The sequence below is a fragment of the Manis javanica genome, chromosome 12 (assembly GCF_040802235.1).
Source record: "Manis javanica isolate MJ-LG chromosome 12, MJ_LKY, whole genome shotgun sequence".
Taxonomy (NCBI): Eukaryota; Metazoa; Chordata; class Mammalia; order Pholidota; family Manidae; genus Manis; species Manis javanica.
Window position 1 is genome coordinate 30,674,478 of NC_133167.1, and position 103,214 is coordinate 30,777,691.

Consider the following 103,214-nt stretch of genomic DNA (forward strand, 5'->3'; position numbering starts at 1 on the left):
TTTTAGGAGGAAGCCTCTGTCTCTCCTCTCACGCCGCCATCTTTACTCCTATCTGTAGTGAAATTCTTTAAAATTTTATTTCTGAACTTGTGTTTTATAAATGAAGTCTAATGGAATCATGGAGCATGCACCAGGGGCTTGCAGCCTAACTCCTTGTTTCCCCACATGGTTCTTAGTGATCAGCTCCCTGTTCCTGGGCCCCTCCTTGCCTCCCTTTCCCCATCCATGCTGATTACATTGCAGCTTCTCTTTTCAGAACAGCAACAGAATTGTATTGGAGGGAAGTTAATGAGGGAGGCCCACTTTCTGCCATGGTCACCCTGCAGTGGGGAGCCTGAGGTCCCGCAAGTGGTTTGCTCTGTAGCATTTTGAGGCAGGGCAACAAGCAGTCATCCCTGCCTTGGGCTGGTCACACCACAGCATCTTCACTAGGTGACTGGGCAGGGCTCTCTTGCCACTCCTGATCCAGGTATCTAATGTGTCCTAGCTCTGAGATTTCAATCTCTTGGGGGATATTCACCCACTATAGGCTGAAAGAAAAGGCCCATGAAAGGGGAAATCAAGTCATTCACATTTTTGTATTGGGCCCCACAAATAATGTAGTTGGGCATGATTATATCTTACAATAAAGATAAACTCAGAAACCTTTACAAAATTACAGAATGGATTGTGGGATACCTGTTTTCAAATATTTTGTTTTTAGGAGAGTATTATCCTTAGTTATTAATAGCACATACACTAATTTAGCCAGTTCTTTTTTGCTGAGGGGGCCTTTTAAAAAAATTCTTCGTTTAGAGAGTAACAAGAAATCATATTCTGAACATGTAAAAAAAAAATTGTATTAGCCTGAGCAAATTTCCATACAAAATAACCTCTTTCAGCTTAAATTTCCCCATTATATAAAGAAACTGTATTAGGAAATATCCATGGATTTTCTTAAATGTAACAATATTACAAAGTCTATTTAAAGATGAATCTGAATCAACACAAATTAACTGACTTCAAGTTAGTTAATTAACTGTCTTCAGGCATTCTTAAATAACACAAATATTAATTTTTTAAAAATGTACCACAGAGAAACCAAAATATAAAACTCAAACCAGTATAGCTCTTTACCAAGTATCTCAAAATTTCAGACACCTACGTTAAAACAGTTAGGTAAAGGTCATAGTTACTATTACCAAAAGGTACCAGTAACTACTCCCTACTCCGTTGTTTAATTAATTCATATTTCCAGAATTGAGGATGAGAATGTCTTCCTCCTAAACTTTGGGACTCTACAGTCCTACTATTTTTCTCCTGCATCCTGACATGCAAAATAGAGCTTGATAGGGTATCTGAAGTGAAGAGGTAACAGGAAGTGCAGTCTGATAATGGTATTTCTAAACATGGCTGGATTAGAGTTCAGGCTAGAAGGAGCCTCTGGGGTGTCTCTGTGCGCATGCCTGGCCATCACAGAGGAGTCTCCTGTGGTTCTCAGTCATTCTTCGGTATCAACTGTGAATTAGATTTAGAGGATCCTAGGGAGGCTGTCTCAGTTTGGGGGCTAACCAAGAGATTTGGTCCCGAATTTCCCAAGCTTGCTAGAACACACTCATGGTTCAACTTCAATCCAAAATTTCATCTTGCGTTTGATACCAGATCAGTCTCTGATCATGGAAAGAACAAGATACCATTTATCTTTGGTGGGATCATTGTGCTACAGAACTGTCCTATTGCTTGACTGGCATTTCCCAAAAACTGTGTAATGCCACAAAACTGTGTACCGGTGTCACAGGGCACCATGCAGATAGTAAGATACCATAGTACCCAATTCTTGTCATTAAACCCTGTACTAGGAAAGATGAAAAACCTCAAAGAGACAGACATAAAATTTATACACACATAAGAAAGGTTGTCATGACAACTTTGCTTGAAGATATGTATTTTTAAATCTAAGTAAATTTAACATTCAAAACACATTTGCATCTCCCTCAAAGGTTCTGTATCAAGAATTTTTTTTTAATTTTCCAATTCTTTCTGAATCTACACTTACCTGAAAGCTTAACAAAATCCTTTAACTAAAATGGCAGCATAGTTCTAAGCACATATTTTCTGAAGGATATGAGAAAAATGCAGAGTGAAAGTCTGCTGCTCCCAGAAGCCCTAGGCTGCTTCTCCTTCTAAATTTTTAAACTGTGGGCAGGCTATGCCATATAATCTCTACAATCCTTTTAAGCTCTAAAAATCAATTCTCTATTAAATGATGACCTTGTAACACAAGCAACAAATCATGAAAGTTGAACACACCTAATGATGCTGTATAATTAAGCAATGATTCATTTAAATGACTATAGATTGTTCCTTAACCTAGTCTAACCAATTCTTAGCTTTGTTTCTTCTCACTGTGAAAGTTCTCCAGTATTCCCATTTAGCATCAATCCTAACAGTCCTTGAAAAGATACCTAGTTTCTCTTGCTCATACACTAAAAATAGCAAAAATAATGGGTTTGGCTCCTGTTATTTGTACTTCCTCTCCCACTACAACCTGTAACCGAAGCCTATGTTCTTTGTCATGTAGTCATCTCTGAGTTCCTTCCTGTGTTCCTTTCACCACTAACCTGAAGGGGCCTTGAGCAGCTTCTAAACCCAGGACCTAGAGAGCTCTGAGTCCTAGGTTACACTTTGGGACATGAGACTTTGCAGCACTCCCTCCTGGGGTGAAGCACAGAAGGGAGAGAACAGATATCATGTCTGTTTTGTCCACTGCTATATCCTTAGTGCCCAACATAAGATCTGGCATGCATTAGAGTTTAATAAAAAGCTGATGCCATACTAAATAGATTCCGTTTCTTTGGATAGGAATGAAAGCCAGGACAGGGCTATAGGAAAGACTTCAGCAGGGCTAGAGGATGCTGTGCTCTGACAGAGAAGAGGTAGAGGTAAGGGAATATGAATTTCTTTGGAGTATGGAATTCAGATGGTTTAAGACTATGATCATTCCTAGTCCAGTGAATCTTGGACCACGCATTATTCAAGGAACTAGCCAAGGCAGATGTTTCTTTGTCTCTAGATCATGTTGGACAAAATGGGTTCTACTCTATAGAACACTACTTCCATGAAATACTGGTTTTATGGGATAATATGTATAACTGAAAAAAAAGAAGGCTATCTTCATCAAATACCTTTGGAACATTAAGTATTATGCCAAGTTACAATAGGTTCCTTCATACTAGAACTTCTCAGCACTTATAATATATTCATATGTATTATAAATATGTGAGGGACAATATAGTATAGAGAATCTGAGAATGAAAATGATCATGGAAATTTTTTCTCTAAGTATCTCACAGGACAGTGTTCCATAAGATACACTTTGGAAAATAATGCTTTCAATAACCTGGTAAAAAAACTGATCTATAAACATTTCCTAGCTTAATGATGATCTAGTGATTAGATACACAGGGGAGAATGGACTACTGGCCTACCAACTATTTGCTTGGTATTTTGTGTAACTATAGCCTATTATAAATCTATGTTCACATCTAATAAAGGCACCACTGAAATCTGTCCACACAACATATTAAATACTTCCAGTAATGGGTTACATAGCATTATTACAAAGTACTGGTAGCTTTCAGGGTAGTTTGACTATCTGGAAATCTTTGTCAACTATTAAGTAATTTCAGTAATTTCCTTAATTTTATTCTACATGCACAGAAAAATTCAATGACTTAATTCATTCAAAAATACTTAGATTGCCTTTTTGGAAACAGGCACTTTACACTTTATCTATGATTAGGTACAATGGGGATGTAACTGTGTTAAAAATTGAAACAAGCATTAGCAAGTATTTTAGGTGTAAATAAATGTGTGTGTGTATGTGTGCATGTGCATGTGTGTGTTTAAGCTACCAAGCAGGATATTTATGACTTATTTGTTCACAGCACTTTATCACATGCTATTCAGAAGATCCATTTCCACTCTCTAGAAAGACAGCAACCAACCTACACCAATTATGGGAGGTAGAACTGTAAGAAGGAATGTCCTTTCCTGCCTTTCTGTTTATTGCCTGAATGTTTTGCAAAATGGTTCCCAACTCAAATTGTAGCTATCCATTCACTCACTGTCATAAAATTATATACATTAAACATTAAACTGATTTCTATTTTAAAAGTTTAACCAAAAAAACATCTATTCACCAAAGCCCTTACAATAATAAAGTAACAAAGGAATATGTTTAAAATTCATTAAGTGAAAAGTAGACATTATGATTGCAATACATAAAAAAAAGTATGTGGAAACAGCAAAAAATTTAAACAGTACAAACATGGTTGATTAGGCATTAGATTCAATACTTTTTAGATCATTTTCTTCAGCTATTATGAATAGTACATCATTTGAAACTACTGCTGATTCCCTCTTAAATAAAAACAAAGTATACCAATAAACACCATTGAAGATATTAGGATAATTTGAAATTTAGATCTTTTACTTACTTTTTCTTAGCTAGTACTTGTCTGCATTTGTTTAGAAGGAATAAAAAAGTATTTTAGTTTGTCACAGAATCTACTGTTATGCTATAAAAACTAACTGAGATAGGTATATAAAGTATTTGATTTATAACGAATGCTCATCTCAGTCCCAAATTCTATATTCAGTTTTTACCAGTTTCAGTTTCACTCCTTTTATCAGTGCAGGTCACTCACAAGTCCTCAAAGCAACACTGTATTATTAAGCCTTTTGGCTGTACTGATTTCCTCTAATTTCCTTAGTGACAGTAACTGCTTTGTTGCCATATTACCCCCCACCACCCAACTCCTCCCTTTGTACCTATAACTTAGGAAACAAGCCTAACACTGGCTAAGAAGAAACATAAGGTCACTAGTATCAATTTGATGACATTATAAAAACCAGCCCTTGAAAATAGTGTCCATTTCTCTCAGAGCTATCTTCTCACAGCTACCAAGCTACTCTCTGATGCTACTGGTCATGTCCTGTTTTAAGAATAGAATTGTGTTTTTTAAGCAGTTTTCAACCTGTCAACATAACCATGTGTGAAAAAAGAGCACCTTAAAGGTTAACAGTCCTCTTTATGGATCTGAAGAAAAAAATAAAGTTGGCTTCAGGGAAGAATCTTAATCTGTTTGCTCCAGAGCCCAAAACAATGAGAAAGTTCTTAAGATTTTCCCTTAAAAGTTGAAATGCCATTTCAGCTTGAACTTAATTATACTAAAGAGTTTTCTTAGACAGTGGAGGAGTTCCATTTCTTAAATGCTCATTGTAACACCTCAGTGTCCTGTGACTTTAGCAACTTAGATATACAAATAACTGTTTTTGATAGAATGGATGGAAATATAAGGCCAATTCTAAAGTTGAAATGAATAATATCTGAGAAGGGAAATAAGGAGAGAAAAAGTAAGGATAACAAAAACCTGTGTTTACATTCTGAGTAAGAAGAATACTAATGTTCTAATTGTAGAAAATGCTACTGGTTTGTAAATAGAAAATGAAGAGAATATTATGTGTAATGTCTGTAAAAATTATATGTGGATAAAAAAGAAAGGAACAAGATCTACCTCAGAAGCAAGCTTGACACTGGCTAACTTCAAGTAGTGGGACTGATTTCCTGTGGCTCCTAATGACTAAATGAAATAGGTATAAAAAGTATTTGGTTTGTAACATTTTTTGTGTGTGTGTGTGTTTCTGTATTTAGGTTTTTTCTATAGGAAATAAACTTATATAATTTTCTTAAAAAAAAGAACTTTTTGTTTTTAAAATAAAAACTATTTTGAGAAACAAGAATACAGAAAACAGATTTTGACAGTCTATAAATAAGATAGACTTCATATTAAAGAATAGAATGGAACACTTGTGGGCCAGGTAAACAGCATGCGAATTTTTCATTTTTCCCAAACAAAGGCACAGAGTTAATTCTGCCTTGAATTTTATTAGCACCAAGTATGGAAGAGCCCTTTCATTCCATAAAACATGTGTTTGTTATGCTGATGTTTTTAACAATAGATTTCTGAACTATCAAAAAGAATGCAGATCAAAAAAAATGAAGAGCTAGTTTAAAAGAACCAAAAATCAACAAAATTTAACAGCCCTGCTGGAGTCATGCTATGAGCCATCAGTGTCACTAAAACTTCATTTAATAAATACAAAGAGCCAAGTAGGAACAATAGTGAATGGATAACTTATTTTATACATAATTAGCAGTATTTTATTTTCTAAAAATCCTCAAGAAGATAATTTTTAAATGGCTTTAGTCATATAAGTATGGATGAAATGTGTTTAGCTGATTCTTCTATCCTCTATTTTCCTTGATTCCAATCATCACTAGTATTATACATTGCCTCATTTACTGGCCATATGCCAACTCCCTGATTCTTGGCTCAGCCTCCTTTTTGTGCCCTGATCATTGCTGATCAGATTTTGCTTACTTTAAAATTCCACTTAACCTCATTTAACTTTATTGACATTCAGTTTACATATCAATTGCCTACTCTAACTTTTCACAGCCTATTTCTAAACCAGTCAAGATACCTGGATAACAAATGAAGATGTTCTCCATATACAAAACTATAGAAAACGATAGGTAGGAGAGAATAAATTAACAACAGGACTTTTTAGAAACATGCTGCTAAGTACTAAGAATACATTTCACTTAAAGTTTTATAATTTAAATTATTCCATAAATATTTTTGTCAGAAATAAAGTCTGCATCTAACCACTTAAGCACTCTGTTAACCACTCCAACTAAAGTGTTACCTATTAGACCATAAACAGCATAAAATAGCTCAATAACTAGGGTACATTCTTGAAACTCAAGTACAAGTGAAATTCAGCAGTATCAAAAATAAGCCCACTTGCAAACATGTATCATTTTTCTTCCTCTCCTATTTGCATTTGGCGTATTTCCTTCAGTTGCTATCTGAACAAAATGTATTTATAAAAAAGAAATCTTCAAGAACAGTGTAACCAAAAAGGAGGACTAACATACAATGCTATCAAAAAAATTATTAAATATAAAACTTATGAGTAATAAAGTATGTTTTGAAAGATACTTAAAAATAACCCCAATATTTCTTTGATACTGTTTTTTAAATATTTATTAGCTATTTCCTTCTATAAAACCTGCTTATTCATACCCTTTGTCCATTTATCTACTGTATGTTTCCTTGCCAGTCTGTATAAGCTCTTCATACATAATATGTAAACTACCCCTTTCAGTCATATATTTTGCAAATATTTTCACTCATCTTTGTTTTCTCTTTTTTTAATTTGATTTTGGGTTTTGGTTAGAGCTCACATATGTTCATTAAGTTTAGTATATGACATAATAATAAATTACAAATTTAGGAACTCTGTTTTCTCCACAAATGAGAATTAGTGGAGTAATATAGTGCTAATATGATTTCCAGTAAAACAGGAGAGACAAGCCTCAATATCAGTTTGACTATGAGGAGCACTTCAAAGCACATAAAGAAATAAACTATATTATTTTCCAAATGATTCAGAACTGTTCAAAATGATGAGCCTTGTATATATAAGTCATGGAATGAACATGATTGTCTGGGGAAGCATAAAAATAGCAAATACACAATAGGTTATTCACCCCTAACAACGATGATTGAATACAAACTAATTTACACTCAGAAAATTAAAAATATTAGTAAAGAAATAAAATTCTAGTAAGTCCCTTTTGTTTTTGCTTTAGGGTGAATTGCTGGATATATGAAAAGGAGTTAGGATTATGTCTCTCTTTTATGAACAAGTAGAAAATGTGATCCCCAAGATTGTGCAAAATAATTTCTCTCTCCAAAAATACTAATATTGGACATCAACTAAAAAAAACATTAAAAATAATGACATAAAAGTGATTAAACAAATATTAAAAGTAGAAAGCTTCCCATTAAAATTATCACATTGATATAAGCATACATGTGTATCATGAATTAAGAAAATCCAAATTTATATAATGAAGGAGTAACAGTTACAGTTATTTATATTACACAATGATACTTGGTTTATAAAAAGATTCAATATAGATTTTCTAAACAATTATTTTCCTCAACAAAATTAAATGTATAAAATTTTAATATCTCTTTGAGACAGTGATCCAAGCTTCTTCCTTGGATGATGTTACCAGTTCATACTTAGTCTCAATAACTTGTCCCTCCACAGAGAATAGGTGCAGTCTCCTCACCAATACACTCAGAAGTACTGTAGTCACCATATATGCAAACCTGTCAGGAAGAAAGTTGACTGGTTACTAAAGATTAACAATTACATTTTAATTACATAGATGTTCACTGTTTCATTAACAGTGATCATCAGAATTGTAAGTATAGAGTCTGACACCTTTCCTTTTATTTTACCTTCTCTATAATCTCACCTTAACTCTGGGCATTCCTGTGTGCCTGAGAATCCAAGCAAGGAAAAAGTTTTCATTACTGATTCATCATGAAACCGGTCTGGATCAAACCTAAAGAAAAGATTTTGGATTAATCACAACAGAGCTCTCCACTGGCATTTTACATATTTATACTATAAGAAAAAGGAGTGTAATAAAGTTTAAAAACTAACAAAAGGAGAAACTGATGTTGCATTATATTTAAAATTCACCCATTATTATGTTCGCAAATATTACTGAATATATATTTAATATCTTTCTGCTTAGTTTATTATTTCTAAACAACAGATGCAAGAAAGATTTCTCTGGACCAGCAGGAATGAAATTATAACATGGGTTTATAACATTTCATGAGATATAAAGATAAATCATACAAAAATCACATAATGAATACTTAAATTTAAGAGTGTTCAAAACTTGTTATAAAAGACCATCTGATCAATATCTGAAGCATCTTATACTGACTCTTCAATTAAAATTTGTTAGAACTGGAGACACCAAGAAAAAGATGGCAGAGTGGGGAGGCAAAGTGGTAACCTCCTCCCATGTACAAACCAAGGAAGCAACTAGAGCAAATACAACTAGCACTGAAAATGACCTAAAGACTGCAGAACAGACCACCTACACCTGAGGAAGAAGAGAAGATCACACAGAAAAGGGTAAAGTGGCAGAGCCGCAATTGATCAAGACTCAATCCCTTCCCAAATTCCAGCCCACAAGGAGGAGGGAGAGGAACAGAGCAGGGCGAGTAAAAGTACTCAGGAACCCTGCACACCTGGCCCTGGAGACCTGCTCGGGGAACACGAGTCCAAATTGCTTTGGGTTTTGGTGACTAACAGGCGTAACACCAGGGAGAGTTGGAGCACTCTGAAAGGTGGCCACTCCTGTCACTTGTGGACGACAGGCAAGTTCCATCGGTTCCGCTGAGACCTAACACAGAGGCAGTAGTTTGAAAGATAAGAATGGGGACTGGACAGAGTTCTCTACAAGAAAGGACAGGTGGATAATGATTCCCCAGCCCTCCCTCAACCCAACAGGTCAGGTGCCCATGGGAGCCAGCACCACATACAAACACTCCATCTCCCTTACTGTGGCTCAGCCACTGGACGTGCTTTATTGCACAACTACCTACCTGGCTGTTCAGCCCAGCAGTAGTCATACTTTGCTGCATGGCAGCTGGAGAGAGGACACATTCCTGGCTTTCCGAGCCCTCCTTCAGTCCACCTGGTAAGGCAAGTATGGGAGCCAGCTCTGAAATCTCCATCTTCCTCTCTGGCAGCTCAACCCCACTGCGCACCTCCCTACACACCTACCACACCTAGGCTCCTGGGCCCGCTCAGCCCAGGAGGAGCCCAATTTTGCAGATTGGCAGGTAAAGGGAGGCTTTCCCAACTTTTCTGGCCATCCCTTACACAACTATTGGAGCACTTGCAGGAGCCAGCACAAGCTCTTCATCTCCCTCACTGGCAACTCAGCTTTCCAGCAGCCATCCTATACACATGTGCCCTGCCCAGCCTGCCCAGCTCAGCAGCAGCCACCATTGCTGAAGGGCAGGCAGACGGTAGCCCCACCCACAACAAATCCAAGCAGAAGGGCCTCCAGCACACAAAGGGCATGCAGAGGCCAGCTATGAGGACCAGATACTGCAAACCAACAGCAACTGTGGCTCTACTACAAAGGAGAACCAGGCACTGGTGGGCAAAATGCCTAGAGGTTCAGAGCACCACAGGATGCCTACTTCATAAAGCCACTGCTTTCTTAATCAAGAGGCATACCTGATCTATCTAAAACAAAGGAAGAAACACAGAAATCCAGAGATGATGAGGCAGAGAAATACGTTCCAAACAAAAGAACAACGTAAGACACCAGAAAGAGGGCTAAATAAAACAGAGATAACCAATCTTCTTGATAAAGATTCAAAGTAACACTCATAAAGATGCTCACTGGAGGAAAGAACTGATGATCTCAATGAGAACTTCAACAGAGATAGAAAACATGAAAAAGAGCCTCTGAGCTGAAGAATACAGTAACTAAAATGAAAAATAAAATGGAGGGAATGAATAGACTGCTGGAAATAGAGGAAAGAATCAATGAGATGGAAGATAGAGAAAAGAAAAACAACAAAGATGACCAATAGAGAGAGAAAAGAATTTTTAAAAATGAGAAGATGCTAAGAAGTAAAAAGCTAACCTTTTCAAACAATATGGCTTCTCTCTCACTTACCAACTTTACATCTCCCTGTATGGCCCCGGAAGATGACTGGTTAGCCAGAGATGGGTAAGATTACTCAAGGGAGGAACAACCTAAGACAGGCACAGTCGCAGGGGGGCCATCAGGTGAGAAATTGGGGATCAACAGAGGTGAGGCTTAGAACCTCACCCCCCGTTTTGAGAGAAATCTTCTGCATCCGTGGATGTTTTGTTGCCCTTGTCTAGCTTGGATTAATACTAAGTCTATAGGCACACACCTGATCATCTACATTTGCCCTCTTACAGCACTAAACTATGTTTTCTACCTTTACCTTGCATCTACCTAACACTTCAGCATTTTATTAAAAAAAATAATAATAATAATAATAATAAGGGAGAAATGTGGGATTCACATATAAATCAAGTATAAAAATCAAACAAATAATCATATTTGACCTGATTGTTTATAGTTCATGATGCATGATCAAAACTGAAAGTTTCTGTGATATGACTGCCCTTGCACTGTTCACCATGTAAGAACTTATTCACTATGTAGGAACTTGTTCACCATGTAAGAACGTGTTTGTTATGCTTCAGAAGATTGGAGACTGTTGAGAATTAGGCTTGGGGTTGATTAATGATTGTGCATTGAGTCCCCTATACAGAATTTTATTGTTGTTAACAACCATTTGATCAATAAATATGAGAGATGCCCCCTCAAAAAAAAAATGAGAAGATGCTAAGAGAGCTGTATGACAGCTCCAAACAAAACAATATTGACAGAATCGGGGTACCAGAAGGAGAAGACAGAGACAAAGGAGTAGAAAGTCTCTCTGAAGAAATAATAAATCTGGAGGAGGAAATAAACACCCAAGTCCTGAAAAAGCACAGAGACCCTAACAAAAGGAACCCCAACAAGACAATACCAAGATATATAGTAATTAAAATGGCAAAGATTAAACACAAAGACAGAATCTTAAAAGCAGCAAGAGAGCAGCAGGCAGTTATATATAAGGGTAACTCAATAAGGCTATCAGTAGATTTCTCAGCAGAAACTTTACAGGCCAGAATGCAATGGCATGAAATATTAATGTATTGAAAGGGAAGAACTACAACCAAGAATCCTTTACCCATCAAGATTATCATTCAGAATTGAAGGAAATTAAAAGTTTCCAGATAAACAGAAAGAATTCATCACCACTAAACCAGGCTTACAGAATATGTTAAAGGGACTTCTGTAGATGGAAATATTCTTAAGCCTAAATGTTTTTAATCAGATAAAATAAACCTACAGTAAAGGTAGGAGACCAATTACTTACTAAGCAAGTATGAAGTTAAAAAAAAGTAGTAAAATCAACAACAAAAAAAGTCAAGGGTACACAAAATATGTATATTATGACATCATATACATAAAGGGTGGAAGAGAAAGAAAAAGTAGTACAATTTACATGTGTTCAAAGAGTGACCATCAACTTAATACAGACTTTTATATATTTAGAAAACTATCTATGAAACTTATGGGTACCACAAAATTAAAGGGATAAAAGGATGGTACAATATTCATAAATCAGTCAGTGTGATATACCACATTAAGGCAGGATAAAAACCACATAATCATCCCAATGGATGATGAAAAAAACATTTGACACATTTCAACATCCATTTTCAACAAAGTGAGTATAGAGGAAACAAACCTCACCATAATATGGACCATATACAACAAACCCACAGCTAACATCATACTCAATGGTGAAAAGCTGAAAGCTTTTCCTCTACAATCAGGAACAATACAAGGAGGCCCACTCTTATCATTTTTATTCAACATAGTACTGGAAGTCCTAGCAATGGCAATCAGACAAGATAAAGATAAGAGGCATCCAAATTGGTAAGGAAGAACTAAAACTGTCACTATTTGCAGATGACATGATACTATATATAAAAAGTCTAAAGACTCCACCTAAAAACTATTAGAACTAATAACTATATTCAGTTTGCAGGATACAAGTCAATATATAGAAATCTGTTGCATTCCTATATACTAACAGCAAACTAGCAGAAAGAAGAATCAGGAAAACAATTCCATTTACAACTGCATCAAAAAAAAACTTAAGCATCAAAAATGCCTAGGAATAAACCTAACCAAGTAGGTGAAAAACCTGCAGTCTGATCACTAAGACAATGATGAAAGAAATTGAAGAAAACACAAATAAATGGAAATTTATACCATGCTCATGGATAGGAAGAATTAATATTGTCAAAATATTCATCTTCCCAAAAGCAATTTACAGATTCAATGAAATCACTATCAAAATATGAGTGGCATTTTCCAATGCACTAGATCAAATAATCCTAAAATTCATGTGGAACCATAAAACGCCCTGAACAGTCAAAGCAATCATGAGAACAAAGACTAAAGCTGGGGGTATCATGCTCCCTGACTTTAAGCTATACTACAAGGCTACACTGATGAAAAATAGTACGGTACTGGCACAAGAACAGACCCATAGATCAAAGTAACAGAATAGAAAGCCCAGATACAAACCCAGCATATATGGTCAATTAATAGGCAATAAAGGATCCATAAATATACAATGGGAAAAAGATAGTTTCTTGAATAACTGGTGTTGGAAAATTGGACAGCTACATGCAAAAGAATGAAACTTGATTACTGCCTAACTACATGCACAAAAGTAAATTTGAAATATACTGAAGACCTAAATGTAAGGCATGAAACCATAAAACTCTTAGAAGAAAACATAAGCAAAATATCTCTTGAATATAAGCATAAGCAATATTTTTCTGGACACATTTCCCTGGGCAAGGGAAACAAAATAAAAAATGAACAAATGAGACTACAGCAAACTAAGGGCTTCTGTTCAGCAAATGACATCAGAAAAAAAAGCAACCTACAGTATGGGAGAATATACTTGTAAATGATTTATTCAATAAGGGGTTAACATACAAAATACATAAAGAATTCATATACCTCAACGCCAAAAGACAAATAACCCAATTAAAAAATGGGCATAGAACCTGAACATTTTTCCAATGAAGAAATACCAATGGCCAACAGTCACATGAAAAGATGCTCCACATTGCTAATCATCAGAGAAATGCTAGCCAAAACCACAATGATATATCACCTGTCAAAATGGCCACTATCCAATGACAAGAAATAACAATTGTTGGCAAGGATGTGGAGAAAAGGGAACCCTCCAACACTGATGGTACAAATGTAAATGATTTCTTTTTAAAAAGTATAAATTACCTCTCACTTTGAAATATATTTTAATTATAGTTTTTATAATAATTATATCAAATTTAATTAGCTTTTCCTCTTATTAACAATCTCATAATTGAGACCCTGAATGTTTACCCAAAGACATCTATATATTTTCAGATTAAAAGAAAACCAAACTTAATTTTTTTATTCACGTATCATTGATATACAATCTAATGAAGGTTTCACATGAACAAAACTGTAGTTTCAACATTCACCCATGTTGTCAAATCCCCCTACACACCCCATTAGTCACTGTCTATCAGCATAGTAAGACACTATTGAGTCATTACTGTCTTCTACATGCTCTGCTACCTTCCCCGAGACCTACCTATATTGTGACTGTGAATTACAGTGTCCCTTAATCCCCTTCTCCCTCCCTCCCCACCCAATCTCCCCAACCCCTCCCCTTTGGTATCCACTAGTCCCTTCTAGGAGTCTGTGAGTCTGCTGCTGTTTTGCTCCTTCAGTTTTGCTTGTTGTTATACTCCACAAATGAGTGAAATTATTAAATCAAACTTAATTTTTCCAATTATTTATAAAACACCTCACAATATCAAGGATAAAAATAAAATAAGCAAAATGAAAAATAATTTAATCTCAAATACAGAGGGTTTTTCTCTTCTTTCAGCTTTATTGAGGGATAACTGAAAAACTAACATATTTAAAATGTACAATATGATTTGATATACATACACATGGTGAAAGGATGCCCACACCCAAGTTAATTAACACATTTATCACATTACATAGCTACCTTTTTTGTGTACATGGTTATTAGAACACTTAATTTCTACTCTTACCAAATTTAAATTATATATAGTTGATCCTTGAACAACATGGGCCCACTTATATGTAGATTATTTTCAGTAATACACTGTGAAAATTTTTTGGAGATTTGTGACAATTTGAAAAATTTTTCTCTACCTTACTTTATTATAAGAATAGAATCTATAACACATATAACATACAACAATGTGTGACTTGAATGTTCATGTTATTATTAAGGTTTCCAGCCAACAATAGGCTTTTAGTAGTTAAATTTGGGGGGAGTCAAAAAGTTTTACATGGATTTTTGACTGTGCAGGGGGGGTCAGTGCCCCTAAACCCTGTTAGTTAAGGGTCAACTGTACAAAACAGTATTATCAACCACAGTCACCATGTTATATACATTAGATCCTCAGGCCTTATTTATCTAATAACTGGAAGTTTGCACCCTTTCATCAGCAGCTCTCTATTCTCCCCACAGCTCCCAAAGTCCCTGGCAACAACCATTCTTCTCTCTTGTTTCTATCTGTTTGACTTTTAGGTTACATATGTAAGTGATACAATGCAGCACATGTCTTTCTCTGCCTGGCTTTCGTCACTTAGCATAACTCCCCCCAGGTTTAGTTATGTAGTGCAAATGGCAGGATTTACTTCTTTTTCATGACTTAATAATACACCTTTGTGTATATGTGTGTGTGTGTGTGTGTGTGTGTGAATATATGTCTTCTCTATCCATTCTTCTGTGGCCACTTAAGTTGCTTCCATACTTGTGAATAATGCTGCAATAAACATGGGAGTATGTAAATCTCTTTAAGATAATGATTTAATCTCCTTTAGATATATATATACTCCCCAGTGGCATTACTGGATGATATGGTAGTTCTTTTTAACTTCTTAGGGAACTTACATATTACTTTCCATAATGGCTATACCAGTTTACATTTGCACCAACAGTGTACAGGGTTCCTTTATATAGACATCCTCACCTTCATTTATCTCTTGTCTTTTTGATAACAGATGTCAGTTGATTACTCGTTGAAGTATTGATTTGCATTTCTCTGAATAGTGATGTTGATCACCTTTTCATATACCCTGGCTTTTTTATGTCTTCTTTGGAAAAATGTCTCTTCAGGTCTTCTACCTATTTTTAATTAGGTTATTCCTTTATTTTGCTATTGAGTTGTTTGAGTTTCTTAAACACTTTGGATATGAACCCTGTACTAGATACATGGTTTGCAAATATTTTCTCCCATTCCATAAGTGGTCTTTGCATTTTGTTTATAGTTTCCTTTGCTATGTAGAAGCTTTTTAGTGTGATGCAGTCCCTTGTTTATGATGACTTTTGTTGCCTTCACTTTTGGTGTCAAATCCAAAAAATCACTGCAAAGACCTATGTGAAGGACATTACACCCTATATTTTCTTCTAGGAGCTTTAGGGTTTCAGATCTTAAATTCAAGAATTAATATATTCTAAATTGACTTTTGTGCATGATATAAGTTAGGGGTCCAGTTTCATTCTTTTGCATGTGAATATTCAGGTTTCGCAGCACCATTTATTGAAAGACAATCCTTTCCCCATTGCATGTTCTTGCCTCCTTTGTTGAAAGGTAATTGACCACATAGGCATAGGTTTATTTTTTGGGCCCTCCACTGTGTGTCTTTGTGTCACAAATCAGTCTGTTTTCATGCCAGCACCATATTATCTTGATTACTGTAGTTCTGTAATATAGCTTGAAATCAGAAGTATGATACCTCCTGCTTTGTTCTTCTTTCTCAAAACTGCTTTGGCTATTCTGAGTCTTTGTGGTTCCACATGAATGTAAGGATTATTTATTCTATTTCTTTTAAAACTGACATTAAAATTTTGACAGGGATTGTACTGAATCTGCAAATTGCTTTCACTAGTAAGGACATTTAAAAAATATTAATTCTTAGAGGCGGAGCTAGGATGGCGGCGTGAGTAGAGCAGTGGAAATCTCCTCCCCAAAACACATAGATCTATGAAAATATAACAAAGAAAACTCTTCCTAAAATAGATACCAGAGGACACAGGACAACATCCAGACCACATCCACACCTGCAAGAACCCAGCACCTTGCGAAGGGGGTAACATACAAGACCTGACCCGGTGGGACCCGAGTGCCCCTCCCCCCAGCTCCCGGCAGGTGGAAAGAAACCGGAGCGGTTTTTTTTTTTTTGGTGAGTGCTTTTTGGAAGCCTTAAAGTGACAGGGACCCCGGTGCTAGGGAGGCAGGGCGGCAGGACCAGTGAGCGGGTGCCTGAGACCGGCACCTGAGGACAGAGGAAATCGTGCGTTTTTCCCCTTTTTTTTTTCTCTTTTTGGTGAGCGCTTTTTGGAAGCCTTACAGGGACAGGGACCCCGGTGCTAGGGAGGCAGAGCAGCAGGACCAGTGAGTGGGTGCCTGGGACTGGTGCCTGAGGACAAAGAATATCGCGTGTTATTCCCTGAGGGACCGGTGGGCGGGTGCCTGAGACCGGCGCCTGAGGACAGAGGAAATCGCGCGTTTTTCCCCTTTTTTTTTTCTCTTTTGGCGAGTGCTTTTTGGAAGCCTTAAAGGGACAGGGACCCCGGTGCTAGGGAGGCAGAGCAGCAGGACCAGGGAGCGGGTGCCTGGGATCGGCGCCTGAGGACAAAGAATATCGCGTGTTTTTCCGTGTGGGACCAGTGCGTGGGTGCTTTTTGGAAGCCTTGAAGGGACAGGGACCCCGGTGCTAGGGAGGCAGGGCAGCAGGACCAGTGAGCGGGTGCCTGGGACCGGCACCTGAGGACAAAAAAAATTACGTGTTTTTTCCTTATTTATTTATTTATTTTTTCTGTTTCCTCTCTCATTGTTGCTGTTGTTCTTTTGGTTTGGAGAGTGCTTTTTGGAAGTCTTAAAGGGGCAGGACAGGACACTTAGACCAGAGGCAGGGAATCTGGGGATCTCTGGGCACTCTAACCCCGTGGGCAACAGGGAGGACACAGGCCCATTACGGAGATAAATAGCCTCCCGGCCACAACACCTCCAACCGGGCTCCACCACCTTGGAGGAGCAGCACCAGCCAGGCCACACCCACAGCAACAATGGAGATAAATTCCATAGCAAAAGGGGAGGTAGCAGAAGCCCTGTCTGCGCACAGCTGACAAGCATAAGCCACAAGAGGTCGCTATTTTCCCATGAGAGGAAGGCCACAAACCAACAAGAAGAAAAGCTCTTCCAGCGGTGACTCGTACCAGCTCTGCAAACTATCTCTATCACCATGAAAAGGCAAAACTACAGGCAGACAAAGATCACAGAGACAACACCTGAGAAAGAGACAGACCTAACCAGTCCTCCTGAAAAAGAATTCAAAATAAAAATCAAGAACATGCTGACAGAAATGCAGAGAAAAATGCAAGAGCAATGGGATGAGATGCAGAGAAAAATGGAAGAGCAATGGGATGAAGTTCGGAGGGAGATCAAAGATGTCAGGAAAGAGATCACAGAAGTGAAACAATCCCTGGAAGGATTTATAAGCAGAATGGATAAGATGCAAGAGGCCATTGAAGGAATAGAAGTCAGAGAACAGGAACGTATAGAAGCTGACATACAGAGAGATAAAAGGATCTCCAGGAATGAAACAACACTAAGAGAACTATGGGACCAATCCAAAATGAATAATATTAGTATTATTGGGGTACCAGAAGAAGAAGAAAGAGGAAAAGGGATAGAAAGTCTCTTTGAAGAAATAATTGCTGAAAACTTCCCCAAACTGGGAGAGGAAATAATCGAACAGACCATGGAATTACACAGAACCCCCAACAGAAAGGATCCAAGGAGGACAACACCAAGACACATAGTAATTAAAATGGCAAGGATCAAGGACAAGGAAAGAGTTTTAAAGGCAGCTAGAGAGAAAAAGGTCACCTATAAAGGAAAACCCATCAGGCTAACATCAGACTTCTCGACAGAAACCCTACAGTCCAGAAGAGAATGGCATGATACACTTAATGCAATGAAACAGAAGGGCCTTGAACCAAGGATACTGTATCCAGCACGACTATCAGTTAAATATGATGGCGGGATTAAACAATTCCCAGACAAGCAAAAGCTGAGGGAATTTGCTTCCCACAAACCACCTCTACAGGGCATCCTACAGGGACTGCTCTAGATGGGAGCACTCCTAAAAAGAGCACAGAACAAAACACACAACATATGAAGAATGGAGGAGGAGGAATAAGGGAGAGAAGAAAAGAATCTCCAGACAGTGTATATAACAGCTCAATAAGCGAGCTAAGTTAGGCAGTAAGATACTAAAGAAGCTAACCTTGAACCTTTGGTAACCACGAATCTAAAGCCTGAAATGGCAATAAGTACATATCTCTCAATAGTCACCCTAAATGTAAATGGACTTAATGCACCAATCAAAAGACATAGAGTAATAGAATGGATAAAAAAGCAAGACCCATCTATATGCTGCTTACAAGAAACTCACCTTAAACCCAAAGATAAGCATAGACTAAAAGTCAAGGGATGGAAAAACATATTTCAGGCAAACAACAGTGAGAAGAAAGCAGGGGTTACAGTACTAATATCAGACAAAATAGACTTCAAAACAAAGAAAGTAACAAGAGATAAAGAAGGATACTACATAATGATAAAGGGCTCAGTCCAACAAGAGGATATAACCACTCTAAATATATATGCTCCCAATACAGGAGCACCAGCATATGTGAAGCAAATACTAACAGAACTAAAGAGGGAAATAGACAGTAATGCATTCATTTTAGGGGACTTCAACACACCACTCACCCCAAAGGATAGATCCACCGGGCAGAATATAAGTAAGGACACACAGGCACTGAACAACACACTAGAACAGATGGAACTAATAGACATCTATAGAACTCTACATCCAAAAGCAACAGGATATACATTCTTCTCAAGTGCACATGGAACATTCTCCAGAAGAGACAACATACTAGCTCACAAAAAGAGCCTCAGTAAATTCCAAAATATTGAAATTCTACCAACCAACTTTTCAGACCACAAAGGTATAAAAGTAGAAATAAATTCTACAAAGAAAACAAAAAGGCTCACAAACACATGGAGGCTTAACAACATGCTACTAAATAATCAATGCATCAATGAACAAATCAAAATAGAGATCAAGGAATATATAGAAACAAATGACAACAACAACACAAAGCCCCAACTTCTGTGGGATGCAGTGAAAGCAGTCTTAAGAGGAAAGTATATAGCAATCCAGGCACACTTGAAGAAGGAAGAACAATCCCAAATGAATAGTCTAACATCACAATCATCGAAACTGGAAAAAGAAGAACAAATGAGGCCTAAAGTCGGCAGAAGGAGGGATATAATAAAGATCAGAGAAGAAAAAAACAAAATTGAGAAGAATAAAACAATAGCAAAAATCAATGAAACCAAGAGCTGGTTCTTTGAGAAAATAAACAAAATAGATAAGCCTCTAGCCCAACTTATTAAGAGAAAAAGAGAATCAACACAAATCAACATAATCAGAAATGAGAATGGAAAAATCATGACAGACTCCACAGAAATACAAAGATTAAAGACTACTATGAAAACCTATATGCCAACAAGCTGGAAAACCTAGAAGAAATGGACAACTTCCTAGAAAAATACAACCTCCCAAGACTGACCAAGGAAGAAACACAAAAGTTAAACAAACCAATTATGAGCAAAGAAATTGAAACAGTAATCAAAAAACTACCCAAGAACAAAACCCCGGGACCGGATGGATTTACCTCGGAATTTTATCAGACACACAGAGAAGACATAATACCCATTCTCCTTAAATGTTGCAAAATATAAAAGAAGAGGGAATACTCCCAAACTCATTCTATGAAGCCAACAACACCCTAATACCAAAATCAGGAAAAGACACTACCAAAAAAGGAAAATTACAGACCAATATCCCTCATGAACATAGATGCAAAAATACTCAACAAAATATTAGCAAACCGAATTCAAAAATACATCAAGAGGATCATACACCATGACCAAGTGGGATTCATCCCAGGGATGCAAGGATGGTACAACATTCGAAAATCCATCAACATCATCCACCACATCAACAAAAAGAAAGACAAAAACCACATGATCATCTCACTAGATGCTGAAAAAGCATTCAACAAAATTCAACATCCATTCATGATAAAAACTCTCAACAAAATGGGTATAGAGGGCAAGTACCTCAATATAATAAAGGCCATCTATGACAAACCCACAGCCAACATCATACTGAACAGCAAGAAGCTGAAAGCTTTTCCTCTGCGATCGGGAACAAGAGAGGGATGCCCACTCTTCCCACTGTTATTCAACAAAGTACTGGAGGTCCTAGCCACAGCAATCAGACAACACAAAGAAATAAAAGGCATCCAGATTGGCAAGGAAGAAGTTAAACTGTCCCTGTTTGCAGATGACATGATATTGTACATAAAAAACCCTAAAGAATCCACTCCAAAACTACTAGAACTAATATTAGAATTCAGCAAAGATGTAGGATACAAAATTAACACATAGAAATCTGTAGCTTTCCTATACACTAACAATGAATCAATAGAAAGAGAAATCAGGAAAACAATTCCATTCACCATTGCATCAAAAAGAATAAAATACCTAGGAATAAACCTAACCAAAGAAGTGAAAGACTTATACTCTGAATACTACAAGTCACTCTAAAGAGAAATTAAAGGGGACACTAATAAATGGAAACTCATCCCATGCTCATGGCTAGGAAGAGTTAATATTGTCAAAATGGCCATCCTGCCCAAAGCAATATACAGATTTGATGCAATCCCTCTCAAATTACCAACAACATTCTTCAATGAATTGGAACAAATAATTCAAAAATTCATATGGAAACACCAAAGACGCCGAATAGCCAAGGCAATCCTGAAAAAGATAATAAAGTAGGGGGGATCTCACTACCCAACTTCAAGCTCTACTACAAAGCCATAGTAATCAAGACAATTTGGTACTGGCACAAGAACAGAGCCACAGACCAGTGGAACAGAGTAGAGACCCCAGACATTAACCCAAACATATATGGTCAATTAATATTTGATAAAGGAGCCATGGACATACAATGGCAAAATGACAGTCTCTTCAACAGATGGTGCTGGCAAAACTGGACAGCTACATGTAGGAGAATGAAACTGGACCATTCTCTAACCCCATATACAAAGGTAAACTGAAAATGGATCAAAGACCTGAATGTAAGTCATGAAACCATTAAACTCTTGGAAAAAAACATAGGCAAAAACCTCTTAGACATAAACATGAGTGACCTCTTCTTGAATATATCTCCCCGGGCAAGGAAAACAACAGCAAAAATGAGCAAGTGGGACTACATTAAGCTGAAAAGCTTCTGTACAGCGAAAGACACCATCAATAGAACAAAAAGGAACCCTACAGTATGGGAGAATATATTTGAAAATGACAGATCCGATAAAGGCTTGACGTCCAGAATATATAAAGAGCTCACACGCCTCAACAAAGAAAAAACAAATAACCCAATTAAAAAATGGGCAGAGGAACTCAACAGACAGTTCTCTAAAAAAGAAATACAGATGGCCAACAGACACATGAAAAGATGGTCCACATCGCTAATTATCAGAGAAATGCAAATTAAAACTACAATGAGGTATCACCTCACACCAGTAAGGATAGCTGCCATCCAAAAGACAAACAACAACAAATGTTGGCGAGGCTGTGGAGAAAGGGGAACCCTTTTACACTGCTGGTGGGAGCATAAATTAGTTCAACCATTGTGGAAAACAGTATGGAGGTTCATCAAAATGCTCAAAACAGACCTACCATTTGACCCAGGAATTCCACTCCTAGGAATTTACCCTAAGAACGCAGCAATCAAGTTTGAGAAAGACAGATGCACCCCTATGTTTATCGCAGCACTATTTACAATAACCAAGAATTGGAAGCAACCTAAATGTCCATCGGTAGGTGAATGGATAAAGATGTGGTACATATACATAATGGAATACTACTCAGCCATAAGAAGTGGAAAAATCCAACCATTTGCAGCAACATGGATGGAGCTGCAGAGTATTATGCTCAGTGAAATAAGCCAAGCGGAGAAAGAGAAATACCAAATGATTTCACTCATCTGAGGAGTATAAGAACAAAGGAAAAACTGAAGGAACAAAACAGCAGCGGAATTACAGAACCCAAAAATGGACTAACAGGTACCAAAGGGAAAGGAACTGGGGAGGATGGGTGGTCAGGGAGGGATGGTGGGGAAAGAAGAAGGGGGGTATTAAGTTTAGCATGCTTGGGGGGGGAGGGAGAAAGGGGAAGGTGGGCTGTACAACACAGAGAGGACAAGTAGTGATTCTACAACATTTTGCTAAGCTGATGGACAGTAACCATAATGTGGTTGTTAGGGGGGACCTGATATGGGGAGAGCATAGTAAACATAGTATTCTTCATGTAAGTGTAGATTAAAGATTAAAAAAAAAAAAAGAAAGAAAGAAAAGGGGGATTACTCCTTGATAGGATAAAACTATTGGTAAATCAAAGATCAATGCATGCTTTAAATATCCTTAATGTTGATCACTTAAAGGGTGTCAGATGATCAGCTATGGAGGTTCTCTTTTCTGATAATATTCCTTTCTCTTAATAATAAAAAAAAAAAAGCAGTTCCTGTGTGCTGACCTCCAATGAGTTCTGCACAGTGGTATAGAGGGCATGTCAAAGTGTGGGCAAAGGGTCTGTTTGTTTCTATGCAGAAGATCAAGGCCTAGCTTGGATACCCAGAAAATGAACTAAGATACGATATGAGGAGGAGCTTCTGGCATCAGCACTCTCTGTAGGACTTGTGCCAGGGGGATGATCATCAAAAAGCCTCCACAGGGATCTGGGCGATGCTGTGCTTGTGGCTGCATCCACCCCACCGTTTCCTGGACTTGCCATTGGAATGAGGAGGGAGATGTCTAGGCTGGCATGTGCATACAGTGAGACAGCGAATTTGACCGGATCTGTACTGTTGGAACTCAACCAGGAGTTGGGAGGGGTGCAAGTTGTAGCACTCCAAAATCTTATGACTATAGACTATCTATGGTTAAAAGAACATATGGGATGTGAACAGATCCCAGAAATGGGCTGCTTTAATTTGTCTGATTTCTCTCAGACTGTTCAAGTACAGTTGTACAATATCCATCATATCATAGACAAATTTTCACAAATGCCTAGGGTGCCTAAATGGTTTTCCTGGCTTCACTGGAGATGGATGGTAATTATAGATTTGCTTTGTTTATGTCACCGTATTCCTATTATGTTAATATGTGAGCACAAATTAGTTGGTAGTTTAAAACCTATACATGCTTAAGGTACTCTACAAGAAGATATGTCAAAGAAATAATCAATCCTCCCATGTTTTCTTCCATATACTACCTCTATAGCTTTTCTTCTTCCTTCCTAATTACAACCCTTAAATAGAATTCGTGCCTCACATCGAATTCACCGAGTATCAAAATTCCTCCAGGTGGTAAAGATACCTCGAGACAAGTGCTGGGCATAGAAGCCACAGGGCATAAATCTGCAAAGAAGTAAAAAGCTAACCTTTTCAAACAATATGGCTTCTCTCTCACTTACCAACTTTACATCTCCCTGTATGGCCCCGGAAGATGACTGGTTAGCCAGAGATGGGTAAGATTCCTCAAGGGAGGAACAACCTAAGACAGGCACAGTCGTAGGGGGGCCATCAGGTGAGAAATTGGGGATCAACAGAGGTGAGGCTTAGAACCTCACTCCCCCTGTTTTGAGAGAAATCTTCTGCATCTGTGGATGTTTTATTGCCCTTGTCTAGCTCGGATTAGCACATAGTCTACAGGCACACACCTGATCATCTACATTTGCCCTCTTACAGCACTAAACTATGTTTTCTACCTTTATCTTGCATCTACCTACCACTTCAGCATTTTATTAAAAATAAAAATAATAATAATAATAAAGGGAGAAATGTGGGATCAACACATAAATCAAGTATAAAAATCAAACGAATATTCATATTTGACCTGATTGTTTACAGTTCATAATGCGTGATCAAAACCAAAAGTTTCTGTGATGAATGCCCTTGTACTGTTCACCATGTAAGAATTTATTCACTATGTAAGAATTCGTTCACCATGTAAGAACTTGTTCGTTATGCTTCAGAAGATTGGAGACTGACGAGAATTAGGCTTGAGATGGATTAATGATTGTACATTGAGCATTGACCCCCCTATACTGAATTTTATTGTTGTTAACAACCATTTGATCAATAAATATGAGATGGCCTCTCAAAAAAAAAATTAATTCTTCCAATTGATGAACATAGATTATCTTTCCATTTGAGTCTTCTTCAATTACTTTCATCAATATTTAACAGTTTTTAGTATACAGATCTTTCACCTCCTTATTGAGTTTATTCCTAAATATTTTATACTTCTTTAATGCTATTGTAAATAGGATTGTTGTCTTAACTTTTCTTTGTGATAGCTCACTGTTAGTGTAAAGATACAAACTGAGTTTTGTATATTGACTTTATATCACATATTCACTTATTTTTTCTAACAGTTCTTTGTGGAATATTTAGGGTTTTACTTCTTTTGCTCTGGGATTTAGATACCTTTTATTTCTTTTTCTTGCCTAATTGCTTTGGTTAGGACTTCCAAAACTATGTTGAATGAAGTGGTAAGAGTAGAGTGGGTATCCTTATCTTGTTCTTGATCTTAGGAGAAAAGCTTTAAGCATTTAACCATTATGATGTTAGCTGTAGTAGGCTTGACATATATGACCTTTATCATGTTGAGGCATGTTCTTTCTATACCCAATTTGTTAAGAGCTCTTATCATGGAACAATGTTTAATTTTGTCAAATGCTTTTTCTGCATCTATTGAGATGATCGTATTATTCTTATCCTTCATTTTGTTAATTGGTATACATTTATTGATTTGCATAATTTGAATCACCCATCCTGGATTTATCCCAGGAGTAACTCCCACTTGATCATGGTATATGGTCCTTTTAATGTACTATTGAATTTGGTTTGCCAATATTTTACAGAGTATTTTTGCATCTGTTTATTAGGGATATTGGCTCATAATTTTCTTTTCTTGTACTCTCCAGGTCCAGTTTTGGTACAGGGTAATGGTTTAATTAAATGAGTTTGGAAATGTTCCCATCTCTTTTATTTTTTTAAGGAATTTAAGGACTGGTATTAATTCTTTTGTTTGGTAAAACACACAGGAAAGCTCTCCGATCTTGGGGAGTTTTCTTTGTTGGGAGGTTTTTTATTCAATCTCTTATAATTTGGTCTGTTGGGCTTTTCTATTTCTTCATCATTAAGTATGGTATGTTTTATGTTTCTAGGAATTTATCCTTTTTCCCTAGGATATCTTGGCACAAAAAGTGTTCACAACAATTTATGATGATGACCCTTAGTATGTATGTGTTATCAGTTGTTATGTCTCATCTTTCACTTATAATTTTATTTATCTGACCATTCTTTTTCTTAGTTTTGCTAAAGGTGTATCAATTTTGTTTATCTTCTCAAAAAATTAGCTCTTAGTTCCATTGATCTTTTCTATTTCTATCTAGCCACTATTTCAGTTATGATCTTTATTATTTTCTTCCTTTTACTAATTTTGGGCCTTCTTCTTCCTTTACTAATTCCTTGAGGTGTAAAGTTATTTCAGATATTTCTTTTTTCTTAATATAGGTGTTTATTGCTAGAGCTTCCCTAGTAGAACTGCTTTTGCTACATTCCAGAAGTTTTGGTATGTTGTATTTTCATTTTTGTCTCAAGGTAGTTTATTATTTCCTTTTTTGATTTCTTCTTTGCCCTGTTGGTTATTCAGTAGCATGTCCCTTAATCTACAAATACTGTCTGAATTTTCCAGTTTCTTTCTTGTAATTGATTTCTTATCTCATAATGGAATTATTTTTTTGACCCAATAAAAAGCTCAATTTTTCTCCTAGGATTTTGAAACATTTTAACCCCCCACCAAAAAAATATCTGGAATTTTAGAAGTTAGGTTTACAAACTTGACACATTCTCAATATTAGCAATTTTTCTCTATACATTGTCAAAGAAAATAAGGTCTATGAAGAAAGACATCAACAAAACTTTTTAAGACTTCAGTATAAGCTATAGCACTTTGCAAATAAATATCCAGTTTGATTATAACAAAACCCTATGGCCATATTTAACTATAAAAACGTTAGTTAGATATAATTCTCTAGAAATGTACGTTATACTTACAATTGTTTTTTCAGTGAGATTCTTCCTGAATTTTTTCCCCAGTGGTCAAAAATATGCTTGATATTCTTTCAATCTTCTTTAATCTATTGTCTTGTTTTGTGGCCTAACATGCAATCTATACTGCAGAATGTTCCATGTGCATTTGAAAAGAATATATATTCTGTTGCTTTCAGATGGAATGTTCCATACAATATGTATCTATTAAGTCCCTCTGGTCTAATGTCTCATTTAAGGTCAATGTTTCCTTGATTTCCTATCTGGATGATCTATCCATTTATATTAGGGGGGTATTAAAGTCCCCTACCATTCAATTTCTCCCATAGTTTTGTTAATGTTTGTTTTGTATATTTAGGTGCTCCTATGTTGGGTACATAAATATTTACAAATGTTTTATATTCTTCTTGGACTGACCCTTTGTCATCATGTAGAGTGCCCTTCTTTGTCTTTTATTGCAGTCTTTGTTTTAAAGTCTATTTTGTCTAAGTATAGGTAGACCAGCTTTCTTTTTATTTGCATGGAATAACTTTTTCCATCCCTTCATTTCCAGTCTGTGCATGTTCTTAGATCTGGAGTGAGTTTCTTATAGGCCATATATAGATGAGTCTTATTTTTTAATCCATTCAGCTACTCCATATATTTTGATTGGAGAATTTAGCTCATTTACATTTAAAGAAATTATTGGTAGGTATGGACATACTAATGCAGCTGGCTCATTATCTTCTAGCAGCTTTGTAGTTCCTTTCTTCCTATTTTGTTCTCTTCTGTGATTTCATGATTTTCTGAAGTGGGATATTTGTATTATCCTTCTTCTTTATGCATTTACTATACGTTTTTGCTTTGCGGTTATCAGGAGAATTACATCAATTATATAATCATCTACTTTAAGTTGATAAGAACTTAAACTTAAATGCATACAAAAGCTCTACATTTTAACATTCTCCCCCAATTTTTAAGATTTCTGATTGTCATACTTAATATCTTTTAGTATTATGTAATTAACAAATTATTGTCATTTTATTTTTAATAATTTTCTTTTAACCTTTATACTATAGTTTATAAGTAATTTATCTACCACCATTAAAACATTAGTTTTATTTACCTTTACCAGTGAATTTTATATTTTCAAATGTTTTCATATTACTAATTAGCTTCCTTTCATTTCAGCCTGAAGAACTCCCTTTAACATTTCATATTTTGTCTAGAAAACTCTTTAGCTCTCAATTCTGAAGGACAATTTTGCTGAGTAGACTATTCTTGGTTGGCAAATTTTTCCCTTTCAGCACTTTCAATATATAATCCCACTCCCTTCTAGCCTGCAAGATTTCTGCTGATTATTTTATGGGGGCTCCCTTTTATGTAACATGCTGCTTTTCTCTTGATGTTTTTAAGAGTCTGTCTTTGTGTTTAATTTCTGACAATTTAATTGTAATGTCTCTTGATGTGGGTCTCCTTAGAGTCATTTTTTTTGATACCCTCAGGCTTCGTGGATATGGTATCTGTTTCTTCACTCAGGCACAGAAGTTTTCAGCCATTATTTCTTTGAATAAGCTTCTTTGCTCCTTCCTCTTTCTCTTTTCTGTGGACACCTGTGGGGTAAAGCTCAGAATTTCCAGAATCTCCTGCCTGGTCTTAATTCATTTACATATCAATAGGTATTTACCACTGCAGCTTCCTGCAGCCTCTGGGGCAAAGGGTAGAGAGAGGATGGCTGTTCTTTCCTTCCCTCCATTTCTGGTAAATAATTGGTCTGGCAACTATCAGTCCCAGGAAACCCACCTGTGAGCTCTTCCCAGAATGAACAGGTGGAGAAGTGAGCATGCACAGTGACTGCAGAGACTGAGAAGACTGCTAGCAGGGACTGGGAGAAAGGAGAGGGTGCACGACAGCCAGAGGGGATGGAGCTGAGTCTCACTGTGAACAAGAAAAGAGTTTCTCCCAACCTGCCTTTCCCTTGACTGGTTTCAGTCCCATCAGTTTATTCACCCTGGGCCAGGTACACGCCCTGGAGATACAACACCTATAATGTGTATATTGGTCTGCTTGTGTCCCCTAAGTTCCTTAATTTAACTTCCCTGTTGCATTCTTTTTTTTTTTTTTGCTCCTCTGATTGGATGAATCCCACTGTCCTGTCTTCAAGTTTCAACAATCCTTTCTTCTGCTTCATCTAGTCTCCTGTTTAATCCCTCTATTGAATTTTTCAATTTAATTATTGCATTTTCAGCTCTGTGATTACCTGTTTGGTTCTTTTTAATATTTTCTGTCTCTTTGTTGAAATACTCACTTTATTCATGCACTGTTCTCCTGACCTCTGTAAGCATCTTTATGACTATTATATTGAACTCTATATTGGGTAAATCACTTACCTTCATTTCATTAAAATCAATTTCTGGAGATTTATCTTGCTCCTATTGATTATCACAGCTAGGTGATAAAGGTCCATCCCTTGAGCAGCAAGCCTAAAATCTGGACTGCTAGGTGTATTAACAAGCTCCTTCCTGGGAGATACAGGCAAGTTGGTGGAAGGTGAAAGGAAGGGAAATTGCATTAAGGCTCTGGGGAAGAGAGAAGCCAGCAACCATGTGTGGTAATTAGAGGCTAGACCCTCAGCCAGCCGCTTGTGAAGTATGCAGTCAAACCCCTTCCAGAAAGACTGGGAGATGGGCATTTTTACCTGCTCCCTCTGCACTGAACCTTGGAGCACTGAACCCACAGCAAGTATTTCCATGCCTGTTAACAACTGCTTCTTTGCTTGCTGTAGTCCTGTAGGACTTATAAATGCAAGACTTGCTAGGTATCAGATGCTAGGAGATTTGGGAGCACTAAATGTGTGCGAAAGGGAAATGCTGGTGACGTGGTTTATTGTTGAAGTGAGCTGCAGGTAGAAGGTGGGAGATGTGCCCAGGCTCCAAGGGGATCACAGAAAGTTCCTAGAAGCATGCTAATTAGAAGCTGGACCCTCAGGCAGAAACCTATAAAATATACAGTCAACCTCCTTCCAGGAAAAGACTAGGAGAAGGGCACTTGTGCCTGCTCCCTCTGTGCTGAGCTCCAGGGGCATACCCATGGCAAGTTCTTGTGTTCCCTCTGCGCACTCACTAAGAACTACTTCTTTATTTCCTACGGTCCTGTGGGGCACATGGAAGCAAGTCCTGATGGTTTTCAGAGCTAGATATTTTGGGAGCCCATTCCTCAGATGGGAGTCTTCAAGGTTAGAAGACTAAATGTACAGTCCAAACCTTTTGACTTTCAGGGAGAAGCTGGGAGTTGGGGGTCCCCCCCTGATCATATGGCACTAAGCTGGGGGTGAGGTTTATGGGAAGAGTGTGTCTCAGGCTTTCCTACTCATTTCATTGTAGCATTTTCTCATTTGCCAAATGAGTTGGAGTCACTCAGATAGTTTCTGGATTTCTCTTAGAGGGAATTGCTCCATGTGTAGCTGTATTCAGTGTGTGGGTGTGCGAGGAAGGAAATTCAGGAACCTGCTGTACCACCTTGGTCCCAAGTCCATACTGAGGTTTTTGATATTTGCCTCCATTCTTTTCAATTGAGAACTGTATTTTAGTCTGGTTTTTTTAAAGTTGGTAATATCTCGGTCTTTAGTAGCGAGTTATATGTACATTATTATGCATTTAAATCACAGAATTTGACCCCAGGTTTCTTGCTCTGAAACACTACCAATATAGTAACACTAATAATGCATTTCCATGCATTTCTTTTTGTTAATAAATCACATCTGAACATTTTTATATGGGGAGAATAAGTTAATGTCAGTTACTCAAAAAGAAACCTCATAAAAAACAATGAAATATCTATCACATACATATTAGAACAACTAAAATATAAAACAGTGATAACAAGTTAATGCTTTGAGGCTGGAGAGAAGCTGAATGTCTCAAACACTCCAAGTAAGAATCTCTGAAAAACAGCCTGGCAGTTTCTTGCAAAACTAAACATGCACTAACCATATGACTCAGCAATCACACTCTTGAGGATTTACCCCCAAAGAAATGAAACCCCTATGTTCACAGAAAAACATGTATATGAATGTTCAAAGAAGCTTCATTCGTAACAGCAAAATACTAGAAACAACCCAAATGTCCTTCAGTGGGTGAAAGGCTGAACAAATTCTACACATATAAAAGAATACTCGTCAGCCATAGAAAGATATGCAACATCTTATGCTGACCAGAAAAGCATTAGGTTTAGTGAAAAAAGTCAGTCTCTTCATCTTCCTCTGTATAACCATTATGTTTAAATTACAGTTAATCAATTGTCTCTATAGGATCTACCTCAGTTCTATCTACACAGATAGTTATCAATCTATAGTTATCTATCTACATAGTGTGAATGTCTCTTAAGAATCATCCCAAGATGCTAACAAAAATGGCTCTTCCACAAGGAATGGGTAAGGAAGGAGGTGTCCAACTTCAGAAAGCTTTTCCTTAGCATACAACATTAGTACTAACATTTCCGCAATTTGATTACATTTGACTCTTAAAAATGATTTTCACATTTTAGATAACCTAGATTTCTCTGAGTGTTATGATAGGAATAGTGTTAAAGATTCTAGCAAAGTTTATATATTTTTCATATTACATTAAAAATTTATCAAAAATATGGTATTTTTCCTTAGGAGAATTTTTTAAAGACTTTAAAATTTGAAATTTTAGCTTTTTGTAATTATAAGCACACATTTCTCCCCCAATATATATTCCAACTTTGCTATAACAAACACCTGGAATATTAAATGTAGTTAACTTTCACTTAGAACATATTTTGAAGAATTGCTGTTTCATTTATTAATGGATTTCCCTCAATATCATTTTAATATTAAAAACTAAAATGACAGGAACACTTATTATGCCCCATCCTTATACAGTAGAAGTAGGTTTCCCAATTCAACCATGCCACACACTCTGCTTCCCTGCATTTCACACAGCTGTCTTACCCCCAGTCAACTCAGTTTATAACTTTCTTCCAGGGTAGTAAATAAATCCTTACGCATTCCTTTAAGGCAGATTTTACTAGGTTCTTACATAGAAGGCAAACAAAAGCAGCTTTGTTCTTCCCATTATCTCTCCCTCTTGCAAGTCTCACACAAAACACATATACAAACACCTATTTTCTGAATTCAACTGAAGAGCTTAATAATTGAGACCACCAGAACGAAAAAAAAGGAACTGCACCAGCAATAGCCATTCATCAACAAAAGAATTCCAAAAGTCCACTGCAATTGAAGGATAGTTGTAGAAGATCACGTAATAAAATACATCTTGGGATAGAAGCAGTCAGTAATAGGAGAGACAAAGAGTGGCAGAACAGCAGATTCATAAAAGAAAAAGTAGAGAGCAGAAGATATAAAGGGGAGGCAGTGGTTTTGTTATGTTATTGTCACATATCGAACTTACTTCTCAAAACTTAGAAAAGGAATGCAAAACAAGCAAACACATAAAAATAAACAATCACAAAGACATGACAGATATTTCATACCTGAGTGGTGATGGCCAAGTATTAGGATCCTGAAGTACCACACCAAGGGCATAAAGGACAAGGGTCTGTGAAAAAAAAAATTAGTTAGTCAAGGCCTAGCAGAGAAAAAATGACTCCTAGAAAGTCAAACTGATCCTAAATGTTATTTTGATATAGATATGAATATAAAATAATAATAATTAAAGAAAACACAGGCCATTATTTTAGTGATCTTATAGTAGGGAAGTCCCCTCACCGACTCATGTCACAAAATTTGTAAGCTATAAAGGAAAAACATACTTAATTATATGAAAAGTAAAAAACCTGTATCCATTAAAAACAAAACAAAACACATCATAAGCACCAGTAGAAGGTAGATAATAAGAAAAAAAATACCTGCGATAATTTACAGATAGTATATAAAATTTAGAAATAAGCTCACTAGAAAGTGAATTTTAAGCAATAATTCACAAAAGAAGAAATATGAACTGTTAACAAATGTATGAAAAGTTGCTCCATCTTCCCAGTGAGTACAGAAAAGCAAATTAAAATATGAGACAATTTTTCACATAAACTTCACAAAACATGAAAGATTCAAAAATCCAGAGGTGGTGATGATATGGGGAGAAAAAGCACTCTCCTACATTGCTGCTAAAAATATAAATTCCCATTCCCTTTTAGAGGGCAATTTAATTTTTTTAAATTAAAATATCATTGCTCTACAATCTTATGAAGGTTTCACATGAACAACATGTGGTTTCAACATTCCACCCATATTACCAAGTCCTCACCCCCTGATTGCAGTCACTGCCTATCAGCAAAGTAAGATGCTATAGAATCATTACTTGTCTTCTCTGTGCGGTACTGGAGGGCAATTTATTTCAACATACATATGTACTTCAACGCAAAAATTCCACTTCTAAGACTCTACCTAGTATCTCTACAAGTACGCAATTTGCAATAATAAAAAAATTAATGTCAGTCAATTTTCATCAATGGGAATATTAAATAAATTATGGAACATTCATACAATGGTATACTATGTATCCATTACAATACTGAGCTGGCTTTGTATCAAGTGCCAATTGTATTAAGAGCCATGATACACTCAATAAAAGGAAATTAAAGAACAATACATGAAGAATAACTTTTCACATATAAATTCATTTTTTAAATACATATATATATATATATATATACACACACACATACAGAGTAACAAATATATACAGAAGATCCACAAAAAGCTATTGACAGGAGCACCAATGGGAAAAGGAGGCTTTATATACTGTTTGACTTTAAAAAAAAGCATGTATTATTTAGCCATGTAAACAATTATGTCTTTGATTTATTGGACACTTTAAACAATAAAATTTACAAATACACTCTAAAACAGTTGAGAAGAATAACTGAATGAGTTAAGTACACCAAATATTTTCTACCTCTCGAGGAATAATGAATTTGTCAATCTTTCCTTCAATATCTTGAAGCCGAGCAGAAACTGGGGTCAGTTTGGCAGTCCGAACAGATTCACAAAGCACTTGCCGACAATATCTGTTAAAAAAAAAATTTTTTTTGAAGATTCTTACCTTAGGAGAGGCAAATTGAAATGTACATAAATTAAAAAATGAAATTCAACAACTTTCATCACCTTCCTAATTTGAAATACTCACATCATAATTCTCATTTGCCTTAAGGTATGTGATATATTAGAAATATATTAAGTCCAGGTGGATAAAGATTTAAACAAATAAAAACACCTTTAAAAGTACCAAAAGAAAACTCAAAGATAGTATTTTCAGTTTCTGAGTAGAAAATTCCTTTATTTCTATAAAGGATTTTTTTAAAAGTGAATAAAGGACTTCTCTTTTAAAAAATTATAAAAATATGACACCATGACAGAAACCATAGAGAAAAATATTAATAATCTAACTATGGAAATTTTTGTATATACTAAAACTAGGAAAAATATTAAATATATCCTTAATGTATAAAAGATATTTAAAGATCCATAATTGAAATAATTAAATACTCCAACAGAAATATGGGGAGAGAATATAAAAAAGCAATTCACACAAAAATATAAAATGGCCTGTAAACATGATATCATTCTCAACTTCATAAACAATGGAAAGATCAACAATCAAAGCAATTTTTTTTTACTTGCCAGATTACCAAAAATGAAAAAGAATGACAAAAGACAATACTAATTTAAAAAGGAGAAAAGACAGTCATATTGCAGTTGGTAGAAGTATAAATTATAGTATAACCACTGTGAAGGGTAACTTGGCAATATATATATATGAATTTTAACTACCACAATGGGAAAATAAAAAAAGGTGAAATACATTGAAATCTTACCAGGAGCCAGTTCTGTTAAATATTTTCTATGCAGCCTATCGCTTAATCCTCATAACCTCATAGGTGCTATTATTATTCTAACTTAATAGATTTAAAAAATGAAGCACTTGTTTAAGATCATACAGCAGGTAAGTGCTGTTGACAGGACTCAAACTCCAGTCTGTCTTACTTCACAGCTCCCTAATCATAAATATTGTACTAATGCATATATATTTAAATAATAATCTCATTTTTAGGACTTTATTAATAGAAACTATTTGAAATATTAATAAAGATGTAAACATAGGAATGCTGTTTAGAATATCTAAAAACAACAAAAACAAAAGAGGAAACATCCTTTCCTCTTTGAACAAACTATTTATTGGGTACCTAGTACACTGGAAGCACTTTGTTAGCTACTGATACAACTGTGAACAAGACAGATGCCCACAAAGGAATTCGAAGACCAGTTGGCATGGGAGAGAGTAAGGGACATCAAGGATGAACAATTTAAAAAGCACAGTAACTGTTATGATAAAGGAAGTTAAGGGTTATCAGGGAACACATGGCAGGCACACCTAACAGGACGAATTTGCAGAGAAATATACTTAAGTTCAGACCTGCAGAAGAAACTCAAGTGAACTAGAGGAGAGAGGAAGAGAAAATCTAGACAAAGGAATAGTCTGCGAAAGTCAGGAAACAAGAAAGAGGCTATACCTTTGAAGGAACAAAAGAATTTCAGGATATAATCCCAGGATATAAAAAGGTACAAGTAATAAGAGATAAGGTGGGACAGGAATGCAAGGCCAAGCTCTTGAAATGCCTCATAAATTATGGTAGTAATTTTAAATTTTATCTTAAAGACAACCCGAAGCCAATGAAGGCGTTTAAGCTGGAGAGTCATATGACCAGATAGGACTCCCCAGATAGATCACTACTAGTACAGTGATTCTCAACTCTGATTACATATTACAATCATCTAAGAAGCTATTGAAAACTTCTGCATCCAGAAACTGTTGCTTTGGGATTGGTCCCAGGTTATCCACTTTTAAGGTATCCAAAGTGATACAGAGTGCAGTCACAGGCTCCAGGAGTAATTTGGTGAATGGACTGGTGAGAAGCATGATCCAAAGAGATTGAAATACCCCAGACAAGGTGAAGGTGGTCTGGAAAAAGTGGGGGCAATGGACAGCATAACTTGATTATTGACTGGATGTGGTGGAGTCACTATTTATAAGAATACTATCCACAAAACAAACAAATAAAAGGCATCCAGATTGGAAAGTAAGAAGTCAAACTGTCACAGTTTGTAGATGGCATGACACTGTACATAAAAAAACCCTAAAAAGGATTAAAGATGGCAGCGTGAGAGGAGAGACAGAGGCTTCCTCCTAAAACTGAATACAATTAGAAAATACAGTTGGCATAACTAATCCTGAGAGAGCAACAGAAAAGAGGGTGGCGTCAGACTGCACACACCTGGAGAAAAGAGTAGACCTCACCGAATGGGGTAACGTACCCAGAGCTGTGGCTCTGCTGGACCCGAGCCACTCCCCCACCCCAGCTCACCGGTGGGAGGAAGAGAAACAGAGCAGGGAGGGAGTGGAAGGCTTGGGACTGCTGAATACCTAGCTCCGGAGATCTGCTCTGGGAGCACAAACCTACATTTCATGGTGCTTTCATGAGATTCGCATGACTACCGGGTTGGAAAGTTAATACAGGCAGTCTCCTGGGGAGACTGGGATTCCGGCCACTTGTGGAAAGCAGGGATCCATATCCCCCTGATCTGGGACAAAAACTTATACCTGTGTGCCCAGCCCACTGGCTCAGGCAGTGGAGACAGGCATAGCAGCCGAGAAGGGGGGTACAGTTCTTTCTTACCTCCAGGCACCAGTACCGCTCCCCTGTGACCCCCAACATTGCTTCAGGGGCTGAGCAGCTCCAGAGACTAGAGCTTCAGGACACTAGAGGGTGCTATATACAAACATGAAATGCCAAAGGAACCTGATCCAGAGTAAAATTATTAATACAACTTGCGAGAAAGATTTAAATGATATGGACTTTGTGACTCTTCGTGAAAAGGAGTTCAAAATAAAAATCATCAACATTTTAATGGAGATACGGAAAGACATCCAAGAACTCAGGAATGAATTCAGGTAGGAGATCCAATTGTTGAAGAGCAGGATGGAGGGTATTAAAAGAAGGCTGGACACGGTGGAGGAGACAATAAATGAAATAGAAACTAGAGAAGAGGAATACAAAGAAGCTGAGGCACACGGAGAAAAAAGGATCTCTAAGAATGAAAGAATATTGAGAGAACTGTGTGACCAATGGAAACGGAACAATATTCGCATTATAGGGATACCAGAAGAAGAGAGAGAGAAAGGGATAGAAAGTATCTTTGAAGAGGTAGTTGCTGAAAACTTCCCCAAGCTGGGGAAGGAGATAGTCTCTCAGCCCGTGGAGATCCACCGATCTCCCAACACAAGGGACCCAAGGAAGACAACACCAAGACACATGGTAATTAAAATGGAAAAGATCAAAGATAAGGACAGACTGTTAAAAGCAGCCAGACACAGAAATAAGATCACATATAAAGGAAAGCCCATCAGGCTAACATCAGACTTCTCAGCAGAAATCTTACAGGTCAGAAGGGAGTGGCATGATGTATTTAATACCATGAAGCAAAAGGGCGTGGAACCAAGATTACTTTATCTGGCAAGATTACCATTTAAATTTGAAGGAGGGATTAAACAATTTCCAGATAAGCAAAAGCTCAGAGAATTTCCCTCCCACAAACCATCTCTACAGTCTATTTTGGAGGGAGTGCTATAGATGGAAGTGTTCCTAAGGTTGAATAGCTGTCACCAGAGGTAATAAAACCACAATAAAGAAAGTACAACAGCTAATTACAAAGGAAATGCAAAATTAAATTAACTATCCCCAAAGTCAATCAAGGGACAGACAAAAAGTACAGAATTTGACACCTAATATATAAAGAATGCAGGAGGAAGTAAAAAAGAGGAGAAATAGAAAAGAACCTTTAGATTGTGTTTGTAACAGCATACTAAGTAAGTTAAGTTAGACTCTTAGATAGTAAGGAAAGTAACCTGGAACCTTTGGTAACCACGAATCTAAAGCCTGAAATGGCAATAAGTACATACCTATTGATAATCACCATAAATGTAAATGGACAGAATGCAACAATCAAAAGACATAGGGTAAATGAATGGATAAAAAAGCAAGACCCATCTATATGCTGCTTACAAGAGACTCACCTTAAACCCAAAGACATGCACAGATTAAAAGTCTAGGGACGGAAAAAGATATTTCATGCAAACAACAGGGAGAAAAAAGCAGTTGTTGCAGTACTACTATCAGACAAAACAGACTTCAAAACAAAGAAAGTAACAAGAGATAAAGAAGGACACTACATAATGATAAAGGGTGCAGTCCAACAAGAGGATATAACCATGATAAATATATATGCACCCAACACAGGAGCACCAGCATATGTGAAACAAATACTAACAGAAGTAAAGGAGGAAATAGAATGCAATGCATTCATTTTAGACTTCAACACACCATTCACTCCAAAGGACAGACCCACCAGACAGAAAATAATTAAGGACACAGAGGCACCGAACAACACACTAGAACAGATGGACCTAATAGACATCTATAGAACTCTACACCCAAAAGAAACAGGATACACATTCTTCTCAATTGCACATGGAACATTCTCCAGAATAGACCACATACTAGGCCACAAAAAGGGCCTCAGGAAATTCCAAAAGATTGAAAATCTACCAACCAACTTTTCAGACCACAAAGGTATAAAATAGAAATAAATTATACAAAGAAAGCAAAAAGGCTCACAAACACATGGAGGCTTAACAACACGCTCCTAAATAGTCAATGGATCAACGACGAAATTAAAATGGAGATACAGCAATATATGGAAATAAATGACAACAACACCAAGCACCAACTTCTGTGGGATGCAGCAAAAGCAGTCTTATGTAGAAAGTATATAGCAATCCAGGCATATTTAAAGAAGAACAAACCCAAATGAATAGTCTAATGTCACAATTATCAAAATTGGAAAAAGAAGAACAAATGAGGCCTAAAGTCAGCAGAAGGAGGGACATAATAAAGATCAGAGAAGAAATAAACAAAATTGAGAAGAATAAAACAATAGAAAAAAATCAATGAAACCAAGAGCTGGTTCTTTGAGAAAATAAACAGAATACATAAGCCTCTTGCCAGACTTATTAAGAGAAAAAGAGAATCAACACATATCAACAGAATCAGAAACCAGAAGGGAAAAATCACGACGGACCCTACAGAAATACAAAGAATTATTAGAGACTACTATGAAAACATATATGCTAAGCAAGAAAACCTAGAAGACATGGACAACTTCCTAGAAAAATACAACCTTCCAAGACTGACCAAGGAAGAAACACAAAATCTAAACAAACCAATTCCCAGCAAGGAAATTGAAGCAGTAGTCAAAAAACTACCCGAGAACAAAACCCCCGGGCCAGATGGATTTGCCTCGGAATTTAATCAGACATACAGAGAAGATATAATTCCCATTCTACTTAAAGTTTTCCAAAAAATAGAAGAGGAGGGAATACTCCCAAACTCATTCTAAGAAGCCAACATCACCCTAATACCAAAACCACGCAAAGACCTACCCAAAAAAGAAAACAGAAAGGTTCCCTACCCCATTATGGGAGAATATATTCATAAATGACAGACCCTATAAAGGATTGACATCCAAAATATATAAAGAGCTCACGCACCTCAACAAACAAAAAGCAAATAATCCAATTAAAAAATGGGCAGAGGAGCTGAACAGTTCTCCAAAGAAGAAATTCAGATGCCCAACAGACACATGAAAAGATGCTCCATATCACTTGCATCAGAGAAATGCAAATTAAAACCACAATGAAATGTCACCTCAATACACTAAGGATCGCCACCATCCAAAAGACAAACAACAACAGATGTTGGCAACGTTGTGGAGAAAGGGGAACCCTCCTACACTGCTGGTAGGAATGCAAATTAGTTCAACCATTGTGGAAAGCAGTATGGAGGTTCCTCAAAAAGCTCAAAATCGAAATACCATTTGACCCAGGAATTCCATTCCTAGGAATTTACCCTAAGAATGCAGGACTCCAGTTTGAAAAAGATAGATGCACCCCTATGTTTATCGCAGCATTATTTACAATAGCCAATAAATGGAAGCAACCTAACTATCCATCAGTAGATGAATGGATAAAGAAGATGTGGTACATATACACAATGGAATATTACTCAGCCATACGAAAAAAATAGATCTTACCGTTTGCAACAACACGGATGGAGCTAGAGGGTATTATGCTCAGTGAAATAAGCCAGGTGGAGAAAGACAAGTACCAAATGATTTCACTCATATGTGGAGAATAAGAACAAACGAAAACTGAAGGAACAAAACAGTACCAGAATCACAGAACGCAAGAATGGACTAATGGTTACCAAAGGGAAAGGGACTGGGCATGAGGGATGGGAAGGGAAGGATAAGAGCAGGGAAAAAGAAAGAGGGCCTTTCGATTAGCATGTATAATATGGGGGGTGGGGGAAAGGGGAGGGCTGTGCAACACAGAGAAGACAAGTAGTGATTCTACAACATCTTACTATGCTGATGGACAGGGACTGTAATGCTGTGGTTTGTCGGGGGGACTTCATGAAGGGAGGAGTCTAGTAACCATAATGTTCTTCATGTAACTGTAGATTAATGATAAGATAATGAATTTTAAAAAATATGTGAAGAATACAACAATAAAGACAGGTAAAAAAAAAACCCCTAAAGAATACACTCTAAAACCTGAATTAAGCAAAGTAACATGATACAAAATTAATACAATGAAATCTGTTGCACTCCTATGCACTAACAATGAACTAGCAGAAAGAGAAATCAGGAACACAATTCCATTCACAATTATATCAAAAAGAATAAAATACCTAGGAATAAACCTAACCAAGGAAGTGAAAGACCTATACTCTGAAAACTACTAGATAGTCTTAAGAGAAACAGAAGAGGACACTAATAAATGGAAATTCATCCCATGCTCTTGGCTAGGAAGAATTAATATGGTTAAAATGGCCATCCTGCCTAAAGCAATCTAGATTCAATGCAATCTCTACCAAAATACCAACAGCATTCTTCAACGAACTGGAACAAATAGTTCTAAAATTCATATGGAACCACAAAAGACCCCGAATAGCCAAAGCAATCCTAAGAAGGAAGAATAAAGCAGAGGAATCTCACTTCCCAACTTCAAGCTCTACTACAAAGCCACAGTAATCAAGACAATTTGGTACTAGCACAAGAACAGACCCACTGACCAGTGGAACAGAATAGAGAGTCCAGATATTAACCCAAGCATATATGGTCAATTAATATATGATAAAGGAGCCATGGATATACAATGGGGAAATGACAGCCTCTTCAACAGCTGGTGTTGGCAAAACTGGACAGCTACATGTAAGAGAATGAAACTGGATTACTGCCTAACTCCACATACAAAAGTAAACTTGAGAGGCGGAGCCAGGATGGCGGCGTGAGGAGAGCAGTGGAAATCTCCTCCCAAAAACACATAGAGCTATGAAAATATAACAAAGAAAAATCTTCATAAAATAGAGATCACAGGACACAGGACAACATCCAGACCACATCCACACCTGCAAGAACCCAGCGCCTTGCGAAGGGGGAGAGGAAGGCCACAAACCAACAGGAAGGGAAGCTCTTCCAGCGGTCACTTGTACCAGCTCTGCAAACTATCTCTATCACCATGAAAAGGCAAAACTACAGGCAGACAAAGATCACAGAGACAACACCTGAGAAGGAGACAGACCTAACCAGTCCTCCTGAAAAAGAATTCAATATAAAAATCATGAACATGATGACAGAGATGCAGAGAAAAATGCAAGAGCAATGGGATGAGATGCAGAGAAAAATGCAAGAGCAGTGGGATGAAGTCCGGAAGGAGATCACAGATGTCAGGAAAGAGATCACAGAAGTGAAACAATCCCTGGAAGGAATTATAAGCAGAATGGATAAGATGCAAGAGGCCATTGAAGGAACAGATGCCAGGGAACAGGAATGTATAGAAGCTGACATACAGAGAGATAAAAGGATCTCCAGGAATGAAACAACACTAAGAGAACTATGGGACCAATCCAAAACGAATAATATTAGTATTATTGGGGTACCAGAAGAAGAAGAAAGAGGAAAAGGGATAGAAAGTCTCTTTGAAGAAATAATTGCTGAAAACTTCCCCAAACTGGGGGAGGAAATAATCGAACAGACCATGGAATTACACAGAACCCCCAACAGAAAGGATCCAAGGAGGACAACACCAAGACACATAGTAATTAAAATGGCAAGGATCAAGGACAAGGAAAGAGTTTTAAAGGCAGCTAGAGAGAAAAAGGTCACCTATAAAGGAAAACCCATCAGGCTAACATCAGACTTCTCGACAGAAACCCTACAGTCCAGAAGAGAATGGCATGATACACTTAATGCAATGAAACAGAAGGGCCTTGAACCAAGGATACTGTATCCAGCACGACTATCAGTTAAATATGATGGCGGGATTAAACAATTCCCAGACAAGCAAAAGCTGAGGGAATTTGCTTCCCACAAACCACCTCTACAGGGCATCCTACAGGGACTGCTCTAGATGGGAGCACTCCTAAAAAGAGCACAGAACAAAACACACAACATATGAAGAATGGAGGAGGAGGAATAAGAAGGGAGAGAAGAAAATAATCTCCAGACAGTGTATATAACAGCTCAATAAGCGAGCTAAGTTAGGCAGTAAGATACTAAAGAAGCTAACCTTGAACCTTTGGTAACCACGAATCTAAAGCCTGCAATGGCAATAAGTACATATTCCTCAATAGTAACCCTAAATGTAAATGGACTTAAAGCACCAATCAAAAGACATAGAGAAATAGAATGGATAAAAAAGCAAGACCCATCTATATGCTGCTTACAAGAAACTCACCTTAAACCCAAGGATAAGCATAGACTAAAAGTCAAGGGATGGAAAAACATATTTCAGGCAAACAACAGTGAGAAGAAAGCAGGGGTTACAGTACTAATATCAGTCAAAATAGACTTCAAAACAAAGAAAGTAACAAGAGATAAAGAAGGATATTACATAATGATAAAGGGCTCAGTCCAACAAGAGGATATAACCATTCTAAATATATATGCACCCAATACAGGAGCACCAGCATATGTGAAGCAAATACTAACAGAACTAAAGAGGGAAATAGACAGTAATGCATTCATTTTAGGGGACTTCAACACACCACTCACCCCAAAGGATAGATCCACCGGGCAGAATATAAGTAAGGACACACAGGCACTGAACAACACACTAGAACAGATGGAACTAATAGACATCTATAGAACTCTACATCCAAAAGCAACAGGATATACATTCTTCTCAAGTGCACATGGAACATTCTCCAGAAGAGACAACATACTAGCTCACAAAAAGAGCCTCAGTAAATTCCAAAATATTGAAATTCTACCAACCAATTTTTCAGACCACAAAGGTATAAAACTAGAAATAAATTCTACAAAGAAAACAAAAAGGGTCACAAACACATGGAGGCTTAACAACATGCTACTAAATAATCAATGGATCAATGAACAAATCAAAATAGAGATCAAGGAATATATAGAAACAAACGACAACAACAACACTAAGCCGCAACTTCTGTGGGACGCAGCGAAAGCAGTCTTAAGAGGAAAGTATATAGCAATCCAGGCACACTTGAAGAAGGAAGAACAATCCCAAATGAATAGTCTAACATCACAGTTATCAAAACTGGAAAAAGAAGAACAAATGAGGCCTAAAGTCAGCAGAAGGAGGGATATAATAAAGATCAGAGAAGAAATAAACAAAATTGAGAAGAATAAAACAATAGCAAAAATCAACGAAACCAAGAGCTGGTTCTTAGAGAAAATAAACAAAATAGATAAGCCTCTAGCCCAACTTATTAAGAGAAAAAGAGAATCAACACAAATCAACATAATTAGAAATGAGAATGGAAAAATCATGACAGACCCCACAGAAATACAAAGAATTATTAAAGACTACTATGAAAACCTATTTGCCAACAAGCTGGAAAACCTAGAAGAAATGGACAACTTCCTAGAAAAATACAACCTCCCAAGACTGACCAAGGAAGAAACACAAAAGTTAAACAAACCAATTATGAGCAAAGAAATTGAAACAGTAATCAAAAAACTACCCAAGAACAAAACCCCGGGGCCGCACGGATTTACCTCGGAATTTTATCAGACACACAGAGAAGACATAATACCCATTCTCCTTAAAGTGTTCCACAAAATAGAAGAAGAGAGAATACTCCCAAACTCATTCTATGAAGCAAACATCACCCTAATACCAAAACCAGGCTAAGACCCCACCAAAAACGAAAATTACAGACCAATATCCCTGATGAATGTAGATGCAAAAATACTCAATAAAATATTAGCAAACAGAATTCAACAGTATATCAAAAGGATCATACACCATGACCAAGTGGGATTCATCCCAGGGATGCAAGGATGGTACAACATTCGAAAATCCTTCAACATCATCCACCACATCAACAAAAAGAAAGACAAAAACCACATGATTATCTCCATAGAAGCTGAAAAAGAATTTGACAAAATTCAACATCCATTCATGATAAAAACTCTCAGCAAAATGCGAATGAATAGAGGGCAAGTACCTCAACATAATAAAGGTCATATATGATAAACCCACAGCCAGCATTATACTGTACAGTGAGAAGCTGAAAGCATTTCCTCTGAGATCGGGAACCAGACAGGGATGCCCACTCTCCCCACTGTTATTTAACATAGTACTGGAGGTCCTAGCCACGGCAATCAGACAAAACAAAGAAATAAAAGGCATCCAGATTGGTAAAGAAGTTAAACTGTCACTATTTGCAGATGATATGATACTGTACATAAAAAACCCTAAAGACTCCACTCCAAAACTACTAGAACTGATATTGGAATACAGCAAAGTTGCAGGATACAAAATTAACACACAGAAATCTGTAGCTTTCCTATACACTAACAATGAATCAATAGAAAGAGAAATCAGGAAAACAATTCCATTCACCATTGCATCAAAAAGAATAAAATACCTAGGAATAAACCTAACCAAAGAAGTGAAAGACCTATACCCTGAAAACTACAAGTCACTCTTAAGAGAAATTAAAGGGGACACTAACAAATGGAAACTCATCCCATGCTCATGGCTAGGAAGAATTAATATCATCAAAATGGCCATCCTGCCCAAAGCAATATACAGATTTGATGCAATCCCTCTCAAATTACCAACAACATTCTTCAATGAATTGGAACAAATAATTCAAAAATTCATATGGAAACACCAAAGACCCCGAATAGACAAAGCAATCCTGAAAAAGAAGAATAAAGTAGGGGGGATCTCACTCCCCAACTTCAAGCTCTACTACAAAGCCACAGTAATCAAGACAATTTGGTACTGGCACAAGAACAGAGCCACAGACCAGTGGAATAGATTAGAGACTCCAGAAATTAACCCAAACATATATGGTCAATTAATATTTGATAAAGGAGCCATGGACATACAATGGCAAAATGACAGTCTCTTCAACAGATGGTGCTGGCAAAACTGGACAGCTACATGTAGGAGAATGAAACTGGACCATTGTCTAACCCCATATACAAAGGTAAACTCAAAATGGATCAAAGACCTGAATGTAAGTCATGAAACCATTAAACTCTTGGAAAAAAACATAGGCAAAAACCTCTTAGACATAAACATGAGTGACCTCTTGTTGAACATATCACCCCAGGCAAGGAGAACAACAGCAAAAATGAGCAAGTGGGACTACATTAAGCTGAAAAGCTTCTGTACAGCGAAAGACACCATCAATAGAACAAAAAGGAACCCTACAGTATGGGAGAATATATTTGAAAATGACAGATCCGATAAAGGCTTGACGTCCAGAATATATAAAGAGCTCACATGCCTCAACAAACAAAAAACAAATAACCCAATTAAAAAATGGGCAGAGGAACTCAACAGACAGTTCTCTAAAAAAGAAATACAGATGGCCAACAGACACATGGAAAGATGCTCCACATCGCTAATTATCAGAGAAATGCAAATTAAAACTACAATGAGGTATCACCTCACACCAGTAAGGATAGCTGCCATCCAAAAGACGAACAACAACAAATGTTGGCGAGGCTGTGGACAAAGGGGAACCCTCCTACACTGCTGGTGGGAATGTAAATTAGTTCAACCATTGTGGAAAACAGTATGGAGGTTCATCAAAATGCTCAAAACAGACCTACCATTTCATTTTGACCCAGGAATTCCACTCCTAGGAATTTACCCTAAGAACGCAGCAATCAAGTTTGAGAAAGACAGATGCACCCCTATGTTTATCACAGCACTATTTACAATAGCCAAGAATTGGAAGCAACCTAAATGTCCATCGGTAGATGAATGGATAAAGAAGATGTGGTACATATACACAATGGAATACTACTCAGCCATAGGAAGTGGAAAAATCCAGCCATTTGCAGCAACGTGGATGGAGCTGGAAAGTATTACGCTCAGTGAAATAAGCCAAGCGGAGAAAGAGAAATACCAAATGATTTCACTCATCTGAGGAGTATAGGAACAAAGGAAAAACTGAAGGAACAAAACAGCAGCGGAATTACAGAACCCAAAAATGGACTAACAGGTACCAAAGGGAAAGGGACTGGGGAGGATGGGTGGGTAGGGAGGGATAAGTGGGGGGCGGAAGAAGAAGGGGGGTATTAAGATTAGCATGCATGGGGGGAGGGAGAAAGGGGAGGGTGGGCTGCACAACACAGAGAGGACAAGTAGTGATTCTACAATATTTTGCTAAGCTGATGGACAGTAACCGTAATGTGGTTGTTAGGGGCGACCTGATATAGGGGAGAGCATAGTAAACATAGTATTCTTCATGTAAGTGTAGATTAAAAATTAAAAAAAAAAAAAAAACAAAGAAAGAAAGAAAGAAAAGGGGGATTACTCCTTGATAGGATAAAACTATTGGTAAATCAAAGATCAACGCATGCTTTAAATATCCTTAATGTTGATCACTTAAAGGGTGTCAGATGATCAGCTATGGAGGTGCTCTTTTCTGATAATATTCCTTTCTCTTAATAAAAAAAAAAAAAAAGCAGTTACTGTGTGCTGACCTCCAATGAGTTCTGCACAGTGGTATAGAGGGCATGTCAAAGTGTGGGCAAAGGGTCTGTTTGTTTCTATGCAGAAGATCAAGGCCTAGCTTGGATACCCAGATAATAAAATTAAAAAATAAAATAAATAAAAAATAAAAAAGTAAACTTGAAATGGATCAAAGACCTGAATGTAAGTCATGAAACCATAAAACTCTTAGAAGATAATATAGGCAAAACTCTTGAATATAAACATGAGCAACTTCTTCATGAACATATCTCCCCAAGCAAGGGAAACAAAAGCAAAAATGAACAAGTGGGACTTTATCAAACTAAAAAGCTTCTGTACAGCAAAGGACACCATCAGCAAAACAAAAAGGCATCCCACGGTATGGGAGAATGTATTTATAAATGACATATCCAATAAGGGTTGACATCCACAATATACAAAGAGCTCACGCACCTCAACAAACAAAAAGCAAATAACCCAATTATAAAATGGGCAAAGGATCTGAACAGACACTTCTCCAATGAAGAAATTCAGATGACCAACAAGCACATGAAAAAGATGCTCCACAACGTTAATCATCGGAGAAATGCAAATTAAAACAACACTGAAATATCAACTCACACCAGGTAGGGTGGCCACCATCCAAAAGACAAACAAATGTTGGTGAGGATGTGGAACCCTCCTACACTGCTGGTGGAAATGTAAGCTAGTTCAACCATTGTAGAAAGCAACATGGAGGGTCCTCAAAAAACTAAAATTAGAAATACCACTTGACCTCAGAATCCCACTCCTTGAAATTTACCCAAAGAATACAACTTTTCAGATTCAAAAAGACATATGCACCCCTATGTTTATCACCACACTTTTTACAATAGCCAAGATATGGAAGCAACCTAAGTGTCCATCTGTAGATGAATGGATAAAGAAAATGTGGTACATATACACAGTGGAATACTCTTCAGCATTAAGAAACAGATTCTACCATTTGCAACCACATGAATGGAGCTGGAGGACATTATGCTCAGTGAAATAAGCCAGGCAGAAAAAGACAAATGCCAAATGATTTCCCTCATTTGTGGAGTATAACAATGAAGCAAAACTGAAGGAACAAAAGAGCAGCAGACTCAGAGACTCCAAGGAACTATTGGTTACCAAAAAGGAGGGGTGTGGGAGGGCAGATGGAGAGGGAGGGAGAAGGGGATTGAGGGGTATTACATTTAGCTCACATGGTGTGGGAGATCATGTGGAGAACAGTGTAGCACAGAGAAGGCACATAGTGGATCTGTGGCTTCTTACTACACTGATGGACAGTAGACTGCATTGGGATATAGGTGGGGTCTTCATAATATGGATAAATGTAGTAACCACATTGTTTTTCATGTGAAACCTTCATAGAGTGTATATCCATCATACCTTAATAAAAAAAAGTCAATAAATAAATAAATAAATAAATAACACTAAAAAAAAAAAACTGAAGGAAGAAAACAGCAGCAGATTCACAGAATCCAATAATGGACTAATAGTTGCCAAAGGGAAAGGGACTGGGGAGGATGGGTGGGAAGGGAGGGATAAGGGGAAAAAGGGGCATTATGATTAGCACAAATAATGTGGGGCAGGGGGGGAATGGGGAAGGCAGTATAGCACAGAGAAGATAAGTAGTGATTTGACAGACAGTGACTGTAATGGGTATATGGTGGGGACTTGATAATGGGGGGAATCTAGTAGCTACAACATGGTTTATGTAAGTGTATATTAATGATACCAAAAGAGAAAAAAATAATACTATCCACAAAATATTTAGAGGAAAAAATGGAATTCACAAAGGGTTATATTTTGTATTTTTTAATGTTTTTAATTTTTTTGTTTCAAATACATGAATATATGCATAGAAAAAACCTGAAAAAATAAAGACAGATAACAACTGTTACCTCTTGGTATATTTATAAAGGACCTTTGCTTTCTATTTCATACTCTTCTTTATTATTAAAGTTTCAAAAGACAAGTATGTTATTACTTTCAAAATTTTAAATACTTACATTCAATGTAAAAATTAAGACATTTTTAAGAATCTGTAACAGAAGTTTCCCTGCCAAGCCCATGGCTTCAAGTTCTTTCCAAAGGCTATATCCCTATCTTCTTTCCTGAAGTTGAAAGATGCTCCAAGGCAGGGCTGCTTGCTACCCAGTCTTGGACTTCCAGCCCACTAGACAGTCACAGCTGCTACTTTTTAAAATCTCTTAAATTAAGGCATTACTTACATATGTAAAAATTCATCTATTTTATCTGTACAATTTGATGAACTTTTGTACTGTTTACAATTGTGTAACCACAATCACAAGCTTTTCTCATGCCCCTGAAAACTTTTCTCTTGTCCCTTTGTAGTGGATCCCCTCCCCATTCCTGGCTGCAGACAACTAGTGATCTGCTTTCCCACAATAGTTTTGCCTTTTCTAGAATTTCAACTAAATGAATTCATGTTGTAGGCAGTCTTTGTGTTTGACTTCTTTCACTTAGCACAATGGCATTTATCCATGTTGCATTGATACTGTTATTTTTTATTCCTTAGAAAAATATTCCATTGTGGAGATAAAACATTTATTCACCAGTTGATGAACATTTGCTTTGCTTCCAGTCTTTTGCTATATTATGAATAATAATGCTATGAACTTTTGTATTCAGGTCTCTGGACACATGTCTTCATTTCTTTTAGGTAAATGCCTACAACTGCTGTGTCATATGGTAAGTGTATGTTTAACTTTACAAGATCCTGCCACACTGTTTTCCAACAGTACTATACAATTTTGCATTTCTATCAACACATTATGAGTGTTCCACTTACTTGACAACACTGAGAATATTTGATAAGGCTAATGTAAAGGTTTCCCAGAAGTACCTTTTGATTTTAAAAAACAAATTAAATTATCCATTAAAATCTGAATTAAATATTTTAATTCCTATTAAAATATATATAGCTTTCCTAGATATTAGCATTAGCTTTAAATTATAATTAAACCAGTTCAAATTTACCTTTGAATGATCTCTTCCTTTCATTGTGTCCTTACCTGAGTTGCTCAATTTTCTCTGGATTAACAGGACCCTTCCCAAAAACCCGGTCTATCTCTTCATATAGTTTATTCTGAATGTCTTCAGAAGTGGTTAAAAAACAGATTGCCCAGGTGCACACTAAATGAAAATTAATATTGATAACAATGAAAACAGCTAACTCGCAGTTTGGGTGTAGAGTAAGAAAAAACTTACTTTTCTTGGCATTTTCCTGTTTTCTCTGATACAGAAGACAAATATGCTACCAAATATAAAAGAACAGGATTTGTACCTCATTGGACAGAACATGAATATTTATAGAACACTCCCAATGTTCTGGAATGTGTAGTCTGGAAGATTTCTCTCTTAAAACTGGCAAGTAACTGAAGCCACTTAATGTATTTTATCTTAGGTAAAAATAGTAATGATAATAAACTTCACATCTGAGGGAACGTTGAACGTTGATAACTATGATGAATTGTCTAGTTCATTCAACATTGTAAAATCAAAAAATTGATTTATAAGTTCTCTCAGGAGTCCTAATGAAATAATTTATACAAATCAAAGTAGCAGATTTACCTAAAAATCAATATTCTAAATTTTAACTTGAAATGGCGGAAACAGTGGCCTAAGAACTTAGGACTTGGTAATTGCTTAGGACAGTGGCTCTAAAAAAATCAACTGTGAGTTGGCTGATGGTGCAACTCCACATTCACAGATTCTGATTCAGCAGGTTTAAGATGGGGTCCAGGCATCATATGATCAAATAACAAATACCACAATTATTTTGATGAACCCCAAAATTTGAAGATTACTAAGCTTATGGCTTACTTTTGCTTAAAATGGTTTATGGATAATACTCACTGAGGAAACGAAAAAGGAAGAAAATTACAAGATGAATATAAACCAGAGGAAACAGAGTAGTTAGTTATATTTCCCTTTAGAATCCACTGAGATTACAACTATTCAAAGAATGGAACCATCCAAGTACATATTACCTCTTTTCCTAGATTATGTTTAAGATGATCCATCTATAGCTCTACTTTTTCCATGATAAGTACTTTTTAAAATGCTCTTAGTAGTTTCTACTTCTACGTATTAATCATCTCTCCTGATTTAAGGGCCAACTTAAGTTTACCTCAAAGTCAATATTCTTTTAATGTGTGCTTAATTCACATGTTACCCAGTACCTATACCTGGAAAAGACATAACTCACTTTCTGCATTAAATATTATTGTCAAGCAAATAAGTAGCTACCTGGTACCAATTATTTTGATAATTTACTTACATCCAGAGCTCATTAAAGGCACATAAGTAACTGCCTGTCCTTAACATTTTCCTACATATACTTCTTTATTATGGCTTTGGAGTGAACTGTACAAGAGATGTGAAAACTTGTACAGTGAACAATACTTTTATGTACACTTATTTTATAATTTACAGTAATATACAATATTGAAAGATGTAGCACAAGGATTTGCATACAGTAGGCACTCATATACCTTGTTTGACTATATTATCACTTAAAATTAATATAACTGTATGTACTTAATAATCTCAAACATTGGATGTTTTATGGAACTCTATTAAAAAGTATGACTAGGGATAGTTAAAAACGTGATTTTAAGCAACTGAACATTCTTTAGTTACAATATTGAACCAAGACACAATTTTATAGTTGAAAGAGAGCTTGGATGTAATCTAGACTTAAACCCTTATTTTAGAAAAAGAGAAAATGTAGAGGTAAGTATCTTGCTCAAGGCTAGTAAGTGGCAGAGGAAGGACTTTAATTAAGGTTTCCTTCCTATCTTGACTCTCAAAAACTTCAGAAGTACTTAAAAAGTAAACAACCCACATGCAAAGAAATAGCAGTACTCTGAAATTCCCCTGAAAAACTGCAAAGAAGATTAAAATATTAACTCAACTTTGAAAATGGTCACTTTTTGTGGTATATGGAGCACAACTGATTTCGATCTGTAAAGGTCTTTAGCAAAGATATATTTTAATGTAATTAATTTTTAAAAGGTTTTTTAAGAAGGGTTATTAATACATTACATTTGACACTCACCTAAATTCCATTTAATCTATAATATGCATCACCAAATGTCAAATATTTTACAGAGAAGAAAAATTTATAGGAAGTTAACATTTGTACTCATCACCTTTAAGAAAATTTCCTTAAACAGAAAGAGTTGTAAATGAAATCTTTCAAGTGAACATAAATTTTTTTAGATTTTTAAACTGTTTTAAATCAGCCTTCAGTATTTTGTGTTAGTATACTGTTATGTATATACACACATTTTTATGACTACTGTACGAATGAATCTCTGTTAAACTAAAATCCATTAAGGAAACCTAGAAACATATCACACATTTCAGAATTTTAAATAAAAATCATCCTCAATTTCAGCAAGAGAGTTCTTTTAAATCATTATTTCTGTGGCCTATATATTCTGTTGGTAGACCTTAATAATAAAAATTGGATTGGAGTCAAAGTGAAAAGCCACAGCAGGAAACTGAAAAGCTCACTGCTCTGGTAGTAAAGGTGTCAATAGCAGTTCATTTTAAAGGCACTAACTAGAATTCACAATCCATATACTCTGTCAAGAAATTTACGGCAATGTTCAGAGGTGGCATAGAGCACCTGGGGTTTAAAAAAAAAAGTATCTGTATGAATCAAGCCTTTCAAACAAGAATAAAACATAACAGAGAAGGAAAATTACACAGGTCTTAAAATCATTATTTCTTTTATCTTAAAATAGCTTTGCCCTTGCATATTTTATAATCTATCTCAAAAAGAAATGAATTTATACTTACATTTTGCAGTTATTATGCAACTGGCCAGAGAAAATATCACACTGTCTTCTAGGATCTAGGAAATAAAACTAAGTTTAGGAAGTATGATACATAAGGTGAACTATATGAGGCCCTACTAAAAAAACACAGATTATAGAATTAGGGCCAAGGAAAGGGAAAAAGTATATTATTTCTTTATGTTTTCATTTAAAAAAAAAGTCTACATAATGTAAAAAACAACCTAAATATTGCATTGTATTTTTGATGCAGGAAACATGTATCAGTAATATTACTGGCTCATGATACATTTCTGTAAATAAACCGGCACAGTTCTGTATTATTGACTGGGTCTGGTGCAGCAACAAGGCCTCAACAACAGTGTAAAAGAACCTGCCTCTGTTCTTGTCGTCTGATTCAATTCTTGCACCCACACAAACCCAGAAACCATTTTTGACTATGAGGACTTGCATGAATAGAGGGGACAAAAGACTCCTATCATGAACAGGTGTGGCAGTCATGGCTCCACTCTGATCCTTCACCTGACACCACGAGCACATAGGTGTACTGGGGTAACACTGGGAGCAAGCCAAGCTGCCATACCTGGTCATGCAGGCAGAGTGGCTTAGTTGTTAAAAGCTTACACAAACCCTCCTCTTTTATGATCAGAGATTTTGGGTTTAATATTTGCTTATCCAAATATTAAATAATATATAGCTGCTTCAAAGAGCTAAATAACAAGAGACTAAATATTTGTACTATTTATGGATGATGTGCAATAAAAGAGAAGAAGAAGTCAATGAATTCTAGGAGGGCATCTGGAAGTGAATGAAAAGCACACTTTGTACATGTACATCTTTTATTTGATAAACATTTAACAATTACATCACCTGTTGTTCATTAAGGTTCCCCTGTACTAAGGAGTCAATGAAAATATGTTGACTGAAGCCCCTTCCTTTTCGTTCTTTTATGATTTTCTTTAAAGTATTTTCCATTTGCATAAGGGCTTAGAGAAGAAAAAAAGATTTTAGAATATAAGCATTTGTGAAGACTGAACATTTTCTTATATTTCTGTACAATGTTACTATGTGCAGAATAAGACTTTCAAAGTTAAAAGAGTAACCAACAATTTTAAAAAAGCTAATTTATGTTTAAACTCATCTGCTTTCTCTCCTTTTTGCTAAATTTAACATACATACAAAAAAGTGCATAGAACATTTATACACCATTTAAGGAATAACAATAAAGCAAACACCCATAATATTGTCATCTATGTTAATAAACAGAACAATACCAGCAACTTAAAGGTCTCACACACATACAGCTATCCCCTGATATTATCCACCTTTTTCTAAATTCTGTCCTCTTAATTTCATTTTTCTCCCAAATTAGACATCATTCATTTAGGGACAGAAGCAGATGTGAAATGATTAGAAAAGTAAGTTTCTGAAACCTAAAAGATATAGGATAACTGATATCCAGTAGTCAATAAAATTGTCCAGAGACCATTTCTCAGTCCCCATGTTAATTGAACTACCATAGCATTTGATAATGTTGATCACTTAGTCTTCAGGAAACTTTTCATTTGGCTCCCAGCCACCACAATTTCTTCCCTCTTACTGATTGCTCATTTTGTAGCTTCATCTAGTGCTCTTCTGATTCACTTCCCTCCAACCATAGAGCTCCCTGTTATACTTTAAGCACACCAGGAAAAATCCTACCTCCACTGTTGATTACTCTCATCTTTCAAACTTCTTAATAATGGAATGTGCAAGGTAAGGGCTCAGTTTTTGGACATCTTCTCTTTTTCTATTTACATAAATTACCTTGGTGGTCACCAGTCTCAAGGCTTTAAATACAGTCTATGCACTAAACACTTCCAGATTTATATTTCTAGTTGGGACCTCTTTCCCCTGAATGCCAGACTCCAATGTCTAACAACCAACTCAACATTTCCAGTTGGGTATCTGAAGCATCGCATAGCCAAAACTAAACTCTTGATATCTCCTCCCATAACTTGATCTTCCTACAGTCTGCCCCATCTTATTTCCTAGTAACTTCATTTTCCAATTACTCAGGCCTAAAATCTTGGCGTCTCCTCTCTTACACTCCACATCTAATCTGTCAGACAAGGTTGGTAGTTCTATCTTCAAATAACAGAATCATTCTCCCTTCCTTTTCTTTTTTCATTCTTTATTTTCTGCTGCTTGCCACCTAGTCCAAGCCACATTGTTTCTCTTGCCTGACTCATTGCAATAGCCCCCTAATTAGTCTCCCTGCTTCTGCTCTGGGCTCCTATAATCAATCATAGCATCCAGAGTGATCCTTTAAAAACATGACTCAGATCATAACTCTATTTCCTATCTCATAGTAATAACTTAGCCATATACAATGATCTACAAGCCAGACAACATCTGTCCCATCCCCAAGACGTTCTAGCTTCATCTCCTAGTGCTCTTCTGATTCACTGCCCTCCAACCATACAGCTCCCTGTTATACTTTAAGCACACCAGGAAAAATCCTACCTCAAGAACTCTTCCTCCACATGGAATATTTTTCCCTCGGAATGTGGATTACCCTCATTATCTGCACTGACTGGTTTCCTTATCTCTTACAAGTGTTTGCTCAAAAGTCACCTAATCTTGTTGAGACCTTTCCTAATAAATGTATTTAAAACCACAACCTACCCTACCCCTAGCACTCTATATCCCCTTACTGATTTAATTTTCTCCATAGCACTTTTCATCTTTTAATACATACTCAGTTCACTTATATAGATTATCACCTGCCTCTTCCCACTGGAATGTGGCGCCAGAAGGAAAGGAATTTGTTTTGTTCACTAACATCTCCATAGCACCAAAAACATGAAGACATTATAGATCTTCACTAAGTATCTATGGAATTGAATGAATATGATGACACATTAGCGATTAAAATGAGAAACTAACACTGCAGTTCATTGGTCTCCAAACATTGCTACATATTAGAATTATCTAGGAAGCTTAAAAAAAATCATAAAGTACAAGTCACACTTCATATCAATTGAATCCAAATGTTTAGCGGTGGCAGCCAGGCTTTGATATTTTTTAGAAGATTCAATGTGTAGCAAAGTTTGGGAACTACTGCTGTACATTCTCAACCCGACAAGTCCATCAAAATAATAATGGAGAGCTTTTATAAAATACCTGATGCCTAGGGCATCTATCCCACATTCTGAATAAATTGGTCTAGTTTTTTTGTTTTAAGTTCCCAAAGTGATTCTAATGGGCAGATGAGGTTGAGAATTACTCAAACAAAGGAAGCACTGATCCAGTCATGGGATCCCACTCATATAAATACCAAAATATAACCATTTTCAATAAAATCTCAAATTTAATCTCTACTCATGTTACAGCCCAAGGAACACATCATGATAGAGGCAAATTGCTTTTACTTAGAATCAAAGAATATAAATATGTTTTTTATTAAGGGGTATTAATCCAAATGCATCTACCAAGATAATGAGAATGGTAATGAAAACCAGGCAGCAGACAATCTGTCAAATAAACTGACTTTTCTGGACATATGTTGAATATTAAGAGACTCACTAGAATGGTAATTCCCACAAGGACAGGAATTTTTGTTTCCTATACATACATATACATATACATTTTAACCTCCTATCATATATAGTCCTTAAATACTTGCTGAAAGAATAAAAGAAGAGAATCCTGAGAACCAATATCATTATATATGGAAAACAATCCATTATTCCAATTCAGCCTATGTATTTTAATTTGCCCTGGACTTCCAAAAAAGGAACTGAAGCAGCTCAGAATAAAGGTATTAAAACATTACAATCATTAAATTACAGACAAATATAGAACAACAACAAAAAAGGGAGAATAATTTTGGGGAGCCATCTTGAACTAAAATCGTATTTTTCTGTATAATTATATAAAGTTGTAACCAATGCAAAATAATTTTGACAATATTTTTACTTAATGTTACAATGGCAAGAATTTTCATATTGCTACAGTTTTTACAAATATCTACATGGTATTTAATCATGTTGATGGTATTTCCTTAGTAAATCCTGTATTGTTGGGCATTTAGATTGTTTCTGGTTTTCTACTTGCAGAAATAGCACTAGAAAAAATATTCACGAATATTTTCTTCTTTTAGATAATTTGGTCCATTATTTATGACTCTTAATATGTACTGTCAAATTGCTTTCCCAGGATTGTAACCATACATTTTCCATTAATCCTATAGGCTATGCCAACTCCACAGCACCCGCATGCTGCAGTGAGTGCTAGAGTTTCATTTACTAATTCATTGCTTTTCCCTCTCTGTTGTTTAAGAAAAACTTTCATAATAGGAAATGTAAGAAAAAAACATAAAGAGAAAATATACATGACCTAGTGTCAAGATTCAGAGATAACACTATTAAAGTTGGGGCATAGGTCCTTTTGTCCTAACTAAAAATCAAGAGTAGCAAAACTTACCATTTTCATATTGTTTTTTCCTAGTTGTACTTTTATCAAGTGATCCATCTAGAAAGCCTTTTCCAATCTCAGACCAAACCTGAAAATAGGAAAACATACCTATTTCTAATAAGCAGATTTTCTAAATAATACCAAGCAATGTAAGCTAATAATTGAGGGACTCCTGTCTCACCACAGATCTGATTAAGCTCTCCTTTTTAAGTGGGCTGAATAATCATTTACATCATAGTGTGGATAGGGCACAAATGTATTTTAATAATTTCAGTCAAGGTACTTTCAGAGTAGTTATAATTGGGAAATCAAAACTTCCTTTTCTAAAACAAGTAGGAACAGGAAAGAAAAGGCCATCAGTGATAAATAAAATTCATAGGGAATTCCAAATTTTTACTCACCAGAGATACTGATAAGCATTTGCTAAGATCCAGAAAGAAGTTAAAACTTAATCTAAGGTCTGGAGATAGTTAACAACAGAATAGGCTTGCAGTTATTTCAAAATTGGGTAATCTACCCCTGAAAACACTTTAACTTGTTTATAATTCAAGAGTTCTAAAAGAACTTGGGGAAGAACACAATGGTAGATATTTTGATAAATTATTAATAAAGAGTTTACAACTCTTACTTTACAAAGATTTACCTTTCAGATTATTTAAATATAAAAAATCAAACTATTAAAAGTAAAAATGTATAGTAAATGTTAATATTAGGACTATTCTTAAAGTGAGAAAGGAGTTTCTAAGCATAACACAGAGCCCAGGACAAAAATTTATAATGAAAAAGTAGAATTTATTTAGCTACTCCATCCCAATAACAAAAAGCTGAATAGACTAAAAAATCAACAGCTCTTCTTGGATTCCTAGGACAGAGGGACCCAGGGCAAACTGAGGCCCCCAAGACTGGAGAGACAGCAGACAACAAGGGGTCACGTCTTACTGAAATAGACCCACAAGTGGAAACCACCTGAGGAACCAGTGCTAGGGTGGGAAAACCTGAAATGTAATTGACAAACTGCTGGAGGTTCAGTATACACAACCCTGAGTTTAATACTCCAGGGGATCCGGTCATATGAGGTCCCCCTAAAATTGTGAGATTTACCTCCAGGAGCTCAACCAGTTTCCCACAGTAAATATCAGAGAAAAATCCCCTTGGGCTTCCAGCTGTGGGAAGGGAAAAGGAACCAATCTGAAATAAGCTAGGGCACCCTGTCTTAACAAGGCCTGTCCTCAGAGGAGACTTGTTAGTCAGAGCCTAACCTACTAGAGTATTATCAGATCCTAACTGACCTACGGAGGGAAATACTCCAACTGCAGTCAGGTCTATCCTTCCACGTGGGAGAAGGGAAATACCAAACTGCAGTCCATTCAAGCAATCCTGTCCTAATTTAGGGGGTAGGAAAAAAATGAGTAACACTTTTAAAGTTCACAGTCTAGAGGTACAGGCTCCCTAAGACTGAGACCTAATCGTAAGACTATGGAATGATTCCCTTTCCCCACATCTCACCATTACCTTCCCAAAGGCCTATTTATACCAGTTTATTTTACCTAGTACATCATGTCCAGCTATCAAGAAAACAAATTACAAGATATACCAAAAGGGAAAAAACATAATTTCAAGAAACAGAGCAAGGATCAGAACCAGATATTGCAGGGATGCTGGAATGATCAGACCAGGAATTTAGAACACCTATGATTAATATGCAAAGGGCTCTAAAGGATCCTTAGGTAAAGAATAAAGCAGACAGCATGCAAGAACAGACAGGCAATGTAAGCAGAGAGATGGAAATCCTAAGGAAAAACCAAAATGAAATGTTAGAGATCAAAACCACTGAAACAGAAATGGAGACTGCCCTTGATAGGCTTATTGGTACAATGATTACAGCTTAGAAAAAAATTCCTGAGCTAGACTCTATCTATAGAATACTCAAAAACAGTTTCTTACAAAACTAAACATACTTTTACCAAATAATCCAGCAATTGCATTCTGTAACATTTACCCCAAGGAGCTGGAAATTTGTTTATATTTTCTTTATTGGAAAGCATCTAGATTTGGAGATAAAGTCTTTTTTTCTCTGAGTGATTCAGCTACTTTCCATTTGGTATTATGCACTCAAATTTACATTTACCTATTAAAATTGCCAGTTTGTTAAATATTTTTCATGCACAGTAGATTCAAGTTGTGTCTGAAAGTATCTCTTGTGCTTTTATTTTGCTGACTTTAAAAGGATTAATCTGGGCAGACATATGAAGAGGACAGGTTGCATTTAATATACTTTTTGGACTTTGTGGGACAAAGGTAACTGGTTAACCTTGAAGTGGCTGTTGTATGGTGGTTGTGCACATGCTTCAAAATACTATGGAAGAGAATGTTTCTATTGGCAGCACGTGAGAGGGATAGATGGTGAACCCCCACTATCTTGGAGAAGTATTCACTTCTCCAAAGCATTGAAGCAGTTGCCATAATAGGTGGAAATTTGGACTTCCATTGGGAGTTTTATTCATTTTCTTCATTTTGAATTGTATGTGCACTACCATTGCTACATCAGTTTGATATCAGTGTTGAAAAATTACCAGTTATATTTGCTGTTTACAATCCATAGAAGATTGGGATTAAAATGGATTTAATCCATTTTTAAAGCTGTGTGAATTTTTCTAAACAGGAACAACTATTTGCAATATGGGTTTTCATAGTGATTAAACCAATCATAACTTATAACTTTAATTATTAGCAGTTGAGAGCACATGCTCATAAAGCAATTTCAAAATATATTATTGAGTATATGGTAATCTCCAACAGGTTTTACCATTAGCATAATTTTGTGTAGTACAATTAAATTATAATTTTGGTAACATTCACTGGTTAACAATAAAGTGACAAAAGCTCAAAAAGAAGCTGGAAATGTGTTTACACAAAAATTGCCCACAGATATTTACAACAGCTTTATTTATAATTACCAAATGCTGGAAGGAACCAAGATGCCCTTTAGTAGGTGAATGGATAAACTAGTACATCCAGACAAGGAATACTAGTCAGTGCTAAAAGAAATGAGCTACCAAGCCATAATAAGACTTGGAGGAAGTTTAAATGCATATTACTAAGTGAAAGAAGTTTATCTGAGGTTACATACTATATGATTCCAATTATATGATATTCTGGAAAAGGCAAAACTATGGAAATAATAAAAAGATCAGTGGTTGCCCAGAGTGGGAGTGAGAAGGGAGGGAGAGATGAATAGGCAGGGCACAGAGGATTTTTAGGGCAGTGAAAATACTCTGTCTGAGATTTATACATTTGTCCAAACCTACCAAAATATAAAACACCAAGTGTAAAACTTTAGGTAAACTATGGACTAGGTGATTATGATGTGTCAATGTAAATTTATCCTTGGAAAAAAATGTACATTTCTGGTTAGTAATGATAATGGGGGAGGTTTATGCGTATGTTGAAGCAGGGTATATTTGGAAAATCTCTGTATCTTCCTATTCTATTGTAACCCTAAAACTACTTTTAAAAAATTAAGTCTTTTAAAAAAATTCTATAAATAAAAGTAAAAGCAAATCAAAACTGAGATAAAAATAAAGAACTCTTACATATGAATAAGAAAAAGAAATACATCCATTGAAATATGGGCAAAGGACGTGAGAAAGCATCCCACAAAAGAAACACGAATGTTCAACAAAAATATTCAACCATGTTTAACCTCACAAACAATAAAAGAATTATAAATTGTAATCATGAAATACCATTTTTTACTTATTAGATAGGCAAGTATTTGAAGGACCAATTATTATAAGTGGCAAAAACACAAGGGAAGAGCATTCTAATGTTGGTGGGAAATAATTGGGACAATGTTTTGGAGGAACAGTCCAGAAACACAGTATGTAACTGAAAGTGAGGTTGACCCCTGTGAAATCAGTATGCATCTTACAACCAAAGACATTTCCCAACTGTTGTAAGCTTAGCAGCAGTCATGATGTAGCTGTCACTGTTTTGCATTCACAAATGAGTTATTATTCTTGGGGGCATGACTGGACCACAGCAACCCCTTCAGTTGTTTCAGACACTGAAAGATCATTTGAGGAAGGATTTTAAGTCATGTTTATGATCTGAAAATCATAATTTTACAAAGGAATTTTATAAAGTCATTGGCCTACCACTTTTAAAAAATATTAAGGTTAAGAAACAAAAGCTGAGGATCTGGTCTAAAGTAAAGAGGCTTGACCACTAAAAGTAAGGATATTTGAATATGGGCTCTAGATAATAGTATTGTATGAGTGTTAATTTCCCAAGTTTGAAAACTGTTGTTACCATATAACAGAATATCCTTGTTTTTAAGAAACATAGACTAAAGTATTTGGGAGAAGAAAAGCAAAATGTCCACTTTACTCTCAAATGGTTCAGGTTAGGGGGGAAGGATGGTTAAATAGATGATGAATGACAAAAGCAAATGGGGCAAAATGTAAACACTGGTGCACCTGGGTAGACAGATCTATTAGAGTTCCTTGTACAAATTGCAACTTTTCCGTCAATTCGAAATTATTTCTACTCTGAAGTCTTAAGAAAAAATAAGAGAAAGAAAATGACACCATAAAAACATACAGAACAGGTTTCAGTACCTTAGAAGAAAATATGGAAATAGTGGAGGTCTCTTATTAAAAATGCTGTCTCATCAACATGAAAAAAATTAGGCATCAACTGAAGTAAAAATTGATTTTTCATTAAAATATGAAGACATCTGAGGGATTACTTAACCAATTTATTTCACCCACATATACAATTTACTACTGTAGGAGGTAGAATTCAGAGTGGTTTTTCTACTTTTATTTTTATGCTCCCAAACTTGTGAATGTTTTATAAGAAACATTTTTTAATCATTAAACACAAGTAATAAAACCATTTTTAATGGGAAAAAGCATAACATTAACCAGTGATAGGGTGTTAAGCCACAGTTTCTAGTGCCTTTTATCTCAAACACATTATCTTGATTATTTAACCTCTTTTTATAAATTTGAATGAGTAATTTCTCAGAGACCCAAAATGAGATAAATGACCTAAGCATGATTTCAGTTAAATAAATTGCTAAGATTTATAAAAATAGAGAATAATAAACAAATTCCAAGTGAATCTAGAAAAGGCTAAGGAATTAGCCTTTCTTCAAATCACATTTATTTTGATAGTATTTTAATGCTCCATTGGCTTTAACTTGTTTCTATATGGGACATAGTCTTATCTATTAAACACAGATTTTCTCTTTATTCTAGAATTCTAGTATTATTTTATACTTGCTTCAAAGATAATTTCTTTAGTCATCTGCTTTTTAAATTTCAAAATGTAATTGCTTAAAAAGAGTAATTCTTCAATTTTTTTTAAAAGAATTATCTTTGCTTGCATTGCTGTTTTTAGTCCAAAATAAGGAAGTACTATATTACAGAATTTAAACTTTCTTCTTAAGAGGCAAAGTCTACATTATTCAACTATCCAATTTGATGAAAGAATAATTTTAAATTTATCCCTAGTCTTACTGTGCCATGATTCTTCTGGAAATGAATGACTTCCTGGTCATCTTCAAATGTACTACCCATTATCATCTGTGTAACAGACTTCATAGCAAAACCAAGCATATGCTGGCAAAGAGGTACATGCTGGGACTCTGGATAGGAGAGCCATTTATCCAATAATTCTTCTGAAAGCTGCAAGAGAACAGAAAACCACAATGATTTACTATTTCCTCTTGTTAAATCAGAGAAAAAAATCAGCAACTAGATTCATTTCATAGAAAGACAGTTCAAGTCTATATTCAAAGTGTTCACTTGAATGGTCAGGCCAACACTGGCTCCACCTTTAATTATATCCTCACTGACTGAGGTTCAGATTCTGCCAAAGGGCTGATTTGAGAAACAAAACAGAACAACCACAACAATAAAAGCAAAATATAAATTAAAAGTTCAAAGATTGGAAAAACCTTAAAGCTATTGGAAATTAATAAGAGACTAAAATCTCAGAATCTAATTAAAAATTGCAAAAATTTACTACCCCAGAGTGCCTGTGATAATAGTAAACAATAAATATACGAATATGTAAACATCCTAGACATGCTTCAGTGACAGAAACCTCTCTAAGTCTCTTTTGTAATTTCTTCATTCAACACATATTTATTAAATCCCTTGTAGAATAAAAACAGTGTGAGGTAAAAAGATCAAAAGCTTTGGAGTCAGAAAAAACTTGGCTTTACTTCTGACTCTATCCCTTAGAAGTAATGTAACTTTGAGCAATTTGCTTAACTTTTCCAAGGTTCAGGTCTCTCAACAGTTAAAGGGGGATGACATCTCCTATCTTGAATGGTTACTGTGACAGGGATATTACATCCATGTTACATAAAATGGGAAGGATTTTGTAAGGAATATGTTAAAGCCCTTTTCATGTTAGGAACTCAAATTTAAGCTCCTTTTCCACATCAATTCCCATCAAAGTTTGTCACAGTTTAAAGGATTAAAATTAAGTTTTATGAAAACAAAACATTCAAAATGAAAAGATTAGCACTACATAGGTTTAAACCTACTTAAAGTGGAGTATATGGAATATAGCATTCTTTTTTGTTGTTGTTTTACATCCAAATTTATTTGAGAATGACAAAAGAAATAAAAATCAGAATATATAAGGTTAAGGTAAGAAAAAAATATAACTCTGGAATTTTTTGTAAATAAGATATTATAGTTACAAGAAGAATATAAGAAATGATCATTTGTAAAATCTGTTTCAGAGTATAATGTACAATTACCATCTTATTTCAGTATTGTTTGACCACTCTTCTATTCTAATTCTTACCCTAAATCATGCTTCAATCACCTTTTTTTTAATTAAAGTATCACTGATATACAATCTTATGATGGTTTCACATATACAACACAGTGGTTCAGCATTCACCCATATTATCAAGTCCTTACCACCTCTACTGAAGTCACTGAATATAATACTTTTTTTTTGGAGAAACAGAAGGGAAGCCTTAATGATTCCATAATATTAAGATTAGTGAATTAAATCAGTTAATATACTTTAAAAGAACTCTTTGAGATTTGGGTGAAATATGAAATAAACAGGAAAATAATTATTAAAATAGAATAAAACTGTATAAAGTTTTTCTTTCATGTTATTAACAAAATAATTCTATAAACTTTAAAAAGTTAGAATTCTATAGTTATTATTGAAATCACATAGTTTCTTTTATACTACAAAGTAAAAAAAGATTTTGGAAACAAATCATTGAAGTGAGGTTACTTCTAGGTAAAAATAGAAGAGCCAATATAACTTTAACTTGTAAGAAATGACAGAAGTTTCAAATGTGAAAGGTAAACATTGCTTTCTTACAGAAAAAAAAGATTTCTTGTAGAAAAAAATAAAACATACCAATTGATATAAGATAAATCCAAAGGATTTCCTTTTTCTAAACACCTGAAGTTTATTTGCTTCACAAAACATTTTTCTTAATAAGCATGGAGTTTTTGCCTCAAACAATTCTAGAAAAAGTGTATAACTTGCAACCATCTCAACTCTATGCACAGAAATAGGAAGTCCAAGTGAGGTTTACCCACTTAGATGCTGAACTGCCAGACCTTATTTCTTCATCATTTGGTCTGTTCCAAATGTCTAATCCTACACAGGCCTTTTTAAGCTACCAGGCCCAATCATATGTGACAAAGCTACATTCTCATCAGTAAACCATTTGTTCAAATTTATTCTAAGTACCACATGTCAGTGCAGATCCTTTACCTTGATCCTTATGCTTAAAGTAGGATTTATTTTGGTATAAGAAGTGCATTCCATTGATTTGTTTCTTTGTTCATTTGATTTTCGCAAATGGTTACATTGTTGTCTCACCATTAAGTATGTCTTTTTTCCACCATTCTGAAATGCCACCCATCATACCTGGATTTCTTGTATGAATTCAGGACTATTTCTGGACACTGTCTATTTCACTGGTCTTTAAATATGTCACTATCATAACTTTGATATTTTATTGTATCTTTATACTATTGCCTGTTATGATTCTCTTTCAAAATGTTCTGGAAGAGAGAATAACTTCCAGAATGGTGGAGTGAGGACCTTGGCAATCTCATTCTCTCTCTAAACCACTGATAATATGTGCAAAGCAATTAAACAACTAAAATCAACCATGTCAGCACTTTGGCAATTAACCAAAACCAGTAACCACTGGGAAGTGTCTATCCAACAAAAACAACTGAACTTTGGTTTTAGTTAAGGTTATGTTCATCTCCTTCTCCCCCAGGTTCAGTAGCATGGTAGCTACCAACCAACAGCACTACAGACAACACCTTTGAGTTTGACAGTAATATCACCACTAGTCACCAAAATGGTCACTGAAAATGGAGGGATGCGGGATCCCAACGACCCTAGCCCTCCCCAAAAGCTAGAAATGAGCTGGTGGAAACTTGTCAGTCAACTTCTGAAACCCTGAAATACAGTCAAAAATTTACAACAACCAGGCTTAGTAAAGAAGCTTGTACCTTGTAGTTAAGAAAGCACTGTCACATTTCAGCAACCTGCCTACCATCCTCACACCCCAGATAGGCAACACCTATGAGAAGAGCAGCCTATAATCCTGGTACAGATTCCTAAGAAACAATACAGATATTATTCTCAAAGAACTGTGGTTGTGAATCTCAACCTGTCTGGAAGCTCCATCAAGGACTGTTGCTTTGCCCAACTCTGAGCATTACCAGAGTAGGGATGGGTTCCTGGATGTTTTGTCCAGAAAATGTTTAAAGTCATAGGTAATGGCTGCAAAGGCTGGGGCAAAAACCACCACCAAGGACAAGAATAAACAGACTACAATGCCCAGGAAGGAAAAGGCTGGGAGAAGAGATAAATGTGGGAATAAGAGCTTTAAAAGCTCCTGTATATACCAGGGAATTAAGAAAAAACATGCATATGTCCAAGGGCAGAACTCAAGCTCAGTGATGAAAGGGTCAGTCCAACAGGAGGACATAACCATTATAAATATATATGTCCCCAACACAGGAGCACCTAAATATGTAAAAACAAATATTAACGGAATTAAAGAGGGAAATAGATTACAACACATTAACACACCACACAAATCAATAGGTAGATCAACCAGACAGAAAATAAATAACGAAACAGCAGCACTGAACAATACATTAGATCAGATGGACTTAACAGACATCTACAGAGCACACCACCCAAAATCAGCAGGATATGTCTTTTTCTCAAGTGTACATAGAAGCTCCAGAATAGATCACACAATATGCCACAAGAAGAGCCTCAATAAATTAAAAAAGATTGAAACTGTATCAAGTATCATTTCACATCACAGTGGTTGAAACTAGAAATAATCACACAAACAAAAAGCCTACCAACACATGGAGGTTAAACAATATACTTCTAAATAATCAATGGATCAATGACCAGATTTAAATGGAAATAATGCAATACATGGAGACAAATGAAAACAAAAATACAACAGTCCCATATTTGTGGGATGCCACAAAGGTCATTCTAAGAGGGAAGTGCACAGCAATACAAGCCTACCTCTACAAACAAGAACAATCCCAAATAAAGCCTATACTCACAGTTAAAGAAACTAGAAAAAAGAAGAACAATGAACACAAAATTAGTGGAAGGAAGAACATAATAAAGATTGGAGCAGAAATAAATAATACAGAGACATTAAAACAATAGAAAAAATTGATGAAACTAAGAGTTGGTTCTTTGAGAAAATAAATAAAATAGATAAACCCCTAGCCAGACTTAACAAGAAAAAAACAGAGAGAACACAAATGAACAAAATCAGAAACAAAGAAGGAATGGTCACAATGAATACCACAGAAATACAAAGATTATTAGAAAATACGATAAAAACTTAAATGCCAATAAATTGGACAACCTAGAAAAAATGGACAAATTCCTAGAAAAATACAACCTTCCAAGACTGACCCAGGAAGAAATAGAAAATCTGAACAGACCAATTACCATCAATGAAATTGAACTGGTAAACAAAATTTCCCAAAAACCAATATACCAGGTCCAGATGGCTTCACAGATTAATTCTACCAAACATTTAAAGAAGAGATACCCATCCTTCTTAAAGTGTTCCAAAAAGTAAAAGTGGAGGGAATACTCCCAAATTCATTCTATGAGGCCAGCAGACTCAAATACCAAAACCAGAGATATATAAATCACGAAAACTACTGATCAGTATTCCTGATGAACACAGATGCAAATATCCTCAACAAAGCATTAGCAAACTGAATTAAAAAATGCATCAAAAGGATCATCCATCATGACCAAGTGGGGTTTATTCCAGGGATGCAAGGATGGTAAAATATTCATAAATCAATCAATATTATACACCACATTAACAAAAAGGATAAAAAACATATGATCATCTCAATAGATGCTGAAAAGGCATTTGACAAACTCAACATTTACCATAAAAGCTCTCAACACAATGGGTATAGAGAAAACATACTTCAACATAATAAAGGTCATATATGACAAACCCACAGCCAACATCATACTTAACAGCGAACAGCTGAAAGTTTTTCCTTTAAGATTGGGAAGACAAGGATCCCCACTCTCCCCACTTTTATTCTACATAGTACTGGAGGTCCTAGCCACGGCAATCAGACAATACAAAGAGATGAAAGGAATCCAAATTTGTGAGGAAGAAGTTATACTTTCACTGTTTGCAGATGACATGATATTATACATAGAAAACCCTAAAGAATCCACTGAAAAAACTATTAGAACTAATAACTAGATTCAGAAAAATTGCAGGCTGCAAAATTAATACACAGAAATCTGTTGCATTCCTATATACTAACAATGAACTAGCAAAAAAGAGCAATCAGAAAAACAATTCCATTTACCATTACATCAAAAGAATAAAACACCTAGGAATAAACCTAACCAAGGGAGTGAAAGACCTATATTTTGAAAAACTATAAGACACTCATAAGAGAAATTTAAAAAGACACAAGTAACTGGAAATCTATCCTGCATTCACGGATAGGAATAATTAATACCATCAAAATGACCATCTTCCCCAAAGCAATGTATAGATTCAATGCAATCCCTATCAAAATTCCAACAACATTTTTCAATGAACTAGAACAAATAGTTCTAAAATGCATATGGAACCATAAAGGGCCCCAAATAGCCAAAGCAATCCTGAGGAAGAAGTACAAAGGTGGGGGGATTATGCTATATTTCAAGCTATACTACAAAGCTATAGCTATCAAAACAATATGGTACTGGCCCAAGAATAGAACCATAGATCAATGGAACAGAAGAGAGAGCTCATGCATATATGGTCAATTAATATATGATAAAGGAGCCATGAATACACAATGGGGAAAAGACAGCCTCTTCAATAACTGGTGTTGAGATCAAACTAAAAAGCTTCTGTACAGCAAAGGACACCATCAGCAGAACAAAAAGGCAACCTACAGTGTTGGAGAATATATTTGTAAATGATCTACCCAATAAGGGTTAAACATCCAAAATATATAAAGAGCTCATGTCACTGAGACAGTAGCACAGCATGTAGAATATGATTAATGACTCTGTAACATCTTACTATGTTGACAGACAGTGACCGCAATGGCAGGGGTGAGGGCTTAATAATATAGGTGAATGTTGAACCACTGTTTTGTGTATTGAAACCATCATAAGATTGCATATCAAAGATACTTTAATAAAAAAATAATAAAATAAAGAGCTCATATGCCTCAACACCAAAAAGACAAATAATCCAATAAAAAAATGGGTGGAGGACTTAAACAGAAATTTCTGCAAAGAAATACAGATGGCCAACAGGCACATAAAAAGATGCTCCACATTGCTAATCATCAAGAAAATGAAAATCAAAACCACAATGAAGTATCACCTCACACCAGTCAAAATGGCCACTATTCAAAAGACAAGAAACAACAAGTGTTGGCAAGGATGTGGAGAAAGGGAACCCTCCTTCACTGTTGGTGGGAATGTCAATGGTGCAGCCACTGTGAAAGCAGTATGGAGGTTCCTCAAAAAACTAAAAATAGAAATACCGTATGACCCAGAAACTCCACTTCTAGGAATTTACCTAAAGAAAACAGAATCTCTAATTAAAAAGATATATGCATCCCATTGTTCAGTGCTGCATTATTTACAACAGCCAAGATATGGAAGCAACTGAAGTGCTAGTCAGTAGGTGAACCGGTAAGAAGACATGATACATATATACAATGGGGTATTATCCAGCCATAAAAAAGGAAGAAATCCTGCCATTTGCAAAAACATGGATGAACCTAAAGTGTACTATCCTAAATGCAACAAACCAGTTAAAGACAAATACCGTATTATTTCACTTATATAGGACCTAAAAACAAAACAAAATGAACAAAACAGCAGTAGACTCACAGACAGTGAGAAGTAACTGCTGGTTACCATGGGGGAAAGGCAGGGGTGGGTCAAGGAAATAGATGAAGGGGATAAAGAGGCAAAAATCTCAATCATAATATAAATTAGTCATGGGAATGAAAGTGCAGCACAGAGAATATAATCAATAGCTCTGACATCTTTCTGTGTTGACAGTAAGTACATCTTTCTGTGTTGACAGTAAGTACACTATTTGGGGTGAGGATTTAATAATGTATACAACTGTTGAATCATTATTCTATATACTTGAAAGCAATATAATATTGTACAATAAAATAATTTTTAAAAGCACCCAAAAAAAGGTATCAGGACTGGAAAAGAAAAAAGAAAGCTATTATTTACCTCAGACAAGACAAACCATTAGAGCTAATGAGGGAATTTGACAAGGTTAATAACAAGGTCAATATGCAAAAATCAACCATAAATAGCAGTAAGAAAAAAATGAAACTTAAAACAGTATTAGTTATGATAGCATCATAAGGCCCATTAAATACCTAGGAATAAATTTAATAGAAGATATATAAGATATCTTTGCTGAAAAGAAAAAAAAAGTTACTGAGGAAAAACTAAAGACCAAAATAAGTAAAAGTGTATTCTTCCATGTTCACTGACTAGAAGATTCCATAATATATATATTTTCTAAATATATATATATAAAGATAACTTCACATAAATCAAGTGGCCTACACAGTCATCTGGTTTGTGGTAAAGGTAACTTTGCAGTTAAATGGAGAAAGGATCTTTTCAATGACTATGTTAGCCAATTGATAATCATATGCAAAAAAAATGAATGTTAACCCCCTTCCTCATTCTTTACACAATAATAAACCCCAAATACATTATATAGATCTAGGTGTGAAATGCAAACAGTAAAACTTTGAGAACAAACTTAATCAAATATCTTCAAGACATTAGGATAGGAAGATTTCTTACATAGGACAGTAAATGCAGTAACAATAAAGGCAAAAAAATAAGTTGGACTGCACTAATAATAGAATATGTTCACCAAAAGAAAAGCTTAAGAGTATATAAAGCCAAGCCACAGTAGACAATACTTGCAGTATCTTCTTAAATACAAAAACCTCTTAAAAACAATAAAAAAGAGAAAACCCAGAAGAAAAATGGGCAAAAGACTTGAAATAGCACTACACCAAAGGGAAAATCCAGCTGGCCAATAAACAAATGAAAAGATGCTCATTTTATTAGCCATCAGAAAAATGCAAATTAAAAACAAAATGAGATGCCCCTACATATCTACGAATACCAAGGAATGGTGCAGATGTAGAAAAAGTGGAACTCTAATATACTGGTATGAAACTATAAATGGTAAAACCACTCTGAAAAACTGTTCAGAAGCACCTACAAGTGTATCAATTCATTTAATCCTTAATACTATGAGACAAATAACTGTTATTACCCTCATTTGACAAATGAGGAAATGTGACACAGAAAAAAAGTAACATGCTCAAGGCTACACAACAAAAAATCATAGAATTCCTATTCCAATCTATGCAGTGAAAAGAAGAGCTCAAGCTCTCAACCACTATGCCCTACATAAGTAAGGAGGGTAAGTAAATACATCCTCAGAATAACCAGCCATGTTCATGCTGGATAAGAAAATAAAAACCAGAAGACTAATGAACTTCAAAAATAGGTGTTTAAAGATTAAAGGTCAGGATGTATATAGATTTAGGAACGAAAGGAAATATAAAGTGGGAAAAAATTTGCTGTCAGAAACTCAGAGTCTGAGACTGGTTCCAACATTTATCAAAAGGAATGCCTTTAATTAGCATCACTATTATATTTGGTTAAACACCCAATAGATAACCATCAGACATAAACCTTCTTGAGGGCAGCTTTCTATACTGGTAATTCTAGTACCTAGTACAGTATCCAGCAAATCTCAGGTACTCAATAAATATTTAGTGAATTTACCAATTCTCTTTTTCAAAATGTCCTGTCTCTACTTCAAAGAATAAGTTATATTTCTGCTAAAGAGTAAGAAGTCTCTCAAAAGTTCTCATTACATATCTCATTAACTATTTGATTCTTACCACTGATGTGTGCATCATAACTGTATATGTAATCACTGAACATTAGATCTTTCACTTTCTAAGATTTGGATTTTTATAAAGAATATGGTTTTTCTAAAAAAAAATTGATGAAAAATACTGCACAATACAGTAACAGCAGGGAATATAATTCTTCCCAAATCAACTTCTGCCTACTAGCAGCTTCCAGAAGAATAAAGGAAACTAAGTGCATAGTCCTAAAATGTCCACAAATAAAAATTGAATTTTGGGTTTAATTATTCAATGGATTATTAATAAGCTTTGTTCTTAATGCAAATTCAATGAATATTCAGACTATCACTGACAGTTGAGTAGTTCATTGTTTTTTTGAATTGTATACTTATACAGGTCAATGTAAAAGAAAATTAAATAATAAGTGAAAACATGGAAATGGTTTTAAATCACCCTAAATTCAACCCAGAGATAACTTCTAATAAGATTTTTATAGCTTTTTATGTTTTTTATAGGTATGTGTATCCATGTATATATATATATATATATATATATATATATATATATATATATATATGCACATACATATTGTATATAGATACATGTTGGAAAATGTAATAATACTATACAAACTGTCATATATGCTGATTTTTTTCACTACCATTTGTTATGGGTAGAATTGTGGCTCCCGAAAAGATCTTAAAGATTTAACTCCCAGTACCTGTGAATGTGACTTATTTGGAAATAACGGTCCTTGCAGATGATCAGCTTAAGAGGAACACATTAGAGTGGGCCTTATTCCAATATGACTGTGTCCTTATGAAAAGGGTAAATTTGGACACTAAGAAACACACACAGGGAGACTTCCTTATAAACATTAAGGCAGAGATAGGGTTGGTAAATCTACAAGCCAAGGAACACCAAAGATTGTCAGCAAACCACCAGAGACTGGGTGATTCTCCCTTCCATACCACAAAAGAAATCAACCCTGCTGACACCTTGATCTTGGATTTCCAGCCTCCATAACTGTGAGACAATACATTTCATTGTTTAAGCCATCAAGTTTGTGGTACTTTGTTATGCCAACCCTAGAAAACTAATACACCATCTTAAGATCATCTTCCTATGTCAATAAATAAATACCTTTGCCATTTTTCTTAATGTTTTCATTCTAATGCATTATATAGATTTACTATAATCTGAATAATTCTCTACTACTGGATATTTAAGTGTTTTCCAATTTCTGCTACAATAAACAATGCTTGAATAGCCATCTCTGTACAGTTGGCTTCCAACATCTGTTTCCATTTGGCTTCCTTAGATATGAAATTGCTGAGTTTAGAAGTAGGCATTTTTTAAGCTTTTGATATATACTGCCATGCTGCCCTGCAGGAAGCCATATATCAATTTACTCTTACCAGCAATATCAAAGTGCCCATTCCCACACATTTGACAGCATTAGGTGTTGTGATTTGGAAAAATCTCTGCCAGTCTAGTATCTGAACATTGCTTTCATTGGCTTATTTTGTTGCTAACTATGGGTAGGCCTTGGAAAAATTCCAAATATATAAATCGATTTACATATTTTCTTCAATGTACTTCATGCTCACTTTAGCCATTTTTCTATTGGGGCTTATATTTTTTTCTTAATGACATGCAAGCTTTTGTACATAGCTGGTTTTTAAGGGAAATTCAGGGTATATCTTCTTTGATTCTGAGTGATAGTCAAACACTTCTCTGGTGAACTTTCTTCTGTAAGACATTACACATTAAGAAAAAGCTATGAATGGTATTTCTGAATTTCTGAACATCAAATTCGGGACCCAAATATCTTAAAAACCTACTAGGACAATATGTTACTTATCAGTAACATTTTTTACTATAACACAATTTTACTGTGACTATCTCCTCACAGTACCAGACCACTGCTGATTATTCAACTGACAGATTAAATGCTGCCAGCCTCAGCTGGTAGTCTTTTTTTTTTTTTTAAAGCTACAACCATAATAATTTTGTTATCAATCCTGTCACTTGTGCCACATAACTGTGCTGTGATTTGCTCATGGCTTAATCCACTTCTTTAGCACAGTACTCTACAAAATAATGCAAATATTATAAATGATTCACAAAGGACTTTTCTAGGCACACATATATAGTACAACTACTAGAGGATTTTACGTGAATCTTTCAGTTTGTGAATCTTAACTGATAAGTATTAGGTAGGAATTCTAACAACCTGTTAAGGAGTTTCATTTGATAGTAAGTTCAACTATCATTTTATTAGTGGTAGAAATATCCAAACTTATGATAAATGCTTTCATTCCTAAGTCTCCTTTCTGAATGTACCTTCAAATTTTGTGGTGTGACAGACAGATGGACATTTATATAAAAGAATTACCCAGTGATCAAAGAACAGGAATGTGTCTATACTGGAATATTCTTTTACCTGCTATATTTATATGATATATAAATCCCATATATATGATATATAAACTGTAAAGACCCAACAAATGTATGCTATTAATCTTACTATGTATCCTGAATAAGGATACGATATAACTTACAGAGTTCTTCAGACCATTCACATTATAATACCATGCTAATTTTTTTTATTAAAGTATCATTGATATACAATCTTATGATGTTTTCACATAAACAACACTGTGGTTTCAACATTCACCCATATTATCAAGTTCTCACCCTCTCTATTGCCCATTAGAGTAGTAAGATGCTATAGAGTCATTACTTGTCTTCTCCATGCTGTACTGCCTTCCCCATGACCTACCTATATTGTGACTGCGAATCATAGTGCCCCTTAATCCCTTTCTCCCTCCCAACCCCTCCCCTTTGGTAACCACTAGTCCCTTCTTGGAGTCTGTGTGTCCGCTGCTATTTTGTTCCTTCAGTTTTGCTTTGTTTTTAGACTCCACAAATGAGTGAAGTCATTTGAATACTGTGCTAATTTCAACTAATATAAAGTTATATTATAGAAAAATAAAATTTGAGATAAAAGTCTACCTGGGGTAGACTTACATTTCAACAGATAAGATTTTGGAATCATATCAGTTATTCAGAAAGAATACATACTTTGCTTTTTAAAAAAGTCTTCAGGTAATTATTCAGTAATTATGAAATTATTAGAATTTCAGAGAAGCAAATGATTTTTTAATTCAACCTCATATTAGAATATTGTGACTATAGCACTCATAAAAGCTTTTTTTTAAAAAGAGAGAGAGAAAAAAACTAGCCAGGCAAAACTACATCCCAGGGTAGTAGAACCAAGCTATAGAGAAGCAATGGGCTAAATTGCCTGGGATCAAATCCTAGTCCTACTATGTAATAGCTGTATGATCTTGGACAAGTTATTTAACCACCCTGTGCTTCAGTTTTTTCATCTGTAACAAGAGGGAAACAACAACACCTATCTATAAAGTTCTTCAGAGGATTAAATGAGTTCATACAAACTATTAAAACAATGAACTCAAAAATGTTGGCTATGAATATTATTATTAAGCTGTCAATTTTGATGAATCTGAACAATAGTCATAAATTCTAAAATCCAGGCATACCTATTAAATAAGAATTTAGCCCTAAGTTTAGGAGACTATGGGGTTGAAGGACACAGAAAAGAGATGTTGCACTCACAGAATTAAAGTGGAGGTTTACACACAGGCTTGGAGCAGAGATGGTCAGGGCAGAAAGGAGCCAGAAATTACAGGATGAAGTTTGAGAGGATTAGAGAAGAGTCAGAACACAGAACTAAAATCTAGACCAAAACAGAAAGAAAAAAAAAGGTTTATTGTGTCAATATGAAGCATACAACTTATTTTGGGATGATAACTCTAGTAAACAGTTCTATTGTCTTAACGAAAACCATTGGTAGGAGGGAGATGCTCTGACAGCAGCACTCTTCAATCACATTCTTGCTGATTAAATATTTAATTGGTATTTTGACTTATGGGGCAGATAATAGAAACCTGAAACACATTTCTCACATATCCTGGTCTGTGAACCATAGCTTGAAAGTATGCTGGCAAGAAACATGAAAACTGGGTAATGATTGTCCACTTTGATTTGCCTTTTATCAGATAGGAGAAGAAAAAGATGGCATATAGAACATCAAAAAATATTGAAAATTTGAGATATACAGCATATGATAAAAGATTAAAGATGCTAGAATTGCTTAGCTTGAAGCAAAGAAGAATTAAGCCTTTTAATAATAAATATTACTGAAAATAAAAAGGTATTTCTATCATCACTTAAAACAAAGAAAAGAGAAATGGGCAAAATTCCCTGAAGATATACAATTTTCAAAAAACTGACAAATTAGATGTTTAAACAGAATAGAAAGGAAGATTCTGACTGTTGAATGCTTAGGCAGAGACAACATAACTGCTTCCAGGAAGGACAATGAAGGGTGATAGGAACATCCATGACAACCCAAGCGGGCAGCCTGAGAGGTCCAGAGAACATGATGCGAGCATGGCTAGTACAGAGCCTGGAGATATGAAACAGGAATGATAACAATGAGAGGGTGGGAATTTAGTAAACAAGCCTCGTGATGAATCAGTATTCATTCACTGATTTAAATATTTACTGGGGACCTATTCTACCCTGAGAGCCAAATATATCTAACTGATAATGGCTATCACTTATAAATGGAACTGGAAAGAAAAGAGACTAATGAGCAACCAGCCATGGCTTAAGGCCCTGTTCAGTCTGTCTTTAGACAGGAGCCAATGTATTAATTAATGCTTCTGGTAAATTCAGCAGGCCAGCAAGCCAATCTTGGATGGAAAGTAGGAGTTTCAAACAGGACTTTGATAAGGAAAAAATGGCAGTAAGCATTTACCAAATGTAATTTTTTAAAAACAGACACTATAGGATAAGAGTCAATAGCTCTTAAGAACTATCAAGTATTTTATGATTCAAAAAAGTTATAAAAGTGCTCATAATGTGCAATTAGAACATTTTACTAGGAATGAACAAAGTTATAAAGGAGAATTCTGTAAATGAAAGTAAAATTGACCAAGTGGCTATTATATACTAAATAGTCTCTTAAAAGCATGTTCACATTAGTATAATGCCTGGAATTTGCTTTAAAGTAATCCAGAGAGAAGACAGGGGATGTAAGTAGTGGTAAATTGAGTTTAATTCGATAACAGTTAAACTTTGGTGATGAGAAAAGGGGTTTAGATTTGCCATGATTTTTTAAATTATTTACTCTATATAATGCAAGAGTAAGCAGGGTACGTTTGTTGTGCACCTGTGAGTAATTGCGGGCTTAATCTCTATAGAATAGGAAGGACTTCTATATAACCCTCAAATAAGACATATATAGGCACATCAACTATAAGAACCCTGAATGGAAGAGGGAATGCCTTACCCAAGTTGGAAATATTGAAAAGTAAGTAGTTTCTGAGAATCAGGAGAAATATAAGCAAGGAGAAAAGTTCAGAGACCAAGAATATTGAGGAGGAAAAAGCAGAAAAGAAATGGCAGGAAAATATACTTCTCAAGCAAAGGGGAAAGAAAGGTATTTCTTGAGTAGTTACTGTGTTTTGAGACCTCTGGTAGGTATTTTACATTACTGTATCATATAATTCTCATAATAAATATGTAATATGGATGTTATTATGTTCAATTTAAGTTGAAGAGTTAAGAGCTCAAAAAGGCCAGGTAAAACACAAAGCAATCATGCAGATACTAAATGACAAAAGACTGAAAGCCCCTTGCCCAACCTTAGTCTTTGCTCTACGCAATAATGCTATTCCCCAAAGAGCAACATTAAGCATACAACAAAACTAATAATTTTGTTTAAAGTATACATATTAGGGAAAAGGCAAAGGAAAAACACAACCCAAGAAGGGATAGAGATGAGAAAATCAACTATATCCAGGTTTTTATGGTAGCTTAGAGAGAGTGCTTGAGAAAGAGTACATAACTAATCTGGAGACTGGAGCAGGAGTTAGCCTGTCCAGGTAGGGAAAATGTTTCTGGGGAGAAAATAGCAAGAATAGACCCAGAAATAAGAGGGAAGATAATGACTGAAGAACTTTTAAGTTGGTCAGTATTTATTCAGCGATTTAAACATTTACTGGGGGCCTATTCTACACTGAGAGTCAAGTATACAGTAACAATCAAAATAAGAGTCTCTCCCTTCATTAAGCATACAATTTAGGAGACAGACATTCAAAGAATTACCCAAAATGTAATTACAAATGGGAAGTATTGAGAAGGATAAATATATAGTGTTATGACAACATCTAAAGACAGAACCTACCTCAGGATAGTGGAATGGTCAGAGATGGCTTCCTGGGGAATGATATTTAAACTAAGAGCTGAAGAATGAACATTTGTTAACTAGGTGTGTGGATGGTTAGGAAAGACAATCCAAGAAGCAATGGGAAGAACACATACAGAAGTTTCGAGATAGGAGAGAACAAGTTATGTAAGTAAAAGAAAACCAGTGTGGCCAAAGTATAAGCACAAATGAGAATGTGAGAAATGAGGATGAAAAAGTAGGTAGGCTAAATCACACATGGTCTTTAAGCCTATATTAAAGATTCTGAGTTTGTCTCATTAGCAAAGGGAAGCCAGTATAGGTTTTTGATCAAAGGAATGATAAAATACGAATTGCATTTTGAAAGGATCTGTTCTCAGGGGTTCTAAACCTTGAGTCCACAGATAGCAAAGGATCTGGGCATAGAATCCAAGAGTCCATGAACATGGACAGGGAGTAATCTTTATTTTTTACTAACCTCTAAATAAAGTTTAGCATTTCCTTTGTGAACATAGGCCCTTTGACTTTATCAACAGTACAATTTCAAAAATGTTCACATCATATTATACTTACTGTAAATTCACAAAATAATGGTTTTTGTCCCTCATAACATCATTACTTTAAAATCACAGTTGTTTTTAGAAGCATTGCTAAATCTTGTTATTTAATGCACTAATAATGAAGCACATATATTACAGTATCAAGTTTTTTAAAAATTATATTTTGATAGTTATATTGCTTTATTTTGTGGTTACAAATTTTTAAATGTTATTCTGAGAAGGAGTCCACAGATATCACCAAAACTGCAGGGGGTATATGTCATAAAAAAAAGTGAAAGAATCCCTGCAGAAAGTAGTAAACAGACAGAAGGTAGAGAAACAAACAATCCAGCTATGATGAAGAAACTTACTTAAATCAGGATGGTGACAGCACTAGTAGAGAGAAGTAGACTAATTGGAAAGATATTTAGAAGGTAAGATTGATATTAGAGACTATTTTCAAATATAATTATCAACAAACACTTGGTGTTATAAAAATGCTTTAATATAATGGTAAACAAAAATGGAAAATTTAAAACTATCCATACAATGTGATGCTGATTAAAATTCTATTGTGCACAGAAAAAACTGGAATGACAGCAAGTTTAAAATGTTAAACCTGGTTAACACTGGCTACTAGACAGCAAAAAAAATGTTTATTTTTTCCTCACAATTTTTCTAAGTTTTTCTATACTTTGCAAAATAACTATCAGATAAAAGTAAGCATAATTTTATTTATTGTTGGAGAATTTAAATGACATGGGAAAATGTTTATGACATGTTTAAAAGTGAAAAAGTATATAAAATTGTATATACAGTATGATCTCAATCTCATTATCTAGAGTAAAATTGTGGATTTCTTTATGGTTAGATTTTCCGCATTTTCTACAGCAACCAGGTATTCCTTTTACAAATTAGATTATTTTTAAAGACACATATGGATGGATTAGCTTTGCACAGAAGGAAGAATTCTTTAAGATTTAAAATGAGAACAAAGAACAAACGACTGAGATAGGTGGATTCTTGGGGGAACAGGATATGGAGGGAGTTCACAGCTAAGCGGCTCTATAGTCTCAGCAAGCAAGAGGCAAGGACATGTACACCAAGCAAAGGGGTTGAGTAGGACAAGAAATACTAAAATAAGTGTGAAGGTTTGGAACAGTCCTAAAGAGACAAAGAACTGCCAGGTGGAATACAGAGCTCAGCTAAGGATCTCTAAGGACAAAAAAGAAATGATATGGATTAGTGTTGTTCTCAAACTCTGCCAATCACTTGTGAAGCTTCTTAAAAATGTCAGGTCATCCCACAAGGAGATCCAACCTTGAAGCCAAAATTGAATTTTAAAAAAATCCAGGAAGTTAAGAAGTAGGATGCTTAATGTGCCATTTAACAAACAAATAAAAACTCGGCCCTCGCTGGAGTGCAGAGAAAATGTTCTTAATTGATCCGGGAAGAAATCAGCAGTAATTTCTTATGTTAATTTTGCAGAATTACCTGGAAAACTAATCAAAAAAAGATGTAATGACTCATCAAGGATAAATGTTCAGGGACCATTTAACAAGTCCATACCCCTAGCATTTTGAAAATCTTCAACCGCCTATAAAACCCCGGACCCTAAAACCTTGAAGGCGGCTTTTCTCTGAGGTAGCACACACTCCCCCTCTCTGAGAGTGTACCATTTTGATTTAAATAAATCTCTCGCTTATAAAACAATCAAATTTAATTAAATTTTATTTTTTTAACATGTCACATCATCCCAGTAATTCAAGTCTAAGTTTTTGTTGCGCTTTAGAATTTCAGGAGAAAAAAAATCAGGTAAGAAAAGAAAAACAGAGATGGCGGCGTCAGAGTAGAGACAGAGGCTTCCTCCTAAACTGGATACAATTAGAAAATTTAATTGGTGCAACAAATCCTGAGAGAGCAACAGGAAAGGGGACAGCGCCAGACGGCACACACCTGGAGAAAGGAGCAGACATCACCAAACAGGGTAACATACCAGAGCTGTGGCTCCACAGTACCTGGGCCCTTCCCCCACCCCAGCTTACTGGAGGGAGGAAGAGAAACGTAGCAGGAAGGGAGTGCAAGTCTTGGGAGTGCTGAATACCTAGCTCCAGAGATCTGCTCTGGGTGCACAAACCTACATTTCATGGTGCTTTTATGAGACTCGCATGACTACCGGGATGGAAAGTTAATACAGGCAGAATTCCTGGGGAGACTGGGATTCCGGATGCTTGTGAAAAGCAGGGATCCATATCCGGCTGCTCTGGGACAAAAACATACCTGTGTGACCAGTCCACTGGCTCAGGTAGTGGAGACAGGCACAGAAGCGAAGAGGCAGGGAACAGCTCTTTGCTCCCCCCAGGTACCAGTACGACTCTGCTGTGACCCCCGACATTGCTTCAGGGGCTGACAAGCTCCAGAGACTACAGCTTCAGGACACTAGAGGGTGCTATATACAAACATGAAACGCCAAAGGAACCTTGTCAAGAGTAAAATTATTAATACAACTCCCGAGAAAGATTTAAATGATATGGACCTTGTGACTCTTCCTGAAAGGGAGTTAAAAATAAAAATCATCAACATTTTATTGGAGGTACGGAAGGACATCCAAGAACTCAGGAATGAATTCAGGTTGGAGGTCTAATCATTGAAAAGCACAAAGGAGGGTATTAAAAGCAGGTTGTATATGGTAGAGGAGACAATAAATGAAATGGAAACTAGACAAGAGGAATACAAAGAAGCTGAGGCACAGAGAGAAAAAAGGATCTCTAAGAATGAAAAAATATTGAGAGAACTGTGTGACCAATCCAAGTGGAACAATATTCGCATTATAGGGATATCAGAAGAACAGAAAGAGAAAGGGAAAGAAAGTGTCTTTGAGGAGGTAGTTGCTGAAAACTTACCCAAGCTGGGGAAGGAGATAGTCTCTCAGCCCATGGAGATCCACAGATCTCCCAACACAAGAGACCCAAGGAAGACAACACCAAGACACATAGTAATTAAAATGGGAAAGATCAAGGATAAGGACAGACTGTTAAAAGCAGCCAGAGACAGGAATAAGATCACATACAAAGGAAAGCCCATCAGGCTAACATCAGACTTCTCAGGAGAAACCTTATGGTCCAGAAAGGAGAGGCATGATGTATTTAATACCATGAAGCAGAAGGGCGTGGAACCAAGATTACTTTACTGGCAAGATTTTCATTTAAATTTGAAGGACAGATTAAACAATTTCCAGATGAGCAAAAGCTGAGAGAATTTACCTCCCACAAACCATCTCTGCAGTCCATTTTGGAGGGACTGCTATACATGGAAGTGTTCCTAGGGTTGGATAGTGTCACCAGAGGTAGTAAAACCATGGTAGGGAGTGTGGAGCAGCTGATTGCGAGCCAAATGCAAAATTAAATTAACTATCCCCAAAGTCAATCAAGGGATAGAAAAGGGTACAGAATTAGATATCTAATATACAAAGAATGAAGGAGGAAGAAAAAGGAGGAGAAATAGAAAAGAACCTAGATTATGTTTGTAACAGCATACTAAGTGAGTTAAGATAGACTCTTAGATAGTAAGGAAAGTAACCTGGAACCTTTGGTAAACACAAATCTAAAGCCTGATATGGCAATAAGTACATACCTACCGATAATCACTGTAATTGTAAACAGACAGAATGCACCAATCAAAAGACATAGAGTCACTCAATGGATAAAAAAACAAGATCCATCTATATGCTGCTTACCCATAGACATGAACAGACTAAAAGTGAAGGGATGGAAAAAGATACTTCATGCAAACAACAGGGAGAAAAAAACAGTTGTTGCAGTAGTACTTTCAGACTAAATAGACTTCAAAACAAAGAAAGTAACAAGAGATAAAGAAGGACATTACATAATGATAAAGGGCTCAGTCCAACAAGAGGATATAACCATGATAAATATATATGCACCCAACACAGGAGCACACGCATATGTGAAACAACTCCTAACAGAACTAAAGGAGGAAATAGAATGCAATGCATTCATTTTAAGAGACTTCAACACACCATTCACTACAAAGGACAGATCCAACAGACAGAAAATAAGTAGGACACAGAGGCACTGAACAACACACTACAACAGATGGACCTAATAGATATCTATAGAACTCTACACCCAAAAGCAACAGGATACACATTCTTCTCAATTGCACATGGAACATTCTCCAGAATAGACCACATACTAGGCCACAAAAAGAGCCTCAAGAAATTCAAAAAGACTGAAATTCTACCAACCAACTTTTCAGACCAAAAAGGTATAAAACTAGAAATAAATTGTACAAAGAAAGCAAAAAGGCTCACAAACACATGGAGGCTCAACAACACGCTTCTAAAAAGTAAATGGATCAATGACCAAATTAAAATGGAGATCCAGTAATATATGGAAACAAATGACAACAACAACACAAACCCCCAACTTCTGTGGGATGCAGCAAAAGCAGTATTAAGAGGAAAGTATATAGCAATCCAGGCATACTTAAAGAAGGAAGATCAATCCCAAATGAATAGTCTAACGTCACAATTATCGAAATTGGAAAAAGAAGAACAAATGAGGCCTAAAGTCAGCAGAAGAAAGGACATAATAAAGATCACAGAAGAAAAACAAAATTGAGAAGAATAAAACAATAGAAAATATCAATGAAACCAAGAGCTGGTTCTTTGAGAAAATAAACAAAATAGATAAGCCTCTTGCCATTATCTAAGAGAAAAAAAGAATCAATACACATCAACAGAATTAGAAACGAGAAAGGAAACATCACGATGGACACAACAGAAATACACAGAATTATTAGAGACTACTATGAAAACCTATATGCTAAATAGCTGGAAAACCTAGAAGAAATGGACAACTTCCTAGAAAAATACAACCTGCCAAGACTAACCAAGGAAGAAACACAAAATCTAAACAAACCATTCTATGAAGCCAAAATCACCCTAATACCAAAACCAGGCAAAGACGCCACCAAAAAGGAAAATTACAGACCAATATCCCTGATGAACATAGATACAAAAATACTCAATAAAATATTAGCAAACCAAATTCAAAAATATATCAAAAGGATCATACACAACCAAGTGGGATTCATCCCAGGGATGCAAGGACGGTACAACATTCAAAAATCCATCAACATCATCAACCACATCAACAAAAACAAATATAAAAACCACATGATCACCTCCATAGATGCTGAAAAAGCATTCGACAAAATTCAACATCCATTCATGATAAAAACTTTCAGCAAAATGGGTACAGCGAGCACGTACCTAAACATAATAAAGGCCATATATGATGAACCCACAGCCAACATCATACTGAACAGCGAGAAACTGAAAGCTTTTCCTCTCAGAACGGGAACAAGACAGGGATGCCCACTCTCCCCACTGTTACTCAACATAGTACTGGAGATCCTAGCCATGGCAATTAGACAAAACAAAGAAATACAAGGAATCCAGATCGGTAAAGAAGAAGTTAAACTGTCACTATTTGCAGATGACATGATATTGTACATAAAAAACCCTAAAGACTCCACCCCAAAACTACTAGAACTGATATCGGAATACAGCAAAGTTGCAGGATACAAAATTAATACACAGAAATCTGTGGCATTCCTATACACTAAGAATGAACCAACAGAAAGAGAAATCAGGAAAACAACTCCATTCACGATTGCATCAAAAAAAATAAAATACCTATGAATAAACCTAACCAAAGAAGTGAAAGACTTATACTCTGAAAACTACAAGTCACTCTTAAGAGAACTTAAAGGGGACACTAACAGATGGAAACTGATCCCATGCTCATGGCTAGGAAGAATTAATATCGTCAAAATGGCCATCCTGCCCAAAGCAATATACAGATTTGATGCAATCCCTATGAAACTACCAGCAACATTCTTCAATGAACTGGAACAAATAATTTAAAATTCATATGGAAACACCAAACACCCCGAATAGCCAAAGCAATCCTGAGAAAGAAGAATAAAGTAGGGGGGATCTCACTCCCCAACTTCAAGCTCTACTATAAAGCCATAGTAATCAAGACAATTTGGTACTGGCACAAGAACAGAGCCACAGACCAATGGAACAGACTAGAGAATCCAGACATTAACCCAAACATATATGGTCAATTAATATTTGATAAAGGAGCCATGGACATACAATGGCAAAATGACAGTCTCTTCAACAGATGGTGCTGGCAAAACTGGACAGCTACATGTAGGAGAATGAAACTGGACCATTCTCTAACCCCATATACAAAAGTAAACTCAAAATGGATCAAAGACATGAATGTAAGTCATGAAACCATTAAACTCTTGGAAAAAAACAGGCAAAAACCTCTTAGACATAAACATGAGTGACCTCTTCTTGAACATATCTCCCCAGGCAAGGAAAACAACAGCAAAAATGAACAAGTGGGACTATATTAAGCTGAAAAGCTTCTGTACAGCGAAAGACACCATCAATAGAACAAAAAGGAACCCTACAGTATGGGAGAATATATTTGAAAATGACAGATCCAATAAAGGCTTGATGTCCAGAATATATAAAGAGCTCACATGCCTCAACAAACAAAAAACAAATAACCCAATTAAAAAATGGGCAGAGGAACTCAACAGACAGTTCTCTAAAAAAGAAATACAGATGGCCAACAGACACATGAAAAGATGCTCCACATCACTAATTATCAGAGAAATGCAAATTAAAACTACAATGAGGTATCACCTCACACCAGGAAGGATGGCTGCTATCCAAAAGACAAACAACAACAAATGTTGGCGACGCTGTGGAGAAAGGGGAACCCTCCTACACTGCTGGTGGGAATGTAAATTAGTTCAACCATTGTGGAAAGCAGTATGGAGGTACATCAAAATGCTCAAAATAGACTTACCATTTGACCCAGGAATTCCACTCCTAGGAATTTACCCTAAGAACACAGCAATCAAGTTTGAGAAAGACAGATGCACCCCTATGTTTATCGCAGCACTATTTACAATAGCCAAGAATTGGAAGCAACCTAAATGTCCATTGGTAGATGAATGGATAAAGAAGATGTGGTATATACACAATGGCATACTACTCAGCCATAAGAAGAGGGCAAATCCTACCATTTGCAGCAACATGGATGGAGCTGGAGGGTATTATGCTCAGTGAAATACGCCAAGCGGAGAAAGAGAAATACCAAATGATTTCACTCATCTGTGGAGTATAAGAACAAAGGAAAGACTGAAGGAACAAAACAGCAGTGGAATGACAGAACCCAAGAATGGACTAACAGGTACCAAAGGGAAAGGGACTGGGTAGGATGAGTGGGTAGGGAGGGATAAGGGGGCGGAAGAAAAAGGGGGGTATTAAGATTAGCATGCATGGGGGGGGTGGAAGAAAGGGGAGGGCTGTACAACCCAGAGAAGACAAGCAGTGATTCTACAACATTTTGCTATGCTGATGGACAGTGACTGTAAAGGGGTTTATAGGGGGACCTGGTATAGGGGAGAGCATAGTAAACATAATATTCATCATGTAAGTGTAGATTAATGATAACAAAAAAAAAAAAAAAAGAAAGAAAGGGGGATTACTCCCTGATAGGATAAAACTAACTGTAAGTCAACGATTAATGCATGTTTTAAATATCCTTAATTTTGACCAGTTAAAGGGTGTCAGATGATCAGCTATAGAAGTACGTTTTTCTGATAATATTCCTTTCTCTTAAAAAAAAAAAAGCAGTTCCTGTGCGGTGACCTCCAATGAGTTCTACACAATGGTATAAAGGGCATATAAAAGTGTAGGCAAAGGGTCTGTTTGTGTTTATACAGAGGATCAAAGCCTAATTTGGCTACCCAGAAAATGAACTAAGATATGATATGAAAAAGAACTTCCAACATCAGTACTCTCTGGAAGACTCATACCAGAAGAGAATCATCAAAAAACCCCAACAAAGATCCATGCACTGCTACAGCTGTAGATGCACTCATCCCACCGGTTCCTGGACTTGCCATGGGAATGAAAAAGGAGATATCTAAGCTGGCCTGTGCATACAGTAAAACAACAAATTTGACTGGATCTATACTGTTGGAACTCAACCAAGAATTAGAAGAAGTGCAAATTGTAGCGCTCCAAAATCTTACAACTACAGACTATCTACTGTTAAAAGAACATATGGGATGTGAACAGTCCCCAGGAATGGGTTGTTTTAATTTCTCTGATTTCTCTCAGACTGTTCAAGTTCAGTTGGACAATATCCACCATATCATAGATAAGTTTTCACAAATGCCTAAGGTGCCTAAGTGGTTTTCTTGGTTTCACTGGAGATGGCTGGTAATTGTAGGTCTGCTTTGGTTATATAACTGTACTCCTATTATGTTAATGTGTGTGCACAATTTAATTAGTAGTTTAAAACCTATACATGCTGAAGTTACTCTACAAGAAGATATGTCAAAGAAATAATCAATCTTCCAATGTTTTCTTCTGCCTGCTACTTCTATAGCTTTTCTTCTTCCTTCCTAATTATAACCCTTAAGTAGAATTCGTGCCTCATATCGAATTTACCGAGTATCATAATTCTTCCAAGTGGTAAAGATACCTCAAGACAAATGCTGGGCATAGAAGTCACAGGGCATAAATATGCAAAGAAGTAAAAAGCTAACCTTTTCAAACAATAAGGCTTCTCTCTCACTTACCAACTTTACATTTCCCTGTATGGCCCCGGAAGATGACTGGTTAGCCAGAGACGGGTAAGATTACTCAAGGGAGGAACAACCTAAGACAGGCACAGTCACAGGGGGGCCACCAGGTGAGAAATTGGGGATCAACAGAGGTGAGGCTTAGAACCTATCAAATTACCAACAACATTCTTCAACGAACTGGAACAAATAGTTCAAAAATTCATATGGAAACACCAAAGTCCCCGAATAGCCAAAGCAATCCTGAGAAAGAAGAATAAAGTGGGGGGATCTCACTCCTCAACTTCAAGCTTCACCACAAAGCCATAATAATCAAGACAATTTGGTACTGGCACAAGAACAGACCAACAGACCAGTAGAACAGATTAGAGACTCCAGACATTAACCCAAACATATATGGCCAATTAATATTTGATAAAGGAGCCATGGACATACAATGGGGAAATGACAGTCTCTTCAAGAGATGGTGCTGGCAAAACTGGACAGCTATATGTAAGAGAATGAAACTGGATCACTTTCTAACCCCATACACAAAAGTAAATTCAGAATGGTTCAAAGACCTGAATGTAAGTCATGAAACCATAAAACTCTTAAGAGAAAAACATAGGTAAAAATTTCTTGGACATAAACATGAGCGACTTCTTCATGAACATATCTCCCCAGGCAAGGGAAACAAACGCAAAAATGAACAAGTGGACTATATCAAGCTGAAAAGCTTCTGTACAGCAAAGGACACCATCAATAGAACAAAAAGGTACCCTACATTATGGGAGAATATATTCATAAATGACAGATCCGATAAAGGCTTGACATCCAAAATATATAAAGAGCTCACGTATCCCAACAAACAAAAAGCAAATAATCCAATTAAAAAATGGGCAGAGGAGCTGAATAGATGGTTTTCCAAAGAAGAAATTCAGATGGCCAAAAGACACATGAAAAGATGCTCCACACCGCTAGTTATCAGGGAAATGCAAATTAAAACCACAATGAGATATCACCTCACACCAGTAAGGATAGCCACCATCCAAAAGACAAACAACAACAAATGCTGGTGAGGATGTGGAGAAATGGGAACCCTCCTACACTGCTGGTGGGAATGTAAACTAGTTCAACCATTGTGGAAAGCAGTATGGAGGTTTCTCAAAATGCTCAAAATAGACTTACCATTTGACCCAGGAATTCCACTTCTAGAAATTTACCCTAAGGATGCAGCACTCTAGCTTGAAAAAGACAGATGCATTCCTATGTTTATCACTGCACTATTTACAATAGCCAAGATATGGAAGCAACCTAAATGTCCATCAGCAGATGAATGGATAAAGATGTGGTACATATATACAATGGAATATTACTCAGCTATAAGAAAAAAACAGATCCTATCATTTGCAACAACATGGATGGAGTTAGAGGGTATTATGCTCAGTGAAATAAGCCAGGCAGAGAAAGACAAGTACCAAATAATTTCACTCATATGTGTAGCAGAAGCAGCAGAAGCACAGAACCCAAGAATGGACTAACAGTTACCAAAGGGAAAGGGACTGGGGAGGACGGGTGGGAAGGGAGGGATAAGGGTGGGAAAAAAGAAAGGGGGCATTACGATTAACATGTATAGTGGGGTGGGGCCACGGGAGGGCTGTGCAACACAGGGAAGACAAGTAGTGATTTTACAGCATCTTACTATGTTGATGGACAGTGACTGTGAACAGGTATGTGGGGGGGACTTGGTGAAGGGGGGACCTTAGTAAACATAATGTCCTTCATGTAATTGTAGATTAATGATACTGAAATAAAATTAATAAAAAAAAATAAAAAAGAATGGACTAACAGTTACCAAAGGGAAAGATACTGGGGAGAATGGGAGGGTAGGGAGGGATAATGGTGGGGAAGAAGAAACGGGGTATTATGATAAGCATGTATAATGTGGGGGGGGTGGGGAAAAGGGGAGGGCTGTGCAACACAGAGAAGACAAGTAGTGATTCTACAACATCTTACTATGCTGATGGACAGTGACTGTAATGGGGTTTGTCGGGGGGACTTGGGGTAGGGGAGTGCCTAGTAAACATAATGTTCTTCATGTAATTGTAGATTAATGAGAACAAAATTTAAAAAAAGTAAAAAGAAAAACAATGTCACACGGCTAGAGTCTAAAAATTAACAGCTGACCCACGAACGACACAGGTTTCAACAGTGCAGGTCCACTTATACTGGAAATATATTTTGGAAAATTTTTTGGAGACCTGTGACATTTGAAAAAACATTTTATTTTCTCTAGTTCAGTATATGATAAAAATACAAAATAAAGGAAGAATATTGTCAAAATGGCCATCCTGCCTAAAGCAATCTACAGATTCAATGCAATCCCTATCAAAATACCAACAGCATTCCACAACAAACTAGAGAAAATAGTTCTAAAATTCATATGGAACCACAAAAGACCCATAATAGCCAAAGCAATCCTGAAAAGGAAGAATAAAGCAGGGGGCATCTCGCTTCCCAACTTCAAGCTCTAGTACAAAGCCACAGTAATCAAGACAATTTGGTACTGGTAAAGAACAAATCCATAGACCCATGGAACAGAACAGAGAGCCCAGTTATAAATCCAAGCATATATGGTCAATTAATATATGATAAAGGAGCCATGGATATACAATGGGGAAATGACAGCCTCTTCAACAGCTAGTGTTGGCAAAACTGGACAGCTACATGTAAGAGAATGAAACTAGATTATTGTCTAACCCCATACACAAAAGTAAACTCAAAATGGATCAAAGACTTGAATGTAAGTCACGAAACCATAAAACTCCTAGAAGAAAACACAGGCAAAAATCTCTTGAATATAAACATGAGCAACTTTTTCCTGAATGCATCTCCTTGGGCAAGGGAAACAAAATGAAAAATGAACAAATGGGACAACATCATGCTAAAACTTCCATACAACAAAGGAGAGTATCAGCAGAACAAAAAGGCATCCTACAGTATGGGAGAATATATTTGTAAATGACATATCTGACAAGGTGTTAACATCCCAAATACATAAAGAACTCATATGACTCAACACCCAAAAAGCAAATAACCCTATTAAAAAATGGGCAGAGGATATGAACAGACAATTCTCCAAAGAAATTCAGATGGCCAACAGGCACATGAAAAGATACTACACATCGTTAATTATCAGGGAAATGCAAATTCAAACCACAATGAGATATCACCTCACGCCAGTTAGGATGGCCGACACAGAAAAGAATAGGAACAACAAATGCTGGCAAGGATGCAGAGAAAGGGAAACCCTCCTACACTGCTGGTGGGAATGTAAACTAGTTCAACCATTGTGGAAAGCAGTACATAAGTTCCTCAAAAAACTTAGAAATACCATTTGACTCAGGAATTCCACTCCTCGGAATTTACCCTAGGAATGCAGTTTCCCAGTTTGTAGAAGACATATGCACCCCTATGTTAATCGCAGCACTATTTACAACAGCCAAGAAATGGAAGCAACCTAAGTGTCCATCAGTAGATGAATGGATAAAGATATGGTACATATACACAATGTAGTATTATTCAGCCATAAGAAGAAAACAAATCCTACCATTTGCAACAACATGGATGGAACTAGAGGGTATTATACTCAGTGAAATAAGGCAGGCAGAGAAAGACAAGTATCAAATGATTTCACTCATCTGTGGAGCATGAGAACAAAGAAGAAACTAAAGAAACAAAAGAGAAGCAGACTCACAGAACCCAAGAATGGACTAACAGTTGCCAAAGGGAAAGGGACTGGAGGGGTGGATGGGAAGGGAGGGAAAAGGGGAACAAGGGGCATTACGATTAGCACACATAATATAGCGGGGTGGCATGGGGAGGGCAGTATAGCACAGAGAAGGCAAATAGTAATTCTATAGCATCTTACTATGCTGATGGACAGTGAGTGTAATGGGGTATGTGGGGGGGGACTTGATAATGGGGGGAATCTAGTAATCACAATGTTGCTCATGTAATTATATATTGATACCAAAATAAAAAACAAAATACAAAAATATATAAACATACAAAATATGTGTTAACCAACTATTATATTATTGGTAAGGCTATTAGAAGTTAAGTATCGCAGGAGTCAAAAGTTATACATGGATTTTCCATTGCACAGGGGTATGGCACCCAGTCCCATGTTATTGAAATGTCAACTATACTATTACCTGTATTACAGAACCCAGGCCAAAACTACTTATCACCTTACCTTTAGCAGAAGAGTAAAATTGCTCTGCAGAGACTTAGTCACACCATTTTCACACAATTTTTTCCTCATGTGGTTTTCACTCACATTCCCAACACCAGACTGATACCTTAATAATGACTTGAGCATGGTTTCAAAAGGGTCCGCTGAAACAGACAAATTGAACCTTTCTAAGTCAAAGTAATCCCTCAAAAGAAAAATCTCTAGCAAAAGAACAAAGAGATCAGGAAGGTATAGGATTTTAGCTTGGGAGCATGGCAGCTTTTTTCACAGCCCCTTTGATGCTTGGGTTCTTGTTTGAGGAGTCAAAAAACAAACTTAGCAAACACCCAAGGTAGGAGAGCCAGGGAGAAGCTTTTATTTAGAGATACATTGAGAGGACAGAGCTCCTGGCTCACGCCAGGAGGGGACAAGAGAGCCTATAGCTGTGTGTTGTCTAGTGGTTTTATAAGCAGTTGAGGATTTGGGGGAACTGGATAAAGGCTTAGGGGTGTGGACTTAAGTGGTCCCTGAATATTTAGAATCAACACAAGGAACTTCCTGCTCTGATTTCTCCCTGGGATAAGGTGTCTTGGTCTGGGAGCATATCAAACAAGGCCGCCTGCCCAATCCCCCAAGATGGGCTGAGGTATTGTTTGCTAAGAGAAGTTATGAATCTTACTTCTTAACTTCCTGGATATTAAAATGCAATCTTATCTTTAAGGTGGAGTCCTTCCTGCCTTTTACCATGTTGTTTATGGCTGGGCCTGCATGCTAAATTAGTTGCCCACTTTGCAAATCACCTCATCAGGTCTGAAGGAGGAAAGACAGCACAAAGTCCTGGGCCTTTTAGCATGCTAAAGTGAGTATTACACATGATTACGATTAGCCTAATAAAAACATGTGCTACTCTTCTTATCTGGGGAATATTAACTGATCTCACTGAAGAATGACTCTAGAGCTTAATGCTTTGGTAGGGGGGGTTCCTTGCATGTAGTTACATTGCTCTGACTGTAAATAACCTGCCTTGCTTTTTCCAGAGGCCCTCACCCTATTCTGTCTAAGCTCATGGTCCCTGTCTCACTTCCAGTGTCTTTTCTAAATATGAACAGTTCAAGAGGCAATAAAAAAATGACAAAATACAATATCCTGACTGGTTCTACTTTAAATAAACCATTAATCACATAAATTTTCTACCTATATGACAAACATATCTTTCATCTTTTAAAAAAAGCTCATTACACTGACTTTAAAGCAAAATTGATATTCATGTGTAACTATCAGGTATTACAAGTTAAAACTATTTAGCTGAGTTCAAAAATTTCTTTTCTCCTCCATTCATTTTTTAAGTGTTTCTTTACTGGCTATATTATTTTCATACACACAAAAATTAATTGTGTCAATCTAAAAAACAGCACAGTAAAATACAGAGAAAAAAAATTCATCTAAATCTCATTACACAGAAAAGCTGTCCTATTTCTTGAAGAATTACAGTCCTTTCTTTCAGAGCACTTCTCTCAGTTTATCAGCGCAATCATCTGAATAATGTTTACATGCTTCATTCACTCCCCAACTAGACCATAAACACCATAGGAGCAGAGACCATGTCTGGTTTTACTCATTGTATTTCTTAACAAAGCCACCCTTCCACATTGTAGAAAACTTAGTGCTAAGAACACAGACTCAGGCCAGACTGCACAGCTTCAAGTCACAACTCCATCACTAATTGATTAGTTGTGTGACCTTGAGCAAGTGATTTAGCTTCTCTTTACCTCAGTTTTCTTTTCTATAAAATGGGGATAATCATAATACCTACTTCATAAGATTGTTCTGAGGATTAAATGAGTTGTTATTTGTAAAGGACTTATAAGAGTGTTTGGAATATAGTTACTGCCATCCAAGTATTTGACAAAGTAAGATGAATCTGTCATAGAAAGGCCTAAATATATTATTTTTATTTAGAGTGACTTTTAAGTTTTAAGTTTGCTTCAAATTCTTATTGTACATAATACTAATATGCATTTTCTCATTCATGTGATTATCAATTTATAACAGATTCCTTAAGATATTATTGCTAAGTCAAAGTCAGTATCAACCTTCTCTCCAAAGTATCTATAAACATTTTTACAAAAATGTAAAACATTTATACTCCATGTTTCTCTATTCCTTCATCAACAATGAGTTTTGCCAATATTTTTTTTTCTTATAGTCAGCTGGGAAAAAAAACACCTCATTTTTATTTGCATCCTACTGATTATTTTTGGTGAGGTTGAAATCTTTTCATTTGCATTTCTTCTTTATTACCTTGTTTTTGCTCATTTTTCAACAATTGAATTTTATTTTCATTTTCTTACTTTTATATACTTTACATATATGGGTAGTAAATAATTTCTCCATTTCTCTTGTAAACTTTTTTATGGTATCTTTTTGTTTTACAGAAATGTAGTAATAAATTACTACACATTATGCATGGTAATGTGTGGAAAACATTTTCCTACCTTTTTCTTTCTCATCCCTTTCAAGGTATTTTTTATTGCACTGAAATTTTTTTTATGTAGACAGATTTATCCATTTTGTGCTTGATGGCTCATAGATCTCATGTCATGGTAAGAAAAGGCTTATCAACATCCCCTTCAAAGCATTTAATATTTACCTTTTTTTTTTTTTTACTTCTATGACTCCAAATTTTAATCACTTGGAATTTATTTTGATATGAGTAAGCCAAAGATTGAGATTTAGTTTCCTAAGTAGCAAGCCAGTTTTCCCAAAACTGTTCATTACCTTACCCCATACCATAAAATGCTCTATCATAGATACTTACATCTATTGGACTATCTACCCTATATCATCAGTCTAATCCTATCACAGTACAAGATTTTTAAAATTAATCTAGCTTTATAATATACTGTTCTACCTGACAGTATAAATATTCCCCTCATTAATATTCTTTTCTAGATGTTTCCTAGTTGTTTATATACCTTTACTCTTCCAGATAGTTCCCTGGAACCTTTTTGGATTCCGAAAAAATTCCTGTTAGAATTTATATAGGGATTTTATTGTATATACCTATCAACTGAAGGAAAAAAATAATCATTTTACAATACTGAACCTTAAATAAGGTAAGAAATATAAAAATTTCAATACAATGCCTGGCACATTATATAAAGCATTCAATAAATGTTAGCTATTTCTACCCAAGAACAATGTGTGGGTCTTCATTTACAGACATTTATTCTCAAAGATAAGAACCAGCTAATGAGAAAGAAAATTAAACTTACAAGTCTTGTTGGGGTTGATATGCTGCTTCAATACATCAACAGTACCCAAACTAACCACAAGGCGCCTGCCAAACCAGAAGGAGACCACAGGCCCATATCTCTCATGCAAATTAACCAGGAACTCGTGCAAACTTCCACTGTTCACAATATCTGGAAGATTACCATCTCTGAGAAAAGAGTAATTTTTTGATAAAATGATCAATCCAACTTGGAAGAATCAGAAAAACAATAGTTGATTCTGAATTAACTGTGTTAACAGATGAGAGCCAAAGAACATGAAATTCAAATCACTGCAAAATACAAACCTCAATTACATTTGACCTCTCTCTTTCTATAGTACTATTTAGACTTGGGTTTGTCTAATATTTTGAGAATTTTTACCACAGAAGCAAGCTGTGCAAGGAACATCTGACTTAGACACTGGAAAAACTACTTAATTTTTGTACTCATTCTCAGATAGCAATGGACATCATCATAAGCAGACTTAAATCAGCAGATCAGCTACGGCAATATTTTCCTTCTTTCCTTCTATCTTAATCCTGTTTTTCTATTTTCAACACATTTGAAGTTTTTGATTTATACAGTCCTTCTTTCTGTTCTAACCAAAGTTTACGTTGTATGCCCAGACATAAATTTAGAGTAAACAAATGTATTAAATAAGTTGAGTAATGCAAAAATATGGTTTAGTTTTGACACCAAAAATTAAGAGATGACACTACTTTATTCCAAAAAAATACTCACTTTTCTTCAGTGGGAGTAATCCCTGGAATTCCTGCAGCTTGTCTGGAAGCCTTAAGGAAAAGTTTTTAAATGGTTTAGTACAATAAATTATCATATATCACATCAGTCAGATGTATTTTGCCAAGATGTCTGCAGCACTTTCAACTATGGCTTTCCAATTTGGTTGAATCTCAGGAATTATTTCTTATTAAAATGTAAAAACTGAGTTCTTTGTATTAAAAAGAATTATCTTAATATTCTTCCTCTGTGTCAACTAAGGTGTTTAAAGAATTTAACACCCATTCTACATTAATTAATACATAATCAAGTACACTTTTCTTTGCTCTAAGACTAAATACGGTCCCATCTGGCTTGGATTAAAAAAAAATTGTCATGCTTACAACAAATTCATTCCTAAAATAGTTCTCTGTCTAGTCAATAAATTTACCAAAATACAATGATATTCATCTTTTGCTTTAATGCAGTCATTATTATCAGGATCATACAGTCAATGAATTGTCTAGTATAGAAATAATCAAAATAATTGAAAATTGTTAAAATGACAATCTCTGAGGAATGAACTGGGAAATAAAGTCTTTACAATTTTGTAATGAGTTTATGGTTGCTGTTTTGGAGTAGTGTTATTTTTTAATTTTACAACAGGCATGTTACTTTCATAATAAGACTTTATAAACTAATTTTTAAATAAACTAAATATTATAGAAAAATAACATAAAATATCCAACTCAAGAATTAATTCTGAATTTTGTCAATGATTTTGACAAGTACTAATCAGAATTAGTCAATTTGGCATTCTGACCTTTTTTTCTACTTAACAGTATATAAATAAACGAACATTTATTTATTTATTTAAACATTTAAAGGCTAAACTGTGATCTACCATGTAGCTGGAATTGCTTAATCATTTTACTATTATACTGCTGTAAAACATCTGGGCTATTTCTTTTCTATTGCTCTTTTTTATTATTATAAGCAGTACTATGAAATCTCTGTACAAGTTTACTTTTTTCCTTCTTAGGGGTATGTATGCCAAAAGAGGAATACTAGGTTGAATGGTACTAACCAAATAATTATACAGTTTCTACTAAATACTACAAGAAATTTAGCAATAGTGCATGTAACCTACATTTAACTGATAATGAAATCTACAGTGTATAATTTTGTCCTACGGTGTCATGAACAATGGAAACTTCTCAAGTTTAATGTTATAGTGAGAAAAGGCATGGAAGAAACTCTGTAATTAGAAAAAGAAAGTCAGTGACATAGAATATCCTTCTTTATATTTTCTGATGTTATTGACTGAAATCAACTATTATCTCTTCTTCCTGAAATCCCACTAAAATGAAGGTGAGGAAATAAAAGCGGAGGAAACAAAGAGAATGGGAAAGGAGACAACAGTGTGAACAACTCAACCAATTTTTTCAAAGTGTTAAGCTGTTGGAGCAGTGATTAATCAATATTAATCACCTCTCTGTTGAGAGGTCAGCAGAGGAGGATTCCTACAAAAAGAAATCAGATTTGTACTCGGTAATCAGAAAGGCAGGATAATACATAAGACTTTGACACTTTGTAAAAAGTTGTTATACTGATAGATCCCTTAGACAACATAGGTGTCCTTCTCTATTCCAATGACTATCATTCTTGTGGAAGGAAACCTCGATTCCAGATTAAAAAACAACAGGCTGGGCAGGTAGGTAGGGGTAAGAGGGTGGCCCCTAAAATTTTAAGGGAAAATTCTTTCCAACCTAGAGTTTTATTCGAAGACAAACTATTATTCAAGTGTGAGGCTTGAACAGGAAAGATTTTCAAATAAGAATGGTATCATAAAATGTACTTTCCATGCACACTTTCTTGGGAAGCTACTAAAAAATGATGCACTGCAACAAATGAAGGAAGTAGAAGAAAAAAAGAGATTCATGTGGCATCCAGGAAATAAGGTTTAAAACACAAGTGGAGAGAATACCCACAATAATAGTAAAGAGAAGAGAGCTATGCAGCTAAAGGAGATTGTAACCAGGAAAGATGATGGAAGGCTCCAGAGTGGGTATCTTCACGGGAAAGAAAATGTATCTGATGTCTTTGAATATTTGGGCAACTTCACTGAGTAGTACTATGACAGAAATGTTGAAATATTTGGAAAAATAGAGAAAAAAATTGGAAAAGTAATCCTATTTCTACTTTCATTGAATGTATCCTTACTGCTCTGACTTAAAATTTATTAAGAACATAAAGAAATCAGCCTCTCCAGACATCCTACTCCCAAAAGGACTTCTGGCTTTAGGACTCTATCCTTAGTTGGTTTATTTCCAGCAATCTACACTTATTCCAGGTTGGGGTGATCTTAGAGTGACCTGTATTGCTTTGCTTGGAAGTATAGCCATATCTTACTGTGCCTCATTTTTATCAATTATGGGCAAAATTCTTACCTATTCATCACATGGTTGTGACACATGATTTACATAATCCACGTAGAGTCTAGCACAATGCCTGAACGATACTAAGTGCTCAGTAAAAAACTACTAAGAGCAACACCTCCCCACAGCCCTAATCCTGGCTTCCACAGGTCCATCAGCAGGCAGGAAAGGGAGGCCTAGAAATCTGTACTCTGGATAAAATGGCTCATTGTGGGTAAAACTGAAACATTTCCAGAATATCTCGCCTGGCTTTAGTATATCTGCAGTCTATAGGTGTTCAGAGTGGAAAGAAGTATGGCTTTAGTGCATTTGCACCTTTCCTCAGGGGTGGAGAAGTTCATCTCCATATCAATGGGTGATTACCGGGGCAACAGAGGGCTTATCTGTACCTGAGAGGTGAGAGGGAGGGCCAATGTGGTTGCTGCTTGAGCGAGAGAAGAAAGACAGCCTGGGACTGCAGTTTGTGAGCAATAAACGGGTTTTAAACTTTATTTCTCCCTTTGACTGATTTTGGTTTTTAGGGGTATTTTGCCCTGGGATTTCCTTTACCCAGACTTACACTCATACATCCACCTCCACACCTCCTTAGAAGAAATAACACCAAGTAAAATATTATCTGGCCCTTTACTACATCCACCTTTCCCAAATAGCTAAAATGAGAGAAATCCCAAAACCTGCAAGACCTGCAAAATTTCAATCTCCGGGATAATTGTAGCCTCACTACTACCACTTGCCTTGAGACCATCCAGAATGTTATTATGACCTTTTCCTTACTTACATTAGACACCACATGAAGCCCAGGACTACCAACCCCAGGTCCTCCTTTGTCTCAATTCCTATCCCTACAGAAGTTTATCCCCTCTCCTGACCCATCTCCCCCCAACTCAAATCTCCACCCAACCTCAGTCTCTCATTCCCATGGTTATACACTAGATGCTGACATTATCAATAACTTCAACATCTCCAGAGTTTCACTACCAAACATCCAAATCTCCAAGCACCTATCTTTCCTTCTCACTATTCTTAGTATCTTTACCCCAAAAACTATTTTTACCCCAAAAGGACTTTTAACCCACTCATTCGTATATTCATTTTCCACTTTTACCCAGCTTAGATTTCACGATTCATCTTTATAACCATTTCTGTGCCCTGTATACTCTCGTCATAATCACTTAGCAAAACACTAATTCTAATTAAATCTGATGTTCCATCAACCATCCCGGAACCCACACAGCTGAGGAAAAACAGCTGGAGAAAAGCACAGCCATGCTGACTAGTCTTTAACTTCTTGAACCTCAAGTGGGTCACACTTTTCCCCAGTTCATCGCTCCCCTCATCTTCTAGATGGCTGTTTCACTCCTCTCTCTCCAAATCTCCTGTGCTCATCATTACCTAATACTTTCTTCTATTTCATTAAATAAATAAAAGCAATCAGGAAATGACTTTTAACCAATAGCTACCTGTCTGCCTACACTGTGTCTACCTATTCTACCTTCCCTCCTATTACTATGGATAAAGTATTTATGCTCCAAATGAAATGTACCCCATTCCTCCATGCCATCTCTGCTACCACTACCTTGGTACAAGCCAGCAACATCTCTCACTAAAATTATTTTAACAGCCTTCTAACTATGCCCACTTTCACCCTTGCCCCAGGCCCCTAAATCTATTAACATAGAAGCCAACACAATTTTTAAATTTTAGTTCCCTTAAATTTAAAATGTCACTCTTCTGTTGAAACCCTACAGTGGCTTACCTCAGAGTAAAAAACCAAGTTCACAAATTGACCTACAACTAAAATCTGCCCTTCATCCTGTCATTCTGATATTATCTTTCTGTTTTGTCTCATCTTCACTTAATCCACTCCAGCCAAACTAGTCTCCTTGTTTTCCTGGAACACACGAGGCATGTTTCTCCTGAAGATGTGCATTGACTGTTCATTGCCTGGAATGCTTTCTCGGATACCTGCACAAGTCTTGCTCCTTCAGGTCCTTTGCTCAAATTTCTTCTTATCTCTTGACTATCCTACTTTAAAATAACAATACTATCTACCCCCAACTTAATTTTGCTCCATAATACTTAACACTAACATACTACATATGTTATCTGTTTATGCTGTCTGCTTCTCCTCATCAGAATAAAAATTCCCGGAGTCAGAAAGTTTGTGTCTGGTTTGCTCAATGCTATATTCCCAATACATGGAACCCTGTCTGGCACATAAATGGCTGAAAGACTTAAATGTTGCCTCCTATTAGCTAACCAAAGGACGGTCTCATTTAAAGATTATCAAAATTCAAGGCTGGCAGCAACTAAATGTTTGGTTTCTCATAAAATAAGATATACTGGAAGTTCCATTATTGTGTAGTTGCAATATCCCAATTCAATCGAAGCTCTGAAAAGAACACGTAAGGTGATCCGTCCTAATCAGTGATGTTTTGGCCAGCTGAGCTAATTTACAGCTTTTTCTATAAAAGCACCACCTTGCTTTGTAGAAATCGTTTTAAAGATGACTCCTCATGTATTAGCTTTGTTTTCAGAACCACCCTCTGATGCTGACGGAGGCAAGCAGAAGTCAGAAGATGGATAGGGAAAGTACAGTTGCTAACACACTAACTGCAGTGCTCGTTACAAGACCCCTTTTGCTTAAGAAACGACAGATGTTAAGAGGGCTGGAAAGGCAGGCGACACAAACAAGGCGGGGAGAATTCTCGGGAACGGAGAAAGGAGTGGAGGGCCCTGGGCTTCCTCCCACGGGGAAACGGAATGTGGTTTCGGCGGTAACAGCCGAAATGCCACTCGAAGTACTGCCGACCCGCTAACACTGGCGTGGCCCTCCGCTGGTGCGCGGCCCCGTCCTCGGCTCCTTTGGGCCCCGGCCCGCGCCGCCGCGCCGCCGCCCGCCTCGCCCAGCGCCCGAAGGGCCGACGTGCCGCCCGCGCAGCCCCCGTCAGCGCCGGCCGCGCGCGCGCGCGTCGGGCAGGGCGCCTCGCGCTCGGGAACTACCGCCGCGGGAGCCGGAGCGGGCGCCTCCCTCCGAGGCCTATCCCCAGCGGCCCGCTGCGGGCGAGACCGAGGCTGGGGCTGCGGCCGGAGCCCCTGCGGGCGGGGACAGCGGTTACCGGGTAGAGGTAGAGCACCGCTCCCACCAACGCCAGCAGGAAGGTGACGGCGAAGATCGCGAAGTCCAACATGGCCCTTCCGCCCGGGAGCCACGTCTCGGCTGTCCGCTCGGGCAGCAGCGCCTCAGCCGGGCGGGACCTGAGGGCGGGCGTGTGGGCGCAAGCGCCCCGTGGGCCCAGCGAGAGAACGAGCCGCTGGGGCGTGGCCGCGGCCTGGTGGGGCGGGGCGGGGCGGGGCGGAGCACGGAGGGCAGAGCCCGGGGCGGGGCCCGCGGCGCGCACGTCCCGGGACACGCCCGCGGGGTGAGGACCGCACTGGCGAGCGCCGAGCCCCGGCTGCCGAAGCGCTTGAGGAGCTCTCGGCGCCCGGCCCCAACAATAACTCTTCAGAGTAGATTTAAGATCAGTGCTGCAAACCACTGGCTCGCGCAGTGTGGTCGCTGGACCAGCAGCTGCAGCATCGGAACTTGCTAGAAATGCAGATTCTCCATCCCACCCCAACGTACACAATCAGACACTCTGAGAGGGAGAGGAGTACACACATCTGTGTTTTAACCAAGCTGTTAAACATAGGTGAGAACCACTGACCTAAGCTACTGGACAGGGAAACGTCTGAGAGTCAAGCACCTTAGATGTTCCTTGTTTCACAGAATTTATGTTAGAAGCAGCTAGTAAATGGGATTCCTTGGCACTCGTGAGTGAAGGCGGCAAACTGTTCGATGGTAGGTAAGATTTCCTGGTTCTGCTGGAGTTTAAGTTACATTTCTAAATACCCATTTCCTTCTATGTAGAACAGTGGAAATCACCACCACACAGTTGTCTGTAGGATTAAATTAGATATATTATGAAAAGTACTTAGCACAGTTCCTAGCAAAACGCTCGTTAGCATTAGTCCTGAGCATAAAAATACCCTAAGGTTTCTCTACTTCACATGACGCAGAAGTTTTGACTTGGATAACGTAAAGCAAGGCCCACTACTTACTTGCGCTCCATTTGGCGAAAGCTTCTAAAAAAGTACTTAGAGGCTATTATAGATTTAATAATTGAAAGTGTCACGTATACACACACGTGGCAAGTCGGCAAGAAAACTCATTCCAGATTACATTTTAGAGCTAATGTGATACACGACTTATTACATAAGCATGAAATATCTCTCATTGAAAATGCCAAATCTCTTTGGCATCTGTAGCAAAAGTAACAAAATGTTGCTATTTGATATTTCATTTGGCAGGGATTATACTTTTAACTCTAGTTCTTCATGTATGAAAGTGTTTCAAAAAATTCATTTTTAACTCTCTTGTTTCCATGGAAATCATGTTCCACATAGGTTTGCAAAACAGTGGACATGGGATTTTTTTAATGTGTAGTGTAGCTACATGACAGTAACCCTAGGCACTAATCTTCCTGGACTCCTCTTTAGTATTAAATTGACCTACAGCAAGAGACCATCTGAAATTTATTTAAAATCTTTGAAAAGAGACAAGGATTACAGTTAATTGTGCAGGGCGCAATATTTGAGAAATTGAATCTAAGACAATAGATATACTTACCTCCTCTTCTTGTCTTCAAACTTTTGCCCAGATACTCCCTAAAAGAATTTTATAAAACCATCATTTTTTCTGCCTTCTAAAATCTTTATCTTGACTTTAAAGAATTAAATATCTAGTATATTGTAAATATTCACAATTTGAAATTGTTCTTTCTTTTAAATGCATAAGAAGGAATTTAAATGCTGCAGTAATAGGATGAGAATCATCAAGGCTTTATAAGCTCATTGTGAAAAACTGGAAATTTGCTATGATTCCTTTTTGTGAACTTATTTCTACTTCACTTATCCCACACAGTGTTATCCTAATGGATTTTTATCCTTGAAAGTCATTTTTTCATCACCTGTCATACTTTTCTTTAACATGTACACATATTGAATTTTAAATATTTTTCAATTCTGTGACTCTAAAACACCTAAGTGTCTTAAAACCCCTATAAAATATTTTTAATATTTGTAGAAGATTTAAACATTCAAATATTTTAAATATTTAAAATTTTTAAACTTAAATATTTCCTCATGATCAAGTTATTAAATTTTGTTAC

The 103,214-nt window shown here is 36.3% G+C and overlaps 1 protein-coding gene across 2 annotated transcripts; it reads right to left on the reverse strand.

Annotated features, from left to right (window-relative positions):
* Nucleotides 1-1,860: 1,860 nt before the first annotated feature.
* Nucleotides 1,861-101,317, reverse strand: CYP20A1 (cytochrome P450 family 20 subfamily A member 1). 2 transcript variants are annotated; one of them, XR_005058751.2, is made up of 14 exons: nt 101,124-101,317; nt 95,591-95,640; nt 94,850-95,016; nt 91,596-91,738; nt 62,867-63,034; nt 57,351-57,429; nt 53,754-53,869; nt 52,888-52,942; nt 50,091-50,211; nt 33,832-33,943; nt 32,411-32,475; nt 9,531-9,622; nt 8,381-8,470; nt 1,861-8,231 (listed from the first exon to the last, which is right to left on the reverse strand). XR_005058751.2 is itself a non-coding variant. In XM_037009221.2 (13 exons), exons 1-13 carry the CDS (start codon nt 101,193-101,195, stop codon nt 8,081-8,083), a joined length of 1,389 nt encoding a protein of 462 aa, XP_036865116.1. In that variant the 5' UTR covers nt 101,196-101,314; the 3' UTR covers nt 1,861-8,080. The 2 variants fall into 2 exon arrangements, 1 of the variants encoding a protein (XP_036865116.1); XM_037009221.2 differs by lacking the exon at nt 9,531-9,622 and having other exon boundaries at nt 101,124-101,314.
* Nucleotides 101,318-103,214: the final 1,897 nt, after the last annotated feature.

What these genes read in the sequence shown, in the direction of transcription:
- CYP20A1 (XM_037009221.2), bottom strand. Translation starts at nt 101,195, where the DNA reads ATGTTGGACTTCGCGATCTTCGCCGTCACCTTCCTGCTGGCGTTGGTG. An exon ending in TTGCATAATAACTGCAAAAT is followed by an intron (nt 50,212 to 52,887) that starts GTAAGTATAAAT and finishes ATTTTCATTTAG; the next exon opens with TGTGCACCTGGGCAATCTGT. An exon ending in GAGAAAATTGAGCAACTCAG is followed by an intron (nt 33,944 to 50,090) that starts GTAAGGACACAA and finishes TTTTTTTAACAG; the next exon opens with ATATTGTCGGCAAGTGCTTT.